Source organism: Scleropages formosus, chromosome 11, assembly GCF_900964775.1.
Source record: "Scleropages formosus chromosome 11, fSclFor1.1, whole genome shotgun sequence".
Taxonomy (NCBI): domain Eukaryota; kingdom Metazoa; phylum Chordata; class Actinopteri; order Osteoglossiformes; family Osteoglossidae; genus Scleropages; species Scleropages formosus.
Genome location: NC_041816.1, coordinates 10,963,526 through 11,071,241, shown reverse-complemented (window position 1 = coordinate 11,071,241; position 107,716 = coordinate 10,963,526). Strand labels below are relative to the sequence as shown.

Here is a 107,716-nt window from a genome sequence, read left to right as displayed (position 1 = left end):
GAAGTTAAGTAGTGTAGTGGTGTCCATAGTTCTCAGTCAGTGTAGTTTTACAAGTGGCCAAAAGAGGGCAGCAAACACCTGTTCCTTCAGAGACACTGTTGTTTTCAGTCATTTTCATTTATTCATTTATTCATTGATCTGAAGCTTTTTTCCAAAGCGACTTACAACAATTTACCCACTTATACAGCTGGGTAATTTCACTGGTGCAATTTAGGGTAAGTACCTTGCTCAAGGGTACTACAGCTGGAGGTGGGATTTGATGCTGTGTCCTTCAAGTTGGAAATTCTAACCACTTCGCTCCCAGCTTCCCTTTTAATTATGCGGATAATTAACAGTAATTGCGCTGTCTTTTAGTAATGTGTATGTAAGAATACATTGAGGTCACAAAGTACACATTTTTGCTATGTTACAATAATGTACTAAAGTGTTATGAAAGGCATCGTTGTAAAGTACGTAATGTATGTTGCGTTACAGTTACTGGGATTCATTCAGATAAATACAGTTGCAGAGCATAATTGGCTTAATGTCACCGTACATGAAAAAGGTGGGTATAACATTTATAGTTCTGTTCGTTTAAACACTTGGATGGATGTGCCTCATTGTTTGCATGTCTGCTGGAACTATGAAGTAGCCAAGAATAGCAGCGTTTCTATTATTTGTAACTTAATATATACATTTTTCTGTTTAATGCCTATTTTTGATGTTATTCCTGTAGATGAAGCAGAGCATACATTTGTGATAGTATGATGTTTGCAAGACAAATGAACTAAGCAGAATCAGCCGTTTTAACCTTCTTGTTACCACATTTGGATTTGCTATGAAAGCCGTTTAGGCACCAGTGCTTGTTCTTTGACCTGGAGGAAACCTGTCTGTGAAACTAGTGCAACTGAATAAGAGACCTAAGAAGAACAATTGAGTCTGGATTTCCTTTTCATGCTACTCAGAGTGGCAATAAGGAATTTCTTAGGACACACTGTGATAATAGGATCATCATAAATGTAAAATCATTTATATTTCAGTGGTGGGTGTTTGTAAAAAATTTTAACAAAGGAAGCATGTGAAAAGTAAACAAAACATAAGTTTTATTCAAAGTTGATTTGTTAGGGATATGCCTTGTTTGTGAGTTTCTGGTTAGTGGAATAGAAGGTGGTCTCTTAATATTTAATAAAAATCAAAGAGCATGTAAGGTCTAAAAAGTATCCAGCACATCATAAAATTTTTTTTTTGGATTTTAGATAAATAGAATCAGTCATCCACATTTTATGTTGTGTACTGAATTTTACAAATAAGCTTCTTAGAAACGGAAGGTTTTAAAAGTGCTTTTGGTAATGTGGAACAATTAATACAATAGGGTTTAAAGACAAAACTGTATTTTATCATCCAGCTTTGAAGTAGAGAAATTCAAACCCTGGCAACAATTTGGTAAAATTAAAACAATCTGAATGCTTCCCCCCCCAGCATCAGTTTACACACACACACATTGTCTGAAACCGCTTGCCCCGAGTGGGGTCGTGGCGAGCCGGAGCCTAACCCAGCAGCACAGGTCTGGGGGGGGGGGGGGAGACACCCAGGACGAAATGCCAGTCCATCGCAAGGCACCCCAAGCAGGACTCGAACCCCAGACCCACCGGAGAGCAGGCCCTGGCCAAACTTGCTGCGCCGCCGCACCCCCCAGCAGCATCAATTTAGAGAAACTATAATAAAATGGATTTTAATTGAAAAAAGGTAATCCAAAAAGTAACCTTTGTATAAGGTAGCTTACCTGAGTTTCTCTAGTAAAACTATCCACTTGTACGGGAACCATTCTAACTCACTGTAAACAGTGTGAACAACTTAAAACAATGCTTGTTTATTTTCTAGTTGTGTGGAAGGGCAGCATAATGAAGAACTTTGGTTGTAAGGATTTCCATATCTGACACACTGATCACTCATTTTAATGAATGGAACTAAATGATAGTGTGTGTGTGTGTGTGTGTGTGTGTGTGTGTGTGTGTGTGTGTCTGAGTGATCAATATTTGCACTTCTGTAACATAACATTTCACTGTTCAAAGCATTAGATGTGTGGGGTCTCTGTAAGACAGCATTCACGGTTAAGAAGCAGTCACCCGTGATGGGCTTAGCCCTAACGTTGTCTTTCTCGATCGTATCATTTTGCAGCTTGAAGCTATTGAGCTTGAATGTAATGTCTGTTGCTCATTTGTTCAAGTATTTGAAATAAATCGAGAATCGTCCGTTTGGATTAATCGATTCCACAATTACGATGGTATACAGTGGATCCGATGGAAAAAGTAGACGTTGGAAACATGACAAAAGCTGACCGTTTTAAGCGATAAGAAATCCCAGTTTTCTTTTGTTCTTATTTCAGCCTCTTGTTTTAAATTGTATGCAAATAGCCGATTGTACTCGTGTTCAGTTAATCTGCCACCTCAGACGTTCTTCTAATCGGTCCTTTTATAGGAGAAGAGAAATCATACGTGCACAGGTGTGAACTGTCAATTCAACGGAAGGCTGTTTTCTTCTGATAATGCTGTATTGTTCTTGGCAGCACTGGTGAATGGATTAATGTCATAGGTATTGTGCGATCTCCGTATGACAGCCAACATGACCAATACCTGCTGGCCTCAGTAATTACACTGCTCACATGGTGAACTGCCATGCTTTCTTATGTCGGTACAGGGACAGAGATAACAAGAAGGCCTTCATTTTTGATCTCTGTCCACTCCTGTCCCAAGGGCATCGTGTCAATACCTGTTCTATCAGATAGCCAGTACCTAGTCTTTTATACTGGGCTCCTCTCTGGCTGGAAAACACCTCCTTGTGCCGTGTGCGAAGGATCAAGCAGAATGTTTTCACACGCAAATCTCTCGGAATGGAGCCGTGCAGAGCGAGGTGTCAAGGTTTTTCATGTTGGATTAGCTATCGAGGCTAAATAGAAATAAGGTGTTCTTGCCTCAAACAGAACCATTTTCCTTTTTTTCCTTCTTTTTCCCCGCTGAGGTCTCTGCCGTTTTGTTAGAACAAACCAAGACCCTTGCAGGGATCGAGATGTCTGCACCTCTGAGATGTGTGCCTCCTCATCAGCTGGACTGCGACAGTGGATGCGGCAGCACAAGAACACACTTTGTCAGGTGCTGCTACGGCTGCTGTTGCTACGCATGTCAGCCTTGTAATATTTACTTTTGCTCTGCTGTGCCATGAGTTTCACAAGCAATGTTGTGTTCTTCCTGAAATTATTTTTAGTTTTGTTTGATGCCTGGCACTCTTTTCATGTTTGTCCTGACGGCTGGCAATAAAATCTGTCAGTCAACTGCCTGGACGAGTAGGAAGCATTTTCTTTACTCGTGTTCTTTAAGCTATGGTTTACATGCGTCCCTCTGTCAGCATTATAGAGCAATAACATTTATTGGAGACAAACGGTAAACAAAAATAACCATAGAAATGTGAAGTGAAACAACGTAAATTATTGTGTGGGCATGCATAGTAACTGGAGGGTCATTTTAAAGGCTAAAGCTAATTCTCACCTTGTGAGATCTTTCAGAGGTATTGCGTTTCTTTAGCTTTTTTCATCGCTTATTCTTTGTGCTTCCTTAAAGACATGAAATCCAAAATGGAGCATTTATTTTGTACTCTATCGCTCAAGAATTCTCTTATAAACAGGCAGCATTTTAAGCACCTCTTATTTGTTGTTGAAAGTGCAACAAGAGCTGTCCCATGGTTTTACACTGTAAAAGTATAGTCAGTCTTATCACTGTTTTTTGCAGGCTTTGTAGAAAATACACACTAAAGACATTCTGCTACAACTGTCAGAAGAATGAAGAAATGGCCTTTTCAGCTCTGGATTCCATTGATATTTTTTTTTTCTTCTTTTTTGGTGTTGTTGCTTCAGGCCCGGTAATTAATTGCGTATTTTCTTAATTGCAGTTTTTTTTTGGATGCAGTGAAAATGCTGAGGGATAGTCTGTTACTGCAAGACTGAGGTCCTCCATATGTCTGATTAGTTCAGCGCCAGCTGTCCACGCTGTGATGGGCGAACAGATTTAAATCCTGCTGGAATTTGCTGCCCTGTGCAACCAAAAGCAGTGATTAGACTGAGTGCTTGTTGGCCAGATATATGCCTTGGTGTGGGGGGGGGGTTTATCAGCTATCCTTATGCTCCTCTATAATTTGTGCCGAGAGCATGGTTACCCCAAAACCCCTACAGCAGTCATTGGCTATTATTAATTTTTCAAGCTTTGCTGCCTTCCTTAATACTCCTAATATTGCTATAAGTGAAAATGCGTTCATTCACATGTTTATTTAGGAAAAAACTACATTATATCTCATTGCTTAATGATACCTGTGCACTCAAAATGTGCAAGACATGTTTGATTTATATTCGGCATGAGGAGACTGATTTTCTTTATTTCGGCGCTGTTGTGACATCTTAAGTAAATGACCCATGGCAGGGTGAGAATGGACAAAAGCTGCGGGACTCTCTGTGTGGTGAATGGTGCGCGGGCGGGCTGAGGAGGGGGGGACAGAACAGAAGGTGACCTGGGGCTGAAAGCTGTCTCCTTAGGGCTTGGCTTCATGCTTGTGGGCAGCAGGGTAGTGCCGGCCTGTTGGATGGAGCTCAGAACTTGCCTCGCTGTTTGTTTTGGCAGTAGGATGGTCTGAGAACGAGCTTAGACCGTGCCCCTTGCATTGTTTTTCCAGAGTAGCAATACCCTTTTCTACCTCTTGCTTTGTTGTATAACAGTCAACGTGCATCTCCTCTTTTCTATGTTCCCCCCCCCCCCCCCCTTGGTCCCTTGTCTTACTGCCGAATCAGCAGTCCTCTCTAACCTGGGGTGGAGGCCACATATATAGAAGGACCATCTGTCCAGGATGGACAGTTTTAAAAAAAAAAAAAAAAAAAAAAAAATCCAATTTGGAAGAAATATTTGTGTCTAAGAATTTCATTTCTTATCATACTGTTTTTAAATATGTTTTTTTTTTCATATACCAGATGCCATGAACTGATATTTTCTTCCCCATGAAACTTAAATAATTAAAAACTCGGTCTGAAATTGGAGCACATAAGCATGTGTTTAGTGTTTCCTTAATCACTGTGACTAACAACAAATAGAGGTATTTTCCACCTTAAGTTATTAAAAAAGTATTTTTGAGAGAACGCAACATACCGTATAAATGTCTGATTTGCAATTTAATACCAAAAATGGACACATTTCACAAAATAACCTTGAGCTTTAAATGGAGTATTGAAATTGTTTTTGGGCTCCCTTACATTTTATTGTCTTGTCCTTCACTGTCTTGTATATTTTTATATTGTGTTTCATGTTTGGCTCTGAACCCCAACTAATATGTCACGTACTGACAACAGAGGGTTCTGAGTTCTAGGTTTATTAAATTTACATTTACATTTATTCACTTAGCAGACATTTTTCTCCAAAGTGACTTACAGTGAATACCATTTTTGTAACTGACATGATTATAATGTCTTGTTCTGTAGCTGGTGGTACTTTAGAGTGGACCTGCTTGAATTTGCTCTATTTGAGTGGACCCTGAGTCTTTGTGGGTTGCTCACGACCAGTCGTCAGGCTGTTAGCAGTACTAAAGGAAGCGCTGTCGTCTTGCATCCTTCGGGGCATCCCTTTGGAGACCCAAAGGCACTAATCGGTTACACTTCTAGTCCACCATAATTCTGTAATGCTTTAATTCTTCAGTCATCGTTTTCATTTTCAAGTCTGTTGCCACGATGGTATAGATGCATAAGCTCTTCAGCCCCTGTTACCGAAAAGATTGACAGTGTTAATGATAAGTAGATTAACTCATTAGAGTTGTTTGCTAGAACAGACAAAGGAGACGTCTTTCTCTAGGCTATATTAAATAGCTCAAAAAACATACCATACTTCAGGAAAAATCTCTCCAACACCTTTTGTGTTTGCTAACATCTTACTTTTTCTTTGGTGGGCTTATGGTGGCTTTTCTTACTCCATTAACCAGTATTTGCACATAGCAGCCTGTGTCTTGGTCTGTGAAGACAATAGATGTTTTTGTTACTGGAGAATAAGGACATGCATTGTTTTCAAATTAAGTATAGAAAGACATTGATTGGTCTTGTGAAACAGATGACTTCTTTTTGTCACACTCTGTCAATGGAAAAATAATACATGTTGCCTATGCCTTAGGTGGTGTGGTTAAGAACATCAGTTTTATTTTGTTCCTGGGATGGGGGGGATTTTGGTCACTCCTATTTTGAGTCATTCACAATATTAAGAAGGTTTGAGGGTTAGGTTTAATCCATGCTTGCTTGCTTTTTTTCCTTGTTTCATATTATGAATTGAAGAAGTCTCCTGATACGTATGTGAAATATAGATTTTCAGAGTTGTTGGTCAGATTTGCTTAAGATGAGGCAAACCAGAAAGGCACAGGAGCAGAAATACACTCCCACACCCTCCCCTTCCCTTCCACCTACACTACTGGCAAAAAAGACATGTTGACCTGTGGTAGCTGTGTGGTACAGTAATAGCGACACAAACATAGCAGCCTGACTTGAGAGCTGCAGGGCGACAGGCGTAGCAAGCGCTACTCTCAGGTATAAAGCGGGGTCCCCTGAGTGCCCCCCGCTGTGTGCACCTCGACCTGTCCGTGGTTCTGGCCCAGCTCACTCAGATCTCTGCCTGCCAGGGAAAGGATCAGACTGGTTAATTCACACACACAAATGCTGACGTCCAAAGACAAGTTACATGTACCTCGAATTTTAAGGCTTGGTTTTTTTAGAAAGAATTAAACAAAACCAAGTTTATTTCACCACAGACCCCTGCGTTGTTGTGCTCTTCTGGCTGATATTTGCAGTACGTGGTTTTTTTTTTTTTTTTTTTCCTTTTCCCGTGGACTTGTACTGTCCATAAACATTTCCCCCTTTCCCTTTGGGTCTTCAGTGCTCGTTGTGTTCCCTGTCCTATGGTTGATCTACACTGATATTTGCCATTCTTAGCTGAATGGTAGTAACCTTACCAGCATGGCATCCCAGCCCTGCCCCACCCAGCTCCCTGCTGTGTTTCCACCTCTATGGGCCAAACCCAGACTCCATCCTGCCAGGATCAAAGGGCTGCTATTCAAATTCATGACCTTCTTGCTCATAAGGTCAGAACAGCAGAACATGGATGTGCTCAGGCTCTAAACTGACACCTGGGGTTTTACAGTGCTCTCTCAGCAACAAGGGACCGAGCCCTGTCCCACGTGGACCACTTTGCATGCCGCTTTTCACTGCGCATAGATGATCACTCCTCTTTCTTGATTGTATAGTAAAATAAAATATTTTTCCTTTTTAATCTCCTTAGCTGTTGCTACCCTTACTTTCTGATTAAGCAAGATGACTGAGTCAGGGTTAAAAGGAATGCATTTCATAAATATTGTAAGGATCAATATACTCCTTCGGAAAGGGGTAATATGAGGTTATACTTTGCACAGTGTCTCATCATAATTATGCCATGTATGCAGATATTTTAAGAACTTAATGTCCTGTTGGCTTATTGGAGAAACATGCATAGAGAAGTTCATTTTGGGTGGCTAACCAGTCAGTAGAAAAGCTATTTAATATAGGGGAGCTGTGATGGATGTTTTAAATAGCTTTGGCTGCAGAAAGTCAGCCTGCTGTTATACTGCGTAAAAGCCCTCTACATCCACAAAATGTTTATCTTGCCATGTTGTCTGTTTTCTAGCAAGTTATCGTTTCATTGAAATGTTTCAACAAATGTTTGCTTTTTATTAGTATATCCCAAACAAAATCAAGGTGTTCATAATCTGTTCATGTTTATGTATATCTTGTTTGTGGGAAAAGACAGTTTGTTTTAGATTTTAAAATTCAATAAGCCACAGGATGGTATTGTAGTTTAAGTGGCTAATCAACAAGTTTTCTAAAGCTTTCTGTTAAACATTTATGTTGGAATTTTAATTATGATTGCAGAGGAGTATAGTAGTTGTGCTTTGCCTATATGCCATTTAGTGATTTTATTTGTCCTGTTTTTTGTGCTCTACATCTGAAACCATTAAGCCATGATTGTGTATTCATTGTGTCTCTGCGGAACGGAGGATGTTCTCTAATTGTACATGAGTGTGAATATCCTCCATGTGTGGCATTTTACATGTCAGAGCTGAGCAGTTGAGAAACATCCCCCGGAGAGAACGAGAGCCGTTCCACACTGTGAGTGTACCCTGACTTCCCAACATGTTGGTGTTTCTCACTCAGACTCCCTCCCTTGGCTGGCTTGTAACAGGTTGCCCAGCAATCCCTACACACATCTGTAGTCACCTACCAAAATTTTGATTAGACTTTTCAGCTGATCCAGGGCCTTTTGCAATGCACACAATTCTGTACAGGTGGTCCTTGGCTTATGATGAGGTTCTGTTTTTCGTAGGTCGTCTTGGTCATAAGTCACAAATCACCTTATGCTGTTTTATATAAACCATAACAATATCTAAATAATTAACAGGCATGAGAGCTACTTTGTGTAACAGGGCTCTGTTATATTATTTCACTAATTTCGCACACTTGTGTTAAAATAAAACGGCATAATTATACAAATGATAAAATAAAGAATTATTTACGGCTGCACTATTGTTTTCACTTTCCTTTCTAAATCTTTGTTTTGTTCTGTACTGCCAGAACACTCACTTGCTAGCCATTAGGGGAAAAAAAGGAACTTGAATGGAATCACCAAGGAAACGGTCTATAAATAATACAATAAAATGTTTTTATAAATAAAATGCAATCAGTGATAGACATACTCACTGAGTTAATAAACATGGGTGCCTAGTGCAGTGCAGCCACCCAGTGTTCTCGTACAGCAGATGGGCCGATCATCCTCAGGTGTTCAGACCGAACATCCAGGACTCGGAAATAATATAAGTTTGATGGGACTGCCATTGTAAATTTTGGTGCTTGTCAGTTGCATATGTCATAAGTCTTGGACTACCTATACTAAGAAAATGAATTAAATTGCGTCTTGATAATGAAAATGAACATTTTTATTTTCCCCGATTGGACACCGACTCTTCTCTCCTCAACAGCATGGAGACAGGTGTGTGTAGCTGTTTGCTTGTTTTTGCTCAAATGCTTTGTTCCATCTGACAGACTCGTTGTTGAGCGGCTGCCTGGCACAATCCCTGTACCATGCTCTCTCCACTAAGCCCCGTCGACTCGGAGCCTGTCATCGATGGCACAAAAGGCCAGTGTCGAGTGAATGAACGTCATAAATGAAATCATCTCTTCAAGACGGCAGGGGATTCATGTAGATCTTGGTGGAGGGGGCTTGCGAGCACAGGCCTTTGTGTACGCCTGTGAGCTGAGCTGAGAGGGAAAAGAGATTCCAGGGTACTTTCAACTGGATATCAGCATGTAGGAAAACTCCCATTTATTAATGGGTACCTTCAAGACCCAGTAAATGTTACTAAATATTTCACTGGAAAATCTGCACTTCCTACAAACATTTTACATGCTGGCAGATTACTCATTGCACTGGGCTGTTGTATCACTTGGTATGGAAATTAATTCCAGGATTTCTAAGCCCCAAGAAACATAAAATGTAATATTTTCTGCTGTGTGAAATATTAACTTATGGAAAGTAGGTAGTCTAGTACAGATTTCCCAAATCCAGGTCCTAGGGTTCTGTTGGATGTGCTGGTCTCTAGTGTGTCTTAGTGCTTAATTAATTTGGCTTCATTAGACTGTTGATTGTGTTCTTACTCTGACTTGTGGGCATTTTTGTCAGCTGTGTGCTTGTAATTAACATTAATATTAAGTTTTTGGTGTTCATTAAGTGTTTTTTTTAAAATGTAACCAACAGTTGATGGGGAAAGCATTAATGAAGTTGAAAAATTAAGTACAAGTTTTAGTTTTTTAGCACAAATATTATTCAGACCCTTTGTAGAAGGTTTAGATGTCTGTTTTCTGTGCTTTAGCGATGTGCGACAGAGGTGAGTTCTTTCGTATCAGCCAAGTTAATCTTGTCTAATTATACTGGGAAAGCCGTACATAGTATTGAGAGTGTTCAGAAAGGAACACAGGAACTATGAGATCTTGGTGGACAGGGATCTGAACTTGAGGCCAAAAATGTGCATATAAGTACACCAGAAGGGATGCTTCTGTTTTCCTGTTTGGGAAAGTCTGAAATATTTGACTGTAAGAACAGGTAAAATTTTGGAAATGCAAGATATGCAAGTCAGTGTGGATGACAGCACCTGATAAGCAACTGAATAAAATAGAATAGAACAGTCTGTGACAAGGAATGAATGATCTGAGATTCTTATCCTGTCTGAAGAATAAGTTGATATAATGCATTCCACAGTGAAATGTATCATGGACTGTCGGGAAGCAGCCTGTGTCCTGGAGCTTTAAGCCCGTCTGGAACAAGCTTTTATCACTGCACTATACAGTCAGGATGATGTGTGTGGTACCTCTTGATGGAAAATCTGTGTTTGCCACAAACATATAGAATTCTGGCACCCGGCTCAAAGCACAAGGTACTTTTTCTGGGTTGATACGAGGAGTTCAGACCTGAGCAGGTGAGAGATGAAGCAAACATTGTAATTTGTCTGCTCTCGTTGCCTGTGGGAAGGGCGCTTGTGGAGAGAACTTGTAATAAAACCAATCAAGAAGCTCTGTGAGTACAAGGCGCCCTCCCTGTCAAAAGTGACTAATGGCTGCTGTCTTCCTAGTGGGCGTTTTTTTTGTTTGGCTGGAGATGATGGTAGCAGAGCAGCGAGGGGTGTCCTCGTGCAATTGTCTGGAGGTGTGTTGGGGGAGGGCGAGGGGGTTCATGGGTGCAGCTAAAACTTCCCAGGAGTGCTTTGGGTGCTCTGCTCTGCCATTTTCCTCTGTGCCCCAGCTGACATCACCCTCTTGATGAGTTCTGATGTAGAAGTAGCATTTGGGGGGGGGGGCGGCATCTTGTGTCCTCGAAGAAAAGCGCGGTAGACTCCTCTTGCCTCGGGTAGAGTTCCTTCTCCACGGCACTGCTGTAATCTCCCTGCCACCGTGAGTCTCGGAGGTAATCGCCGGGTTTTCCCTGTTTACATCAGCAAGCAGTAGAGAAACATCTTTCCCGCTAGTATTCAGCTTTTTTTTCATGGTGAAAGTTTTATGTGCTCCTGCATGAGACACTAAGCCACAGGGCCTGTAGGCAGGGGTGTGTTGGACTGGCTGTGTCCGTAGTGTGCGGCCAGTTCTCGCTGCACAGTTAATAGCGTTTCCTCCAGACAGCACCTCACTCCGGGACAGATTTCCCCCAGAGTACTGCCTCTGACAGCTTGCTTACCGTTAGAAATGCCAAAAGCCGATGTTTTTGGAGGTCAGAGATGTGACTGTCATTAGGTGCATTCAAAGTTCCGATTTATGCTTCTAGTCCGGCTAGAGATTGAACTCTAATTACAGTTTTGTGTATTTACATTCCTCTGCAGGGATGATAGAGCAATCTGTTTTTTGAGATTAAATGGAAATCAAATATGCTTTATTCTTGCCAAGATGTCCAGTTTGTCTTCAGAACTGCTCCACCGGAAGTGAAGTCTTACATCTGGTCCGTTAAGAAATAAGCAGCAAGCAGTCTGCATTTTAGCTGGAAGAGCATATACTGTATATTATTACCGTGTGGAGCTTCTGAAATGTGTTCTGTGACAGTATGGAAAAGTGCACAATTTTCATGCCATGAATAAAAAGTGTGAAATAGTAGTTATAATTACATGATAATCTGGTCACGTGTCATGGGCAGTGAAGGCTGCTGCTTCCGTTATTTTGTCTGCGGCTCCGCTTTCTTTAATGCTTTAGCTCATTAGCTCACATCACATAACACCATTATGGTATCATATAATAAATACAATACTTATTAGTCCAACAGTTTCTTTAGATAATTGTAATTTTAAAGAACTTTAAATGTGTGCATTTGTACCAGCAAAACACTCTTTTTCTCTGATGAGCAGCTGGCAGCAAAATGCGTAGACCCTTAAAACATTTTAAACTCCCAGTATGAGCCCTTCTCTTAAACCTTTTAGGAAGGTACTTAACTAAATTCTTAATACCAATGCACTGTTAAGTAAATACATAACTTTGATCATTGTGGCAGTTGCCATAGAGATTAAATTGCAGTCTATAGTATGTCAGATGAAGAATTTTTCCCCCCCCTCTTCTGGTCAAATTTTACAGCAAAACAATTAGCAACTGCCCTTCTATTTGAATTTTAAGTGCATTTCAAACTCATTTGCTCACGTAGTCCTGACAGCTCAAGTTCTGAAGACCTCATCTGTCCAAGTGTTTCAAACTCCCCTCAGACACCATTTCGTAATCAACATGTCAGATTGTAATTAAAGGTTTCACATTCAAAGTACTTTGGGACAGAATGGATCTTGCACAGCGCAAATTTAAGCATAATTGCTACCTTTTAATCTCCTGGAAGGAAGCCATTAAGGAGATTTTCGAAGCGAGATGAAGCCAGGAGCTTGGAGACACAGCCTTGGCAAGTTTAGTGTGGAGATCTTAACTATTGAGGCTGCGTGAATCTGGCAAAGGAATAATAGGGGGAGTGGCTCTGCCACTTCTTCCTCACCATCTTGACTGTGTATGTTTTTAGAGCCAACTGTAACTTATTTATTTTGACAAATGAATTGCCAGCTCAAATCGATTCCGTTGGAAACCCACTCGAGGTTTGAAGCTGTTCGGCTCGGGACATCCGTTCTCTCACCTCTCTGGCTCTGAGCAAACACTACGTCCGGCACCTCGTTCAAAAACAATCACGGCCGAAGAATAAGGTGGCAGCACCATTGAGCGTACGAGCGAGGGGTGGGGGAGAGAAAGGGCCTGGTTTGTTTGCTCTGCCCCCTGTTATTTATATATCTGATGAAGGGGGGCAGGCGAGGGGCTGCGGCCTGCATGCGAATGAGAGCGGCGCTCTCGGCACGGCTGTGACGAGCATTCGGAATGCGCTGCCGTCGTGTGAAAGCTCTGTGGAAAGGGGAGGCGGGCGGCGAACCTCCACCCACTCCCCTCCTTTACTTATTGGTAAGTGTGATTTCTCCAAAGCTCTCAGAGAAAGTAAATGAAGGAGCACTTGTGCCACTACAGGGCCGGAGATGAGGGCACACAAAAGGCGGCTCTGCGCAAACAGGCTTTCGGTTCAGAAGGCCCAAACAAAACAGCGACTATTCTTAGAGAGAGCTCTCCACTTCACACACGCACCTCAATGTACTGCAGATAGACTTCTCTGTTACACTGGCCCCTTTCGCCAAGAGCGATGATTGTGTGCCTTTCTTTTTTGTTTTTGTGCCTAAGATGTTCTTTATATAATCCATTCTTTTTCATTTACACGGGAAGGTTGATTCACATCGACCAACTCAGTGCTCTACACATTTAAAAACCTTTGAGACATTTTAATAAGGCTATTAAGTCCATATCCAGCATTACTACTGATGTTTGTACTGACACGTACTCAGTTGTACCATGTATACAGTATTAAAAATACACGTGGACCACGTCGCTAAGTGATGTTATTCACTTTGATATCCATGTCTCTAAATAATGTATATGCACTAAAACAGGCATTTTAACCTCCCTAAGACACCGAGTGAAACACATGAAAGGCTTTTACACATCTCCCTCGGCTGCCCTTGTTTGTTAGTGGTAGTAAAACAGATAGAAACACCCCTTCAAGATTGATCGTTGCTCAGCGAGAGCGGCATTTTAACGTGGGGCAATGCGAAATGCCCCTGTGCACGTTGCAGATCTGGAACCCATTAAACAATGCTTTGTCTGCAGCCGTAATGACAGTGCAATGAATCAAAACTGAACAGCCGAGGGCTTCCCAAAATGCCATTCTTCAGTGCCTGCTGTAGTCATTGTACATTCTGCGTGTCACATGTTGGGGTGGGGTGTGTTGTCAACTCCCTCTTTTTTTTCTGGCTAAAACTGCCAAAATCTTAGCTTCACAGAAGCGCTAAGCAGCTGTGCGGCCGATGGCTTGTTCCAGATGTGTGCCAGAACTGGAGATGGCTTTGGAAAGCTGCCCAATGATACCCAAAATGGTTCGCTCATCACTACGCAGGCACTTCTAAACAGCATGGCCCCAAAGGCGAAAATCCCTCTGGGTAACAACTCCCCTCTGAGCATGACGGCAGATGCAGTTCACACAGCGGGCTGTCAAAAGGAAGAGGAGCATGCTCCCTTTCCAATGCTTTTTTTTTTTTTTATATAAAAGAAATTCGTTTTGCCTTCTCTTGACAATTAGTTATATGTAGTTTTCTTTAAGTGCATATTTTAGTTTTCGGTTGAGTCTGTAAATGCTCAGGAACCTTGCTTTAGCACAAAGGCTTTCACCATCGTCATTGTTACTTTGCACTCGAATGTTCTGGAAACATTTAACCCCACTACAAGGGAAGGTGTTTGAGATTGGCGTGAACTTTCCTTGGAGGAGTTTAGTGCTGCTTTGCGAATGGCGATTTCCCCTGTGGTGTTTGGGATTTTGCTGGCTTTGGAAGGAGATATAAACGGTCCTCCATCATAACATGTTCTGGAAGCTGTGAAGATAAAGAGGGATCCCTTGGCAGTTGCTGCTGATTAATCTAGCAGGTCTGAGTCAGTATTATTTGGAGGTACACTTTCACACATTGATGCATCAGCACTGTGTTGCCTACAAAATGTAGGTCTCCACATGGTGTTGCTGAAGCAACATTTTCCAAAGAGCAATGACTGATCGGTCTTTCTGAACCCACTGCAGTCCCCTGACATTTCTGGTGACATCATTATCTAGTTTCTAAAGCTCATCTTTCAGATCAAATCAATAAATGCAGAAGATGCTTTAACGTCAAAATGCGGTGACAGAGTTTTACATTTTACCTAGCAGGAAAGCCCACAGTAATGACTGTTAGACCTTTATTGTTTGCCTTCGGGCAGTCCCATCACTTAGGCAAATTTAACTTCTCGAAAGGCACCATCGTTCAGAACTAAATGTTGTGTGCAGTAATGTTTTATTTCAGCTATACATGCTGTGTTAAAAAAAGGTCCAAAACAATGAACATAATTATTTACACATTCACAGTACAGGTTTACCACATATCTACACGTTAAAATACTTTGTAAAACATATCACTGTATTTCAACTGCCAGTTTGCACAGTATTAAAAATGGACAACTGGTTTATTTGCACACAGAGCATTGTGATCGAAATGTAAAAGGCTTGCAGAAGTCAAATTGCAACATAGACAGAATTCATATTGCAAAATACAAGGCAGCTTAAAATTACTTCTGGGGATGGAATACGTGTACCGCACTTACTGTGTACAAAAATCAGCAGTGGTGCCAAACTGCATAACTAGGCAATTCTTTAATTACAATCATTGCTTGTAAACAAAATGTAACTTTGGGCTCCTATAGAAAAAACATCTTTTTCTCAGTATGTTCATAAACAATATACTGAAATTTATTTTTACAGTCTGAACATTTATTACAGGTAATGGTTACATAAGTTCTTGTTGATCGGTGTCAAAGTACCAAAATGAAATAACTGCTCAGCTTTGGAATCAACCGACCTTTTCCTGCACAGCGTAATTGGAATAGCTGTTGCTCCCTTAGTGTTTTTAATCTTATTACCGTGTCAAATTTTTGAAGGTAGATCACCTTCACAAGAGTGTATTAAACCTCTAATAATAGCCTTGTGTAGAAGCTAAGGGGTTAACAGCATGTAGTGAGTTGGGAACAAGTTTGTCTTCTGTCAATGTAATACATTCTATACATGCCACCTCCATGTTGCAAATTAGCGTACTTCCCAAGCACAAACATTACACGCACAAGTTGTAAGTTGTCTTCTGTTTAAGTAGGGCAAGCTACTGAAATGAAACATCATCAGTCTAGGTCAACACACTGGTTCCTGTGTCCTAAATGGAATGTTTGTCACTAAATTGGCTCTTATTTCTTACAACTACAGCTCTGGGTTTTGACTGGTCCTCACAGTACTCAAATCCGTCAACAAAATGGATCCAATGGGAATACTGAACCCATGGTTACCATCAGAGGTTTTGACTATTCAGCATTGCTCATTGAGTAAGGCACACAATGCACAGATTCAGGTAAACTTGCCAAAAATATTTATATAGATATGTACAAAATGGTCATTACCGGCATGACTCTTCAGGACACCTTGGTTAATATTTTTAGTGATTGCACAACTATCATTCAGCAGAGGGTCAGTCAGTCTTATGTCGGTGTGGCAGGTGCAGTAGGCTCACTTCAACAAAAACCCAGCTTTACTACAGTTCTTACAGAAGAGTAGAGGTAACCGCTATAGTGACAGACATGCATTTTGGCAAACAGAGCTACAATGTATTATTACAGTCTTCAAATTGGCTACCAGTTCGAAACCCCATGGCAGTAGCAAAATCAATGGCCTAGCATGGACTGAGGCTACTGGAAAAATCACTTCACGTTACTGGAGTTGCTCCCAAATTGATCATCGCCTGGCTCTATGTGAGAACGAGTTCACTATGTCATTGTCCCTCCTTCGGCACCACGAGTAGACAGCACGTTAACAATTTGTCTAAATTGGTACTGATGCTACAGTTCAGATTGCACACTGTTGGGAGGAAATATTCAAGAACAAAATGGAACAACGGCTGTCCAAAACCAGCAGCAGCAAATACATCGTGACATCCCAGGGAGTTAAAATGATACTCTGACCTTTATTGACAAACGCATAGAGAGGACCTGTACTTGATGTGTGCATGTCAATGGCCAAAACGATCTCACGTTAAGGTACTTTGGAAAGTACATTTTCTTTGCAACTACAATAAGTTGTCCCCTTTTTGACTGACTGTATGACAGATTGTGTCCAAGTGCCTCCTATTGCCTATGTATGCATCACAGGGGGCAATAGTCTGCCTTTCACGGACATGCCTTGAACAGTCTCTGTCATCCACAGGTCTGTCCTTTTCTCAAGGTCATACTGTACTTATGCACAACCATTACATTGGATGTTTTTGCCTTCTTCAGGGCTCCTGACGAACCCATACATCTTAGGCCGTTTTGCAAAGTTCACATTTTAATGGGAAGACAGTGCTCAGTGGCAGTGAGTAATGGAACCATTCTTCAAGTATTCTTGCGTGGTAAACCTGTAGTGCAGGAATGGCAAAGCTGCATGAAACGAACAGTCAAGTTCCCCATGCAGCTTGTCCCCCCCCCAGCATCAGAAGTACCAGCGCAACAGACGACCACCTCTGCACCCGGGAGCTGAAAAGGAAATGCCTCTAACTTGCTCTCAGGTTTAAGTTTCAAAAAATGTACAAAACGAACAAAAGAAAAACAAGAAACAGAACTGGCAGCTTTCTTGTTCAGCCACTTGTAGATTCCCTTTTCAATACTCCATGGGGAAATTGAAATACTCCATAGGGAAACCCTCTTTAAGGTCCCGGCTGTAACACCTATTGTTCTTTTGAGCGTGAACAGCCGTGCACTGCTGTTCAGTAGCTGTATTTGTTCACTGCCCTCATTTGCGTAGTCTGTGGAACAAAGCTGTTGGGTTTGGGGGGAAGGTCTGGTTTTAAAGAGGGTCCTCTCTTGACCCCCATTTGTGGCAGAGAGCTCTGGCTACTGTAACTGCTCTGTCTGGACACAGAGGGCTGTGGGTGACTCCCCAGAGCTGCCCCATGTGAGTCCAGTCTGGAAGGAGGAGTTGGGGGCATGTATCCCCCTCTGTTTGTACTGGGCTGCCGTGACACGACAGACCCATTGGAAGTCAAGTTTTTGGGAGGGGCTGCTACTGAATTCCTCTGTGAGGAGTTCTTGTGGTAGCCCCTCTGTCTCTCTAAGGTGTTTATTGGGCCTGTGGGTGTAGTTGGTGTTGTAGGCACATCCACCCTCTTTGTGGGGTTGTTCCTGGGCAGGGAAGAAGAAGGCGAGTACAGCGAGGCTTCCCTGCTAGGGACTTTCGGAGGAATCTCAGTCATGCATATTGGATCCAACGTATTTTGCCGGGCCTTCGGTGCTTCTGCAAGAACAGCCTTGGAGCTGTTGCCGTCATTCTCATTTAGGTGCTTCAGGAGATCATTCAGGGTGTTTCTGGCATCCACTGAGCGCCTGTGGTCTTTTCTGCTGGATTTGGAGCTCGCTGGATAGTCTGCATTTTGGACTTTCCTCTCACTGTGTGGCACATCCACCTTGTAGCTGTGGGTTGCGTTGGGGAGTACCACGGCACTGGGGATGTGGGTGGGCCCCACAGGTGAATGTGCGGGTTGGCTAGATGAGAAGTACTGGGAACCTTTCGATAAAGACTCTTTACGAGCTGCAGTCATCTTGCTTTGAGCTTTATCCCACTGGTTCTTGAGTGGTGGTAGGCTCTTCTGTTGAAGAACCGGTGTGGACTCGGGGGTTGGAAGGGCAGCCAGCTCTGGGGGCTGACCTGGGCCGCTAAGTATCATTGTTTTTGTGTCCCCATGGGGTGCAGTGTCTTTTCCATTACTCAGCAGGTTGGTGTACAGCTTTGGGGTGTCAATACTTTGCTGATATTCCTTCACTGGACTGTCAAACAAGCCATCGATATTTCCAAAGCTGCCCGCGGAACCTGTGCCAGATTGAGCAGACTCCGTGTCCTTGTGAACTCTCCTGGGCTTGCGAAGGAAGGCGTCCCGGTAGCAGTAGACCACCATTCCAGCTATGAAGGCCCCCAGTAGGAAGGCCACGAATACACAGGTTATGAGCACATTTAAGTGCACCATTTGGTTGGCCTCTCCAGACTGGATCTCCCACACACCTGAAACACAGAACGGATAAGATTCATAACTATATTTTTGACCATTTATTATTTCTCACATAAATGTGACTATTATGCATTCATCTTTTTATTTGAAACTACTAGACAAGGTAAGGAAAGTGACAGAAAACGAGAGAGAGACATTTCTGCATTGAAAAATACACCAGTTTATTTTTCCCATTAATGCCATGAAAAGTGAAAGCCTGACATTACCGGGACCTCTCTGACAGCACATCAAAGAACATAATACTTTGACAATATGCAATTTCTCCATTTTAAAATTTACATACTAAAATTTTCTGAAGCATGGAGAGAGGCAGAAGATAACAGAACAAGTACCAAAAGCTAAATTGTCAGACAGTGAAGGAAGCCAACATTGTGTTGAGTCCAAACTTGTATATGGTTTCATTTTAGGCTTTATGTAAACCACTATAAACAATTTCCCTGTGGTAAATTGTAATATTCTGAATGACATGCAATTTACAGCTGAAAGGGGGTTAGTTTTTCCTGCTTTTTTTTTTTTTGGAAGAAAAAGAAAATGGCAATGTAACAGTTCCCTAAATAAAATATTAGTTTCGGGGGGGGGGGGGAAATCACCAGGTTTGCAAAAATGGTGTAAAAATGTCCATTTGCTGAGTTTTCAGAAGTGGAGTAAAGGTGTCCATTTACAAAAGATATTTTACAGCTTAAGATTTGTTAGTTTCCACAGACATTTAAGGAGAGTTATTTGACACTGCTGAGTGTTACAACAGACTTCTGGGTAGAATTTGTAAAGTAGGGCTTGGGGAATGTTCTATAATTTGGGGTTAGAGGGATCTGCAGGTAGTGAGAGTAGGGAGGGAAAAATAGAAAAAAAGATGGAATATAAATACTTCATGGAAATCGGAGCAGAGGTGATCTACGTAAAACATGAATACCAAGCAAGAACAGGAAACAAATCAAACAAGGATCAAAAGAAGGAAAAAAAACACTGGCAAATCAGCTGATGGAAATCCTGGATAGCTTCATTGCAATCACGTGATGCACTTCATTAAAAACAAGAAAAGTATTCTGTTTGTCTGAAAACACTTAAAAATGATTTCCCATTAATGCACAGCCAATGGTTTCAGGACCCACGCAGCTATCCGAGCGGTCCCTGGATGTCGCATCCCCGTTCAAACTGGAGTAGCGTGCAGTCCTGGGTTCTGGCTCGCTCTCAAACACTTGCTAATGGCAGCTATTATTCCAGGATTCCATTCAGCAATAAAGCTCCCCAGTTCAGGCTTACCCTCCGGGACACCTGGTAATGATTCAAAAGAATGTGAAGTGGCTGGGTCATCCTGAAGCACGAATTTCCTTGAACCAAACGGTTCAGGTTTCTGACTGGCAATGATTTGAGGTGATTCTATGGGGCCACGTGCCACAGTGGTGACAGAAGGTGAAACCAACTCCATGTCTGTGGTGACAAACAAACTGTTAACACACGGTGTGCGCAGTGGACATAGAACAGCGTCAACAACCAGGTTAGTCTGATGCAGTCAATGACCACTGAGTTAGTTTCAATGGGTGGTTTGACGCAACAAGAAATACTGTTTTAGTAAGTCATAAGAACTGGGTTATTTGGAAGGACATGCAGTAGCTATGTAAGGTTAATGGAACAGAATTCTGTCCCAGCATTTGTCGCACTTTCCTTCGGTTCAGACAAGCACCATTTGCTCAGGAAAATGATTATGGAGTTTTCTGAAAGGGTGATATGTGCACAGTACAAACGGTGGCAACAAGGTGAAGTTTGAAAGACTTGACAGGAAGTCATGCAGATGATTTAAATGCATATGGGGTGGGACAGCAGTTGATGTTAGTGAAGGTGCACTACAGCCTGAAGGACCACAAGGAGGATAATTCCCCATTCACAACTGTCCAAATGACAGAGGTGAGATCGAGCTGGTCAAAGAGATGGATGATCAGAGGTGGAGGGAGCAGAGACAGTTGAAACAGGCTCAACTTAAGGGGGGGGAAAAAAACAATTGGAAAAAAGTAAAACTAACCAGATGTTGGGTCACCAAATGATTTGTAATCTGGCGGAGATGTAGTAGCCAAAAATTCTAAAGGGATTAAAGGAATGACAAATCAGTATAAAACCAAAATAAAGTCTCAATTAAAAGTCTTGATTTTCAGTCTTTACTTAAATCGTAGAAGTAAAATTACCAGCATCATCTTTTACATGCCCAGTTATTTATATTGGAAGAGGAGGATTTTTATTTTTGTGATTTTTTTTTTTTTTTTTTTAAAGCAATTTTTTTGCTTGAGTAGTTCAGCCTTTGGAATCTCGTGCCAGTACTCCATGGTATGTTTATATGTTATGAGAGCAATTAGTAGAATGCAACTACAAATTAGGCGTTTTTGGGTTCCACAGGGAAATGTAGTGAGAGGTTACTAGCGCTATTCTTCAAGCTTCTAGGCTGGTGCCAAAGGTAGCATGGCTACATTAGTCTTACCTTGACAGTCACCCAGTCGTGCGGTGTTGCCATATTCTACGTCTTGCTCATACCCGACGCTGTTCAAAGGAAAGAAGGGGAAGAGAAAGAAAAACATTAGCTGGTCTAATCACACAGTGAAAAAAACTGCTACATGTTTGTGAGAATCTGAGGGGCTTACTGGACACCAGGCTGGACCCTCTCACAGGAGCCACGAGCCATCCAAGCACAGTAGGGATCCCGGGATGCAATACAGGACCTGAGATCACAGTAACATCGTCAGGACACAGACCTCTGAACCGTGCTCTTGATGTGATACAGGAAATGCCACACTGGTGAGGTGAAAGGGAGTCTTGCTCACTTTTGGCAGGAACTGTGGCGTTCACAGCGGCTGAGGGGCACCCTCACCACACAGCTGGAGAAAGCCACAAACAAGCTGTGGGTCTCCTTGTCCAGGTGAAGTGATAGAATGCGTCTGTCGTCTTCACTGTTGGAGATGCACCTAGAGATGGGGAGGGGTAGAGTGAGCTGTTGAGGTAGGTTGTTAATCTGCCTCATGCTCATTAACTCACCTGTGCTAGATACATTCCAAAGAAGCTAAAGTTCTCCAGGGGACAGAGGTGACCTTGAGCCAGTTGTATAAAATAGAATACTGCCATCTGCAGTGCAGCAATTTGTACTGTACAAACTGACTGACAGAAAGCACAACGGCTTAGGGATAACATACATGAGGAAGCGACCCACATACTTTGCTCGATTGAAGACATCAATCTCTTCCAGTAGCACACTTTCATTCAGGGAGAACACAGAGGTCTTGGCCAGGACTTTGAGGAGTACACCAGCCTCTGAGCCAATGAAGACAACGGTGTAGTTCTGATGGGGTCCAGCAGAGTTGTCAACTGCTAGGGCCGTCAGCCTGTACCTACAAAAAAAAAAAAAAAAAAAAAAAAAATTCTGTTAAACTGAAACTATGTTTTGAAAAAACAAGGGGGGGGACATTTCAGAAACAGACCTGACGCGTGTTTTCGTGAACCATGGCTCGTCCCTCACTGACGGCACGGAGGAATCCATCAGAGGATGGGACTTGATGAAAAGCAGAGTTTCATCCGGAAAATCGATGGAGGTTTTGTAAGCTTCCGCTGGCCCATGTCCCGCACATGAGCCTGGCCTGGGGAGGGTTAGGGTCACATGCATGTATTACTGCAATGGTCAGGAACACAGGTAACTACTCCTTACATTTGTTTTTTCTCACATCATATTTTACAGTGCCGAATGTTTTAATTACTGCCTACACGATTCATCCCAAGACATAAATGAATAGTAAACTACATCACAGAGTGTAAGTACCTGGGCCTCGGCAGTCTGTCCTCTGGGAAAGCAGTCCAAACAGAATCGGGTGTTTTTTGCTCTTTGAACCTGCCCTGGAACACCTTCTCTATGTCTGCCATTGTAAATGCACACAAGGCCGATCCTGGGATGCTGCATTAGAGGCGAGGTGAAGCAATCAATAGAAATGGTTTGACAGTCAACAACGAATCTGTGCTGAAGATCAAGAACGTTTTTTAAAAAGGTACCTGTTCATCTGTGTGGTGAACACCCCAGCCACACTGGGCATTCCATTTATATCTATTATGTCTGTAATAGACTGCAGGACATCAAAGTAGAAGAAGGACTCCCCTGGAACAGAGCAGTTGAGGCGCGCCTTCATGAAGGAGGTCCAATGTTTCTCCAGGACTCGCTGAGACCCACCCACATCGTTCTTGCATATGCGAGCCACTCGGGAGTACACCGCCTTCAGAGTCGGAGGAGGAAAGGGGCAGGGGAAGCATGCAAGAGCTTGCGTCACGAAAAGTTCTCAAGTGTGTGAATAATGAATTCCACCGAGAAGCCCCTCTAACAATCATCACGGGGGTGCTCCTTGAGGCTGGATGTATGATGAAGTCTGCCTAAAATGTGCTTTGGGGCACGCTGGTAGGACAGCCATTCTTCCTATCGCCTAACTCTTTCCTAACAAATTGGGTTAAAGAAGGTGATGACACTAGGCTTTTAAGGTCTTAAATTAACCGTGTGCAACAGGTTTAATAATTCAACACTGCAAATCTACATCATTGCACAGGTATCTTGCCTAGCATTAGCCAGAAATGAAATATTTATTAATGTGTGGTTAAGGGAAAGTGTTGAAACTTGTCTGGCAATTTCTACTGTGATGCATTGGTAAATTTTGCCCAGGCTGCAGTAAGCAGAGTGCATACTAATACTTTTAGAGGACCATCTATTACCACAAAATAGAAGGCCCTGGAAAAGCTCTGAAGTGGGCACGAAGAGCCAGGGTGTATTATTCACTGCAGGAGCAGAAGCCTAAATTGCATCTGGCACTGTACAGTAGGCGTCAACATACATTATTCAGAACATACCTTTCCCAGGTTATTGTGCTCCATTGCAATTTCTCTGAAGAAGAAGTAAACATAGTTCCCATAGTCTACGGCATGAAGGAAGTGTGGTTCTGAAAAACAGGGTTTTACATTTTAACCACTATATTATTAAATTCAAGTATGAAGAGATTGTAAGTACAGGAGTGACCTACATTGTACCTCAGTTTTGAAACTGCACCTGAGAGGGGCATATATTCATTCTGCAGTTGTCTTAGATTATAGCAGGCAACAACAGAGAACAAAAAACATTGCAGAAAGAAAATGACAGAAACACAGGACAGGGTGACCTCAACAAGCTCTTGACCATGCTCTATGGTTTTATATCACAATTCGAGAAAAGCACCGAGTGCAAATTTGGCTTTTTTTTTTTTCCTCCTTTCCTTTTTATACCTTTTAACCACTTGGAATCATACTTGATGGTCCTGAGGGCCGAACCGTCTCCCATGCTGCGGTAAATGACCGCATCGCTCGCCAAGAAGTCAGCCACCGTGGCCGAGTACAGCTTCCCATCTGAGGTGACATGTAGGACAGGGTCATCATCTTATTTGAGCTGCGCAATAATGTCTGCTTGCCACAATGAGCTTTTATTGGAAGATGAGGCGCTCCTGCTTGTTTACTAGTGCTGACACTTGGAGCTGCAGTTGCTATGGTCACCGCTGCGCGCTCCTCATTGTAATAAAATGATGATTAATGCCTGTGGTGGGGTCTGGCACCTTCACAGAGCCTTTGCATTCTCATCTCAGTCCCCTACAATACTTGAAAGAGTCATTCATCATGCTGACTTATAATTTAGAGGGCTTTTCATACCAGCAAAGAGAGCGACGTTGGTCTGCTTGGCATCAAATGGGCACCTTGCCAAGCCACTGATTTCCTCCCCATCAAACTCCAGGTTGTCTAACTGAAGAACAAACGAAGGCAGGACGCCTGTTTGAGCAGCGTGCTCTCCGGTTCACAAAGCAGCAACATGAATATACCATCTTACACAAGCCGCCCTCTCATCTCACCGTGCACAAAATAAGTTGCGCCACAATTGCAAGAAACCAAGAGCAATGAGCCAGGAGAAGTTATCAAAAAACGGAAAACCTACTCTATAGTATCTGCACATGGGGTTAAAGCCGTTGGTGCCACAGATGAACACCAGATCTTCATTTCTGGGAACCAGCACTTTTATGAAATTGTGACATTCCTCCTAAAAGGAATAGAAAGTGGACGATATAATCAAATTAACAGCCTTTTTCTGGCCTATAGAGCACAGCTGGGGAATGAACCAGTGGTCGAGACTCTTACTCTGCGCTTGCCCTTCATAGCACAGGTCTCCCGGTCTGCTTGGCCAGATCGCCACGTCAGTTTCTAGAGGGGAATTTCAGAGAAATCTCAGCTTGACATATACTGCCACACGATCAACACTTTTATTACGTCCTCACAATCCCTAGATTAAATGCAACTTTTTATCTGCGCTCTGATTTTATGAATACACACTTGGAAATCATGCAGCAGTCCACGAACTTACCCGATAGGGGATTATTTCATTCCTGTAGGTCTCACGCAGACTGACTAGGTAAACCTGGTCTCTGTTAAAATGGAGTAATAACAATAAAGACAATTAGGAAAAAGCCTTTTTTGATACAAGAGGTTCACAAAGAATAGTTCCTCATTTCTCTGTGAACATGAAATTCCCTCACAGATCAATACTGGCTATAAATATTACCACAGTTTTCTGAGTTCCATACAGTTAAGAGGCCTGTAGAAAGATTTACCTGCCAGCAATAAAGAGTGTGTCTTGAATTTTGGTCATGAGTTGAAAGTCGAGCCTGTGCAGAGATTCGTTGCCTGTGGGACGCCCTCGAAATACTGGATACTGTTTTGAAACTGCAGAAGAGAAAACAAATTACAAAGTCATGATGTCCATAGGAATTACTCTTTGGCTATATCTGTGCCATCTATAAAAGCTTTATTAAAGTTAATCAATAAAGATCGATGACTAAGTGATGAAATGAGAAGTAGACACTTCTATGTACCATCACATAGTTGTGCCAATTTTGTGTACATATACAGTCAAGTGCACGAGCCAATCTGATTATTCATATCAAAGCAGTGGAGCAACTTCTCACTTGGATAGGAACAGACAAAACCCCAGTGACAAGAAACACCCAGTGCTCCCAGTAATTTATGAACATGTTGCACCACATGGCTGGCTAAACTAAGGGCAAGAGGGCAGCTTCCATCCCCTTGATTGCAGGTTTCTAACCCACAGGCAGAACTCACAGTGATAGTCTACTGTCTCAATGGGCACGTCATCTTCGGGGAAGCTGATCGCCCAGAGGAGTGGAGTCATCAAGGAGAACAGGCCGAGGAGAAAGTGCACCCTGGGTCTCATGATTGACGCAGAAAGCAGAAACTTCCCGTTTCGGCGCAGTGTAGACGTTACCTGAGGAAAACACAAAGTGCAGAAAGAGCAGGGAAGGTCAGTGCTCATGGAAGCTGAAGCCACTATGCTCAGCTCAGTTCAGGCAATGTCCTATGGGCCACCGACCCACAGCTCTCCTCTGGAAGGGTATCTTCTCTCCCTGACATCCCTTGTGTAGGGACATGCTAATTTTGTGCTGAGCTTTCCGTGTCACGGCCTGGCAAAATGTCTACTATTACAGCCTCTCAACCCTGGAAGGTCAAGTGGAGGGGCAGCAAGGCCACAGCATACCGATGCAGTGGAACCAGCTCTGATGGGACGGGTGAAAGGGTGGCGCCACCTGCCCCTGCTGTCTCTGCAAAACCTGCGAGATTTCCCGCCTCAAGTGCGCACCAAAATAAGCACGGCATTACCCGAACAATACATGCAAACTGCTGACTGTAATCGGAGAGCTTCTTCTGCAGGATCAGCTGAGTTCACTCCAGCCTCCGCAGTTCACGCAGGTTAGGAAACATGACGGATGACACTGCAGTGGGATCGGCCGTGTCCTAGTGTAACAGCGGTTAGAGACGAATCGAGTGCATATTAATGAACGTTGTACAGTCAAATATTTATGAGGCAAACAAATTATTCATGGGTCCAGAGTCTGGATGGATATAAACAATTTACAGGCAGACAACAAACAGCCAGAAGAATGGATTAGCCAGCAGGAAGTGGAGCAGCACATAGTCAGGGCGTATTGCTGATGGAACCTTCCTTCCTCCACCGCTGCACGTCACCCCTGACAATTCCTCAGTGAGTCCCAGTGCACACCTGCGCCACGCTTATGCCCAGCATTGACTGCCAATCCATTTAGAATCCTGATAGATTATAGCTGGGGTCACAGGGGAGGGAAACCTTATAGATCCAAGCAGCACCATTAGCCGCTTTCTGAATCATCCTGGGGATCACTGTGAACATACTGAGCATGCCAACTTCTTACATCTGCAATAAATGTGACTGTCCCCACGTGTAGGACACGACCGAGTCATGTCACCAAAAACCTTTCTACCATGCAGGCGATATGAAGGGATGATACACATACCATTCTGGACAAAAAAGGACTAAAGGACAAGCTGTTTTTTCTGTACAGTTGGAGCTGGCTGCATTCATCCATTTTCTTCCATCAGGATATTTTTGAACACTATGTTTTGTATTCATTATTCATGAAACATTAAAGCAGAGACTCTGCAATTCCCTTTGATTTATAGGTGTTGCGGAGTGAGGGCGTGGCCAGAAAAATCTAATGCACAACAGACATGCAAGACACGCAAAGGTCAACCGCCTTAAATTACCATTCAATGCAAATGAAACAAATATTGTCAAAAATCAGGATGTAATTGGTCCAATTCCTGCCTCCTAAGCACAAGTCTCTCTCTGTCCTCAGTAAGCAAACAGTGCATGCAACATGTTGCTTTTCGACCTCCTCTTGTGACACGTGCTTTGAAACAGGCTGTTTCGAATATAACAACACTGTTGTTGTTACAGGAGTTTTCAGCCTCTTGCAGTCACGCTATTTTTCACCTGATGCTTGTGGTCGCTCAGATCAGAAGGGAAAGAGGACCGCAATAGTAGTAGGAACCACTGTTTCTCTGAAGTCTTTGTCTTGATGGATCATTGACCTAAACAGGTTTTACCCTGGAATATAAGACCCACCGAAGTCTAATAAAGAGATTTTAAGAGAGACTACCCAATAAACGACTGAGCAAAGTCAAGCGTTTTCATGTCTTTTCACCTTTATGTGTGTACAGAACCTAACAGCTGTGCAATTTATAGGCTCCATACAGTCCAACAGAAACAGCACAAAATGGGACTGGTACCAAGAAGGACTTCTTGGGCTGTATCAAAGGTTTAACTGGTTTCAAGCTGAGAGCACAGTATCCTTGTGAGAAAGTCTTGGGCTATTGAAAGACTCCCAGTGTCCAGTGCACCCCACGCATGTCACAAAGTACATCTGCTGCAGCAATAAAAAGATTACTTTTCTCTGCTTGCATAGTTAGAACATGTAATCTTGGAGCATTTACTCTGGGATTATACGTAAGGAGTTCTGACGTGTTGCCGAAAGCGTTGGCACGGGTGGCGGCTATGTTGCTCCCAGCACATCCTCCCATCGTTGGGGGGTGGACTGAGCTACTGAGTGGTGTCTTTTCAGAGTGACAGTTGGCGGTTCAGCGCCCTGCAGTTGCCGACACAACTGCAGGCTTCGGTAGCTTGCAAGCCCACCGGGTCCTCAAGGCGTGAGAACACATTGCAAACGCCGTGTTGCCGCTGCCTGACAACGGTGTCAGTGGCCGGAAAGCGGGGCGTCGCTCTGTCCATCGCTTAGGCCAGTAGCACTGCCCATGGCCGTGGGACCCGTACCCTGTTATGGTCAACGACACGGAGCTTGATAATGTTCGCAGAGCATGGACCTGTGCTCTTGGGTTGTAAAACTGCTAATCCTGACTAGTTAACAAAGGTGGGGCAAATGGACGGATGGGATTAAGAAATCCCAGCAGTTTGTGGAGCACAGCACAGCTTTTAATCAGTTCTGAAAAGCCAACCAAGAAGGAGGAGCTCAGGGTGGTCATGTGCCACTGTGGGGAACTCGAAGGGGACAGTGCAGTCCCAGCCGGAGTGTATGTGTGTGTCGTTCACACACAGTAGCGGAACACTGCAAATCGGTCTCCAAGGGGGAGAAAAAAAAAAGGGAAAAAAAAAAAGGAGAAATCAATGTTGTCTTAATTTATAACAATACCTGATGATGACACACACAGAGCTGACAAGTACTAACAGTAGTATAATGAAAGACTTTCCTCAAACTCATTTTTAAACACATACATTCACTTAATAACGTTAAAAAAAACAGGTTTTTTCAACAACAAAAAATTCTTCCATTCCATTAAAACTTGAAGAAAATGCAGTCGAAAAACACTGGAGCCGTAACGTTAAGTACAAAACAGGAACGACAGTCTGAGGCGAAGGGAAGCGACAAAACTGGGACCGAGTGGGTTCGCAAAGTCCCGCAGATGGACCTAAACTATGACAACATCAGTCACGGAAATATTATTTTACTGTCTATTTCTCTTTAATAATCCCCGAAATCGTGCTTTGCTGCGTATTCGTCACGATAATAGTACGGCACTAAATCGAATCTCACTCACACAGCGAAGCTGTTCGTTTCTCCGGACGGGATCTTCCGTGACAAAGGGCAGAAAAACTGATTTCTCAGGTTACGGGAGTAAGAATCACCTCAGTGAATTCACTCCTTAAACACGTTTATTTAGACGCGGAAAGCGGCGGAAAAGGACACAAAAGCCCCTTCACTCAGAACAGAGAAGAGGCGGTGTGTGGCGCGCGACTGCAGGCAGCACCTTCTTAAACTCCACTTTTTTCCCTCCTCGAGTGCAAATGCCAAATGCGCACTAACCGGTCATAATATGTGGTAAAATATCATCGGTGAAATGGACTGAAGTGCTAATTCGGTCAAATTCGCTCACGCATCCGATGATCAATTTCTGTATCGGTGCTTTTGAAAGCAGACGCAGTCATTTATCACAAGGACGGCAGACGTCGTGGGACACTTCAACTTAGGTATGTGCTGTAAAACAGTGTAAAACTGATAATATGCTGAATGAACACATATCGCTAAAACCAGGCTGTAACTAACACCAAGAGAAAAACCCCGCACTTCCTACCTGTCCGTTTCCACGCATTCGCGACACGAAAACCGACGGTCTTCCCGCCCGGACAAAATGATTCCGTGCGATTAATTGTTAAGAGAAAGACAGAAATCTTGAATCCATTCCTCGCCGCACGGTCTGTCTTCGGTATCCAGCACTACAAGTTGAAGTTGCAAGTGGGCTCCTCCGAGCTGAAGGACACGAGTTGCCGCGAACCCCATTGATCTCTGATCGGAAGCGATCGTAATGAAAACCACAGCCCTCCCAGTCATCGCATCTCTGACCTCACCGTCACCTCACGAAATTAACTTCTAAATACGGAACAAAATACGCGGCAAAAAAGTGCACTCTCGGCGTAAGCAACAGTGGTTCTGGTGAAAATCAAGTCCTTCAGAGAACGTGCGGTTAAAAGTACGTACATGATTGATAAGGAGCGACAGCGAGCCCGCGCGCCGCTGTCCTCGAGCCCCGACTCACTCACCTCATCGGAACGGCCGCCTCACAATCATCTCCCAGTATGACGAGTATCGCGACAGGAGCCCAGCGACCAGCGCCTTGTGCACACTGAGCCAGCGAGCGCTGCGCGGCGGACGCTTGTACTCCATCCACTCCCACTCACACACACACTCACTCACTCAGTCCCAGGCAGGCAGACTGTGTGTGTACGCTCACTGGGACTGCCGGGGCTGCTGGGCTCCACTGCAGCTCCCTCCCCTGGCCGTCCCGTCCGTCCCCGCGAATCCCCAGTCCTCACAGACTGTCATGTGGCTCCCGCCTTTCGCTTTGCTCCCTACCTCATGATGGTATTTTTCAAAGTTCTCCTTCCTCCGCTTTCTCACGCCTAAAGCAAACGGGACGCAAAAACACGCCGTAGGCACTGACTGAGTCGACCCGCGCGACTCAGCACGTACCGCGACTCTGGGCACTTCAGCGGCGCTCTTCGGGTTACCGGCGACCGACTTGGGAGTTTTCGATTACGGCTCTTTCCCCATTTTTCAGAGGATGTTTCCACCGAAAAGGGTCACGATCCTGAGAGACTGCTTTCCGTTTTCTAGTTTCTTCTAGTTTGTAGTTGAGCGGCCGCAACCGGTGTTAACCTACCGAGCCAATAGATGTCAGCAGCGTGAGACTAACTTAATCCAGCTCACTTCGCCAGTGATTGCGTCTCCTGTCACGTGCTCCCGAAACCAAAGGCGTCTTGTTACCAAGGACACCACGGTAGCTGTATGTATACACACACTGCTCCTTGAAAAGATGTGAACTCAATAGGGGTGGTCACTATTCTTGTACAATAATATTAAGTGAACTTATAAAATTAATTATTCAATTAGCTGTCACTTGTCACCAAAGCAACTTACAATGTTAAAGCTATATACAATTATTTACACAGCGAGGTGGGGGGGCGCAGTGGGTTGGACCGGGTCCTGCTCTCCAGTGGGTCTGGGGTTCAAGTCCCGTACAAGTACACATTTTTTGAACCGCTTGTCCCATATGGGGTCGCGGGGAACCGGAGCCTACCCGGCAACACAGGGCATGGGGCCGGAGGGGGAGGGGACACACTCAGGACGGGACGCCAGTCTGTCACAAGGCACCCCAAGCGGGACTTGAACCCCAGATCCACTGGAAAGCAGGACTTCGTCCAACCCACTGCACCACCGCGCCCCCCCCCCCCCCCATGTAAATATATAGGATCACCTATATGTAGCTCTAAGGAATGAGAAATATGTCAGCAATCTGTTGCATGGTGTACAGTCTATCTTAAAAAAAAAATGTAGGAAAGGTGATCAGGAATGTCTTCTGACTTTTATGCACCTACTCTCATGATGAACATTGGTGCATATAGTGGAAAGAAAGAAACTAAGTTTACTTAAGAATCACACATCTGCAACTATGTCTCTCCTCCTAATGTAATGCACAAATTGCATTCTCTCCTCCTAATGTAATGCACAAATTGCATTCTCTCGTTTTGGAGAAAAGCATCTGCTAAATGAATAAATGTAAATGAAAAGGGTTCTAGACACAGCTGTTATGATGTCAGTGTCTATAGACTGGCTGCCTCGTCATGACTCTCATTTCTTTGGCTTCCCCTTCGATATTAGCAGCGGCAGAGATATTATTCTGCAACAGACTGAGTGTTTCCTGCCCATCTCTTCCCAGGAAAGAAGCTACTTGGTCTTCAATTTAGGAATGAAGTATGCAAGGAACATATTCTTTACAACCTTGTACGGAGAATAGTAATTGTAAGGCTCTCCTGGCCTGTGCACTGGACTGGTGTAAGTGGAAGCTAACTGGATGAGTCATCCATTTTCCTTGCAGAAATCAAATTAACTGCCTTATTTGTGTCATCAATATTTTACACACCACTGTAAAATCATTTTTTATTTATTTAATTGATGTGGCACACTTAAATTGACGATTTAGTTCTTCCTTGGCCATGCAAATTAATTAAGAACACATTCTCCTTCCACGTAATTGCCTGGTCAAGATGATCATATTGTGTAAAAGTGGGGGGGAAGTTACTTTAACGGTTTTCCACTAGCTTTTCTTATACACATCACTTCATATGCAAAGTGAGAACAGTATATAATTTCCAGAAAGACTTAGTTACTGAAAAAACTGCAGCACTATTTAATAATGTATTTCCCATTTCCAGTTCATTACCATGTAATCAGTTCTAGAACAATGTGTATATTGTGCTGTTTCCCATTCATCTAGAAGTTTTTTTTCACCACATTTCTAATTACTATTTTCACAACAAATTGGATAGGCTTGTGTTTCTGTAACTTAGCTGAAGCTGGAGACTTATAACATATCTAGAATCAAATGGATAAAGTCATTTCGGTTCTAACTACAGTACCAGTGAAATCCGGGCAGTGATAACACAGTTCATATCTGATTTGGTAAATACTAAGTTTTACACACCTCTGACACCTGATATGTGATTCAGTTAATTGTAACTGTATACTTTGACCTGAATTTTACATTTTAATTTATTACCGTTAAAATGTTGTTAGCAGCTGTAAGCAGTGAGTGGACATATTTATATATCCATGAACACTTGGCTCACACAGTTAAGCGAAGCCCCAGACAGACAGACAGGTGCAACCCAGACAGTTGCTGGCTGGACCTTGAGCAGTTTTGGAGGAGCAGGCGGGGGAGACGGGAGGGCGGGTGGGACACTGCCTGACAGCCTTTCCGGAAGCAGTCTCAGACAGTCTTGGGACAGCTGTGGTGAGGCCGAAGGCACCCTTGTAGCTCCCTGGCTCTTGGCCAGAGGTGCTCCATCACAGCCTGTCAGTCATGCAGCCTGGACCCAGAGTGCCCCTCTCATTCCACATGCTGATCTCAGCCTACTCCCAGATAAGCCACTCACGAAGATGGGCTTCGGCAACATCAGGGTCTTATATGTGCAAAGCCTTTTATCCAAGGGCTTTGTGTCCTGTGTGCGTTGCATTTTCAGTAAACATAAAAGCACTAATAATTTCTCCAGGAAAAAAAAAAAAGAACTCGCATACAGAGTCTAGACACATACCCAAATAGAAACTCGTGCTAACCGATGATGTTTCAGCAGCAACAGTACTACAGTGGAGGAAAACCTGGAAATAATTTAATTTGAAAAGAAGTGAGTTAAATGCTAAAACCATTTTTTTTTTAATTTTTAATGAAAGGACTCAGCCAGCACTTTGAGTCTTTTGTGAAGTAGTACTCATTATTCCTCCAGCCCATAATTCCATTGTGACAACAGGACACCTCCATTCGCCACCCTCTCCTTTTTGTTTGGGGACAGGATTTCCAGAATTCATACAGGTTACCATGCACAGGTCTTTAGAATTACTTTTGCTCACACGCGCTGACTAGGTGTAAAATATATTATAACCCGAAGGGAAAATAAATAATTAAAACTGCTGACTGCAATGTAAATGAAACTGTCTAGTGTGATTATTGCAAGCAAGTAGAATTTATGTGGGACACACAGACACTGGTGTCCATTAGGGATCCACCTTTGACTGATATCTAAGATGCCAATGACAAATTAAACCAAAGCCTGGACCTCACACCGCTGACACTCCGTGCTCGCTGTTGCCTTAGCACAACAATAAATATCTACATACTCTACATTCCCATTTACTAGCATTTCAAGGTGAACTGAAGCGGGGGGTGTCCTTTTTATTGCAGATACTCAGAAAGCGAGGAGCAGCTGGAAACTAATCCCGTCTCAACAGGTCACACAAGACAAGCTGGAGCAGGTTTTTATTGTAAGTTTCCTAATTAACTGAGGCCAGTTGGGAAAACTATTAATTTGGTGTCAGGGTTAAAAATACATAAATGTTTTCTTCTGCAACAGTGAATGTCTTTTATCCATTAGAACATGCTTGAAGCATCTTCAAGTTCTAAATATGCATTTCCTTCTGTCACGCCCACCACAAGCACTTCCCAGACGTGAGCCCAATACACCTGAACAACATTTATACAAGGCATAAATAGGAGGGATCCACAATGGGAATCTGTGGAAGCATGTAAGAGCTTAAATGCCTTATCTCATGGTTCCTTGATAAACAAAACCCTCTCAGACCTGGGTACTGACCCAGTTCTGTCTTTTCACTACGGCCTTGTCGTCTCAGTGTATCCCTGCCCGACTTCAACCCAGTTCAGTAAACAATCACAGTTTACTGGACCCAGTACTTTGTGTTCCGGCTCTGACCTTGTCTGTCCCACAACTGTAAGTTTCATCTGATCTCAAAGATCTCATTCCCGGTTTCGAACCCAGCACGTGCCTGACCACAATCCTGGCCAGGGCTACTACGACCTCACTGATACCAACCTCGTTTCTCTCCTATGACTGTCTCATGATCCTGCTCTGCTCCTGTCCAATAAAAACACAGCAAATGGATCCATCCCTGCTCTGCCTCGGTGATTTATGACACTCCTTATTTTAAATCCAGAACACAGAGAACTAAACAGTGATTTGACTGAATAACAAATGGGAAAGAATTGAACTGTTTAGTTTAATCACATCAGTTTAATCGATAACACTGGATATTAAGGAATATCCAGCTGTTTAAATGTCTGAAAATATACATTACTTTGATAAAAGTTGCAGATTATTATACTATATTATTACTTTGTTCTCCATCTAAGTATCTACTAAACACTAAGCAACTGAATACACACACTCTTTCTGAACCGCTTGTCCCATACAGGGTCACAGGGAACCAGAGTCTAACCCGGCAACTCAGGGCATAAAGCCAGAGGGGACACACCCAGGACGGGACGCCAGTCTGCCACAAGGCACCCCAAGCGGGACTCGAACCCCAGACCTACCAGAGAGCAGGACCCTGTCCAACCCACTGCACCCCCCGGTAACTGAATAGTTTATTCTTATTTTTACTGTGTCACAGATTAGTATGTCGTATGATGAGGTGGGGAAAATCACTCAATAATGAAACAGCTGCTAATTTTTAGTGGAAATGGGGCAGGAGAGGTGTAGTGGGGCATAATGGTGGCAAAGTGGTTTAAATAAATCCTAGTTTAATGTGAGTTTTGATTTTCAGTGACAACATATGGCACACATATGTCAATGAATGGTTTAAATCACTGAACTCATTAAATGTTTCCACTTTTAATGAAAACTTTGTGGAGACTGATCAGAATATCTTACCTTTGTACTTTGACATTTTATTTAATTTTATAGAAATATAGGATTTGTAAATTGGTTCTGAATTCACAAGGGAAATTCCATTTGCCGCCCAGTTATAGAGTTCTTTCCTTTTTGTTTTTGAGGGAACAACCTGTACAGCAGCGGGGAGAGTGGGATTTGATGCTCACACCATTAAGTCAGCCTTATTCTGGAAGTAGCTTAAGTTGAGCTGTATCAAATGTCAGTCGAATGACATTTTGGTAGGTTCAGTAGAAAAAGCAGTGATTTTCTTTTCCACTAGCCCCTAATAGTCCACTGGTTTGACATTAGTTACTAAATCCTTAGACAGCACAACTCATGAATCATCAGTTTTGTTTTAGCTGCAATATAAGGTACTGTAATTAAGTTGAGCAGTATTAGGAGTTGGGTATGGCATTGATTTTTCTTCCCTGTGTATTGCCAATGATATCTTTATAGATTTTTTAAAAACTTTTGGAACGTAACTACAGAGCAAAGTGTAAGAAGACCATATGCTCCCCATTAAATCACTGCAACAGAGCAAACTCGGCACAATTTACTGGAGAAGACGCCGCTCCACACAAGCGGAATCAAGCCTGCAGCTCAGCTCAGTTCGGAAAGCCGAGGAGCGCATTTAGCAGAAGAGACGAGCGGCCTGAGCTGCTATAGCTTCTGAAAGACAGAAGTGTCTGCACTGACCTCGCAGCTCCGAACAATAGCCACGCGGACAGTCCCTTTTGAGGCCTCTGCTCTATCGCACCCATTCATATGGTAATTAATGTCAGATGGATTTAACAGTGGGGGCAGCGGCCAGGGAAAAGGCACACCTTCACGGCTGTCCTTCAACTCCTTTGCCGCTTTTCGCACATAATGACACATGATGATTTACATTATCCGTTCAAACTGGCCATTCGCTTGAACATACACCATCTGCCTCCGTTATTTAACGCGAAGACACCAAAGATATTCACTAATGATTTTTTCCTAATGGTAAAAGCTAAGATGTCATCACCATCTCATGGACAAGTTGCCTGGACAGGGGTTGGATGGGTCCATGAATGAAGTGTATATTTAAAACAAAGTGTGCAGTACAACACCTTGTGCTCCTCTTTTCTTTCGAGATCAGCTACTGAAGTAGTGTGGCACAGTTATGAGTGATTTTTTTCAAGGCTGTACGGCAGGCCTCATCATGTGTATAGGCTCAGCAATCCATGCGTTCTGTTTCTAATGCTGCTGAAAGGCCAAATACACTAGGCTGTTAGGCTGGTCACCTTAACAATTCCTGGGCTGCCAATGGCCCCCCTGCCATCAGACCAGGATGTCCATTTAGGATGCTGCCAGAGGAAATGCGTTATATGTCAAAAATAGGGCATCGGGCTTAAAATACCATTTTGACTTCAGGTAGGAATTGTAAATCTTGATATTATCTTTGCGGTTTGCTCCTTTCTTCTAGATGATTCAAGAAGTTTCACTGAAATGTGTTAATGTGTAGAACTAAGCCCAAAAGTCCCAAAAAGAATGTAACCATGGTACCTGAAAAAGGCACTCTTCCCAAATTACTTCAATAATTGTCTCTTTATAGGAGGTGCGGTGACGCAGTGGGTTTGGCCTATGCCTGCTCTCTGGTGGGTCTGGGGTTTGAGTCCCGCTTGGGGTGCCTTGTGATGGACTGGCGTCCCGTTCTGGGTGTGTCCCCTCCCCTTCCAGCCTTGTGCCCTGTATTGCTAGGTAAGGCCCTGGTTGGCCGCGACCCTGCTCGGGACAAGCGGCTTCAGACAATGTGTGTGTGTGTGTGTGTGTGTGTGTGTGTGTGTGTGTGTGTGTGTGTGTGTGTCTTTTTATAAATGTGCAAAGAATTAGCTATGGATTTTGCATGGGATAAAAAGGTTCTGCAACACATGCTGTCGGTTATTAGAAAAACACAAAAAATGCATGAAACCATCAGAAAACCCGTTTTAAATATTATAGACATTTTAACTGTATTTGAGACTTTATATCACATTATTTGTAACTTAATAAAGGTATAATACCTTCAACATCTTGTTAATTTTCTTTACATCTGAGCATCTACAGAGAAACGCCGATGGAGCAGAGGTGTACTTCCTACAGACAGCTATTTTTATAATTTTGTACATGGGGTCTGTTTGCTGAATAGTCTCCTTCATTCTTCCCAAGTCTGGCTAAACCACAGAGCGCTTAGTGTAGGAGGGGTTTGTCACAGCAGGTATTGGAGAAGACCGCTCGTCTTGTGTCGTGGAAAGGGCTAGCAGCGTAGATGTGCTGTCTCTTACGGAAAACACACAGCGGATGATCCCATCAGCATCACCTCCACGCATCTCACACTTCCACAGTCACAGCTCTTTCCCTGGCAGGCAGGATCGCCATGCTGGACACTATTTATGACACCCATCCGAGGACATATTTTCTCTAATTTGAGCATAACTGCATGCCATTCTGTTGTTTCACACTATACTTTTGAAAGCACTATTTCAGACCATGGCAGAACCATCATGCAGGTTGCCCACAAATGTAATATAGAAGGAATGCTTTACTTTTTTTCACTTAATGGTAAATTACAATAAACAGTTTCCTTGAGAGGGTTTTGAAATAGTGATGGGTAAGAATATGTCACGAAGATGGGAAGAGCCCTGTGTTTATTTACAGGAAGAAAGCTGTAATGACACATTTGGATTCCCAGACTACATGAAACGGCTCCGAGTGTTCCGAGGCTATGTGAACCCAGTAATGAACGCGTGTGATTCATGCTACATGTCTGTGCTGAGCAGCCCTGCTCTGCCTCTGGCTGGGAGCGCTGGGAGCCCTGGGAGGGGCCACACCAACAGCTGGTTGAAAGTCAAGAGGATCCATTTGATGTGGTTGCCAGCTTCCCTAAATTAGGGCCCGTGTTTGATTGTTTCTCAGCTGCAGCTGCTGGCTCCTTACGCAGCTCCTGGAGGGGGTTCAGATGGAACAAACGGCTTTTAAAGACACTCAGAAGCGCGGGAGCTCACCTGCAGGGTGTGGCTGTAGGAGGCGAGCCGGGGAGGATCACAGGAGGGGGACATCTAGACGCAGATGCTGTGACTCAACATGCACACCTGTGTGTGCGTGTGTGTGTGTATGCGTGTGAGCGAGCGCGCATCAAGTGGGTTTCAAGGTGTGACGCTGTGCTGTGTGGCCACAAGGCGAGTTTGGCTACGTTTCAGTCATCTGGGCTGTGAAAGAAAGGGAGTTTTTTTTTGGCTGCCCGCTCTTTTTCAGGCTCTATTTCTGGTCGTGGCACCACTCAGGGCTCCCGCTTCTGCTCCGTATGTTTCATTTGTTTATGTCCTTCAAGTAAGGCATATGGCACCTTATGGATCATGAATAAAGCAAACATTACTAGAAGTCTGCCACTACGTTTCCATGTCAAGAGTTCAGGCGTAGAAAAAAAAATGCAGTAATAAACTTCAGCTCTACGCTTTTGCAGTCGCTCCGAAGAACGTCATTCTAGAAAGCGACACATACAGACAAAATACATTCCTGCGCAACTTTCACGAATGTGTCCACAGGATTGATCCTTGCACTGGAATGAAAAGAAATTACATCTGAAAGAGGATTTTTTTTACGAAAAACAAAAACAGGACCGCGGTGTGGTTTTGTTCACCGGGCTCTGCTGTCTTGTACGGGGCGCTGTCCGGCCTGCCTTTTTCGAGGGGGCGTCCCCCTGCCACTTTAATGCGAGCTGACACCCTGACATTGCTCACTGAGCTCTTTATCTGGGACCTGTTGTGTCCGCTGGGCGGAATTATGGCGGACCGTGGCACCCCCGCCCCCTCCCCCTCCCAAGGACCCTTTAACCTCAAACAAAGTAACTTCCATTTCCATGTGAAAAAGAGAGTGGCAGTCCCCCTTTATGGACTGTTTGCTCACGCTGTACAGAGCCCTCCCTTGGAAGCTGAACTTCCCCCTGCAGATGGGTCTGTATGGGAATTTCACCCTTGCTGCTGTTCACACAATTACCCCAGTCCCCCGTGATTTGTGTTTGGGGGGATGTTTTAAATATGTCTTTTCTGTCGGAGGTCAGAGGGCAGCACAAAGGGGGCCACTGGTGGGGCCATCTGGTTACTAGCCATGCGTTGCGCAGAGGACCGATCTAGTGCAGCGCTTTTCATGCCGCTGCTGTAACTGCATAACCGGTCCTCTGACTTCCGTACAGGTATAGACAGCTCGAAAGCTATGCTTCCCGAGCAGACCGTTTTTGGCCAGCCGTGAACTGGAAGTATGCAAGTATAGTTTGGAATACCATTAATTAGCTGAGAGTTGCCCCCAAGTCACCACCACCCCCAGTGGGATGGGGAGTCAGTAGGTTTCAGCTAATTGTGGGCTTCATATTTTAGGCTGGGACTCCACACGGGATCAATCTCACTTTGGCAGGTTTACACCAGAAATCAGAATCCATTTCAATTTGTGTGGTTGTTTGGATACATGTCAGCGTCGTCTGAAACCTGAAACAGCTTTCGGACTTAACTCTGAAAACCGAAAACAAACATGTGGATGTAAATATGGACAAGCAGTCAAAACTTATTGGGGAAGAGCTTTTCGGAGAAGGAGCTGGAGGGGAACGGGCTGCTGGTCCGAACATGCTCACAGGCTGCTGTGCTCTGGACGCCGCTTGACTCCATTCGAACTCCGCTCTGCGATGTGGCACTTCTGAGCATTTTGAGAAGCAGCTGTTGTGTCTTGTGGCACTGTCCCCACTGTCCACGTGTGAGGAGCCTGCAGAAGCTTTGGGGGGATGACAGCACAGGATGTCACCCTGAGAGCCAGACTCAGGATAGTGAAAAGGCTGAGCACTGCATTTTGCGCCCAGGACTGGGCTGCTGCAGGGTCAGTGTGACCCTAGCTATCACTCTGGGTTTCTGTCGGACGCTGTCATGGTTGCTGGGCAGAGATACCAGCGATCCATGTCTGTCTGTCAGACTGAAGTGACACCAGGCAAACAAACCTGGTGTGGATTTTATGTACCCTTCTGAGTAAATGTGTTTTCAGTAACTTGCGAGAAAAGGCTCTTGCCTGGAAGTGCTTATGTTTGTAGCTCATGTCTTACAAAGGCACTTTCGAATAGTACACACACAGGCTGAAGCTGCTTGTCCCGAGCGGGGTCGCGGTGAGCCGGAGCCTAACCCGGGAAGACAGGACACAAGGCTGGAGGGGGAGGGGCACACCTAGGACGCGATGCCAGTCTGTCACAAGGCACCCCAAGCAGGACTCGAACCCCGGGCCCACCAGAGAGCAGGACCCGGCTAAACCCGATGCACCACTGCGCCCCCCCTTTTGAATAGTAGCTGAAAACAAATGCATTGCATGTATTTCCATACTGTGCTTTCAAGAAAATGCGTCCTAAAACTTTTGTTTGGTTGTGGTTCGAGTTCAGCAAAAATGCTGTTTCGTGTTTCAAACCATACTGACAAACAAATCAGGCAACCCTAAGTGGATTCTGTTTTATGTTGTAAACTTGCCAGAGACAGATTGGTCCCACATGAGTTTCTGCACTTTGTGTTGCATTAAATTATGAATCACAGAATCAGCCGAGTATCACCTAACCTCCGTGCTACAGTAGGAGCACTTCCTCGCTAATTTCCATAGACCTTTGACAACCGCATTTTGATGCTGGTCATAAACATTGCCCCTTGCACTGCTGACGCAGGTCACCTGAAGCAAATCAGCCAAGGGTGCATTAACTGAACGCTTTTGGCTTTGGCCACACCCATCCACACACTGGTGACAGTTAGAAGAATTCACTGATTCCAACTCATGTCAGCCAATTTACTCCAATAGATGGGAAACTTGTGGAGTGATGTGGCCAGTGACCAGAATGTCTTTCTCCATTGGACAAGACCCATTAGACACATTCCATATCAGTTTTTTCCTGATGCATTCCTATTTGTGGCACATAAAATTAGTCTAGTTTAAGGTGGTATGTCTCACGATCTCTTTCAGATATGATGCATTAGATTTGTTTGCAATCATGGTTACCGGGAAAACAGATCACATGCCTCTGTACGTTCAGAAATTATTCTAACCTGAATCCTAGATGACTGTAAAACTGTCTTCTTCCTTGTGCCTTGTACATTATGACTCCAGCATATCGTAATCCATTGTGATTTCCTTGAGTTTTTACTGTATCTCTCCAGAAGGTCAACGGTCTCAATGTACACTTTTGTTTTCATTTTGAACAAAGGGCATTGCCCGGGTCCAAGATGCAAGGTTTTCAGTGCTGCTTGTGCCTGGTGTGGACTGTAGAGGGATCATCCATCACTGCAACTACAGAACAACTGCACTGGGAGGCAGACAGACCTGGCCAATCTCTTCCAATTGCCCGTGTTAAGTCACCGCTAAGTCCTGTGTCTGTGTTTGCTATCATCAGTCTGTGCTGACTGTCGTGCCACCTTAACAGGGAAAATGCTTTTTTTGGGGAAGAGCTTTGGCGAAAGGCACAGTGGTGATGGAACTGTATCTGTTCTGAGCACTTGTACTGTGAGGTGGATTGGAGGTGAATGACAGAACATCTAAACCAGGGGTTCTCAACCTGGAGTCCACAGATTTCAGATTTCAGGGGGGGTCCGTGAACATGGATAGGAAAAAAAAATTCTTTAAATCTTTATTTTCAGTAACCTTTAACTGAAGTTTTGCATTTCCTTCAATTATGAATGTAGGCAATATTAATATTTTGACAACTGTATTTCAGTACAATTGGTTTGTTTTGTAATCCCATGCATTGTAATTTATGTATTTAAATTATTTATTCTGGAAAGAGTTCCATAGGCTTCACCAAACTGCCAAAAGGGGTCCATGGCATAAAAAAGGTTAAGAACTCCTGATCTAAACAGAGGGAGAAGTGGGTAGACTTTCCCCTCCAAGAACTCTCTAACTCCTGCATCAGAAATAAACACGCCTTCTCAGTATAGCTGTGGAGGCATCGGATCGCCTCCAGCTTTAAACAAGAACTCATCCTAAAGTATGTGCTTGAAACCCAGCCTGACCAATGTCACAGAGGTTTGCAAGTGAAGAAGGGCCAACAATCCACAAAGATATAAATTAATATTTGCAAAGCCAAAGAGGATCCATAGTCTTATTCCTCCCAGGATTGTGACATTTAACAACTTTTTTCAAAACTTTTGTCTCTTTTGAATTTAAAATATAATATCTCAGGAGTTCATTCATGCAGTTTGTATTTATAGCCTCCGTGCTTTTATGTCTCCCGGCATTATGTAACGTCCTTTATATAATCTTTGGGTTTTAGGAGCACATTTCTCTGTTGTCTCATCATTGGCCAGGTTTGGGAGGAATGAATGGAGACATCGTAGTGACCTGTGCAGCGGCAGGTTGGCAAAGGCACACAAATATCCAGGACAAAAGGGTTGAGCGTTGACAAGAGCATGCATTCTTCCAATTGGAATGATTGCATTGGTAAATACAGAGAAATTTATGCATTACCAAAGGGATAAGATGACACACTTCAAATGTCCCTTGGCAACGCATAAATAATGCAGCTGATACACAGTCACAGAACCTTTTTTTTTTTAATCCTGGGTCCATAAATCCATAACCTTGTACGGTGATACTAACTAAGACTCCACTGTGGTTGGACATGCCAGTAAATGTACGAGAGAGTTAATCTCTGTCGGAAATAGCTGAATGAATGTGGCAGAGCGGCAAAGCAAATTGCAATATGTGTCAAAAAAATCATTACAGCATACGCAGTGTTAGATAGCACTATTGTCACATTGGTCATTTGTTCATAAAATAACACTGCGCAGAAATTAAGAAGCTGTCAATCTATGATGATCCCAAGATCGGTAAAGCTCAAGCTTGAACAGAGTAGGCATGGTATAAACCGTGAGTATTTAAAAACCAGTGTATTGAGGCTCACGTTACTTTGAAACTGATCTTAAGACACAAATTATATATGAACTTTTCTTTCTAATCTCTTTTCTTGCTTTTTTTAATAGCAAATCTGGGTGTCACTAAATGCTGTGTATCACTGTAGCTGTTATGCATTGCACTTCCTTAGTGCTCCATGAGGCGTACAGGGGCAAATACAAACCAAAAGTGACAGTGGGGATTTACCGTGGAAGCTTAGTGAGGCCGGTGGCTTCCTGCACTTACTTATCTGGGCTAATGGGATCCATGGTGACAACTGTAATTACCAAGGACGAGGTCGGCTGTACCATGATTACAGTGTAATTGTAAGAGCAGCCCGAGCTGTAAAATCCACGACACAGATTCCACTCAGGCCGAATATGTTGCTGGGGTATGCTCAGCATTTTTGCCCCTGTAATGCATGTAATTTACCACTGTTTTGTAGTGAGGAGGCTACTTCCACTTCAGCATCTCTGACCATGAGAGCTGACTGCTGACCAGCTGCAGTCCTGCTCAGTGCTCTACACATTCTGGTGCGGTATGTGTGTCAGCACTACAAGATCATATTTGCCATTTCAAAGGGCACTTTAATGCTTTGGCTTTTCATGTCTAGTGGTGATTTATAAGGCTGTTCGCTTTAGGATTCCAACCATAACACAATTAAAGATGCCACTAATTACCCATGTCTGCAAACTGAAAAATTAAACAGTTAGTATCTTTCATGGTTTTTTTTGTAGCTGGATTTAGAGTGTTGTATTTATCTTTTGGTAAAAATTAACAGCTCAACTGAAGACATGAGATCTTGGAGGTCTGTAAGCATTAAATATATGTTTTAATAGAGGAAATTCCATCGCTTAATTTAATTTAATGAACTTTGGCATCCTGTTCTGTTCAACAACAAAATTGAACTTTTTCAGTCATTTGCTGCTTTCAGTTGTCCAGTGAAATGTGTAAATTCAATGTAAGGTGCGATACTGCTCTTGCATAAGAAAATTGGTTGCTTGTTTGTTTGTTGGCTGTTGCTTTCGTTGGCTCTAACCTACATGACCCCTCTGATCTCAGATTGCAAATAGGCAGTTAAGAGTTTCATATTGATCTCAGAAAAAAACTCTTCAGCCCAAGATAGTAATAAAAGCTGAAACTTAGAAGGTTCTCTGCAGCTGCATCTTCAGTATGTACGTTTTTTTAACCTGACTGGTGCAGAACTGTTAGAAACCATTGTGAATTCACTGCAAACTGTTGCACTCCAATGCTGTTATAACACTGAGGGACCCTTCAGTTGATGAATGGCAAAAAATGACTCCTTATTGTACATGATGGAGTACAGTCTGTAACTTGCTCAAAAACACGAACTACACAATCTTAAAATCAGTCTAAGCAACACGAATTAATCTGCTTTTCAGAAATCCATACCGGAAAACCTTTCCACACGTTGCCGCCTTCATAGCATGCATGAGATGCGAATGTGTTTCTCATCCCATAAGTGGCTTGTCTTTTGGGGCAAATGAAAGGGATCAGTGTGGGGATCTGGGCTGTGGGTTGGTGGGACATGCCACGGAGGATCTGCCCTACCCTGTTTCCCAGCAGCATGTGATAGGATCTCAAGAGTCTTTGCTGTATTTGTAATGGAAGGGCGATTTCAGGTGCAGCCAATACGGTTTGTTGTGTTTTCTCTCGCGCTAGAGCCAGGCTCTGAACCTGCAACACTTGATGCGCTGCCACCACGTTGCCCATAGAGTGAGTTGAAGCAACGGCTTGAGGCAAGTGATTTGATAGAGAAGAAAATGCAATAGTCGCACTCTCGTTTATCGTGAGTGAAAGACGTGCCAGAGCTTGGGGCTCCTCCATCCTTATGAAATGGTATGGCACTGGATTTGTTGGGGGGAGGGACACAAAGCCTGTTGGTCATGTGACCCGTGTTCACAGGGGAACAGTTTCGGGCCAATGAAAGAACTAATCCGACTTTCAAATCGAAGACAAAAACGCGGATTTCTGCTGCTAGAAGAGATCCAAACCACAAGGAAGTGTGGACAATTTTCAATGGGCGACTCTTGGCTGGCGAAACTAGGCTAGGTCCACAAAGCAGGTTTGTGTGGTCCTCAGCCATTCAGAGTACTGCACTATATGTTTCTGATCAGACAACTACTCTACTACTGCTACAATGGTAGAGGGAGCCTTTCAAGATCCATTTTCTCTGCTCTGTCAACAGGCTGAATGAAACTGAAATGCAATTTTTACCAGCTCCTTTTGCCTTGCAACTGTTCAGGCAATTTTGTTCCCAGGTCAGAAATGGGGCAGCCTGCTGTCTTTTCACCTTGGAATTAAATCCTCTCAGTTTGTGCTGTTGCCTTAACTGTGAATAACCAACACATTTTGGATTTCTTTCATTGCTTAAACAAAGACAGAACTTTGTGTCAATTTAAGACAGAACTGAGTTAAGAACGTCATTTAAGCTATGAAAAGACAATTCCTTTTAAGTCAGTGATAGATGTGCTGTTTTTAGTAATTAATCATCCACAGTGGTCATGATCATGCACTTCCAACTGACATGAAAACAATTTATTTTAACCATTGTGCTGTGACTGCGTCTACGTGCTCCTATTTACCCCTGGTGTGAGTCACAGGATAGCAATACTAGATGTTTGAGAATCGTTAGAAATATTTGCTGGGAAACAAGAATATGATGCGGTCCATATGAAAGCCACTGTGCTCGTGAGATAAAACTGTAACAAAGAGAATCCTACATGAAAAAAATACAAGCAGTTGTGAAAAAAGCCAAAAAGCCTATTTTTATTCACAAGAACATTTCTTCTGCCTCTCAGAACCTGGGAGAGTCTCCAATATGGTACGATATTATCGTGTGTGTTCCATGCTGCCTGTTCTTGGCATGCCGCGTCCTTTTTCATTATGAAAAAGGAAAGCTTTCATCTTTGGCTTGCACTGCTGCTTTAACCCTAAAATCAGGAGATAGGAGACCCCTCGCTCCCCTCCCCCTGCCGATCTTTACAGGGGTGCTAGGAAGTCCTTGTCAGATCTCAGGCACAGGTCAACCGAAAGGCACACAGCCCTCATCTGAGAGAGTGTGGACAAATGGTTTGTTTGGTGAGCGCTTTAAAGATGTGTAATAATGCCTAAATGTTAGCTTAGTGCTGCCACAAGATGCCAGGATCTTAGACCCAACCTTAATGACGTGGGTGCTGTGACGCAATGCTCTTTAAGGTTGAATTATGTTCAGAAAAGGGTAAAATTGGAACCTTCGAAATTTCCTTTCAGATCTGCAAAATATTCTCATTTTTCCCAAAGGAAAACTGTGAAAAGAACACCGATATAAAAAGTTTACAAGTGCTAAAACTGAACTCTCAGAAGCTCGTTTTCTGCTGCTCTGTCGTGTACTGCAACTAAACTCAAATGAAGGTTTCTTGAGTTAATGTCTCATTTACTCTTTGTGATGGTAAAGGTGCCTTATCTGAATGGAGGTCTGACAAGGCAACCGTTTCTCAACTCGCAGTCTTTTCTTTGGGCCTAAATGGTAACTTACTGTGATTCAGCCCCCATTGAGATGTTAATGTGGGTGGAAAAGATGCCCGAAATCGACACGCCGGTGTAATTACTTTGCACCGTTGTTGCTAAAGCTTTTTCAAAGTGCCGAAGCTATCTAGCAGACAAGTTTTTCTTTCTTTTGTGAATTTGTTGGGCACATCCTTGAGGAAAACATTTTTATCATGCTCCCATCTGCCCCTGGAGAGGACCTGCTGCTCATTTGGGGCAAATTGCTCTATTCTTTATTTGGCTGTTTGAATAATGTGGTAAATGGCTGCATAACGAGAGCGGTGTTCTCTGAGCAGTATGTTTGACGAATGGGAGCCTGGGCTGAGGTGCAGAGCTCAAAGTGTATTGCAGGTGATCGAAAGGACACTTCAACCTTTTTGTGTTTTGAAAAGTGCCAAATTCTCATGTTAATCTTTTTTTGCATAAGCCTGCCCAACGAGGATACAAGCATAACAAGGTCTGGCTTTGTCACCCATGCCTTGTATTTTCATGGCAGAGGCTCAAAGCCTTGATGGGGAAAATGTAATGTGACTCACCATTAGCTTGTGGTCTGGGATTGGACACCACAATGTGTGACTGAAGAGCTTATTGGAAACACATCACTTTGACAATGGTTGTGGCCTTCTTTGTCCTCGCTAATGTTTCTGATGGCCACAGTTTTGTTTGCTAGCTGCCCTGAATGTCCTCCTCAGATGTTTCCAGGACAGCAACATGGATGCTGGATGAGCAGCCTTTCTCTTAATATTTGTGTTAAATTACAAACAGATTCACGTAGACTGTAGGACGCGCTCTGCAAATATTGGTGCTATCATTTTGAGCTGTACCAGAGAGCCTGGCAATGTGTTGCTGGTTTGGGCTGGTGGCCTTATCACCCTCCGTTTGTATGCACAGGAAACGCTTAACAAATGAACGTGACGTATCGATCCGTTAATCCATTATGGAGATAACGATTAATCTTCTCCCTTATCTTGTGATTTTTAAACAGAAGAGATCTGCTAAATGTCAAAGTAAACAAATAGAGGGTCCCCAGTTCTAAATGGAGTGACAGCGTAGCTGTCAGTACGAGGTATGCTTGTTTCAACTTTCTGTGTGTGTGTGCGCACGCGTTTTTAAAGGAAAACTGTGGTTGACTTAAGACTGGCCGCTGGCACCACAGCCATCCCCGGCCATTCCACACATGCCCTGCGAGTGGTACATATTCTCATCAGCCATAAACTAAGCAGATCAACTCCCTTGGAACAAAAATTTTTCATTATCTTTGAAGCACACTGGCTTGTAATTCATTCTATTCGTGTAGAGGTGAGTGTTTGTTTCACATTCAGCTGCAAAGGATTGATGTCGTTGGCCATCCTCAAGCTGTAAATGTTTGTTCACTTTGCTCCATCTCAGTGCCCAGTGCCAAGGTTTCTTACTTCAGCACTGAACATGGTTTTGTAGGTACACATCCTCCAGTGTGCACTCTGTGAATACAATCTCATGTTTTTGCAGTCTTTAACACTTTGTTAATTAGCAGAAAACAAAGACATCCTCTAATTTTGACAAGGGGATAACAGACTGGCTAACCAGAGAAAGCACTGTATCATCTAGCCATAACATTATTTGCAGCTCCAAGTTTAGTTTTTACTTTACTTAATCTTAATATAGGCCCTATAAACAGGTTCACTCTGGTACTTATGTGATAAGATGGCATTGCTGGATGTGAAATTGCTTACTGTGCACACTGATTGTCAGTAAAAAGAATTGTATCGAAGGTGACGTAATGGGTCCAGGAACAGGTGATTACATTTGTTGAAGAGGTACACATTTCTGTGTTTCACTGTCATGCCATCATTTACCACCCTTTAACATGTAGAGCAAAGGCATACGAAAAAGGTGTATTCTTATAAGCCTTCTGTATGTACTCCTCTTCAAGGGTGTGATGGAGAAAAGCGTGGTCACCGAGTCCCTACAAATCTGGACAACAGCTAGTTCACAGATGGGAGCTTCTCAGAAAGATATCTAGTCTAAAATTGCATTTAGTAAAATACTGACCTTCATAAATTAGTATAATTTTTGCTTCTGGGTGAAATTTTCAGCAAAGAAAAAACAATGTGACTCACACCTTTCCCAAACTCAAAACCATTTTGTACATAATCAGCGAGCTAGATAAACTGAATATCTATAAATAATCTGGAAAAGATGGCAGTGATGTAAAGATCTGCTGGAAGGCAGTGAGCTTTTTCACCATATCTTCAAAAACATTTTGACCACGTTAGAAATGGGGTGATTTATTTGGGTTTGAAGGTGTTGATGGCAGGCCGATTGGACAGTTTCTCAGTGACCTTTCTGTGGTTTCCATGACTCCGAAGGGAATGCAAATAAGGATGGGGGGCGAAGTTCAAAATTTCCCACGTGCTATAATGGGCTACATTACAATAAACAGCATGCAGCGAGACTTCAGTGTATCAGTATTAGTCGTTATTATTAACATTAGTCATTAAGATTTTAAGTGATTTCACAGTGATCTTCTAACAGTGTCTTTCCTATAAGGGTTGAATTGGTCCTGATTTTCTGAGCCATCCCATAATGAGCCCTTCGATGCTGTTTATGAACCCACTGCTTTGTGTAAGTGCCATGCTCCAGATTTTATTCATACCAAGTGCAGCTGCAATACAGCTTTTGGCTCTCATGATAAAAATTTGAATTATGTAAAAGTATAAATATAGCATTAATTCTGTAGACAGTGAGAAAATCAGCCTGGTGAAGCACACCTTGTGTGTTTCAGTCTAAAAAGTTAAATTCTTATTTTTAAAGACTAGTTGTTGTCAAGCTGGTTTTATTCCATACACTATTATAGAACTGAAAATAGTAAAATCTTGCCTAAACTGAAAAAAAAAAATTGGAAAATAATCTCAAGAAAGGAGTAAATCTATATTGGAATGAAGAATCAAGGGGTTCGTTAACAAAGGCAGCATTACGTTAATGCATTTTGCTGTTGTTGTGACTTTAACACAAACTTGCAGAACAGAACAAGCCCCCTAAAGCAGTCCTGTATCCACAGAGAAGCCTCCCTAAGTGTTTTGATGTATTTCTGGACAGGCTACATTCACACATGCTTTGTGATTCTTTGGTTTCTAACAACTTCCGTTGTAGCACAGCACACTGACATTTCAGCAGCATCACTATCCGAGGACAGAAATAATAAATGGCACACAAAACAAACGCTTCCGTCCTCTGGGGGAATGGGGCTCATTGTGTGTTTCACCATAGTTTTCATGAAGCGACGGGAGTCTAGGAGGCATGCACCATGAGGTACATGCCTCTTTCTGCAGAGATGCCGCTCGCCCTTCTGATCAACCGAGCACTAGCAGAGGTCTGGGCTGTTTTCCTTTCAGTTGTTGCATGTTGCATCTGCACAGTAAAATGATTGCATGACACTATATCGTATGAATTCTCGTGTAATAAATATATTTTTAAGACCTTGCCATCAAGTCACATTCAAAGTATCAGTGGCTGTAGAAACAATGGCATGAAGGAGCAACTGAGGCGTAAGAGGGAGCAACAGGAATCTCACAAACCAAGCATATCTTGATATCTTTTGTTTGGACCTGCAATAAAAATCCACCTATGATCTTAACCTAAATCCTGCCATGCTCATTAATGAGAACAAAGCCCTCTTCATTTAGTGAACAAGGTACAAGAATACAGCGTTCTGTAGGCAAGCCAGACCTCTTGGATAATGGTCGCAGTTTTGAGACTGGAGTTCTCCCTGTTCTCATTAGTGAACACATCCTAGGGTATCAGGTTTGGGAATTACATTCTGCCATTGTAGCCCACTGCACTTTGAGCCTCGCCTTGGTTTGTTACAGATGTATTGCAGCATAATGCCAATTTAACACAGATGGCTGCTTCTCTGCTACACACTGGCAGTATAAATACAGGCACAGTGCTCGGCCTCAAATGGATAGGCGCACCCCCAGCCCCCTTTAAGCCAGAGCTCTTCACAATGGCTCCAGATCAGCACACTGAGGAAGCCCTGTTTGGTTGTCACACGGAACAGTATTCCATTATTCCGGTTTGTTCTCCCATTACTCAAACACTGCTGTAAAGAGTATGCATCTCGAGCACAGAGAGGCATGTGCTGAATGTCTGTGATTTTCTGACACAATGACCTAATCTAGTTTGGACATTTTTTGTTTGTTTGTTCTGCTTATGTATTACAAAATTGTAGCTGCATTTGCAATAATTAAAGGCCATTAATGAATGCAGTGGCTTTCAACACTGATTTTTGCAAGTTATTATGAAAAAACTGTGGCACTGAAACAAACTGCCAAGTCACTGGGCTTTACGTTTCCTGAGGTGTTAAATTATGGGTGAACTTCTTTCAAGGGCCTTACACTGACCGAAAAGGTGATCTGGTCCCCCTACCTTTCGGTTTATGCTTTGCTGTGCAGCGTACACATGTATAAAAGCAGCGTAATTCCTTGCAGTTGGCAGTTCAAAGAGTAAAGAGCAACTGATGTCTTTTTCACATACGTTGTTTTCAGACCTGGCTGGCAGGGTGAGGCTAATCTTACTGATAACACTGGGACCTCAAACTCCCTTGGTAAATACCTTCCCTTCATGGCTTCATACAGAATTATGCCCCAGTTTAGCCCATGTAGGCAGATCAGAGGGTCCATGCTCTTCTTTACAATTTGTTTTCCTTTGAGATCCTGACATCTTATTGAGTAACAGAACACTGGCATTAGCTAATGAATGAGCAGAAGAACAATGACATGCTTTGAAATGGAATCTATGTGTAAAAATCTTTTGCTTCCCATTTCGAAACGCGTAACTCTCATATGTTGAACTTCTCCTGACTCACATAGCCTCAGCTGTACCTGTGGACGTGAGACACGGAGATGCATTTCATTTGGGACCGGCAGTCATGAAGCTCAACGGTCTGGCAGTTTTCTCCTTTACGGAGGAGCTCTCAGTACACACGTAGCCACTCAGTGATATCAGCATGACTCAGAGAGACCAGGGAAAACAACGTCTATGTAACAGGAAGCCTTCCGTCCTTGCTGACTTCATCAGCGACAGTCAGCATAGCAGCAGGCCTTAATATAGTCCATCATTGGGAGATGTCCCGTTATACTCTGCTCCCACGACTGGGACTTGAACTAACCCTGCTCTCCACCCAGCTACCATAACTAATAATAAATAATGTTTCATTGCATACATCATCTTACTGCTCTGTCTCTTTGGAACTGCCACGCATAACAAGTGGCCTTTACTGCTGCTGTCACTGGAGATGCACTTGACTGCAGAGAATATAATATTTCTCATCCATCATACGGAGATAAATTTGCATCTGATGTCCACCCTCCTACAAATATTACAGATTTGCTCAGTTTAACTTTTCATCAGTTGTCCTTTAATTATTCCAGCATGCATTCTCCCAGTGATTTTATCTTAGACACTTCACTTTTTTTCACCTGAACTGAGCTGGAACTTAATGCTTTAAATGTCACAATCTCATCAGCTTTTTAAACTCGTTTACGTAAACAGAGCAGGGACCATCAAAAACCCTCATTAATAAGGGGCATTGAACACTAATCTTAAAACATTTTTGCACAAACTTGAAGAACATATAAGTAACCTGGGGCAGAACGTGAATAGTATTGAGCTGGATCACATTAAAACGTTAATGGAAGCACACAGCAGTAGTTTTGGGAAGAGTAAACTGAACAAAGCAATGGCCTCATACTAATTTATTCTGTTTTTCAAACCTGTCAGCAAGTTTTTGGTAATAATTAACCCTCATTGTCTGAATTTAACATAATTGGGGGTGAGAGAGTGAGAGAAAGTAGAGAGCCAGAGGGAGTAAGTTGCTTTATCAGCTGTTGCTGTGCTTTGAATACCGTTTTTCTCAGGTTTTCTAGGAAGATCAAGCAAATAATACAGACCTGTAACTGTCGACCAGTTGTTCTTTTCACATCGATTTTCATTTATGAAGAATAAATTCCCTATTATTAATTAAGAGCCCCCTAACTGTGGTGAGGTGTGAAGTGGTTGACTTCGAAAAAGAAAATCAAAGTGCTTAATCAATTTTGCCTTTTAATGCAATCATGTACCTATAATTGAGGGGCACTCAGTTGCTTGCACTCATGGATTTATTCACTGGGTGAGGTAACATCACATTAAAAGTCTGTGACTGCATTTTTCCAGTGGGACTAGTGGAATGCATGGTGATGAATACTATTAAGATGGCCAGAGGGACAGACAGAGAGACAGACAGACAAATACACACACATTTATCCTCCCCCACCTCTTCAAAATTGGATTTTCAATATCGAAATTTGCCTTCAGCAAGTTTTCTTTAAAAAAGAAAAAAATGCAATAAAATAAAATTGGATCACAGATAGAGGATAACGATTAGATATTTGACAGAAATTGAGCATTTTCAGAAGTTTGTTGCTGGAGAAACAGGGTATACTTAAGCAACAAAAATTTAACGGATATCTTAGAATGGAATCTAAAAACTATGTTTTACAATTTAAAATCTTGCATTCATCTGATGAATCCTGAAAGAGGTGTATCTCTTCTTATACACCCGAGAGTGATTTTAATAAGAGGTATATCAGTTAATTACATGCAGTCTCCCTAAACAGATTAGTTTAACTGGAAAAGCATATGTTTCCTGTCTGGAGGCATTTGTTGAGTAAATGAAATGTGGAAGCAATGTTCAATTGCACTCTTAGTCAGTGCTAAATTCAAGTCTGACTTGTTTTAACATTTAAGAGTTAAAAGATGTATCTTATAAGAAATCATTAAATGAATGTATGTTGCCTACAACACAGCCCTTGAATGTCACAAGTGTGCTTACTGATGCATTGACATCCTGTGTGCTTCTCAGATTATTTTTCAGTCACTTAGGAAATACATACATGGTTTTCCTTCACAAACAGGAAGCTAGCAAAATTATAATTTTGGAATTCAGTTATGGACACACTGCATATTAAAATTCATGATGAAGCAATGAAGTCATAAAGTGTATAATAATACCAGAATTCTGACAAACAGGTTGCTTAATTAATTAGTTGTCAGAAAATGCAACAGAATACAACTTGTAATATTTGAAAAATGCAGACAAAGAACTGGTAATGTCAGTCAATGAAAATACACAGATAGGTTATTTGTAATGTAGCCTATTTATCCAGATCTATTGTTATTTGTCACATGTACCCAGCCCACACTTGCCCATCATCAAGTCGGCAGGGGTTAAAAGGACCGGGAGCCCACGCCTGATTGGGGAACCTCTCATGAGCAACCGCGTCTCCAATCTCGACAGCGAACCTGGCCTTTCTACATCTTGCTCCCCTGGCTTCTGACCTTGCTTCGTTCTCATCGACTCCGTTCCTTGTCTGTCCCCGAAACCCTGAACGTACATCGCCCGACCCACGCCTGTCGCCGACTACTGCTCTTGTCTCGTGATTTTGGACTTTGTTACTCATTGAACAAAACCCGCAATTTGGTCCCACTCACTTTTGCTCCGGCTTCCATTGTTTCGCCATGACATTATTATTATTATTATTATTATTGTCCTTGTTGTTGGTGCTAATCATTGCAATGGCCAGCCTGGTGTCAAACAGAGAAGGCTGTTAGAGTGGCTTGGCTGATGAAAAGCCCTTAATTCTGATTATGGAATTCCACAATTAGATTTAAAGGCTAATAGCAGAGGCTGTATTTCAATGCAGTAAATGCCATCTTTCTGGGGCTTTCCATTAAGACGATTGTTTGAAGAAAATCAGATGTGTACCTTACTTCTCTTTTAGTAAAACGTTACAGTAACAAATTTGGGATGACAGTCTAAACACAAGACATATCCCAGACAAGCCAATAAACTGGAGGTGGATGTTCAAGAAAAGTAAGGCCACCTGCTACAAATTTGCTGCGTGATTTGTGCAGCTCATGTGTAAAACCTTAGTTATGTCTGGTTACGCTCAACGTGTGGTGGGCGTTCAGGGCAGCGAATCACGTGGCAGGCTGAGACTGCTCACACGTGTCCCGGACGTTTGGGCTCGTTCATTCTGACCTCTCTCTCAAGGAAGCGATTGTAAAATCGGAACCTGAATGTCCTGCAGTTCCGCCTTCTGGTTAACAGTGAGCTGTGCCGAGCTCCTGCTAAGGCAAAGTCACCCAGAAAAAAACTCTGCCTAAAATGTGGAAAGAAATTGTAGCCTTCTGCTGTGAGCTGTACTCTGTCCCCAGTGCAAGGTATTTAGTAAGTTGTGGCATACAGCAGCATCATAAAGGCTTGTCCTGCACCCCTGGGCCACAGGGCCTTGCAGCAGTGAACCCAACAAGTGTTAGCTACAAGTGCTAGCTACAAGCGATCGGGTCCCCGGTGATAAGACACTGTCCAGCGAGGCTCTTCTAGCTGGGATCAAGGTCAGCCAACATAGCTGTTACAGTGTTACTCGTCTGTTGTGAACCATCTCAGGAACCAGGTTCTACGGAGCAGTGTTACTAGTTATTTAAAGCTCTGAAGGACAAAAATGCCTGCATCAGAATAACATTCCCCATTTGTCTGGCACTTACCCTTTTTTTAAGCAGTTTGAACCTTTGCTCATGCTTTTATCCAAAGCAACTTATGGTGTTTGACCCATTTAGCTAGCTGAGTATTTTTACAAAGCAAGCCAGGACAAGTCATATCTTGCACAAGCGCAGTGCCGAGCATCACTTGAACTGACAGCCTTCGGGTTATAAGTCTATTTCCTTAATCGCTGAGCTATGTGTCGTGTTAGTCCCCATTTGGGGGTCGTGGACAGATGGAGTCGTTTAAGGACAGCGGATGGCCTATTATGATAACACAGTGGTGAAAGGGACCAAATCTGTGCGAGCACTTAACTCCCTGACGAATGCACCGACATGCGCTAATGAATAGCGACCTGCTTATTCCCGTGTGCTCTGCAGGGCTCCGTTGCTACTGTCTGGTCTTCCTCCTTTGTCATGCCAATAGCAGCATGGTAAACTGCCCATATTCCTCTTAGAACAGCAAAGCTGTCTTTGGTTTTAAGGGAAAAATAATTGCTAATAATGTAAAAAGATAACGTAACAACACCATTAACAATGTAACAAGATTAGGGAGAAGGACTTAATTACACAGCAAGGGAGACAACTTTCCCACCTTTTCCCTCTGCTGAGGGCTTCCATTAGCTGTCGTGTAGAAGCCGTCAGGGTTAGTTAGGAATTATCTCTTTGTGTAAGACACTGATTTATTCTTTTTTTAATTAAAATTTGTACTGCAACTCACCACTTCCTAGTGAGGGGCTAACGATAACCTTCCTCCCCAAGTCAAAAAACTGAGATTGAGCATTACATTTAATATAGTTTTGACTGAAGTTTGGTGGCCAAGTAGTGCAGGGTTCATGTAGTACGCTGAGGTTTCTTTAGACAACTTCACCTGTGTTCCCTTCACCAGGCTCAGCCTCTTAGTTTGTTCCCTAATCCAGTTCCTTGTCACATGATATGCCCTTTTCAGAATAACACTAGGGCTTCATTAAGCAAAACAGGAAATCCCATTTTATATGTACGCTTGACAGCATATGGGCTTTATTTTAAATTAGCCCATCAAGAATCCACAGGATGTGCATTATTACACTTGACGATACCTGGTTCGGAGACGTCCCGGTCTCCCGCTGAACATGCTGCTTCATCCATGCAGAAACAACACATTTCCTTGCTTTCTGTCAAAGACGTGGCAATGCATGCTGCTCTCCTGTATAATCAGCAGTGTAGTACCTCAAAGCATTAATGGGGTACAAATGACTGCAATTCCTCCTGTCAGGAATGAAACAATTGTGCTTTTTTTTGTGTGCGTATTTTTTTGTATTTCTTTTATTCAGAATATGAAAGCTGCTGGTTTATTACATATTCTGGTGTACACTTTCAACCTACCTTCATTTCAAAATCGTTTTTAATTAAAGATTGGAAAAACATGTTCACCATGTATTTACAAGAAAACGTGGATTTTTATAAAATGAGTGCAAACACATTACATTTATTTAGCAGATCCTTTTCTCCAAAGCGACTTCCAATGAAATCTATGTAACGTTATCAGCCCACACACCTTATTCACCAAGGTGACTTACACTGCTAGATACACTACTCACACTGGGTCACTCATCCATACACCAGTGGAACACACTCTCTCTCTGTCACTCACGCACTATGGGGGAACCTGAACAGCATGTCTTTGGAGTGTGGGAGGAAACCAGAGCAGACACAGGTTGAACTTGCAAACTCCACACAGACCAAGCAGGGAATCAAACCCATGTCCTCTCACCCCACCCAGGTGCTGTGAGACAGCAGCACTACTCGCTGTACCACTGTGCCACCCATGTTTTATGGTTTATCATTGATTTGACTTTAAGCAGAATGTTAAAGGCCCGAAACATGTTGCTATGGTTTAAGTATGGCTGTAAAAAGCTGCATTTACATATCAAGTTTAACATTCCATTAATTTTCATGTGAGCCCAAAGCATTATGAAAATGTCAGGTAGCTAATAAGAGCAATATTCCCTGTAATATGACATTAATACAGTTAAGTTATTAATAAGTTGTTCAATGAAAAATACTTAATGTAATCAATAATTCAAACATACATTTCTATGTTTTTGTGTTATGTTTGAATTATTGATTACATTAAGTATTTTTCATTGAACAACTTACAGGCTGTAACAGAAAATAAGAACTGTATTTACAAAAATACTGCTTGGACGCGCACACACACACACACACACACACACACACACACACACAGAGTCTGAACTGCTTGTCCCATATGTGGTCACGGGGAGCCGGAGCCTAGCCCGGCAGCACAGGGCGTGGGGCTGGGGGGACACACCCAGGGCGGGACCCCAGTCTGTCGCAAGGCACCCCAAGGGGGACTCGAACCCAAGACCCACTGGAGAGCAGGGCCTGGTCCAACCCACTGCGCCACTGTGCCCCCCCAACATACAGTTTGAAGCTAACATTTTGGTTATTAAGTGTTACTATAAACAACATCAATCATTTATCAGTTAGTTTTTTCTGAAGTGGAAACAAATTTTTTCATCTTTCCCACTTCAGGTTAATGCTATTAATATTTATATTCAATTTAAATTTCAGTAAAATACGATCAGGTACTCTTTTGCCATATTTTAGACAGGAAGCAATCATTTTAATTTTTTTTTTATGTCAACTTGCTTCAGAAATTTTAGGTAATCTGGAGAGGAAGAATACAAATAGAATGAATCTTGTGTATTTTCCCTTTTACTGATGGTGCTGAAATGGCTGTGAGAGTGGACACAGAATGAGAATCATTATACGGTTAAATATTTCATGATTTGTTCAACTTTTAACTGTTAACTGTACTTTTTTGCCATTAGATGACATGTTGTGTAAAGCCAAGCCACAAACTAGGCTGATTATATCCCACTCTCCTATCCCTCGGGAGCTAAAATCCCCCCATTAAAAGCCACTTTCAATTCTTTCTGTAATAACTCTGGAGTTTGGTCCTCTTTACATCTTACTGAGCACTATGACAGTAAAGGGAGATCTGTGCCAGACCTAGTAGTTTTCTTAATTATGGAAATGAGGAAATCTTTTCTTAAAGCCTCTACTATTGCCTAAAGCAGCTGTAACAATAAAGGCATAACTAATCTGTGTTTCTGTGACTGAATTGTTTTTAATGTGTAATCTGAACTGTTTTAACGTTTTAAATGTCTGCACCTTATCCAGGTGAATAAGAGGACAGACACTACATTTTACACCGAACAGACTTTTCAGTAAGTGATCCTCCTCGACAGATTATAGCCCTGTTGTTTAAAGCGTTCAGATATCAGTTTATTTGTAATCATCCAACATCAAGTGTATCAATACTGGCACTTAGCAGTGTAAGATGGCACTGGCAGTTCAGAATTATTAAATGATCTGATATTCTTTATACAGAAAAAAAGTAATTTTCATGCAAAGTGCACATATATCCATGTACTTAAAATGAAATCCCAGCTCCAATTGTCTGCTCTGTTCTATTAAGCAGTGCCGACAGTACAAATAGATCAAAGGTAAACGACAAATCTTCACATCACAGTTTCTGTCACCTTCCATCAAATACTCTGTTTGATCAGTGCCCTCAGATATCTGTGTCACAGCTTGGATGAACCGGAGATGGTAATCTGCAGAAATTACTGTGCATTACCAAAAACCATAATCCATGTGATTTGAAGGAATCACGCATGTTGCATTTTGATCATTTCTTTGATAACACAGTTAAGGTCTCTATCAGTTTCACGAGTCCCTTGAGTACCACCTACATGGCATTTCACTTTTTTTTATGTTAAATATTACTGCATGTATATTTTACTTGTATTGGTAGACACTATCTAAACAGACTTTATGCAAATATCTGAGAGCCCCAAAATCAGTTGATGTCTTTCAGCTGATCTTCTAGAGTCCACAGTATCCTGAAAAATAACTGTTTAATGCCCTACCTGCCCAGTAAGCGCAGCACCCAGCATCTATGGACCCGACATGAGCACCTTTTCGGCCCTGCTTACACCTCTATGCGCAGCACAGGTTGGCGAGGCTGCCGTGACATGAACATCAGTGGCCAAGGTGTTTCATGGAAAACTCACACACACCTGAGTACCTGAGCTCAGCTTCTCTCTCCCCCTCTCTGTCTATGACCATATTCTTTGAACAACTCAACATAATAAATGGTTATGGATTCTAAACTTTACTCTAACTATTTTGACTCCTTTTTTGGAAGTTTGGAAATAGCATTTTCATTGTGGGTAAATAAATATTCAAGAAAAAATGTGCTACTTTTTAGTTATTTAAATTTATTCAACCTGATTTACATGTTTACCTTTGATTTCATTTTTGAGGGGATACAATCAATGAATTTTTCATTTGTGCCAGGTTCCTCCACAGCTACTTACTCATTGGTTAAATTTGTTAACAAAGCACTTACTCATTAAAAAGTCATTATCTCACTGATCAAATTAATTTTTTAACTGAGGACACACTTAATTTTACACCCACAAAAATGTACATAGCAGGAGGGGAAATTATACAGATGAGACCCAGGGATGACACTGTCAGCTTGGTATAAAATCATACTGAGCGACCCAGTTCGATCCAGGCTTTTTATATTCAACAAAAGTATCTTTTTCATAAACCATATTACTTACTTCATAGGGCAAAGTCCTAACACACCATTGTGCCATTAATATGTTACAATCGACCCAGTAGCTATAAACTTAGCCTAAATAATGCATGTGCTTGTTGGACATGGTGGGACATTAGTATGCCTTTTGTCCTGCTTGGAGTGGTTTCCAAATCAATAAATTGTTTCTTTTTATGCTTTTGCTCATACTACAATAAATATTGGTCCCCAAATGGCTCTCCTTGCAGAGGACTACTATATGATGCTGTTACAGAAGGTTGCTTACAGTGCCCAGATGTGATGTTCTGAAGGGAGTGAATGTTCAGAGACCCAAAGCTCACCTCTTTGTACACAGATTACAGCCACGGTGGATCTTTTATAGTCCTAGGACTGGAAAAACGAGAGCGAAAACTCACACACGCCCTCGTAAGTGTGCCCAAAGTCACGCACTCAAGGAAAATTATCACACCATGTGACAGAGACTGGGTTTTTCTGTTTCACTCCACTGTGATTCATAGAGCAACGCAGTGCGACCTAGACAGCGCCCTGATGATAAAGAAGCTGTGGGCGTAGGCAGTAGGATCCAAGTCCAACTAAAGGGAAGTTTCACTTACACCTCAGGGCACTGACAGCTCTCATGACGACAGCTTGCCATGTAAGCATAAATGCTGCCCATTTTATTTATTTACATTTTGTCTGACCCAAGGAAAACTGGGTTGCATAGGCAACTGACAGGTAAGGACACTCAAATGAGCTTAATCTTTAACAAGAAAAGGGGAAGTCAAAAATCAAAGGTTGCATCATAAAAGAATGGATCTCAGTGAGTTATGTTTTACTGAAAAATGAAGGAATGCAATAAAGCACCTGACCTGTACGCCCTGAATTTTAAATACCAATGAAGTGCCTTCGGTTGTCTTAAATCAGATTGCTGGAGTGTTTACCTGCAATGACATATATACAATTACATCTATATAAACGTATTACAAAACATGCAATTTGCACTAGTCTTCCCAGAAAGTATAATTATATTACTGATTTTAGTGTATTACGTTGGCATCCCGTTCAAGGTGTACTGACTAGCACAGGTATAGGTTCCAGCACAGCATAACCCTGACTTAGACACACCCTTAACAACAATGAGTGAGTAACTGTAGCACAAAGTGCAAATTACATACTAATTATAATCAATGAGAGTACCCTTTCTACAGTTAATATAACTGCATATTAATACAAGTATGTTCTTTCACATTTATTCATTGAGCTGACACTTTTCTCCAAAGCAACTTACAATATTAAGGTCACCATTATTACATGCTTACAATCATTCACCCATTTATATTAGAACAATTACCTTGTACAAGAGTACTACAGCCAGAGGTGGGAATCAAACCTACAACCTTTGGGTCTAAAGACAGTAGCTTTAACCACTACACTAACAGCTGCCCCTTTTTAAAGCTGCTGGTAAGTAATGGTCTATAAAAATAAATATCCAGTAAAATTAAGACAAAAAGAAATATGGATTGCAAAAATATAAGGTAACGCATGCAAGTTATTCTGGGAAAAAAAAAAACTATAATAAAAAGACAAATGCTTGCGGTTTCTTAAAAATGTTCATTTCTTTAAGAACTAAACTGTGATAATTTAAAACTGGACTTAAGGATATAAATTGGTAAGTAACATTGGTGATGAAGTGCAATGCCGAATGCTGTCAGCGATGTGTATTTCCCTGTATTTTAAACACATTGAGGAGCAGTACAGAGCTCAGCTGATTTCCAGTCAACCTGATTAGCTCTTCCTTGCTCTCAGCTTCCTCTAGGCATTCATTGCACTGACTTGCCGTCATTCCTCTCTGTCCTCTGGCAATGTGTTTCTTAGCGCAGAGAGCAGACGCTGGCCTGCCTTCAAGTAATCTCATATGATGATTTAATTGCCAATGATAAGGTTGCTGCAGTCCACGGAGAACCACACAAATGGCAATTAGGCCAATGAGCAGCACCGTTGACTTCGATCATTACCTTGGAACTTGACTCTGAGAGCCATACAGTGTGACCAGCCATCTGCGGCGAGGAGGCCCAAGGAACACAACCCGGTCCGCGTTCCCTCGGGTGAGCGACACGGCAGGGTTCTTGTAGCTCGCTGCTCGCAGCAGCACATACGGTCAGTCAGACGTAGGAGGAATTCAATAGCACTCTCTTCCAAGCAAGTTACCTTCCCTTATGGAGAGGGTGCCTCACACTCTGTATGCTGGAGTGTGTGTTTGAGTTCACAATATCTAAGGCAGCATGGACTGTACATCGACAGGGAATTATAGTGGTGCATCAAAGTTGGGGAACCCTTTAGAATTTCCTCTATTTCTGCATAAATAAGATCTAAAACGTGATCAGATTTTCACGCAAGTCTTAAAACTGGATAAAGAGAACCCAATTGAGACAAAAACATTATACATGTTTTTATATATATACACACACACATTTCCAGAACCTCTTGTCCCATACGGGGTCGCAGAGCCCACCCGGTAATACAGGGCATAAGGCAACAGACCCAGGACGGGACGCCAGTCCATCGCAAGGCACCCCAAGCGGGACTCGAACCCCAGACCCACCGGAAAGCAGGACCATGGTCCAACCCACTGCGCCACCGCACCCCTTAGATATATATATATATATACACATTATATATCAATATATTATATATACATTATATATACATTATTTATATATATATATATATATATATATATATATATATATATATATATATATATATATTTGAGTCAGCTGACCACTTCTTGTTACTCCACAGTGTTGCTTTTAAAAATGAATCTCATTAGTAACAAAACTGGGGCTCCTCCATCCACCTCCCTCAATGTATTTAGTTACTACGATTCAGTGATCTAATCAAAGCCTTTTAAAAGTATAGAGTAACAAGTGGTGCGACCAGCAACCAGAGCGCCAGCAAAGCTGTGAGGGAAAGAGAATACGAGGAGAGAATCCCCTTTGATGCTGATACCATCTTCCCCGTGTCTGGTCAGGCCCCGTGCCTCATTTCACTGCTCAGTGGGTTTACATCAAGTTTCCTCTAATTGCATCTTCAGATTCGCCTGAGATCCAATAACCTCGCATTAGTAGAAGACAATTACAGAGTGTAATGATGCCATCATTACACAGGGCCGGAAAGAATATGAAATTAAAATATTGGGGGCAGAGGGAAGTCTGGGAGGATCTCTGTGTTTCCATGGGCTTTTTCTGTTACGCTGTGGTTTATAGTTTTACTGATGTATACTGATGTAATAATTATAGAATATAAAACACTGAAAGATATGGTTTTGGGAGGTGGGTCAGACTGAACGGTTTTCACACGGATACTATTTCACATTGATTTTGCCTTGCTCACTTTCTGAGTTCATTTTAACTGTGATCATGGTGCTGGAATTTTGTAATCTTAGGAAATTGCATTACATTAATTATACAGCTGTGCAGGCTGCTGTCAATGTCAAATGCCCACTCAGTGGAAAAGACTATTAATGGTACTCTTACATGGAATTTAGCAACCTTGAAATTTTGTTGCGAAAATTTGATATGACAGGTTGCTAGTTCCTTTGTCCAGCTGTGCCAACACATGTCCAGTAGCATAATTTATACCATAACCATGACAGTCTGTAATTTGAGTTGAAGGATTTAAAAGTACATGTCTGTTTATGAATTTATGTTAATTCACGTGGTATGACAAAACAACTCACAAAAGGCCTCTCTTGTAACCATTGGTTTAGTTTTAGTAAAATTTCTTCTGTGAACATCAAATGAACTTTACAGCAATGTGGACCAGCCAGTTGCTGATTTAATGCAGTATAAGAAACTTAAATTTATTCATTTAGCAGATGTTCTTCTCCAAAGGAGGGGGGGCACAGTGGCACAGCGGGCTTGGCCACGTCCTGCTTTTTGGTGGGCCTGGGGTTCGAGTCCTGCTTGGGGTGCCCTGCAGCGGACTGGTGTCCTACCCGGGGTGTGCCCCCCCCAGGCTCCACGCCCTGCACCTTGGTTTGCCGCAACCCCGCTCGAGGCAAGTAGTTTCAGCCTGTGTCTCTGTGTGTGTGTGTGTGTGAGACATTAAGGGATTACTATGCAGTATTTAGCTGAAACCTTTATGTAAAATGATACAAAATTCTATATGTACAGCAATAAATCATTCAGCGAGGGGGTGTGGTGGCGCAGTGGGTTGGACCGGGTCCTGCTCTCTGGTGGGTCTGGGGTTCAAGTCCTGCTTGGGGTGCCTTGTGACGGACTGGTGTCCCGTCCTGGGTGTGTCCCCTCCCCCTCCAGCCTTATGCCCTGTGTTGCCAGGTTAGGCTCTGGCTCCCCGCGACCCCGACTGGGACAAGCGGTTCGGAAAATGTGTGTGTGTAAATCATTCGCCCATCTATACATCCAAATAATGTAACACACAATTGCCAATATTTTAGGTCATCAGTCCACCTTAAACAACTTTTTTGGGTTGTGGGAAAACACTGGAGCATCCAAAGGAAACCCACACAAACTCTCATTCGGAGGTAACACAGACGCGTATTACTGTAACATGCAGATACAGATGTAGGGGTGATAAACTCACGTGCAGAGTAAATATACAGGTATACAGTGCAAATTAGGAAACAAAGTGCAGATGTGATACGAGGAGCAAGGAGTAAAATGAAGCATATGGTGTTAAGTTAAACAGAACCAGTACACAAAGGCATGGCTTAAACGGGGTTGGGACACGGGACTAGGACAGTAGCATGGAGGACGAGCATAGACAGGACAGAAACTAGGGACTGGTAAAGAAACACAATGTGACAGGGACTGTGGGTAAGTAAACGGGAAGATGGATTGGTGGTTACTATAATTACTGCTCATAGCTGTACAGACAGCTGCCCCTGTACTTCCCTTGAGCAAAGTACTTACCCTTAAATTGCTCCAGTAGAAAAATTACCCAGCTGAATAAATGGTAAATAATTGTAAGTAGCTTCACATTGTAAATGACCTTGGAGAAAAGTGTCAGCTAAACGAATAAATGTAAAAAAAAAATAGCAGACGTGACAATGCCAAGTTTCATTCTCCTGTCCTGCTGTGGTACCCTTGATTTCGGCCCCTTAAACTTAATTGCTACAGTAAAAACACCCTGTTTTATAAAAGAGAAAACCACTGAAAAGTTGATCATCTCTCACTGTAAGTCACCTTGGGCAAAGATTAAAGTCATGTACCATTTACATGTTGTGGAAACCAGAAAAAAGGTTCAACCAACTTTTGTACCACCTTCAGTTAAAGTAAATTGAGATTAATCCTACATTTGTTGTAAAATGAACTGAAAACAATTATCAAAGAAAATACAAGAAAAATTTCTTCTTATTTCACAGAACCATCAAATTTGAAGTAACTCCTGCTTGTGGTACTTGCTCCTTGATCCAGATGCCAATACAAGATTTCCCTGAACCATTTTGGAATTTCACGCTAAGATATCATTCTCTCCATTACCTCAACTCAAATCTAAAATTATGCGGTAATCCATGCCTTTAAGATAAAGAGCTAATAAGCTTGCTATCAGTCATAACCCAATAGAATAACAGAGCACAGAAGCACGCAGTACCATCTGGTTTATGTTGGGTCAAAACAAAAACGGAAAAAATTACATTTTGATTAGCTTTATTAGAATGTAAAAATCTAATTCATATGGCGATTCATCGAGTTTTTTTCTCATTACTGTACTGGCCTGCAGAGAGGTTAATAAACCATATGTTTAATAGCGGAAAGAAGGAAGAAAGAGGATGATCTGGAGGAAAAGCACAGTCTTACAGATACCACTGAGATGCCCTGGCTGCTTCTGATAGGGCCGCTGTGTTAATTGGACTGAAAATTAAATGTTACTGCATCCTCAGGCTGTGTGTGATATAGCTCTCCTTTGTTCTGCAACTTCAAGCTTCTACTGTGTTTTCATTCTACACACATTTCACATAACCCTTTATATTCCCGTAACCCTTCATTCTGCTGTTACAGTGGTTTTCTTTTCGACAGGTACAATAGACTCCATCTCTGAAACGCTTTATTTGGCCTTTCTGGCAAATTCTGTTTTCCTCTCAAAGTTTGTGGGCACATTTGCGGGCTGTGATCACTTTGTTCTTACCTTTACAGACGACAGCAGCTCAACAGTCCACTGTCTGTGCTCATTCCACGTTGGCAGGACTTGAGACCACTTTTAAAGCATCTCAGATATGTCCACAAATCCTTGGGGGGGGAAAAAAAAGAAAAAAAAAAAAATCAGTCTGTATAAATTTCCTGGTGCATTTTACCAGGTCTGAAAATTATAAGAAGTCCAATTCTGAATTATTAGGTTTAAACCTCTTACTCTGTGTGCACCAAAGGAACCGCACTTTATGAAGAAAAAGGGCAGTCACATTGAAAATGTTGATGTACACTATTCCCCTCTGCTCAGTCCTTATCAATTCAGTCATAATTTCCCCACAAACTAATCTTGGACCATACGATGTGCTTTAATCTACTTTTGTATATGAAGGTTGTCTCAGAGGAGCTGGAAAATACTTGAAGATGAATGAACCCAATTTGCCCAAGTGACCTTTTTACTGCCAAATGGTTCAGACGCTAAGCCTCTTAATTCTTCTATTTTAGCAGCATTGTTGCAGAGCAGCAGTTTAGATAAGGATTAAAAAACTTGCAACTATACAAATGCAAGTTCTATAACATGTTAGATTACTTTAAAATAGTTTAAACAACAGCCTTAGCGAAAGCAGATTAAATGGGCAGCGACAAGTGGAGTGGACAAAAGATGGTCTCATTCCAGTGTAATTTGTGTATCATATCTGCAAAGGAAGCCACTGGCAAAATGAAAACAAGTGGGTGGAGCCCAACGATTGCTCAATCTGAGTTCTGAAACTACAGGAATTATCTTAATGAATGACTCTTATGCGAAGGCACAAATTAAATTACAGTCCTTGTGTTCTTAAAGGATGTGTTAAGCTGGCAAATGCAGAAGCTAGCTGAGGTATGCAGTGCCAAGCATACCCAATTATACCCGATGTGTTAATTCACACTCCACACAGCAGCTTTTCAAAGTCATGCATCATGCATTGAGCTTATGATGTTTTTATCCAAAGCTGTCTCAGAAGTTTCCTTAGGTATTGTTTTAATTTGTTCCGCAAGAGCAAAGTGCCAGGGCTTTGAAATGATGAACATCACTTAGGTTGAAACATTTTCAGCTTTGCATCGTTTTGGTTTTTCTTTCGGCTTCTTAATACCATAAAGATGAATATATTATTACGATTACATCCCCAAATGGAGAAGTTGAGTAGAAACCTTGCTGTGAGCTGAATGCCTTACTGAGTTTGAGGGCTCATTTAGCATTACAATTGCAATAACGGAGTAAGAAAGAAAGGCAGACACACGCTATTGTCGTAGAGGCCGGTGCCGCACGGAAGACTCACTGTACCACCGTTGGTATACAATAAAAATACACTTTTTAGGGATGTGGCCAAGTCATCTTGTCCTGCTGTCCACCGAGGTGTAGGGGTCAATGTCTTTTTGGTCCAGTGCGCTTGTACCCATTATAGTGTACCTCACCGAGGATGCTGATCTTGAAGACCTTTTGGTTTGTGGTCTCTGCGGATGCAGTGCAATTGCTGAGGCACTGTGGAGAGTCTGTGTCATGTCATATTAAAGTGAACATGTTCACAAAAACATTCTCCTTCACAGTGTTTGCTCTGTTAGAAGATTTGTCACTTTCTCCCCAGGAAATTTCAGCTGTTCATTTTTGTTTGCACTTTTTATTCTGTTTTTATTTTTTTTCTCAAAAGCAAATGCACACTCCAGTATTATTCCAATACGATGTATTATTATGGCTATGATCTGCAAATTCCTGGAAATATTCAGGATAAAAATCATTCAGTTCAAAGCTATAAGATAAAATATGCATTAGGAATTAGAGTTAAAAGATTATTTGCTGTAGTAAGCATTCAGTCTTAGTAATGTATGTAAATGTCTTCTCGTGGTATGAAAAGTGCTTAAAAAAAAAAGGGAAAACGGGCCAGTTGACACTGTTTGGTGTTAGGAGTGCGTCGTTGTTAGTGGGGCTATTGTGATTCTTCTTGTGGTTTTGGTCTTTGACATTTCACTGAATGCCTTGTTTGTGCCGGACCCAGTGGGAATTACATCATCTAAATCTCACCGCAAAGAGCCTTTCAATGGAGCAGGCTCCATCACAAAGGTGACACAGCTGACCCCCCAACACACACACACACACACACACACACACACACACACACACACACACACACACACAGAGTGCTGAATTCAACACTGAGATGATGCCCCCACTCCCTTATTGATTACACACTGTCCAGGGCTGCCAATGTTAAACAAGGAGATGCTTGCTCCTGCCTTCTTATTTTTTAAGCTTGAAAGCATTATAAACATACATGAAACAGATTTCATTTCTAGTTGCTGTAATCATGTGAGTACTGCTAGCACAGATTCTTTGCTTCTAGAATCACAATGTTTAAATCCAAACAATTACAATCAAGAAAATATATTAAATATAATATTTTTACACAGTATTTAATCATTATTTACATTTTAATCCCTAGTACCTTAAAAACTACTATGTTTGCAGGCATAAAAATAAAAGATACGCATAAAAAAATACATGTAACTGAACAGAAATTATATGAGAATTAATGGTGCGACATTTTAAAATTTCAAATTGTACCGATATAATGCAGGTATAATTTTTTCATGTATGAAAAGTTTTGTCTGTTGCAGAAGGCATTCTCTTTTCTCTTCCGCAGTTAATGCGAAGCAACAAAAACTGTTGCCTAGCAACCAAGGGGCTGAATTAAAAGTTCAGTCTAATTTATGTGTGTGGACAGTCATGTTGCTGTCTTTGTAGGTATTCTGTGAAATACAGTATGGTACCTTGTGATACTGGGTGCCAAATATGAAGAAAAAGAGAAGAGAAAGAGAGAAGGGAAGGACAAGCAATTTCCAGTATAAAAAGCATAAATACTTAACATTACTTCATCAACTAAACAACATATATTACAATATTAAAATAACGTGCACTTTTCTTTTTTTAACCTGGCTGACTGAGAAATCGATGCGTTCCGCACAGCCAGCGAAGAGACATGCTTATCGCCCACGGAATGTCCACATTCAGCGACGACCGGATCCCCGTGGGCTAATTCCGCTCCGCGCACAATCCCCGTAACCTGTTTGCACACATCTAAATTTCAGTGACAATTTCACAGCACCCTTTTCACTGGCAAATGAAAAGAGGCAGATTCCATCCTAGTTACTCCAACTAAGGACCGGGGAAGCCTATCATGGGAAAATCCAAACCTTTTGGCATCCTCCGACTGATACTCCTCCGTGCCCAGGCATTAGCTCTCAGCAAACACAGGCCTGAGTAATGCGTGTGAAATCCGCGGTGCGGAGTTTGCGGCTCGTCGTGCCGATGAGAAAGAAGGTCTCATTCAGCCCATTGAGGGGGAGCGGACGCATCCCGCTCCTCAGTGTTTGCTTTCTTCCGAATAATGTATACGTCCATTGTTCTGCGAGCGGGGCCTGACCTTGCCAGATGCAGCGTGTATAAAACCCCCTTTTCCTTAATCGGACAAGTGGACTCATAGGGCAGGATGGCACCCCGCCATGCCAGGCCAGGCGACGCTGCAAGGATTTCTGGGCTACACCAAGACGCCTAGCGGCTGAGCCAGAAGAAAACCACGCCAGCCACCTCCAGCATAATGCTGGACTTTGCAATATCCTTAGTGTCCTTTTATAAGCCTTTTTAAATTCTCTAAAAGAAATTCTCGTCTTGAGTCAGCTTAAAAGAAACATTTTAATTTATCCCTGGGTCTAGGTGTTTTAATTGCGATGGTTTTAATGTACCGTTTAGAAACTATATTGAATTATATTACACTATGCTGGTCCAACTTCAAGGTTTTAATAACATTATGGACGATGCGTCGTGGCAGCCACGGTAATTCAAAAGAGCCCTTCTTGCACTGAAAGGGCATTTAAAGTAATTTCTTTCTTGGCTTCTCAACTAATTTGATTGCTAAAAGTGAGTTATATCTCACTTCCTATCTTTCCTGAAGACATATCAGTTTGTTTTTGTTTGCGTTACATAATCTTCCTCAGAGACGTTGATGCTTACTGGGATAATTTATGTAACAATAAATGCCGTCCTTTCGCAGTTTTTTAATCAAATTACACGGGCAGGCATTAAAGTCAGATGGATATTTTGACAGCAGTAAGGGAAGCAGAATAAAGCGGGCCAGCAGTCCGTTTGATTTCCGTGCAGCTGTGTGCAGTTAAATGCAGACGGAGTGACTGTTCTTTCAAACCCAGTAGCGTATTCCTGCTAGACTGTACTTACTGTCTTTATGAGAGCGCTCCCCATCCGTAACATCAAACGCTCCAAACGGCTGGGATATTGCGGGCATGGACGATGGGCCAGCGACAGCCTTTGTGCTTCCTTTCATTTTGCCTCAGTCAACCTCCCCGGTTTGATTTTAATCCAGCCCCGCTATGAGCTGCCTGAAAGTCAATCCCAAGCGCAGCACCGAAACCGAAGTGGATTTCAGCATTGAAGGGCACAGAGTGTGGAGGAAAGGGAAAGCCCTCCCCTCTGTAGGAACTACTAAGTAGCTTGTTTGGCGAGCTGCTGCTTTCCTCTGGATGAAAAGAGAGGAATCGCACGGCTGGGTGCGGAGGGAGGTGTCCAGGCCTTAAACCGCTGTGTCCCAGCTAGTGTATGTAGTGAGCGTGGAGCAGTCCGCTGTACTCACCAGCTCTTTCCACCTCAGTGGACAGTTGTCATGTCCACGTCCACACCTCAACCGACAGCACCTGACTCTGCTCCAGCACCTGATTAACTGCTCACCCTTTAAAAGACCCTCCTCAGCTCCCATACCTTTTCGGAATCTCGTCAGAGACAACGACCCTTCCTCGTGACATCCAGTGCACACTCAAGACTTATTCTTCGTTCTTGTCTTCCGGTTTTCGTCTCGTTGCTTTGTTTCCCAACCATGTCCACGGATCTTCGTTTCAACACCGACCGCTGATCGACCTGTCCCTGCCACGAAAACTTGCCTGATCCCCTGAATCCAAACGAACGACTCCGCACTTGGGTCCTGCCGTCCCGGTTCTCTTGGCCGCCTATGACAACAGTTACACCGAATCTGTGATAAACAGGAAGGTTTCTGTGTACATTTAAACCACAGCAACCAGAACGTGCTCTCTTTAATTAGTTTGTTGTTTGGTTAAATATTTATTTCATTCCTTGGCCAAGGTGACTTGTGATATCAGGTTGTTGCAGGGAGCTAAATTGCAATGATTCACCCATTTATATAGCTGGGTCATTTTCACTCTATAAATTTAGGCCAAGTATCGTGCTCAAGGGTACTACAGCAGGAGAGGGGATTTGAACCGACGACCTTCATTTTCCAAGTAAACAGCTACCTGCTGACCCATATTTCATATTTTATAAGTACTTAAAAGTTATGGAAATTGTTCCTAGTAAGCACTAAATGATGTTGAAGGTCAGAGTTTCCTGATACTCATTTTTTCCCCGCTTCCAGGTAAACCATGTAATGTCATGTATGAATGTCGGGGCATGTAGTCTATTGCATGTACAAACTATTTAATAAAATGGATATTTGCACACAGTCAGTTTCTCTGCCAGTTTTTCTCGCCTTCTTGTTGGCCTTAAGAAGCACAGTCAGTGTAAATATACATACATTTTGTTTTTCTGTCAGCACATTAAAAAGCACAGTCATTCCCCTGAGTTTATCAGTGTTCTGAGGTCATTGTCTGCTTTTGTTTGCTGCAGGGTTGTTGAACCAAGTGGGGTTTCGAAAAATGACATGCCCCACAAGAACAGGCCTTTTAACATACTAAACAAAGTTATTTATTTTTCATTCTGTCAGGTATAACGGCTGGCCTTCTACAGTAAACCATTTCATGAAAGAAACGGGTGGGCCTGAATTCTAAATGGGCTGCAAGTCTATACTGCCTACTCTGTACACTGGTTGGGTTGGATTTTTCAAACTAAGCAAGTTAATTGCTCTTTTAGAAGTACCAGGGTTAGTGATCACCTCTTGGCCATTATCTACACTTGTGCTTGTGTTGTTAATTACTTATAGTACATGTCATTGCCCATTAGAGTGGAGAGTGAAGTCATCTATTCACATTTAACACCCCGAGCAATTTGCTAAATGTGAAGATGATGAAATATTGCAAACAAACAGCCTTAACCTGAAGATGTAGTAAGCTTTCAAGTGCATTACTAAATGTCCAGAACTGGATGTGTAATGGTGAGCAGATATTACTAAAGCATATACAGCAGACACCTTTGTTCAAGGCTATGTACAATGCTATACAGTGTATGCTATACTAAGCTACACTAAGCTACTTATAATTATCTTCCCACACACACAATTTCACATCCACATACAAATGTGCACACTATGGGCAGTTTTAAACTCACCAGTCAACCTGAAACACACATCTTTGGACTATGGGAGGAAACCAGAGCACTCAAAGAGATCCATATGAACACATGGAGTAACCAATATCAAGAACTGCTTGTCCCAAGGTAAGCCGGAGCTTATTCCTGGAAACACAGGGCGCAAGGGGGAGGGGAAATACCCTGGAGGGGACACCAGTCCATTGCGAGGCACCCCAAGCAGGACTTGAACCCTGCACCCCCCACACAGCAGACACCAGCCAAATTTGCTGCACCAACACACCCCCTGAATATGCAGTAAACTTTATGCAAACTCCATATATACTGAATAAGATTCAAACCTGCGTCCGAACCCACAGCCGGGGACATGGGAGGTAACAGACCTTGCCACAATGCTTCACATATGTCTATGCATAGATGAATGTATTGCCAGCTGCCACAACTCAAAAACAATGAATAGAGCTACATTAAATCTGTTTTGTTATACAAAGGGGAGAATGGTTCGTAATCCATCATTGATTCTTTGTCATTTCAGAGGTCCATTTGCACACTGGAAGAGGCACTAACCCCACAGTAAATATTTCCTTGGCATTTAAAAGTAATTCAGAAATGATAGTGGTCCAAGGTGTATATGAAGCCTGTGGCGGCAGTTAAAGTTCAGCAGCGTTAAACATTTTGAAAGGTCATCCATGTTCCGTAAATGGTTTGTCATTCTTTTCAGTTTTTACATACCACACAAAGGAATTTCCTATGAATAAATGAGCACAGCAGCATTCAATACAAAGCAGGTGGATTGAACCTTTTTATCTTGTCTGTGCGTGACTTGATGTATTTATTGTAAAATGAGAACACATTGAATGGTATTTTGGACCTGATCATTCCATTGAAATGCACGTTCTTTCTTTAAACTGCAAGTAATAATTTGCAGGATAACCAAAACGATGTCTGCTTCTCTTCTGCTTTGAAAGAAACTGCTTTTAACAAAACTTTCATTGCAAAGTAAACCACTTCGGAGGTCAGTGTCAGTTCATGTCTCACTCACAATGACAAACCCATCAAATAAATGTTCTTGAATGACAGAACCGCTAATTATGCCTACGGAGGGAAAATATTCCCCAGAACTCCCTGAAAATGTAAACTGTTTTTCTATGCATGTTTTGCTGAAAACAGTGAGCTTTTGATGTATTAGCACACTTGCAGTAGTTTTTCACAGCCAAAATTATAATTTTATATCATTTCTTATGAATTTATGCATTTATTCATTTATTCATTTAGCAGGGACATCTTCTAATCTGAACAAGAATATTGGCACGCAGTATGAAAATTAGGAATGTAACACATGTCTATCTGTTGGCTACTGATGTCTTCCTGCCTCAGAAAAAGAGCAGCCAGGCAGCGCAAAACAAACGAAAGCTCACACCATACAGTAAAAATGACTGAACTGAAAACTTTTGATAACCTTAATGTTCATAGAAGAGCTGGTCTGAAACAGAATGTTTCCTTGAAAAACACAGCCAGCCACAATACTGGTGGATCAGCAAGTATTTGATGTCACCGGCAGTTTCTGAAGAATGGGGGAAGGGTGTCGGATCGCCTTGATGTTATTAGGGGTCACAAAAGCAGCTCGCCTTCAGCCATGTTTTGAGATTGGTTTCAGCACTACTGAAACTGGCACAGGTTCTTTTACCTGCAGGCAGTCCAAGAAACCTTTACAGTAGCGCCAGCTGAAAGTCTTCAGATATACATAGTAGCTCTACAAGGCGCTTTTGTCATCATGGGGCTATGGAATCTTTTGTATACACCTGCAGAAAGCTAATGACATGATCAAACTGTTGTATCATGTTCCATTAAAAGAGAAAAATATATATCCAATAACTGAACCTGTAGCTCTGGAATGAACAACACAGCTACGAAAACAAGTTGGCCCTTTCGACTCCTTTTAAATTCTTCTAAGACAAAGGCCTCTGCCCTGGTATTCATTCCATTTACAAAAATGAGTGAGCAAAGTTAATCTGAACCACTTGTACTTGTAATGCTGAATATGTCACCAGACTCATGAAGCATGAACACAATTTCACAGAATTCATTAGAAACAGCAGATAGGATCAACCCATTATGATGAAGTAGGATTGCATAGGTTGAATCTGCTAATAAGACTAATAAGGGTTCAATGTGGAAATGAAAGCTCACATTTTTCAGTTTCTGTAGGACTGGGTCACATGACCTCTTCTACAAAGACTCTGAATCCTGGTGTGGGTGCTTAAGACTGCCAGCCAAACAGAAGTGCTGAAAATGCCAACCGGTGGGCTTTAGTGTACTTAATGACCCACCACTACATGTTATTTACAACCAACATCAGCAACCACTTGTCCCAAGCAGGGTTGCGGCGAGCTGGGGCCTATCTCGGAAACACAGGGCACAAAGGATGCACCCTGGGCAGGATGCCAATCCACCGCAGGGCACCCCAAGCAGGGCTTGAACCCTAGACTCGCCATGCAGCAGGCGCCAGCCAAACCCACTGCGCCACCTCACCCCCCTGCCTGTTATTTTGATTTTATTACTTCACTGCCTAATCAAGTGCTTTAATAAAATGACTTAGAATTTTGTGCTGTTTTCCTACTAGTCATTCAAACAAAAGGATTCTATGAGAGAGCTGGTCAGGGGACTTGAACCAGTAGCCTTCTGGCTATAAGCCTGTGCCTTTACCAACAATAGAAGCTCACACATGGTAGATTTTCCCCTACACTGTGAAGGTGCACCCTTAGAGCAGTGACATAGTGTTTCCTCTCTAGCCCTCAAAATATGGGAGTTGGTCAAAAACAGCAGAAAGAAGTGACCTAGCAAGGGAAAGGTACCGTCATCTGCAGAAGTGAGAATCTGCCAGAAGAACTGGGATTTATGATAAGACCAGATCAGTTGGTTTTGAGGACAGAGGACAATGTTATCAGTATTTTCCTTTAACTCCGGGTACATTTTCAATCAGTGTGAAATGATCAGCGTGCTGTGCAAAAAGATGAAATGCAGCTCTGGTAGCTAATGGCTATTAATTATTTAAGGCCATATTAACCTCAGCACTTCCCATGGAGCAAAAATTGATACCACATCTTGTACATGGGATGAGAAATTACATTTTATCTTTTGTTTCCTTATCGCTGCTGCTTCTGGAAGTTTAGGACGCACTTTCAACAGACAAGAAAAAAAAAAAAAAAAAAACACTCAACTATCTACCAAGCCTAATATTTTCCCTTAGGCAGTGGGTCATGGAGATTTACGCAATACTGAGAAAAAGAACAAAACAGTAAATGCTAAAACGAGACACAGAAAGGTTATCTAGCAGACTGAACTAAGCATTAGCCTCCTTAATCAGTTTAGTTCTTGAAGTAGAAAACAGGCCTTCAATGAGATGCTGTCCATTTCTCAGACAAACTTAACTAAATGCCTCTTCAGTAAAGGGAATAACATCAGGTGTATGTAATCATAAAACTTCGGCGGCAGGAGTTGTTTATGTTATTTACGAGTTGTGTGTTTGATATTTACATACTGACAGCTTTGTTTAGTGGGCTTGTGTGCAGTTTTGAAAGAAATAGTAATTTTGCAGTTTTGGAGGCCAGGAATAAAACTAAGGTCATACATTTCTGTGCTTATTAAGTGTTTTCTCTGTTGCTGTTACTTATACAGACACTTTTGGATTTTATGATGTATTTAAAGCCTTTTTATGCTGCTGACTTGGTATCTCTCTCAGCAACCACACAATGACAACATTTATGCCGGAATAAAAACTGAGTTCAGGTTTATTTCAGTGTAGTTTATATATGGCTTTTGATCTAAGAAATATGTTCTACCTGCTGGAGCGGAATGATTTAATGGGATTTTCACCGATCCGGATCATCATTAGTTCCAAAAATACTATGATTCCAGACTGCACTAGGACTGTAACAGTAACCCCTAATCATACATGTATGCCTTAATCACATAACCTGATCTTCATCTAAAAGGGCAATTCACAGGTACTTCTTTTTATTTAAATGGCATGATTATGTGTCACAGTGAAGAAGAAATATTTTTGCTCCATGTAAAGACACTTCTAGATACAACCACAATTATTGTTATTCTTTTGGTTTTAACTTGAAGTGCATAATACAAGAGTTTTAATTTTAATGTGAATAAGGGGGGGTGCGGTGGCGCAGCGGGCTTGGCTGAGTCCCGATCTCTGGCAGGTCTGGGGTTTGAGTACCACCTGGGGTGCCCTGCGACAGCCTGGCATCTCGCCCTGGGTGTGTCCACACCCCTTCCAGCCCCACGGCTTGCGTTGCTGGGTTAGGCTCTGGCTCCACACAACCCTGCTCAGGACAAGCAGCTTCAGCCAGTGTGTGTAATGTACTTAAAATATCCTATACCTTAATGAAGAACACAAATTAATAAACTTTTTAGTATAGATTTGTCCCTGCTGCCATCCATATCAATCTGTTTCGACAGACCCTAAATTTTATTATTCAGAAGTAAAATTCAATCAATTTTAGTAGTGATCAATAAACTTCACTAACGATTTCCTGCAGAGGAACAGCAACTTCAACTGACACCAGCACATGAGCCATTAATATTGTTATACTTTGCTATTCGTACTTAAAACTGCATAAATATTGTCAAAGGCATCACACGAACTCTACTTTGATAATCGTATCTTTATCTAAAGCGCTCTGTTTTTAAATGCATTCTGTTTACTGTGAGCTGTGCATCACTTTGGAAAAAAGCATCTGTGAAATGAACACATTTAAATATGTTGTATAGGAGTAGCAACTAACTCCATGTGAAACATAAAATCGAGAGTGTTAAAAAGTATTCTGTCAGAAAAAATATAGTGTCTATGACTAAAGCCTTTGAAAAAGGTTAGACAGTCAAAAGTACAGAAGTACAATGTCTAAGATTATTCCTCACCAAGTACTTATGATAAAGCTGAGTGCTTTCAGTACATCTGAGGTGTCTGAGAACAAAGACATGTCCTGACTTTATCCCACATGAATGCTGTCAATAGCATCTGATCATGGGTGACAGCTCTGATCATGGTCAACCATTCAAGTCCAATTCCCTGACTCCTCCAGTGTTATATCTGTAAAACCGGACTGTCTATAAGTTTAAAATAGAGCGATCTGTGTCCTCAGTGAAATACCCACAAGGTCATTTAAATGGCAGCACAGAGTACTGCAACGTGCAGTTTTCGTCTATTCTGAGGCTGATGATTACATTTCATCAAAGTCTCTAGTCATTAACTCATAGGTCAGCATGTTCGGACCAGATCGTCGAGCTGGACCAGCCCTCGCTGAGATGAACTGCTTCGCTGTGAGGCCTCTGCAACCTTCCCACCGATGCAAGTCCAACCTGAAGGTTATTGCTGCATATGTTCCTGTACCTTTCTTGCAAACTACACTAAGCCTGAACTTCATCACCTTTTGTGGATCTGCAAACACTGTGCACACAACAGAATAGAATATCAAATTTTAGTTGATTTAAGCACTGACATCAGTCTAAGCATTTCCACCTCATAGGCAGTAAGGCACCACCGATACACAAACTAGTCTCCAGTTTCGCAGCACTCAGCATAGCCTTGGCATTGAAATCATTTAGTTGATTGTTCAGAAAGTTTATTTTATTTACAGCGCATGGTCTGGCCTTATTCAGGATACAGTAGATAAATTGTGACTATATTGTCAGACTTGTTTTCGGAACTCTTTGGAGGTCAGTCCCACTCTGCACCATGTCATCTCCTAAGTGCAGTCTTTGTCAGGCTCCGTGACTGTGGAATATTAATGCTTTGCAGAGCAAAATGGATTGGAGATTAGCCGAACTATGTTTGCTTCTGTTACAGTGCGGAGTTACGGCTGAAGTTTATTTTTATGTATGGCTGCTGTCAATTATAGAGCCACGTCAGGGGGATTGTAAAGATGGCAGGAAAGCAGAGGAAACCTCTGATGCACAATAAACAGTAAGCATGTTGTGTCCAAGAGTGGGTCTTCCTTGCTTTGGCTGCCTCCTAAGTGGTTTAATTTACTTGGTGTACTCATACAGTTACTGTTGCTGTAATTTAAAGTGGCTAACAGGACACTCTCTGTGCTTAATGTTTTGTGTGATTAGGTGCGTGGCGCTTTTGTACCCCAGAACTGAAGAGCTGAGTGTTTTTTTTTTTTTTTTTTGCAAAAGCCATCTGTCTGTAACCGAGAAATTCCAGATCGCTCCTCTGTCCCCATTTCAGAAACAGATGATCGCTCATTCGGCCACCACGCTGCAGATTAGATCACTCTTATCCTTGGCTTCCCAATGTTATAATCCCCAAAAACATGGTTTTCACCGTAAACACAGTGTCCCTTATGTAATGCTTGATTAGCAGTTCTGTTAAAGGTGGAACAAAACAATGTATTGTGGGAGTGCACATTGTACAGTTAGTGCCCCCTGGCTTGTGCACTGTGATATTTGCTTGTTTCCTTATTTGTTGTGGAGAGGGGCAGTTGAAGTGTATACCCTTTGGCTTATACAGTGAGATTAGTAGGCATAAGTGGCCCAAGGCCATTGCAGTGGGGTCAAATGAAATTATTCCCCTGTGCCATCATGAGGATGTCATGGGGGAAGGGACACACTCTGGGCCTGTGTGTGTAAATCTAGCACACGTGCCCTGGCTCAATCTAGCCATCAACCCAGAGCCCTGAGAAGCCTGATCTCGTGACTGAACCAAGGTCAAACAGCCAGGCCGCTGGGGCATTAGGTCACTGCATGGTACAACCCCAGCGGAGCCTAGGAGATCCTCCAAAGCAGAGCCGCATGTAATTAAACCCTCGGACACCGAAGCCGTTAATCAACACTGACACCGTGTGCTACTGAGCTGTCTGCATGGCTTACCGACCAACAGGTAGCGCGCCCTGCTCCACATGCTGGGCCAGTGCGGAAGAGACAGCGTGCAGCTTGCCTGCAAAGCCTAGCAGCTCAGGATCACCTTTAATGGGCAAATTGTGTACACTGTTCAGAAGTGTTTTGTATTGCAGAACCATATAGCGTGTTTCCACTGCCTACGCCCACGCCGAGAACCAGAAGCAAAATCACCCTCAAGAACGCATCCCAGATAACAGTCTGTTGCTTTCTGGGCTTGTGGTTACCTTGGAGAGGAGCAGGAATCCGTGATGAATTTCATCAGCGAGATCTCTATTACACATACAACATTCTGACAAAGAAAAAGTTTCTCCGGCTCATCTAGAAGACGTACACTGTATATTCATGTTACTAAGGGCTAGCGTTCAAGGCTTTGACCGGCCATAGCAGTGACATCTTAAAGGCTCAAGTTCAGTCGTCCAGTAACCAGACATCTTCATTATCTGAACCAGACTGCCACGCGTAGTCGAAGCAGCTCATCGCAGATTCCATGTCAGAGGAGTCAAACGTGGGCCCAAAATATACTTAGTCGCAGAGTAACTTACACAGCATACAATTTTACACTGCATACGAAAGGATAACCATGAAAACAAGTCAAACTGCATGCCTCAGTGAAACTTACAAAAACGTCAACAGAGGATTCTTTTGCTTACAGTTCCATATCAGCGATACCACCAGCTGTCACTATGGATTCCAGTGCGATGGTTTAAAAGAAACTCTGCTCACAGGTAATAAAATTAGTTGTTTGTTGATTTGATATTGTTGGACTGATTCATGCTTCCAGATCAAGATTAAACAACAAATAAATAATACGTAGAAACGTGTCTTTTTTGTGTAACAAAAACTGGACCAGGGTGGGATGATGGCAGGTTGTTTCTACAGCAGCTTAAAGGGGCATCTGGTGAGTGCTAATATCTCAGGCTTCGGTCACGTGAAGAAGCCGACCTGCGCCATACATCACTGAATCGTGCCCTGAGGAATCCCTGCACCTCGGTGCCTCCTCTCTGTCACCTCTCATTTTAACTCTCTCCAGACTAGGGAAAATAGGTCAGCCAACGGTGTGTGAAAAATGCATGTCATTTCATTTGGTTTAGCAGGTTCTGTATTAAAAAAAAGGGCAACGTGAGGTTTTTGCCATCCACAGCTGCACTTTCACGTTGAGGGAAGCGTAAATAAATCAGGGACCGGCGTGTAGCAGTGCGTGTGTTGTGAGGCGAAAAGCCGGGAACGGTAAGCTTGGATAGAGCTGCGCCCTGGACTGGTCGACCATCACGTGCTGATCCACTCCGGGACACCATGGGTCACAATGCAGACTGCTTCTAATAGAAGGTCTCTAAACTCTCCGAATGTTTGGAGGTGCTTGAGCGGTAGGTTTCTGACTCAAACCCAGATTGCACGCACCAACCGCTAGCCTCGCCCATTTTTATGACCAGTGTCATAATTCTGAAATTGCTCGTGGCAGAAATAAAGTGGCATATAACAGAATTTAATGACTTTGGCTTGGGGAAAGCTGTTTCCCATTGACATTTCTGGACACATCGTGGGTTGTTTTTTTTTATTAGGATTTGACAATGCCCTTCAGTGAGTCACATTTCATAATTCAGTTTTATATAGTTCAGAAATGTTGAAATTTGGATTTGTAGTTATCCTTTGTTGAATACATTCTTAAACATGCAGTATTTTACATAGTCCTTCTCTCGATGTAATATAAAAATTTTGTAATTAAGTCTGGAAAAAATAGAAAAGCTTTTAGATGCAAGCGACCGATGCTCTCTAAGTTCTGTTTCAGTAAGTAAAAAAGGATTCAACCAAGAATCATTAGATTATCGCATCGCCAACTTTTGTGAAGTGCTTCAATGGGTCTGACATTTAATTGCATTAGATAAGTGAGTGTTTTTGTTCTGCTCTGTGCTGCCAGCCGACCGCCTTTGTCTGATACTGCTCTGATTGTGTACCCTCAGGCCCAGTGTTGCTGGACAGTGAGGAGCACAGCGCATTCCCTGGCCAAGAATGGGTCTGCTACGCTGCTACAGCTTGGGGCTCTCCTATTAATCATCTATTAGGGAGTGGGGGGAGGCAGAGCATCCTTTCAACAGCAAATGCGTGCAGCAGTGACCTGCACCTGCCGCACAGGAGAGAGGACGCTGGCTCTGAGCCAATGTAGAACCCCCGCCTGTTCCACTGTTACCCGGAAGTGGACACATCCCAGAAACAAAGAGTGAGATGAGATGGGTGGCTCCCGGGCTCTCTGTCACCCACTCTGCTGCTTGCTCCTTTTCACGGGGAATCCTTAACTAGTCCTCGGTCCCACTCCGACAGGTTCAGCTTTTGAGAACATTCCCTGATCGCATTCGGAAACCAGATCCATGGAGCCGGGGGGCATCACTGCGGTCTGGAGGGCTGCCGAGGGCTGGTATAGGCAGTCTGTCTGCCTCAGCTTCCCCGTGAACTCAATACTATGCAGTCATCTGTTTGCCCATGCTCTGCTAAATTACAGTCCTACTACAGCCCTTCATCTATATACTATTTGCAATGAAGGGAACAACGTACAGGGTCTGAATCCTAATTAATCTAAATGAGCAAATTAATTTATTATCTTTGGCTGCAAGTGTTTATGTGAGTAGCTGCTATCATTGATAACATATTCAACAACATGAAGCAAACCTGAAAATAAAACGTAAATCTCTGTTGTGTCCCGCCTATAGGACCCAGCTAAATCCCTCTTGTTCTGATATGGGCTTTACTGCCAATGATCTATGCTGGTTAAGACCATTAGCTTGTTCGCTGTAGGTGAATTGTTTGAGAAGATAGAAGAGCCAGAGCTAGATGGTCTTAAAGGGGTCATACAGTTACAGGCTGCTTACTGGAATTAGCCTGAGCTGCACTGAATTGCACTTCTTAAAAATGAGGGTGACCACAGTGTACATGGGTGCCAAGAAGGTACATAGTTTCATAATGCTCAGTAGTGTAGGTGAGCATATGTGGGTGTCAGCATCATTGTGTTGGAGTGGGACCTGTTGTTGTGTGTATGTCTGTCAATGTAAATGTGGGTTTAATGCAACAAATTCAAGCATGTGTGTGTATAGATGTGTGTTGGAGTGAAAATCATAGGTGCATGCATGTGGATCTAACTGCATTTTTTGGAGCGGAGCTTACATGTGTGTTCTCGGTGTATGTGCTGGTGTGGGTTTACATGCTTGTATCGGTGAAGCTGTGTACCTTTGTGTGTTACGGGTGTGTGTGCGCACGTCTGGAAGAATGTAGGTGGTCCAGTGGGTGGTTCCCTGGGCATCACCATGTGCAGATGGTTAACGGTTTCACAGGTGGGATGTAACAGGTTCTTGGCAACAGCTGATTGTGGCAACTTCGAAAGTAGTTCATGTGGGGGATGGGTGGGTGAGGGGTATCAGGTTTGTTTTTACTGAACAGACTTGAACAGTTCTGTTAGAAATGAATTATTACAGAAGGAAAACAGTCCCCCCAGCACTTTTTAGTGCCATCAGGGGAAACCTGGTTGTTCAGTTAAAAACAGTTAACCCTCCAGTGACCAAACACACATTAATAAACTAATTTCTGTGAGATGGCTAAATTATGTTATGTTTTATGTCTATCATGATGTAAACAATCTAAATGCGCTGTCAGAGTAAATGTACAGTTTGTGTGCTTAAAACACATTTATCCATTTCTTAGTGGCATTCACAGCAATTGGTAATTAAAACACTTTTTCTGTGCAAGTCTGATATGTTGACACAATTTCCACTAGCTTGCTTTAATAATGTCATTTTGGGAAGGTATCTGAATAATACAATTTCACTGTCCTGCTGTTTCATTACTTAGATGGAAATAACAAGAGTAACCCTTCCTCCCTAAAGAGAACATTTTCTCCTGCATAGCTTGATTATATAAGATTTCCTTGTTGAGCTGAAGGGAGCATAGCTCTTTCTGAAAGGGGAGCTTTTAACCTTGGGGAGCAGGAGTGGGTACCTGAATAATAAGGGCCCCAGTCTTGTCATATTGGGTCCAGCATTGTGAAGGGCGCACATCTTTGTCTACTAAGCCAGAAGACCGAGGAGCTCATACTACCGACAGGCTCCAGCCGGTGGGGGCAGGCTCCTTGTTTGACAGAGGAGATGTGACCTCCTCCTTTAAGTGAGGAGGGAAGTGGGTGGGGTGGGACAGGCATGTGCCTTGTTTAGAATCGAGCCCCTTTTGAGTGCCATATAAAAGCTTTAGTGGTCAGTGGGGGGGGGTTGTGGGGTGGGATTCTAACGCTGTCTAATGTGAACTGCAGGGCCTGTGGGTTTTCATAGCATCTTGTGTCTAAAATGATTCATTCAGTTCATCATTTGGATCGAATACATCATCACAGCTTTACAGCTGTGTCTATTTTACTAACTGGCCTACTTTCCAGTCAGCAGCTATTTTCCCTCCATAAAAGCCAGGTGACATTATTTTCTGTTCGATTGATTTGCCCACCCCTGGCCCAGACAGCGGGATCTTGAGGGGTTGGCCAAAGGTTCCAGCAGGCTGTGGAGGTGGGAGCGGTCAGCGAGAGGCACCGTAAGGACTGGTGCTCTGCCGGACGGGGGACCTGCGGAGACCGACACATGGTCGCACTCACATAGAGGTTTAATCCTGTCTTGGCTTGCTTCTTTTCATCCCAGGAGATTAATTAGAAGATAATCAGAAGGAACATGTGTACTGGTCCAGCACTGCTAATTAATGTTGATTTTTTTTTTTTTTTTTTTCCATTTGTCTTTTTTTGCATACTTATTAATTCATAAATTTGTTTATTTTTTGCTACGTTGCCCAGGACTTTTGCTATGGCTTCAAAATCAATGGAGGCAGTTCTGGTCATACTGACAAGGCTCTCCCATCCTTTTTGTTTGAGCTAGCGAGCTGTGATGACCGATGATGTCATCAGTGCAGGGCAGCCCCGTGAAACGGCAGCTCGGCGTCGGATAAGAAAAAGGCACTCGCATTAGTATCGAGCTTTCAGCCGTTAACCCTTTGCATTAACAGCCTTCTGCTCCTGTGTTCATAGAGAGGACTCTGAGCCTTAGCAAATATTTCACAAAAGTTTAAAATATGGTAGCTCCTACAGAGTATAATGAGAAAGAATCTGCTGGTGACAATAACATAAACAGAAAACTGTGATTCTGCATTATTAGAAATGATAATATTGCTTTGGTGTTGCCCGATTCTGATAATTTATTCCAAGGAATTGCATTGTTATTCACGGAGTGTGGCCGTTCTGGCTTTCTCTTTTGGACTCTTACAGTATGTTTCCCACAGTCTGTCTCTTTCTCCTCCTTTGCTAAGGTTTGCTGTCTTAATTAGCTTAATGCTGCATTATTTACTGTCCTAATTTAACCCCAAACTGAATAAATTGAGTCAAACTGACTGAGTTACAACTTTTACAGATGACTATCTCCTTTATAAAGTGGATAGTCAGTTCACTGGTAAAACGTGTGGCTGTGCTTGTTTATTAATGTTTTCAATGGAACTATTGAGTAGAATTGTGCCATAATTCATTCAATTAAATAAAACCCAATTAAATTTTATACAGTGTCCCTCATAGTGCAGTTGCTTGTGAGTGCAATTAACAGACAGCAATTAACACGTGCTCTCAGGGGTGAGTCTTCACCAGCTGGCAGTCATACCACCTATAGACAAGGCTTTACATAAAGACTGTAGAAAGACCACATTGCTACTGGGTGCTCTGGTTTCCTCCCACTGTTCAAAGGCACATGTTTCAGGTTAACTGGTGAGTCTAAATTGCCCATAATGCAACTGTGTGATGGGTTCCAGGATAGACTCCAGATTGCCACAACTCTGTCAAGGACAAATTGTAAATGAGTGAGTGAGTGAGTGAATGAAGACCATACTGCCTGTCAGTAAAATGGTAAGTGGACTTGGACATTTAGCACATTCTCAGGATGAGTTATTCACACTTTGGGCCCACATTTTTGGTGACAGACAGAACTCACTCCAGAAAAACCACTCTCTGTCCCTTTTCTTGTCTGCTCTTCACTCCTTTTCTCATGTTAAGGAGGAGCATTGAATTTCTGCTTTATTTTGTCTAGAGGACAATGGCTTTGTAGCTTTTTTCCAGCATATGTGTAAGGATGAAAAAACAGGCAGTGCAGACAGGGTAACTGGCTCTCCGGTTTCCACTGAGAGATTTCTATAAAGAAACTACTTCCACAGGCCTCTGCCTCTAAGACTGGTGGGAATGGAATTATTTGTACATAAGAACCACAGCAGCACCTCCACAATGCTTCTAAATGACACTTTGTGCAAATGCAGTGGATCTCTCTCTCTCCGCATTATGTGGCTACGTCCCAGGTACAGGGGTGCTTTGCCCATTTTCACATTTATGCTCTTCATAAAATGTACCTGGTTTGCTGATACCACAAACTGTGTCCCATTCACAAACTCGATTCAATATTAAAACCCATAATACTGAACCCTACTTTCAAAAGCACCCCGATACTTTACATGGCTTAAACAGCTGTAACTAAATTCCTGGCAGTATTTTCCACGGTAAATGATTTCAGTAGTACAGTATACCTGTCCCTCACATAATGATGTTCATTTGTTCCATGACAGAAGCCCATGAGCTGAATTCCAGTTGTGAGAGGCGTGAATTATTATTTATTACGGGGAAAAATACAATCAATTACCAGATGAAGAATGTCACCTAAAGTAAAACACCAAAACAAAAAAGTATTTTAATGCAAAACAATAACACCAACATGTTTTACAATAATTGTAGCAAAAATTATTTCTAGCTTATGTTATGCTGTTTTTTCCTTCATTTATAAATAACTGCTTGTCCAGTACAAGGTCACAGTGGTCCAGAGTGTATCCCACAATCTGCCAGACGGGTTACTTTCTGGTCAGAGAAATTTTAATAATTTGACTAATGGATGTTTATGATATTTAAAAAATGCAGTTCACCAAGATCACCACCTATTTTGTTCACTCTACAAGCACGCGGACACTGCGCCATTAGAGGTGCTGTGTAGCATCAGTAAAAAATGCATGAGGCTAAATGATCTTCATTTAATTGTGAGATTGATTTATTTATGCTACTCCAATGATATTCATGTTATTAAAGTTGTTTATGCAATTTAAACAATTGAGTTAATAGTTACATGTTTATAAGGACTAAAAGAGGTGCAGGTCTGGATTCAACCTCTGCTGTAGGATTCTTGATCAAGGTCCCTTAAAAATTACCCTGCATTATAAATTGGTAAATCATTGTGGGTAACTTAATATTTTGAGTCGCTCTGTAGTAAAATACCAGCTAAATTAATGAATAATAATTGTACTCGGTCAAAGGTGTGTGGAATCCAGGCGTGTGGGTCATCAGTGTTTGACATCTCCCTCTGACTCTCTCCTACTAAGTCGGGAGGACACTACAATAGTTTCTGAGTTTATTGTTAACAGCTGTGCTTAGATGATACTGCTTCTCCCCTTGGATATATTCAATCCAAATGATGAACTCAATGAATAATTTTAGACCCGAGATGCTATGAAAACCCAGATGCTGTAGCTCTCATTAAAGAGCATTAGAATGTGCCCCCACCCCCAACTACAGCTTTTATATGGGGCCCTGCATCGCTTTGGACTGTGCATGCCACATACATTAATCAATGGTTGTGACTGACAATGTGATAGGAAGTCTAGGAATTTTATCTAGGTATTAGTCTTGGTTTAATCAATGGATGATGATGACGCTTGACACAAAGCCCCATCGCAAACAAGAAGAAGAATGAAAATGCACAGTTTTCAGCCTGATCTGAACATTTATAGCGGCAAGGCTCAATGCATTTTATTTTTACTGCCAATACTACAGAAACCTACTGACTACATCTATAATGAACTCTACTTCAGTGAGCTATACTACAACTAAGATCTTGATATCTACAATCTTTGACATTGACTGCTAGCTAAATTGAAGACCAAAAGCTGCTCCTGCATCTCACCTCCTACAAGTATAAAATAACTACTGAAAAGAAACAGATGGAAGTATCCCTTTGTCACAAACTTTTGACATGAAAAGTTTTAAAAACCTTGTGTGGCTCCTGTCAGCATTTGGTCAAACTTCTCACGCAGAAGACAGTTCACGTCAGTAAAAATGTTGACTTTCCAACTCTAAAAACAACCCCATTTTTTATCTTCCCTAACTTTAAAATAATGTCATACTGGGTATTTGAATGTCAGTACAAAAAAAAATCTGTTGTGAAACTGGTACTTTTTCTTTTTTTAACAAACTTTATCTGACATCCTGGGGGAGTGTCAGTATGGCACATCACAGCCCGGTGCTGCACCTTTCCTGGTTTCGGGCACTGTCCACTAAAATCTGGAAATAAAATTGCACCCGAGCTCAAGGGCCAGCTTCAGGGTGTGACCTTCATGATGTTCAGCAATCTCTGAACTTACAAAGCTTTCTTTGCTAAGCAGTTTCCTCATTTCTGCAGGAGCGAGAACTTTAGTGCCAATCCATTTACTGCGCTTCCGGTCGGCTGTCTGTGCAAACTGCTTAAGTAAATGAGAAAAACTGAGGAATATGCGCTGCCAGGAGATCATTAAACAGAGCCAAATGGAATATACTACTGTGGAGAACCACAGAATTAACAGAGCCCATAGCACTGTGGCTCCCCACACCGACACATTATTGACATTTTATAGAAACAGCCACATCTCATGGAACTATTCAGAATTAAAGGAGAGTAAACATACCTGGGATCCTAAACGAGCTCAGAATTGCAATGGTAGAAACTCTTCATGTTACACACCCCAAAACATTTGGTTTTTTCACCCCTTGAAACCTTTAGAAAGGCGAATCTAAACACAGCATGAAGAGTTCCCATCGTATATTAATCATCCTCCTGACATTTGTCTTCATGTCATTTTATTATGAAAGCAGACATTTAAAAAGGAGACGGTTTGAAGAGGCAGCTGGCCCACAAGAGAATCAAACAAATGACATAACTGCGGCAGTAATAAGATGAAAAGCACCACTGATGGATGGCTCCTCCTTAGGATGGATGCTGCTAATTGCCTTGCCTGAAGAGGAGCCCTCTGCAGCAAGTTGGTACTTCAACAACACCTCCAGGTCCCGCTCAGAGATCCTTGTAGTGAAGTGTAACTGGGAAGAGGACCCATTCAAGGGTAATTGACGGGATTCTGTTAGAAGCACAGACCGAAGTGAAAATGAGCAAGCCCAAACACGCAGCGGTTAAGGACCCTCCACGAGATGCTTGTTATGGACAGATCGAAAGACAGACAGATAAGTTAAAATCTATCACTTGTTTGAAGGGGAGATATTTTAAGGACAGAGTCCAATAAAACAGCTATTTGCGAAATTCTGGTCACCTCTGCAGAACATACAACCAGAATGAACAAAAAGCAGCAATGAGGAGAGGGACTCCTGCTTCAGGGATAAGAACCAAATTAGTATTGGAAAGAGCTGTCCAAGGAAGTATGCAGTGAAAAGAGATGCAAAAGTAGACATTTTCACTTAGTCAACAGATTTTTACTTAAGCAGGAAATATGGTAATGAACTCTGAAATCACAGGATAAAAACATACCTGAGGCTAATGTCTTATGACCCTAATTATTGTTATACTGCGCAAGCTGCTCTGTAATACAGGCTTTATATATTTTAAGATCAAAATTGACCATGACGTTGCATGTCATTGTATAACCATAGATCTGAAAATTTCCCAAAGCACTGCTTGCTGTCTTGCTTGTCTATATTTTTGGTTTCTTAAATATACAACCGACTGGCAGTAGTTCTTTTTGTTGCAAAGGTAGATCTGCAGTATAAAGTAGCCAGCTATGAAGACTATTCAGCTTACCAATAAAGCAACGTCTAAATGTATTCCCTAAATTTACAGCGCATAAATATGCACACAAAACAACTGAGAGAGATGAAAAGATGGAATTGAGCTCCAGAGAGAGTAAACATGCTTTTTTCAGAAAACACCTCTACATGCATATTCCCACAAGAGTGCAGCACACTGGGAGGCCCAATGCTTTCCCTGCTTTACACAGAGAGCTGTCCACAGGGCCAGCAAAACAATGGCCGCTGATGAATTCTTCAAAGAGCCATAAGAGCCTGTCAAGTTCTCAACTCAGAAAGGATGCTGAGGGACTGACAGATGAGGGACCGCATCCCAGCAGCCTGCGCTATACCCATTGCCGTCCCATCTCGAGCGTAATACTCCAAAACTAATTTGCATGTTTAATTCAGAGACTGGGGGTGAGGTGGGTGGGGCCTGGGCACAGGCAGGGTGTTCCAGGACCGCCGGATTGAGCCAAGCCTTGGCAACAGAACAAAGAGCGTGAGCAGCAGTCTACCACACTGGGACGGGAAAACAGGACAGAAAAAAAAGAAACAGACTAGAGCATGTTCCTCCGAGCGCTCCACGGTAGACGCTGGGTGGGTCCAGTACACCAAAAGGCCACCTTCGCTTCCTAGTGTGACTGGCAGGCACTGCCATTGCAGTAACGACATCTATTGCCATCCACCCATGAATAAAACTGATCTTCATTAATAACAAGAAATCTCCTCACTCTCTGTCTAGGAAAATATAATGGCTTTTAGCCTAGAAAGGGCAAATACTAAATTGTAATAACATGGATAATACAATAAACAGTTCCATGAAGCTTGCTGATGTCAACTCTGATTTTCAAACACTTTTTTTTTTTTTACTGATTCTCAAATCACTATTTTACTTTTACATCAGTGTGAAACATTGAATGTTACATTGTGATACACCAGTCACAGTGTGCAAGTGAGGAGTTGTGCTCCTCCTGATGATACACTCACTGCTTTCACTTCAGCACCCTGGCTGGACTTTGCCGTAGCGCGTCTGCTTCTGGGCTTTAATTATTCAGCGGCTCTCCGGTCATTGTAATTAGACCCCCCGTGGCACGGCCGCTCTCGCGCGCAAAGGGTCGAGGGGACAAGGACCTAAACTGAGGCTGGGCACGGAACAGGAATGAGTGCCCGAATGAAACCACCGTAACTTTGTGCCCTCGCCTCGGCCAGGCAGGACGCGCGAAAGTTGGGCTGGGCGGGCGCGGACGCGGGCGCTCGTGCATGTGGGCGTGTGTGTTTGCGGGTGCTGTGGGCGGCAGAAGACCACATGGAGTCGGAGGCACTTTCCTTCCTCTCTCACAACTATCCATTATTAACCGCTTAATTCGCACAAAACGGGGTGGAGGCGGGGGCGCGCGGAAAGGTTGGTGTTCGACGGGCTGGGTACAAAGTCAAGCCGGCTAAGAGCCCCCCAGCCGGGTGGGCGCACCCGCGCAAGCGGGAGACGCCGGCAGCGCGCCAACTTCGCTCGTTCGCGCGCACTCTGACTCTGGCTCGTGCACCCCGCACCGCGCTTTTATTAGTTTATCCCCTTGTGCCGGACGAGCGAAGGAGCACAAGAAAGAAAGAGACTTACTTCAGGAGGGGTCGCCACTCCGAAAGCGCGCCGGGGTAAACGTAGGGGGGGGTGTGGGAGTCTCCGCAACCCTCCTTGGGCGCGTCGGCTGCTGGCGGCGTCGCGCTGTTCGCGCTCCGGTTCCGGGAGCTCCGTCCTAAAGCGCAGCGGCTCCGTCACCCGCGAGCTGCGCGGACGCTGTGTGGCGCGTGGCGGGGCGGGAGTGGGGAGGCGCGGCTCTGCGCTGAGTACATAGACACACACACACACAGGCAGAGACTCTGCCCATTTCTTAAACTCCGAGGAGTTGAGCGCATCTCCACCACCCCCCCCCCCGGGACGCACGCACGCGCGCGCACACGCACCCACACACACACAACCACACCGCACCGCACCGCACCACAGCCGAACTCATTCAAGCGCCAAAATCACAGAGAGACAGAGTGGAGCCATGGCCTCTGCGCTGAACGGGAGCTCGCAGAGGAGTCGCGCGCCGGGGGGCTGATGTGTTCGCTGCCGATAAGGACCCTGCTTACAGCGCGAGACCAGCGGAAGAGCCGCACCCCTGACACTTTGTTTGTAAACACTAACAATGGGGCGAGTGGCTGGAAAGTGCAGATACACACGGTGATGGGCAAGGCAATGGTGCATTTTGCCTCAGTTTCTGTGAGCACAGTACTTTTTCTCCTACTAATTGTATACATTTAAAAAAAAAAATGCCACAGTCAGAAGTGGAAGAATAGTGCAATTAAAAGAAAAGGTTATATCAATTTGTGGTTTTGTAAAATCTGATTCTAACCTCTCATCCTGCTTAAATGGCCTGGCTCTGATCTGCCCAGGTGATAATGAGTGGGAAGGACCATCATCAGCGATTTGGAGCTTGCTGTGGACCTGCAGGTGCGGCTGCTATTATTACATGGCCACTTGTGTTCCATTTCCTGCACATAATAGGGTGGGCATGGCACCACGCAAGATACATTTTCCTCATTGTTCTCTGGCAGACCTCCACTGTGGAATAAACCGAATTGGTCAAGGGTTTATTTGTGCATTCGGCATCATACTTTACCAATGTATCCCCTTTTTCTTTGCAAAACATTTTGCAATTACTGCTGTTATTATTATTTTGTTTGTTTTCCCCAAGATAACGAAGCAGACTGCGTTTGACATTGAACGTGACCGAGCTGCAGGCAGCTGGTCACGGTTCCTCTGGGCTGTGTTGGGATCAGCCCGAAATGTGGCTCATACATCCAGCCTGGGGGGACCCCTCCCCATCTGCCCAGATTATGCCTGGCGGCCAAAGGCAGCAGCATAACGGCAGCCGTGTCTAATGTGAATATCACATTTACTTGCCAGGGCTTCTGTGTTGTCACCTTGCACTAAGCACCTTCTCTGAGGCATAGGCTGGCAGCCACGGGCAGGGAAGGAGGGGGACTGAGGGTGGAGATGGGAGTCTTGGGGTGTTACCCATCCGAGAAGTCTCCTAATTCATCCACGCTCCTTTATGACAGACATTAGCAATGAGCTGGGGTTTTGGTTAGCTAGGAGAAGTTGTAAGCATAAAGTTGTCCTTTTCAACAACTCAGGGTGGACAAATGTGGTGCACATCACACTGAGCAAATCAACACACATCACACCCCTTTTGCAGCCTTTTCAGACTTTCTATGTATTGCACTGAGGAGGTATGAGGGGCAATGGGGTTAAGTATGCAAATTTAAAAGGTCACAGGTATGAGTTCAAACCCTCGCTGAGAATTCACTGTATTTTCCGCATTCTTAGCTGGATGTCTCAGGACTCAAAAGGACTGCCCTCAGTTTTAGACAGTGCACGCTGGGACCTCCCATCGCAAAGGTAAAGTTCATTTGTCATTGAAGAATTGAGTGTTTACACACATATGAAAGGACACAGCGGGCCGTGGCCTACCATAACAACAACTGTCAATTTTGAAAGGTTATTACTACCAATGCCTGGGAATGTCCCAGCTTGTAGTGGTGAAACTTCAGTATGCTGTAAGGGGTGGGACAGAGAGTGACTCACACCCTATTCAAATTATATGCAAATCAGCTAATTTACATATGGTAAAATGCACGGATGATCTTAGTTCTCAGGATGATAATGACCTCAGTTCTGCTCACCTTGACAGCTGGCCTGTCTCTAGAGGTCTGCTGTGACACGGTGCAGAACCATGGCCTTGATGTATGACCTCCTTTTGCGTCCTGAGTGCTGTGAATTATAATCGTTTGCTTCTCCTTCAAATCCCCGAGCGCTGTGATGCGCCTCCTCCCTCGTGCTCCAGCAGGCCTCCTTCTCCGCCTGCCCCCGTGTGTTCTGCATATTCTTCTGTCAAGCAGCCCCTATGAAAAAGCATCGGCGGCGTTAACTAGCGCTCGTTTGGTGATAAGTCATGTGGTCGTGCGGCAGTGGAATAGAGTTAAGCGCGGCCATTCTTCAGCCTGCTGACACCTTCGTGTCTGAATGAGTCATGGGCTACCTGCTTTTGCATCAGAAATATACATTATGTCAGCTGGGATTTATGGATACAATTTGCTTTCATTTACTCCTCCCTGCATTGGTGTTTGTCTCAAGATGAGCTTAATTTTCTCTGCTTCTTATTAAAGATTTACGGTAGACGTTGCTGTTTTTTAATAAAATTGAATTTCGTTCAGCAGCCTTTACAGTAACAATGCGATTATAATGAAATCATCCATGATAAATTAAGAGGTTCCTATAAGTGTTGTGCTATGGTGTCTTCGCTAAAGTTAATGTTCCATGGACATGTTCTGTGACTAACATTTATGAATACTGCTGTTATTTTTTTTCATGATGGTGATCCTTACATATGGTTATTAGTGCAGTCTTGTTTAAGTCGATTTTTACCTGCTTCAAAGGACCATATTGAATTTTTTAGCTGACATTCATCTTGTCATCATTTTCTAGTGAAAGAAATGGCCATCAATGATGCGTGTAACAGCACAGAAACATGGTAGCTTGTCCCAAGTGTAAGTGTGCAGGCCAAAGAGGAAAAGTGCTCCTGCTGGGTACTGCTGTGTTCATAGGCCTCCTCTTAGCTGCATATGAATATTTCAGCCTCCAAGTGAGGCCAACATCAGTGAAGCCCAGCCCACTCCAATTAACAGCACCTCAATAACCCTGAAGGCCCTGCTGTAGGAGGAGAAGGAGAAGGAGGAGGAGGGCTTCGTGGAGAATTCTTGACAAACTCCTCCTCTGCTACAACACATTTGCATCTGTGCATTACAGACGGTGCTGTCTGATACCCATCTATCATTCATCTTTGTTTCCAGTGTTTCCCGCTGTGATAATCCATTTTCCCATAATGCATTCAGTTTTATGCAAAGCACCTGGCTTGACTGCGGTGGTGCTGGATAACATTCTGTTCTGGTTCCAGTAAGATTTGCTGAGGAACCCGGATGGCTTTCATACCCCTTTGCACAGCGAGGGGGACTGTGGAGCAGCAATTTGTTCCCACCCACCCCCTGGCACCCTGAGAGGGGACATGGCGGCTCAGACCACATAACTCAGTCCTGCTCTCCAGTGGGTGCCAAGAGGGAAACATCAATGAGCATCCTCTCATACGTGGATCTATATGGTCACACTAAATACGTGTAAATATTTGCATGCAAAAGGTTTACTCCCCTGTAAGAAATGGTTTTGCACTGTAAATGTTGAGGTATGGCTTTCAGTGCTGAAATGGTATGTTTTAATTATAGCTCAGCACTGTTGCATTTTATGTGTAATGCCATTTTGATGTAATATAACGTGCACCGCCAAACTAGGCCAATTAATCCTTTTCTTTCACTTAACCTTGGAGTGTATACATCAAAATGTTTGGTTGCGCTGAGCTCTAATAATGCAGAGAAATTGTTCTCCTTTCAGTGTTCATGATGCCTCTTATTTATTTACCCATGTGTTTTATTTTATTAATATAGTTATTAATTTTGTATATTGTGATATAACGTAGGATGTGGGGACAAATAAAAGTGCAGAGCAGATAAACAATGTTAGTAGATGTTCCATTAATTTTCTGCATTTATTGGTACAGAGGGTTGTAGATGCCTGTTTGAGTAGTGTCATTGTTAGATACAGTGCTGGTGTGTTGGACAAATCTCATTTCGGTATGTATATGGAATGTGTACTTTATTTGCCCTGTACAGCACTCCAGCTGGATGATGGCCAGCCCATCAGTATTTCACCCCACTATTTGTTATTTTCGGAATAAAGTGCATGAACAAATAAAGATCATATATGCTTCTCAGACCTTTGTACTGTGAGGGTTATGCTGTCGTTAAAGCTAAAGACTTGTAATATGAAGGTTGCAGATTTGAATGCTGTGCTTGCTGCAGCATCCTTGATAAAGATGCTTAAGATGAGTTGCAGTTCTTACTCCATTAACAATACATGCTGTATAAATGGGAAAATTATTGTACGAGGCTTTGGATAAAGGTGTCAGCGAAATAAAAAATAGCAAAATCAGTTCAGTAATGAAGATATTGTTGGTGGTGTTTTATGTGCCATGTACAAATGAAAAGGGCACAAGGTGCATATATTTTGAATAATTTTTAACTAAGTGTAATTAAACTGAGATATTATGACTGGTTGATTATCGTCAAATAATTAAAGCAATTTAAATGATAATGTACAGCAGACAAGAGGACAGAAAAAGGAAGATTGATAGAATGAGAAACAATTAAAATAAATCAACATAAATTAAATCATGATAAACAAACACACAATTAGGCTATGCCTGCTTATGTGCTTCAAATCATAAATCTTTGAGATATTTAGTTATGCTTAAGAACCCGGCCATTTTGTAGTATTCTTATTTTTTTTAAATTTCAATATATTATGGATGAGTTTGCAAACTCATTATAGTGCAAAATGATTAAGTGGGCAATTAGAATTCAGTGCAGCCCATAAGATGTTAAGATATGCAATGTCATTCATTTTTAGGTTGTTTTGACAGGATTCCATAGTGGAATATATATAATCCTTCTGTTTCTTCATTCAGAGAGGTCCAAGTGGACACAGTGTAAATAATATAACATTTAAATAGTGAAAATTATAACAAAGGATTTATTACCAAATCCTTTTGGTCAATATATCACATTTACTTTGTTTTTTTAAAAAGTACTACTACATTATGGTATGGTAAGTTTCACTTGTAAGATTACTTCCAGGATTTCTTTTTCAGTAAATCAGTGCAAAATAAAAATGAGAAACTAACATTTGAATTAACTTGCTTTACATTTTATTCAAAATGGTGATCAAATGCTGGAAGATTTTAATTCAGCAAAAGCCTAAATGTCAGGGTAACTGAAAAGCTCTTCAAAATTGAATAAATTAAACATTTTCCCTCTAATTCTATCTTGGAAATTGTGCCTTTCAGAATTTTCTTTCAAAGCTACCGTAATATTGATTTTTAAAATCTTTTTTTTATAAATATCCCAATTAGGGTGTATGCTGCCTTGCCTTGCACCCTTTGCTTGTGGTGTGGTCTGTGGACTGCTGCAACCCTGCATTGGCTCAAGCAGTTATTGATAATGAATTAAAGAAAATTAATGATAAAAACTGACATCAATCTTAATATTTAGAACATGATGTATTTTAAGTTAGCAGAAAACCAAAAAACAACTTTCAGTTTGCTGAGATACAGCAGAAGTCCACTTCATATTAATGGGAGAGTCACAGAAAGTAGTTTGAGAAAATCATGTATAATATGCCATTTAGTTCTCTGGAATAGCAAGAAGACACACCCTGGTTGGATGAACTGCACTGAATGAACTATAGGAAGAAGCATGTTTATGGAAAAGATCAAAGAAGCATGACAGTGAGAGGTTATGTAACTCTTTGAAAGTTAGTAGTAAAACTTTACATTTTTTACTGGCTTTTACTGGTAGCCATCACAAACGGTGCAAGTAGGAATAATGTGCTGCCAGCTGTTAAACCTTTGCAAAGTTGATTTGAACTTGCTGAAGTGTATTTGGAGGAGGGCGCGGTGGCGCAGTGGGTTGGACCGGACCGGGTTCTGCTCTCCAGTGGGTCTGGGGTTCAAATCCCGCTTGGGGTGCCTTGTGATGGACTGGCGTCCCGCCCTGGGTGTGTCCCCTCCCCCTCCGGCCTTATGCCCTGTGTTGCCGGGTAGGCTCCGTGACCCCGTATGGGACAAGTGGTTCAGAAAATGTGTGTGTGTGAAGTGTATTTGTTGATGCTGGGAAATGAAGGTGTACACTAGAAGTACTATAGAGGAAGAGGTGAAATCAGAGTTGTGTTCTCCCTGTTGCTGCTGCTTTTGGACAAATTCAGCTTTATCTGTCTGTAAGGTGATTACCATGGTCATAGGTTCTAACATGTGACATCACACACTTCTAGGGTTATTTACAGTTGGTACCATGGAACAGAGTCTCCCTGGGGTTTATTCCCACCTTCATAGCTATTGTAGATTTAACCATTTCCAAAGCTGGCCATTTTCCCATCCACTTAGCATAATGGTCTTGAATACTTGTACTTTGCAGATGGGAATAAAAATTAAAAGACCTCAAGCATTATGTTTCACAGAATTACAAGTTATGTGTTCAAAATTCCCATGATAGTTCAACATGATAGTCCAACTGTCCGATAAATATGTCACTGAAGAGTGCTCAAGTCTCAGTCTGACATCTGGATGTCAAAACAAGTTTTATGGTTTTTGACATTAGTTTTCCCCACTTTTGGGTGACACTTTCTTGGTATTTCACGACTTGCTGCAATGTATCTGAAAGAGAACACAGCAAATAATGTTAAAACAATTGGCCATCAATTTGAATTCTCATTTTACAATCTCAGACACATATTACTGTTTCAAAAGGGCATCCATTAAAAAGGAAACATTCTCTTGTGCATTTTAAAAATGAGCATGTATGTGTTAGAGCAAAGCAGTACATGTCACCACCTGCATTTTAACAAAGTTATTGATATGGTATTGATTGTTGCAGTGCATGCAACAGCTAACGGGAATCATGCATATATGCCTGGTCCATCTAGAAACACAATGCAAGGGTTACAGTCCCCAGATCATCCGATAGAATAATGTGCCACAATAATTTAAGGAATCATGATAGCATATAAATGTCTTGTTTCCCTGTACCCATGTGAGAAGGCAGCTCTTAAGCATGGAGTGGCGGGCTTATTTTGACTTTAATGGTTTTGGGAGCTGGAAGTAATGGGGAAACAACTACAGTGGTTTTCCTCCATGGATTTCAGCCTTTCCTGATTGGATCCCCTGCTTCAGTGTTGCAAGAGTTAGAAAACTATTTCTCTCAGCAAGCCACAAAGGATTGTGCTCCACTGGCAAGGTATGTTCCCACGTTTCCCATCCTTCACAAACACACACATATATATAAAGAAAAGTCTTTGTGGGGATGCTTGAGGTTTTTCCTTATCATCCTTACTGGTGTGCCATGGATGATAGCCATATCCATCATATCTGTCAAGCCCTGCAGTATATGTCAATAAAGCAGCCAGTGAGACATGCAGGGTGAAGAGGTGTCTTATTGGTCATGTTTTATTCATGACAGATTTCTGACCTTTGTCCATGTCTCTCTGTCTCAAGACATGTATGTTACACAATGTTTTCCGGGGACAAAAAAGACAATATTACTAGAAAAATAAATACAGGACATTACAATACATTTTACAATACAATACAATACATTTCTCAGCATGTCCCCATAGAGATTTTAAATTCCAGTGTCCCTCTCTCTGTTTCTCAAGGGTGGCCAAGTCAGGCCCATTTGGCTGGAGTGGTTCTTAGAACACCACAATAACTCTTTGCTCTCACCCTGGAGCTTGGCATAGATCCCTCTTGGTCATTCACGCCTCATTGTCCTGAGTTACATTATTTTGAGTGTGATGAAAATGCCAAACCCCATGCACAGCTATGTCACAGTGGCAGTCGTGTGAAACATAAAGGCACCTTTCACAAATCAGAACATGTTGATGTTCGGCTGTAATCATACCTCCAAAGATGGAGTGTTGATTGCAATAGGTGTGACTTTGTAATGAATAGAATTGGAAGAAACCTGGTACCAAGTCAGTGGTTACTCACACCTGCTGGCAAAGATGGCCATCGCTGATGTCATTTCCAGTCACTTGTGAACGATTTGTTAAATTAGCACACAAAGTAACATGGAAAATGATACTGCATTCGGGGATGTGACAGTAACCCTCCATGGAATTACCTGGAATATGTTGAATTAATCTTTCAGGACTCATTTGCTTTAATAAACAGCTTCGCTTGTACTATGTTGTTCCCACTGCCAAAATTAATCATACCAAGCGGAGGATGCTGGCAGAACTCTCCGCAGTCATTCATATTATAATTTTGTTTTCCTCCTAGTCATCAACAACATCTGAGAGAAGCTCAGCCCCCAGCTCTTTCCCATCTCATGGTTATTGCAGTTAGAATTGTCATCATCACTTTCATCTCCCTCATCATCAGCTTCGCAGCACGAAGTGCAAGGTACGAGAGGTGTCAGTCACTACAACTTGGCTTCTCACAGAAGTGGGGATTATGCAGATCAATACTGAGGTATAGGCCTGAAAGCTGTTCCACATCACTTCATTATGAAACCTTTAACAATCTTTCTCTTAAGAAGAGAAATTCAGCACACAATGTTCTTTCCTACTTCCAGAACAGTTATTTGCGATTTTGCTCCCGTTTAGTGCCATCCTTACAATACTTCTTCCACCCAGCAACGTTATAATTAGTAACTAATTGGCTGCCACTGTTGTTGAAATGCCAATGCCTCCATATCTTGGTTTTTGCTGAAGATTCTCTCTTTTATCTACTAATGTGCTCTGCAATTGTCATGTTTGCTGAAAGGAGAATGATTCATCTTTACATACTTTTCCGAGTCCAGTCTCAAAGGCTTTAAGAAGCAGTGCCTCGCAGATTCATATGTAACTTTATGTAGCGGAGGTCATTTGGAGGGAAAGAGGATCGCCCTTTGGTAAGTCAGTAAGTATTTAAAATGGTAATTTCAGCATGTGCAGTAACATTAAAGTGTTATTTAATTCTTCTCTTGTCATCTGGGATTATTGTAATACCAAGCTTATGAAAATGACTTTGGTTTTACTGTAGTTTACAGAATAAATCTGTTTCTCTTTATGTCTATGAGCAAAAAAATGTCTGTGTTTAATTACTTTTAAATCCAACAATGTTTTTAGTGTGTTTAACATAAATTTATTTAATGAGTATGTCCTGGCTAAAACTGAAAACAACACACAAGCTACCATATACGTGTATGACCTGATGTTTTGCATACAAATTTAGAGCAGTGCATCGATCCCATGCGAGACCTCCGAAATGATGTCAGAAGAGCAACCGTGTAGTTTAACTATCTTTTCCTCCTCATTGGAACATGCGAACAAGACATTTGAGGCTTTTGTGCCAGTTTAAAATTCCCATGGCTCAGGATGCAGTTGAGGGTTTCATATGACATTTAACGTGCTGAATGCTTGCTACTAGAATGTTTTAAATGGTAATAAAGATCATGGAAACACAATTACACTGTTTCATAAGTCCCTGGAAATTCATATTTTTTCTAGTTAAGTGGTGTGAAGGATTTTTTTCAAAGAATTTGGGACATTGAGTGCAGTCCATAAAATTGTTCTCACTTCAGCTTTAGATAAGTATCCAGCAAGTTATAACCAATGATTATTCAATTTTTGGTACTGCTTTATTTGGAAGAACATTTTGCTGGAAACAGATCTGGTTTGTGTGTATATGTGTATATTTAACAGCTTCCAAGTTTGCACAGCATCCGAAAACTGTTGCTTCTACGGCAGCTTATGTGCTTTATATCAGTATATCTTCCAGAATCCTCTTGGGTTCCTAAGAGGCAACAGCAGGTTGAATGTTGCCTGTATGACACCTATGGCGTAGTAATACAGTGTTAACTATGTCTGTGAATTTGACCTGGCAAAATGTACCTTTGCATGGTTGGGGTCAGGAGGTGCTCACTAAAAAGGTTTGCATGGGTTCATTGTAAGCTTCGAAGCATGTATTTAAGCTGCACATCTCTGTAACAATTCTGCTGCACCTGTGAGCTTGGGTTTGAGCAACTGTCTCTATCAACTCTTGTTGCATATTTACATGCAGTAGTTCCTTCCTTATGGAACCCCAAAGAGCAAAGAAAGAGGTTGTACCAGTTTAAGAGAGTGACAGTGTTCACAGGAACAGCGCAGAGGAGTGTGGGTGTGGGGCTGGTTCTCAGCTCCAGCACTTTCACGCACCGCCTCTCGTAGTCCCCAGAGTCCTGCTTGTTCACTGTTTTCAATTCTCTTCCAAACACAAGCAAAGTGGAAACTCCTGGTGTAGAGACCTGGCAGACAGACTCGCACCTGCAGCCCTCTGCAGCACGAAGCATGGGAGTGAAAAGCATAGTGGCACGGTGTAAAGTGAAAATGTACCCTAGCCATAAGACAGCTTTGCAAACGAATGACTGGGAGCCTGTGAAAGGAGTCTCCAAAAGGAGCCCCCATAATACGCACAACGTTTCCCAAAGGTGGCGTGTCCTGATTTTTAAACAAGATGGAACTGAAAATTTCATGCCTCCCTTTGTTCCTCAGGGATCCACTTCACATTCATTGTAAACCACCATCCTACTAAGTGCATGCTCAACTTCCAGGAACTATACTGAGTTCCCTACAACGATAAGGCTTGGAGATGACAGGTGGTTTGGTCATGGAAGGAAAAATTATGCATGCTTTCAAAGCTTGCAAAGAGGATCCATTACTTGCCAAAAATAGGCTGTTGAAAACTGAAGTTTCATTCTTAAAGCTGACTATTAGAAGACCCACATCAACATGCTGTGATAGAGGGTAGCAGTGACATAGAACAGCTGCACATCAGAAATATAGACAAGCTTACATGCAAGCTCATGCAATTGCCTGGAAGGCTGTGTTATTGCACATGTGTCTTTCATGGTTTGTGTAATCAGTCTGAACCCACAGGAAATGGGCATTAAGGGGAAAGCCATTTAAATGCAACTGGGTGCTGAATGAAAATTAGCCTGTTTTAATGAGGTGGCTAATTATTACGACGCTGTCAATAGATTAATTATGGCTTCCAAAACAGAAGGAAGGATTAATTAAAGTTATGAAATGCCACCAACAGTGCATGTTACGGAAATTATGCAATAGTACCAATGCAGAATTTGAATTACAACAAGAAAAAGGCAGTGCTAGACTTTTATTGCAACTAACTTAAATTCGCTTCTACAGAGAAAGTGGGTGTTAATTACAATATTTTTCATTCATTGATTCAGTTGGCTGGGTTTGTGTCACTGCAATGTATATTATCACTGTGAATCATACGAAATGGCCCTTAATGCAAATCCATTTTGATTATCTCATTATGAAAGAGGGTGGCTTTGAATAAGGTAGAATTCAAATCAGATTTGCCTAAAGAAATGCCTCTTATTGAACTGCAAATGCAGCAACTTCTAAAATAGCCTACAATTCTTTTAAGCAGTAGTTTTTTTCGGTCATGCCTCTTTATTGCACATTCTGAACACGACTGCATTTAAATTAGAAATTGTCGTTTTCACGTTGCTCCTTCGGTAATCAAGTGATTTGCGTCAGTTTGCAAAATTAAAAAAACTGAGATATTTGTGGTTAACTACCTGGTTTGAGGATATGTGATTTATTAGTGAATGTTGATGGGAGCTGGCCATCAGCATTTTAAGCAAGGATTAAAAGGCGGGCAACTGATATGCGTTAAACTGTTAAAATGGGGCACATGAGCGTCTGGCCCATCCCTGGCAAGGCCCAGTGTTTTCAAATAAAATAGATTAGACAGCACTTGGACTGCACCGCTGCAGTACAGCTGATGAATCATTATTAACCCCATGAGCCTCCCTTCTCCACTCTAATTAGGGCACACACAGCTCAGAAGGTCCATGCAGTGTGTGGAGAGGAACTCGTCTAGGGTTTCAATTAAATCTGACCTATATTTTTTGCACTCCAACACAGGCAAGAAATATAATCTTTTACATTAGCTGTCGACATTAATTCAAGGAGGACTGAAGGGTACTATTGTGTCATATTGGCTCTACTGGTCATCACGGAGCAGCTGGTTCTAGCTGCTGCCTTTGGACCCAAAAGTTGCAGGTTTGAATCCAACTTGCAACACCCTTGAGAAAGGCACTTAAATCACTTGGCTGCATAAACAGGTAAATAACTGTAAGTATCTCAGTGTTCTGAGTTGCTTTGGACAAAAGCGCCAGCCAAATGAATCAACGTAAGATGCACATGGTAGGCATGTTCACAGCGCAATGGCATAGCAGCGTGAGCATACAGCAGAGTCAAGATCCCACACAGGCCATATAAAACCTACTAGTCCACTTTCTTTTGGCTTTCATCTCAGTTAACTATAAATGCATATCTCTAGGATACAATATTCTGTATTCGACTGGAAGCGCATCAATCAAGAGGGCAGGAGTGGCTGACTTTAACAAGCAACAGTATATGAGACAACATCGAGCTGCAGTCCACCAGCCAAATACTTGTCATAATGTCGCAGACAGCCCTCAAAGCAAAAACAAACTGGTAAAAATGATGACTCCTGGTGTTGCTCAGTAACATGTTAAATGTAATTTTTCTGTAGCTTGTAAATGTGGTTTTATTTTAACCTGTACTGTATTTTCATGTAAAAAAATACACACACACACACTATAAATTGGTTAAATATTCCAAGAATTCATTATTAATGCATTTCTTCATTTAATAAATCCTTGCATTCCTCTTGTCTCGTGTTCATCTTGCTTTCTGCTCCAGTTTTTGCCTATTTTAAAACAAAAAGAGAAATGAAAAATTAATTTCGTAATCCTTTGTTAAAAACACCATTCTACATGTTCTATTGTGTCTAGGCCAGCTGGTAGTGTAGTGGTTAGAACTGCTGCCTTCACACCAAAAAATTGCAGGTTTCAATTCTATCTGTAATACCCTTGAGCAAGGTACTTACCTTGAATTGTTCCAGTAAAAATCGCCTGGCTGTATAAACGGGTGAATAATTGTCAGTAGCTTGATAATGTAAGTTGCTCTTTATATGAAAACTACTTATTAGAACTTTACATAATGTAGCCAACTCTTTAACACTACATCCACCATCGTTTATAGCTGTAAATAAATAACAATTTGCCACAAGGCAGGGATTTGCGATGGTCCAAGAGAGAGAATGTTCTAGAGAGACTGTGTTGGGGCCTAATGCATCTGCTGTTTGTTTCTGCTCATTATTCATTATGGCAAGGACAAGCAAAGGAGATATTGCATGCCTGTAATCCCTGACACAAATCCTAATGCATATTTACCTGCTATCAGTGTGACAGACACTGTGGTAATTGTTGTTTTTGACCTGCTTATTTATTCTAGCCGTAATCCTGCACATCTGGATTATGACTCCCTTAAACTTAGGCCTTTTATTGCAGAGGTCCATATCCTGTGCCAATCACTCCTCATCTGGGGTATTTTGACAAAGGGTGTTCATTGGATATTGTTTTCCCCTTAAGGCAAGTGGAAGGAAACCATGGAAAGCCATTTGGTTTACAGGCTTCAGCCTCAAACAACAAACCACAGAAGGCTCTTTTATTTCTTCTCTGAGCCGTACTTTGAAAAAAAAAAAGCTTGTGCGTCTGCAGAATAAAGGGCTCAAATCAAGTAATCAGATCATGGAATCTAAATACAGGTTTTAAAAGAATCCAGACTCTCTGAAATCCTCTAGAGCAGAAGGCCCATATAAATTATGGCTGACCACATAACTTCTCAGCTACCAAGTAATGCTAGTGCTATGCCCTGGTATTTAAGTGCCAGCCCATTTGGTAATGTCTTGCAACCTTCTCCAGAGTTTGTGAGTGTGTAAATAAAGAAAAACAATTAGCAGATCACCAACCCTTTTGAGATAAGCTCTGACTGCTGTGTTTACCGAAAGTTCCCTTGTAGCACTTCTGAAGACTGTTAACTTAATCCCGGCTGTGGTTGATTAATGGCATGGCATAAAGAGTGGCCTGGGTAACTTTTTAACTTTATTTTCACATGCTTGTCCTGTTCAAGTGAGCACTTTAAAATGAAACATAGCCTTATCAATAGGCCTTTGTGGTCTTGCGCAATTCTTGCTTTTCAGAGTATCGCTGTGAAAAAATATCAGTGCTTTCCCCCTTCGCAGCACAGATGTAGTAGTGGTAGACACTGAGGTTCTGCGGAAATTTGCGTGTTCATTGAGATGACCCTCTTTAATGACCTATGGCTTTGAGGTGTTGAGGTGCCAAGGTGTATCAAAAGATTGGTTGTACAGTGCTGGTTGAAGTACAGGACATAGTGGAAACACAACATGCATGAAGGGATCTGTTGGTGGCGTAAGTGAATGGCTTCAGAGCCTCCCTGAGTGTACAGTGAAGCGTAAACACAACCCTTTGGCATCAGACTCATTCGCTGCACTGCAGCAAAGCATTGGAAGGGGTGTCTGTTCAGAATTTGGCGGTGCTCTATGGGAAAAGACTGAGCTGTGGAAGTCACTGGATGGCAGGGATTAGGGCCAGGTACCCAATAGAGGGACTGAACACTGCCAAGTGCTACAGGTGCTGTCATTGGAAGGTGAGGATCTGAAAACAGCTGGCATTCTGTATCAGCTATCAGTCAACATTGGCTTTACCCTGAAACTATGTTGGTCTTTCGGCAGAATGCTTTGAGAATGATTTGAAAGGGTCTTTATTGATTCAGTGCAATGGTGCCTTGCAAAGTGTGCACTGCCTCATACCTTGTGTTTTTGGGAAAGGCTTCAGGCCCCTGCAGCCTGTTCATTAGGGCAAGCGGTTATCAATACTGGATGAGTGAATTCATTTTTTATGTAAATATATTTTTATGTTTCCCCATCTACCACGAGGTACAGACACTTTGCAAATATGTGATTCAGCAGCTGGAAAACATTACTGTTGCATAAATATTGCTTATGTTGATGGAAAAAAGGTACTGTGAAACATAAATTCACTGTGTGATCTTTTCTTCAAGAATGAAATTCTAATTTTATCCACTTAAATCTACAAAAACAGGGATTATGAGAGGTGGCTGTATCTAAATTGAATGTATTATCTAGTATATGTTTAATGCTGTCATTTAAAACAGTTATGGATTTATTTCCATAAATTGTCACCTTGAACCAAGCTGTTGGAAATTCTGCATATATTTCTGGTTTTAAGTTTTTGCGATCAAAAGCAGTGCTGAATTAAGAGACAGGCACATCTACCAGGCATATCAATTTCTACTATTTTATGGGTAAAATACATTTTTCTTTTAAAATCTTAAGGTAAATACTCTTGGATTACATTTGTAACTAAGTTCTTAATATTTGTTCCACCTTACAGTAACTTCCTTTGAAGTCTTCACAGACATGTACATGGGCTTAGATAAATTTGTAGATAAGCAGTTTGTTATGCAGATTTGTTTTTAGTGTCTCTTGTTGTCCTGTTGTTGCCAGCTTGGAGATTTCTGCAGTTACCCGGTTGCTCTGGAACCTGCACCATGCCCCAAAACACACCACTAATTGCACGTTAGCTATGGCTCTCATTTGCACTCATAGCTTTCTTTGCTAAAGACATAGACTGGAAAACACAGACTGGAAATCTTTTCTCGTTTCTCTTAAGGGAGTTATAGGTTCTACAGTTTTTTTTTTTGTCCTATCTGATCTGCTCTCTTTAAATGAATGGAGATTGAAGCTTTTGCTACATCCTCTGAGAATTTCCCACTCCTGACTTCTTAGATTAAGAATACCTGATTGTCTTTAAAGAAACATTATGGCCATCAGTCCTGTGGTGGGTCAGTGATCTCAACTCCTCCAGGAGAAGTCAGAGCTCCTCACAGAAGGTTCTGCTGAATCTTAATCAAAACATGTCGTAGATGTGGATGATTGGAGCTAGGTATGACATCGTAACTTGTGGTCTCTTTACAGTGCAGTAGGCCAAACAAAGACTCATTCTGCTCTGAATTCTGTGTGCAGATAACCAGATTGTCCCTCGGATACCATCGTAGCACGGAGCAAGCCCATCACTGGCGAAGGCCTTCCCCTGCCACCACCAAGGGTCCTTCTGAGAAATGTGGGCCAGAACATAATGGCTTTCATCTCGCCTTGCGGCTTTAAGTGATTTGTCACCACCCTGGCAGCAGGAACAAGATTGTACAGAATATTTTTTTCTGCATTTCAACCCTTGAGGTGAATGCAGAACTGAATGTGTAAATGAAGTAACTCATGCAGAGCGTTGTCCAGGGGTGAAGCAAGCTTAATGAAGCCAGAATTGTCTCAAAACAAAACTTATGACTAATGATAAAACACCTTACAGAATGAACTCTCAGCTTGCGTCCATGTGCCGATGTTAGCCAAAACATGTACATAATTCAACTCAGCCCCTTCACTAACGTTTTTAAGCTACAGTTAAAAGACAAAAACCATTCTCTCACTTTTGTTCTTTGTTAGCTCTTCCCATTTCCCCTTGCTTTTCTGTTTCTCTCTCTAACAGGGATCAAACAAAATTACTCCTAGTCTACTAAACACACACTGTTGGTGTAATTGAAGTATACAGGCCACTTGTATGTTCTGCTTGACTCATCAGAATTAAACACAATATATATATCTTATCCTTTTTATCATGAGCTTTTTGTTATGAATTTGCTGGATATAATTTCACAGTAATTCTGAATGTTCCCTATTAAAGTTTTTATCTTGCGTGTTAACTTTATAAATATGAACGTTTTGAA

General features: G+C 42.4%; 1 protein-coding gene across 10 annotated transcripts; it reads right to left on the bottom strand.

Annotated features, from left to right (window-relative positions):
• Positions 1-16,286: 16,286 nt before the first annotated feature.
• Positions 16,287-91,231, bottom strand: sema6d (semaphorin 6D). Of its 10 annotated transcripts, XM_018763848.2 has the most exons (20): positions 90,941-91,231; positions 66,198-66,298; positions 25,918-26,080; positions 25,410-25,521; positions 25,163-25,223; positions 24,940-25,002; positions 24,740-24,841; positions 24,460-24,550; positions 24,043-24,162; positions 23,635-23,723; positions 22,795-23,012; positions 22,568-22,699; positions 22,233-22,388; positions 21,969-22,142; positions 21,582-21,722; positions 21,402-21,479; positions 21,242-21,300; positions 20,792-20,848; positions 20,035-20,202; positions 16,287-18,767 (listed from the first exon to the last, which is right to left on the bottom strand). In XM_018763848.2, exons 3-20 carry the CDS (start codon positions 26,027-26,029, stop codon positions 17,479-17,481), a joined length of 3,222 nt encoding a protein of 1,073 aa, XP_018619364.1. In that variant the 5' UTR covers positions 26,030-26,080; positions 66,198-66,298; positions 90,941-91,231; the 3' UTR covers positions 16,287-17,478. The 10 variants fall into 10 exon arrangements, with proteins under 10 accessions (XP_018619364.1, XP_018619363.1, XP_018619366.1 ...); XM_018763847.1 differs by lacking the exons at positions 66,198-66,298; positions 90,941-91,231 and adding an exon at positions 30,862-30,924; XM_018763850.1 differs by lacking the exons at positions 66,198-66,298; positions 90,941-91,231 and adding an exon at positions 30,672-30,850.
• Positions 91,232-107,716: the final 16,485 nt, after the last annotated feature.

Coding starts and splice junctions, on each gene's coding strand:
- sema6d (XM_018763844.1), bottom strand. Junction 25,224..25,409: donor ACACTCTTTATTGCTGGCAG/GTAAATCTTTCT, acceptor CCATTTTAACAG/AGACCAGGTTTACCTAGTCA. Junction 22,389..22,567: donor GACAGACTGCCGAGGCCCAG/GTACTTACACTC, acceptor AACCCTCCCCAG/GCCAGGCTCATGTGCGGGAC.